The 144179-nt window shown below is 33.6% G+C and overlaps 6 protein-coding genes across 6 annotated transcripts; 4 read left to right on the forward strand and 2 right to left on the reverse strand.

Moving 5' to 3' along the window:
- Positions 1-2688: 2688 nt before the first annotated feature.
- On the forward strand, positions 2689-40141 carry LOC114342863 (lysosomal acid phosphatase). The gene is made up of 4 exons (XM_028293669.2): positions 2689-2985; positions 14527-14628; positions 17961-18498; positions 39703-40141. The coding sequence occupies exons 1-4, from the start codon at positions 2848-2850 to the stop codon at positions 40059-40061; spliced, it is 1137 nt and encodes a 378-aa protein (XP_028149470.2). The 5' UTR covers positions 2689-2847; the 3' UTR covers positions 40062-40141.
- Positions 40142-46039: 5898 nt separating this feature from the next.
- Positions 46040-72985, forward strand: LOC114342851 (testicular acid phosphatase homolog). Its single transcript, XM_028293660.2, has 4 exons — positions 46040-46282; positions 57795-57890; positions 64709-65252; positions 72535-72985. The coding sequence occupies exons 1-4, from the start codon at positions 46178-46180 to the stop codon at positions 72954-72956; spliced, it is 1167 nt and encodes a 388-aa protein (XP_028149461.2). The 5' UTR covers positions 46040-46177; the 3' UTR covers positions 72957-72985.
- Positions 72986-77345: 4360 nt separating this feature from the next.
- LOC114342839 (lysosomal acid phosphatase) lies at positions 77346-108931 on the forward strand. Its single transcript, XM_028293651.2, has 4 exons — positions 77346-77869; positions 82042-82140; positions 97637-98174; positions 108451-108931. The coding sequence occupies exons 1-4, from the start codon at positions 77765-77767 to the stop codon at positions 108885-108887; spliced, it is 1179 nt and encodes a 392-aa protein (XP_028149452.2). The 5' UTR covers positions 77346-77764; the 3' UTR covers positions 108888-108931.
- Positions 108932-119890: 10959 nt separating this feature from the next.
- Positions 119891-121495, reverse strand: LOC126882477 (matrix metalloproteinase-18-like). Its single transcript, XM_050647442.1, has one exon. It carries the CDS (start codon positions 121493-121495, stop codon positions 119891-119893), a length of 1605 nt encoding a protein of 534 aa, XP_050503399.1.
- A 7576-nt stretch (positions 121496-129071) lies between these two features.
- On the forward strand, positions 129072-130328 carry LOC126882478 (uncharacterized). Its single transcript, XM_050647443.1, has one exon. It carries the CDS (start codon positions 129072-129074, stop codon positions 130326-130328), a length of 1257 nt encoding a protein of 418 aa, XP_050503400.1.
- Positions 130329-131028: 700 nt separating this feature from the next.
- LOC126882479 (uncharacterized) lies at positions 131029-138951 on the reverse strand. Its single transcript, XM_050647444.1, has 2 exons — positions 138313-138951; positions 131029-131304 (listed from the first exon to the last, which is right to left on the reverse strand). The coding sequence occupies exons 1-2, from the start codon at positions 138949-138951 to the stop codon at positions 131029-131031; spliced, it is 915 nt and encodes a 304-aa protein (XP_050503401.1).
- Positions 138952-144179: the final 5228 nt, after the last annotated feature.

A 144179-nucleotide genomic window follows, 5' to 3' on the forward strand; every position in this document is an offset into this window, starting at 1 on the left:
TACTTTTCCTCCCGAGAATGAAGTTTACTGCCCGACGCGTAGCGGAGGGCAGTAATCATTCAAGGGAGGAAAAGACACTTAACTCCCATGTTATACATATGGTTTTTCCACCTTTCTCAAATAACAAGCCATTTTTTCATTTTTACTTAATTTATTTATGTAACTAACCAACAAAATTTATTAGAACTAAAACTAACAAGTAGGTACAATATAACTGTCAACTGTCAAATATAAGTCAAATTATTAATGTAAACATTGTTAAATCAGAATAAAAATTTACTGTTTTTTTACCATTCTGCAAAATAGAGAGTGTTTTTAAATAAACGTTAAAATGTATAGATACTCTATAGATACTTACGTAATAGAAAATAGATATTGTACAGGGCGTCAATAAGTTATATTTTATGATTGAAATACCATGACGTCACTTTTACTTTTCCTCCCTAGGGAGGAAAAGTACAACTTTGCTCCCTACAATCAGGTCCGGAAAAGTATACTTTCGGTAGAGGTAGGTGGAAAAAGTATTAAATTAGCGACTGTAATAGCGACCATCATCGCTTCGACGAAATAAATATTTGAAGTGAAAACTTCTTGAGGGACCTTGTGCACTTTTTGGATGGGGAAAAAGCATTAAATTAGGGAACGTCTTCGTTTCGACAAATACATTTTTGAATTGAAAATTTCTTTAGGGATGTTGTGCACTTCTTGGATGGGAAAAAACTTTTAAATTTGCGACCGCCATCACTTCGCTGAAATAAAATTTGTACGTATATAAATTACGTGTATGTATACATAAATAGCATAGGGCATACGCATCGCGTATATGATGTAGGTATAGCGCTGCTTTTTGCATGTGGAAAAAGCATTGAGCTCGTAATTTATTTACTATAATAAGTTTTTACTTCTGTCGGCACCCCCACGAGTGCCTTCAATTTTGTTATGTCGGTCTCTGAGACGGACGTTAGCTTTAATGTTCAGAAAACCTATGTTAGTTTATGCGGATGGTTAATATAAGGGCAGTCCGTAAAAAATCCATCCTTATAAAAACTCAAAAACACCAGATTCAAACAAGGCAAGTTAAGTACATGAAGAACAGTGCATATTTCAAAAATCTCACGATTTGAGTGAGGTGTAAAGAAATGGGCGAGTCACAAAGTTTAACAAAAAATAAGCGAATATTTCTCGAAACGAACATCACATAGAAAAACTGAAAAATATTATGATTGTGTTCAATATTTTTAAAAAATCTGTCGAATTCCTATAAACACGCCCCCATCACAGAGATGGGGTGGGTGGTTACTTTAAAATCTTAAATAGTATCCCCCATTTTTATTGCAGATTTGAGTTCCTTACTTAAAAATATGTAACTTTTATTCGAGCTATTCTTCCGAATTATGGATAGATGGCGCTATGATAAAAAAAAACGATTTTTGGAAATGGAAAATAAAATAAGCATGGAAAATCCCCACTAAAATGAAAAACTTAACTCTACTTTTTTTGGTTTTAGGACTAAATTTTCACAGCCCAATAGGTCCCAATGACGCTTTAATAACTACAAATTTAGCATCTACAGCTCCGTCCTTAGAAGGGTAGTTAAAAAGAGAAAACTTTTTTTAGTTGTTTGTCTAGAATAAATTCATTAGATGACTATATAGTACATTCTTTCACGGTTTTTGCTGTAAATTTTAAAGAACCGCTTGCACGATGTGTGCTTTTGCCTTGGGGCTGAGTTTCACCCCATATCGGGGGTGAAAAAATGTATGTCCAAGGTAAGTCCCGAAATGGATAAATTGACTAATTTTAAGCAAATTTTGTTCTATAGAGTTTTTTCACCAAATCAATACATTTCGAGTTATTTGCAAGTGAATATATTCATTTTTGAACAAAATAACCACGTTTTTAGACGGTTTTTCGCAAATAACTCAAAACGTAAGCATTTTGTCGAAAAAATATTCTTAGCAAAACTACAGCCTATAAAAAGTGAAAAAAATGGTGTATATATTAGGTCTCTATACCTAGCAAAAGCAGAGTTATAGCTAATGAAAAATAGGTTCATATTCGAAAAATTCCAAATAGAATAATTCAATGTGAAATATCCAAATAATGAAGTATTTTTGGGAAAAACATTTTAACTTTTTTAAAGTGTTTAAAAAAGCTTTATTTCTGTTTTTATAAAAAAAATTAAGCATCAAATCTAAGCAAGTTACGCTCAAAATAAAGTTGGTCCCTTTTGTTTTGGCAAAAAAGATCAGGAAAATCACCCCCCAATTAGCAACTTTACTATCACGTTTATTCTTTGACTTGTTAGCTATGTGTATGCCAAATTTCATGTCAATCCAATTGGTTCTTTAAAATTTAGAGGTTTTGCAATATTTTACCTTTAAACAACGTACTAATTTTACGAGTATTTTTAACTATATGTACAGTTGAGTCCGCGAATCTTTACCCGTGCGTCATCATTTAAAGCATACGAAATAAGTTGATGATAAGTCGCAAATTGAAATTTACTAAACGCAACAGCAAGTGACACTAAGTAACTTGCTGCCGCGTTTAGTAAATTTCAATTTCCGACTTATCATCAACTTATTTCGTATGCTTTAAATGATGACGCACGGGTAAAGACTCGCGGATTCAACTGTACTAAGTTTTAACTATATATAATGAAACAATTTAAAAACATCAACTGATTAATTTTATCCAATTGAGGCAATAAATTCGCAAAACCTTATGATTTATTTCAAAAAGTTGACCTTCATACAATTAATAAATTTCATATCTGCCATCTACCAATCAGTTGTTTGTTTTGAGATAATGCCATTTTAAAAATATCTCTTGACTGAAACTGAAATGTCTAGAGTCATGTGTCTAGTCAAAGCTATTGTGATTACTTGTATTCTACTAATTAAGTTGGACGGAAGTGATAGCATACAAGAAGTAAATCAATTTGATGATGGAGGTTCTAATATTCTTGTAGCTGTTGTTCAGGTAAATACTGTGTTTATAAGTACAATTTTTTTGTACATTATTTGTACATTACAATTTAAACATTTATCAAAATGTAACGTTGTATATTACAGTAAGTACGAGCTCATTATAAATAAATGTGAATATTTCTTTTTCTTTATATCACCAATATACTAGCTTGATTCTCTTTGATTTTTTGTTAAATAACTTTATTAGTCAATCTTTTCCGTAGACGAACAATACTCATGCTATCTTGGCAACCCTGAGGCGAACTACCGAAATCGATCATTGCATGTTACCAACCACGTTGGTCGTACGAAGAATCCTCTAGATATATTGCAGTTAAAATGTCCTGACATTAAAAATCAAAACTTTATAATAACTTGATATTGCCAAAGTACACAAGGGAAATAAGGCAAAAATATACCATGTTCGGGACACTTGAGCAGCAAATGGGTTTTTTCGGTACTATATACCTAATATACCGGGTGTCCACTTATATTTTCCCCCATTTTAACTGCCTATAACTTCTAAACGGCTCAAGATAGAAATATGCGGTTTTCGCTGAAATGTTTTATTTTAGTAAAAGTTTTGTCTGAATGGATTGAATTTTTTATATAGCTTTCAAATACGAAAAGAAAAATGGCGGATTTTTGAAAAAAACATTATTGACTTTTTTTAATGGAACACCCAGTATATTTTTTTGTAAGTTGAAAGAAAGGTTATTCACCTATCCAGCATATAAAGTTTCTCAAAATCGGTTGTCAAATAACTGAGTAATTAATTTTTAAATTGAGCGGTGCAACGTGGATATCACATACCTAAATAACATAAAATATAACTAAGCAAAATGATATTATGTTATGTGATTCCACATTGCATCTTTCATTTTAAAAATTATTTGCTCAGTCATTAGACAACCGATTTTAAAAAGTTTAATATCGCTGGATAGGTAAATGACCGTTTTTTCAAGCTACAAAAAATATACTGGGTGTTTCAATAAAAAAAGTCAACAACGTTTTTTTTTAAAATCCGCTATGTTTTATTTAAAAGCGACATAAAATATGGTTATTTACCTAAAAACTTGAAAAAACGGTCATGTCCCTATCCAGCGATATAAATTTTTTTAAAATCGGTGGTCAAATGACTGAGCAATTAATTTTTAAAATGAGAGATGCAATGTGGAAATCACATAACATAATATATCGCAATTTTTACAGAATGAATCGATTTGCTTGAAAATTTGAGAATAAGTAGTGGATAGTTCAAGGATCAAAATCTATATGATACCAAAATGCGCTTTTACCATGGGGGTGGTTGCCACCCCATGTCCGGGGTGGAAATTTTTTATTATATTTTGGCCTCAAAAGTTGATAAAAACGTTTATTCTAAACAAAAAATGTTCTATACATTTTTTTGATAATATTAATAGTTTTCGATTTATTCGCTATCGAAAGTGTTAGTTTTATATAAAAAAAATCGTACTCATTTACGATTTACTCAATTTTTGCCATAGAAAAAATTTTTTCAAACCAAGTTCTTGGGAATTAAATAACCTACAATTCCATATTAAAACATTTTTTCTTATCTCTGTTGCTAATCTTTCTATTCTGAAGAAAATGGCTTTTTTTACCAAACTACAAAAATTCGTTATTCGCTTTTAACTCTAGTTTTTTTAAAAACTAATCATTTTAAGCCACTCAAACTTCTAAAATATATTAATAATACATAAATGAAGAAGAATGAATAAGGCCATAGAATAAAAACACCGCCAACTTACATTATTATGCTTCCAAATGGATTTCTCCTTTTTTTTTTTAAATATATTGATTTTTTAACCGTAACTTTTTTCATTTTTATCTTAGAACGTTTGTTAAAAAAAATTTTGTAGGTTTCTATAAGATCTATAAGCATATTATTATTAAATCTTTCAAAAATCCTCAGTCGCAAAAAGAGGTGACTTTGAAAGGGTTGGTAAAGATGGTTTTTGCACGTTATTACAAGATTTATTTGTCAATTGCTCACTGAATTTTTGCCGTAGAAAAAATTTTTGCGAATCAGACTCTTCGGGAATAAATAAGCTACATTATCATTATTAAACATTTTTTCGTATCTCTGATGCTAATCTTTCTATTCTGAAGAAAACCCATTTTTTTCCAAAGTACAAAAATTCGTTATTCGCTTATAACTCCATTTTTTTTAAAACCCATCATTCTAGGCCAGTTAAACTTCTAGAACCTATTAATAATACATAAGTAAAGAAGACCAAATAAGATCAATGACTAATTTTAATTAGGGTGGTGATTAGCGCGGTTGATTCCGATCACTTATTCGCTGAAAAAAATAGGGACTGATATTCTTTTCAGTATAATTTCCTATTTTTTTTCCTATTTCTGGAGATAGCTATTTTTAAATACTTTAAATTATTTTGAACAAGTTATCCTCGAAGAATGCATAGTTTCTCCGTCTTTTGACTTTAAAACTACAATATTTAACATTTGACGAAGAAGAGGTAACATATAATAAGTATAGCTCGATTACTATTGGTCCTAAAAAAATTATAAAAAACGGTTTTGTTTATTTTTTTAAACGGTACATTTTTGTTAAGTAAAGTTGTTTTGATAAAACGAAAACTTTTGGAGTTATTAGCAGAAAACTTATTAAAAACATTGATTTTTTCGATATAAAATTAACACTTTCGATAGCGAATAAATCGAAAACTATTAATTTTATCACAAAAATATATAGATCGTTTTTTGCTTAGAATGAATGTTTTTACCAACTTTTGTTGTCAAAACATAATAAAAAATTTTCACCCCCCAGATGGGGTGGCAACCACCCCCATGGTAAAAGCGCATGTTGGTATCATATAGATTTTGATCCTTGGACTATCCACTACTTATTCTCAAATTTTCAAGCAAATCAATCCATTCTGTAAAAATTGCGAGGTTTTGTCCTATTTTAAGTTCATTACTTGGACTTATATCAATTTGCTTAGTTAGGTTATTTAGGTATGTGATATCCACGTTGCACCTCTCATTTTAAAAATTAATTACTCAGTGATTTGACAACCGATTTTGAAAAACTTTATATCGCTGGATAGATGAATGACCTTTCTTTTAATTTACAAAAAAATATACTGGATGTTCCATTAAAAAAAAGTCAACAACGTTTTTTTCAAAAATCCGCCATTTTTCTTTTCGTATTTGAAAGCGATATAAAAAATTCAGTCCATTCAGACAAAACTTTTACTAAAATAAAACATTTCAGCGAAAACCGCATATTTCTATCTTGAGCGGTTTAGATGTTATAGGCAGTTAAAATGGGGGAAAATATAAGTGGACACCCGGTATTATAAATACAAAAATGTCCGTCACAGCTTGGACGATAAATTTAGTTGTTAACAAATAAGTGTCAAAAATGAGAGTTTTTTCGTTTAAATCGCTACAGGTAAAAATAGGGTCATTAAATGTCTTATTTATAATATTTTTCTTTTAGTAGATGACCCAAGGTTTAAAATAGCATTTTTTGAATTTTGATCCGATTATTTGTTGCGTCAGATATTGCAAAATAAAACTAAAATTTCGAAAATAAAAAATTTGCTATAACTTTTGCGAAAATAAATTTAGGACTTTCATATTGCACGAAAAGTTGAATCAAGAAGTCCATACAATGCACAAAAAATTTTAAGACGATGCGTCAATTAGTTTACATTTTATTCAATTTGTTTTTCCCAAAGAGCTTTTCTTTCGCAATGTTATTGTTCAGAAATTATAACGATACACCAGTTATGTGAAAACAACATGAAAGAATAATAGTCATATTTTCAAAGCATTTAAAAAAATCATTGGAAAGGCATTTTTATCACTCAGAAAACATTTTACTAAAATATAATCATTTTTGGCTTATAAACAATTTAAATAACTTTGTTAATATTGACTGTAGGCTTAAACTGCAATGGAATTTAAAAACTGGTATTTTTATACTAATTTTCAAAGAAAAACTTTTCGCCTAGGTTAATTACGGTCAAAGTTAGCCACTTTTTTATTTATTTGACGGCTACTTTGTTTATGACTATTAAGCAACGTAACTAGAGCCATTTTGAAATTGAAGATATATACGTTATGTGTAAAAGTTTGAGTAAACTTTGAACCTCAATAGAGTGGTGAATTAATTCATAGTCGGTGGAGGGGAATTACGAAAATACGTGCACTCAAAAAATGAAAGGGATTCTGCAAACATATGCTGCGATTAATATCGCTGGAACTTGTTGATGGATTTTGATCATAATTTTTTTAATTTGTATGTACCCGTAGTCTTATAGAGTACGTTATTTATACACAACCCCACCTAAAACTATAAAATGTTAGGGGGAACTCCACTTATCACTCAGGGATATGCAAAATAGATTACGAACGATTTTAAGACCTACCGAATATAGATATATAATTTCATAAAAATCCATCAAGCGGTCTCGGAGGAGTATGGAAACTAACACTGTGACAGGAGAATTTTATAGATGTTAATATATAGATGGCTATTATCACATAGGGGTTGGTGATAGAAGAGTGAAAATTAATATAAAGGTTGTATGTATTTTTTAATTCTACATCATATAAAGTTAAGGTAGGTAATTTTGTCCAAATAATTAAAAAAAGTGTCAGGGTGGCAACCCCCCTTATAACTATGGGTGTAAAAAATAGATTAAAACCTCTTCAACGCCCTACAGGATAAACGTGTAAAATTTTGTAAAATTCGGCCAAGCCGTTTCGGAGTAGTATGGTAACTAACACTGTTACAGGAGAATTTGATGTATATAGAATATAGAAGTAACTGCGAATTAAATAATAAAAGTGGCTAACTTTGAACCTAATTAACCTAGACAAAAAGTATTTTCTGAAAATTCGTATAAAAATACCAGCTTTTGAAATCCTAAAGTAGATTTACTCTGTAGTCAATATTAACAAAGTTATTCAAATACTTTAAAAACATAACTATTATTCTTGCATGTGGCTTCCACAGCATTGCTATGCCATTATTATTTTCTGAACAATAACATTGCGAAAAAAGCTCTTTGCGATAAACAAATTGAATTAAATTTAAACTAATTGACGAGTCGTCTTAAAATTTCTTGTGGATTATATGGAATGTTTGACTCAAATTTTCGTGCAATATGATAGCCTTAGGCCATTTTCGCAAAAGTTATAGCACATTTTTTATTTTTGAAATTTTAGTCTTATTTTGCACTTTCCGAAACAAAAAAGGACCGGACCAAAATTCAAAAGTGCCATTTTAAACCTTGGCTCACCTACAAAATTATAAATAAGATATTTAATTACCCTATTTTTACCTGTAGCGATTTAAACGAAAAATCTACCATTTTTGACACTTATTTGTTAATAACTAAGTTTCTTGTCCGAACTGTGACAAGCATTTTTGTATTTATAATGTATATATTAGGTATATAGTACCCAAAAAATCCATTTGGAACCTGGCTGGTCAAGTGTCCCGACAAAAATCTTATTTCTCTGGACTAAAAAATAATAGAATATTTAGAGCTAGGTTTGTAGTGTTTAAATTTTCCTAAGTCTTAATAGTTCTAAAGATTTTTGTTGGCGCTGTACCGTTCTATATTATTTATTGAGTTTTCATACCATTAACTGCCCATCTTTAGCCTAGTTAGAAAAATGTGTAATATTTCTGCCGATAGTAGCTTTCTTTCTAGTATATAGACAGTTTTTTTACCCATAACAAATCATAATTTTTGACAGTCTAAATAAGTCAGGAAATAAAATTCTAAATTATTTATCCTCTGAACTTTTTAAGTTGGAAAAATAAATAGTCGAGGAAATGAAGCTGAAAAATGGCAAAACCTCGCAATTTTTTCGTCCAGCATCGATTTGTACAAACATTTGGGATTGGGCTCATTTCACCCTCTAGTTCATTTTCTATATTGAGCCGTTTTACGCTTTTGGTTTTTTAAGGGTGAAAACTACCCCTAATTGTAAAAAATTTATAAAATAACATTTTAAACTTCAATATTGTCAACATTTGGTTCTTATTAGTTACATAATGATTGTTTTATGCTTTAAGATATAATATCATAATATTTCAACCCTTGAAACCACCCTTGTTGGAGCTATATAAAAAAATTTACTTACTCTAAAAGAATAATTTCGGCTTGCATCGATTTACATAAAAATTTGGAATTAGGATCATCTCACCCTGTACTTCATATTCTATATCATGCTTAAGGGCGTTGATTATTTTTAGGGGTGTAAACTACCCTTGTTGGAGCTATATAAAAAAAATTTACTTATTCTAAAAGAATAATTTCGGCTTGCATCGATTTACATAAATAATTGGAATTAGGATCATCTCACCCTGTACTTCATATTCTATATCATGCTTAAGGGCGTTGATTATTTTTAGGGGTGTAAACTACCCCTTATTTTCAAAAATTATATAAAAACATTGTAAACTTTAATATGGGTAAAATTTGGTTTTGATTGGTTAATTAATGATTGTTTTATACTTTAGGATATAATATCATAATATTTCTACCCTGAAAAACCACCCTTAATAACATTACAATTTTTATAAGTAGATAGTTTAACAGATCTATACAGAAAAAAAGTAGAATTAAAGAATTACAAAAACATTTATTTACAGAAAATACGAATTTACAAATATGTACAAATACAAATACAAATAGTTTTTTAGTCATCTTCCAGTATACGAACCGGTTCTGTCGTATTATACATACATTGAAAATTATCCATAAGCGGACTATCCGAATTTTTCGAAAAAAAAATTCGTTTTATAAACATAGTTCCTTCATTTTTGGCGATAAAAAGTTTATTCAAAAACATATTTGTAGGATTTTTGAAGAGTTATAAGACTGTGTAAACTAAATTTCGTAAGATCCCTTAGTTTTTAATTAGGGTGGGTTTAAAGGGGGTGTTTGCTCGTAAATAGAGGTTTAAACAGCTATATCTCGCTAATTATTCACTGTAAGGAAAATCTATGTACAATGGAATTTTAGTTATTAAAAAAGCTACAATTTAGTAGTCTATAATTTTTTTCGGATCTCCAGTATATTCTGAGATATTTTGAAGTAAAAGGTGAAAAATGGGAAATTCCAAAAAAATAATTTTTCTTTAAACTCCAATTTTTCTAAAATGAGGCCTTTTAAATAGGTCAAAAATCTTGGGTGCATTGATAATACAAATATAAAAGGAATTACAGACAGGTGAAGACCAAGTTTTAATTAGGAGGGTAGTTAGGGGATTGTTTTCACTGATTTTTTCATAGAGAAAAGCAGGTACCGACTTTTTTTGATCATAAATCGCCTAATTTTCAGGATAGAAACTTTTTATTATTAGTTTTTGAGAGACCTAATTGTATACTTGTAAAAATATTATTTAAGTTTTCCTCGAAAAATGCAAAGTTTTTCCGTTATTTTACTTTGAATATTTTAAATTATGCATTTGACGAAAAAAGCTAATTTTTAACATGCCGTATCTCGGTTTGTATTGGTCTTAAAGATATTACAGAAAAAGAATTTGGTTTTTGTTACTAAAAGGTACAATTTTAATATCTACAATTTTTTTGATTAAATGCATATTTTTCAAGGTATTCTCAAAAAACCCTCTAAAAAAGTCGATTTTTTCATCGAAAAACTGTTATTTTCAAGCGCGAATAACTCGAAAAATATTAGTTTAACGAAGAAAATGTAAAAACATTTTTTTCTTGGAATCAGTCTTTACATCGTCTCACGTAGTTAAAATGTAATAAAAAATTCCCGCCCCCGAGATGGGGTGGCAACCACCCCAAAGGTTTTAGCGTACAGCGGCATGATATAGAAAATGATCCTTGGACTATTCCCTACCTTCTGTGAAAATTTCAAGTAAATCCATGCTGGACGAATAAATTGCAAGCCAAAATGCTTCATTTCCTCGACTAAAAGCATAACATAGTAGCGAAATACTCGACCAGGGAAATCTAAATTGCATTTCACGTCCTGTCATTCACTGTGATAAAATTTTTAGAGAACTATTTCCTTTAATATCCACCAAAGATGAATAAAGTATAAACAAAAAGAAAAGAAAAGATGGTTCAGAGTTTTGATTACAGTACATAGCCTCTACTATGTGCTTATACGTATTTTGGAATAACCCTTTACTCATCGGAGCACCTGGGTAGAGGCACTGAACTGAAATCAAATCCTTTCATCCTTTCCGGGTAATTATCAAAAAAATTACCAAAGATGCTACTATCAACATCTATCAATCAAAAGTCTAAATACTGTTGGGAATTAAAGTTAATAAATGTTAGGATAAATAATTTCGAATTTTATTTCCTGTCTTATTTAGACTTGGATTCATAGATGGTGCTAGTAGCATCTTTGGTAATTATTTTGATAATTACCCGGAAAGGATGAAAGGATTTGATTTCAGTTCAGTGCCTCTACCCAGGTGCTCCGATGAGGAAACGGTTATTCCAAAATACGTATAAGCACATAATAGAGGCTCTGTACTGTAGTCCAGGAACCGAAGCTTTTCACCTCGCAATTTTTACAGAATGGATCGATTTGCTTGAAAATTTCAAAATAAGTAGTGGATAGTCCAAGGATCAAAATCTATATGATACCGAAAGGCGCTTTTACCATGGGGGTGGTTGCCACCCCATTTCGGGGGTGGAAATTTTTTATTATATTTTGATCACAAAAGTTGGTAAAAACATTCATTCTAAGTAAAAAACGTTCTATACATTTTTTTGATAAAATTAATAGTTTTCGATTTATTCGCTATCGAAAATGTAAGTGTTATATCGAAAAAATCAATGTTTTTAATTGTTTTTCTGCTAATAACTCCAAAAGTTTTCGTTTTATCAAAACAACTTTACTTAATAAAAATGTACCTTTTGAAAAAGTACATAAAACCGTTTTTCTTAATTTCCTTTAAGACCAATAGCAATAGAGCTATAGTTTATTATATGTTAGCTCTTCTTCGTCAAATGCTAAATATTGTAGTTTCAAAGTCAAAAGACGGAAAAACTATGCATTTTTTGAGGACAACTTGTTTAAACTAATTTAAAGCATTTAAAAATCTCTATCCCTAGAAATAAAACAAAGGTCTCTAGCTCAAAAATTAAGTGACTTATAATGAAAAGAATGTCAGTCCCTATTTTTCTCAGCGAAAAAGTGATAGGAAGCAACTCCCTAATCACCACCCTAATTACAATTCGTCATTGACCTTATTTGGTCTTCTTTATTTATGTATTATTAATAGGCTCTAGAAGTTTGACCGGTTTATAATGATTAGTTTTTAAAAAAATGGAGTTAAAAGCGAATAACGAATTTTTGTAGTTTGGAAAAAATGGTTTTTTCTTCAGAATAGACAGATTAGAATCAGAGATAGAAAAAAATGTTTAAATATGAAATTGTAGCTTATTTAATTCCCAAGAACATGATTTGCAAAAATATTTTCCACGGCAAAAATTAAGTGAGCTATTGACAATTAAAACTTGTAACAACATGCAAAAACCACCTTTACCAACCCTCTCAAAGTCACCTCTTTTTGCGACTGAGCATTTTAAAAAGATTTAATATCAATAGGCTTAAAGAACATGCAAAAACCTACAAAATTATTTTTTACAAAACTTGCTAAGATAAAAAATAAAAAAGTTACGGTTAAAAAATCAATATATTTTTTTGAAAAAAAAAGGAGAAATCCAGTTGGAAGCATAATAATGTCAGTTAGCGGTGTTTTTGGTCATTGACCTTATTTACTCTTCTTTGTTTATGTATTATTAATAGATTCTAGAAGTTTGACTGGCTTAGAATGATAGTTTTTATAAAACTGGAGTTAAAAGCGAATAACGAATATTTGTAGTTTGGTAAAAAATCACATTTTCTTCAGAATAGAAAGATTAGCATTAGAGATACAAAAAAATTTCTAAATATGAAATTGTAGGTTATTTAATTTCCAAGAAGCTGGTTTAAAAAATTTTTTTCTGCCGCAAAAATTGAGTGAATCGTAAATGAGCCTATATAAAAAAACATTGATTTTTTCGATATAAAACTAACACTTTCGATAGCGAATAAATCGAAAACTATTAATTTTATCAAAAAAATTTATAGAACACTTTTTGCTTAGAATGAATGTTTTTATCAACTTTTGCAGTCAAAATATAATATAAAATTTCCACCCCCGAGATGGGGTGGCAACCACCGCCATGGTAAAAGCGCCTTTCGGCATCATATAGATTTTGATCCTTGGACTATCCACTACTTATTCTCAAATTGTCAAGCAAATCGATCCATTCTGTAAAAATTGCGAGGTTTTGTCCTATATTAAGCTTCATTACTTGGACTACTGTAATCAAATCTGAACAATCTTTTCTTTACTTTTAGTTTATATTTTATTCACCTTTGGTGGATATTAACCCGCCAGTGATCTCTCTCACGGTTTCAGAAAATTGCACAGAATCTTTTTTCTGGGAAATTATACGTTCTGTAGTTCCTTCTAGTCTCCTAACTATCCTCCCTCGACAATCTAATAGACTCGTCCGCTTAGATAGTGACTCAGTTGACCTAATATCACCCAATTGTTGAGTCAGCGCGCTTCAAGTGAGACATTCTCTCATCAAGCGAACACCCGCGTTACGAACTGTACTTAAAAACTAATTTTATTTTGGCACTTAAAACGTGAAATAGTGTAAAAAAATTGTAATTATTGTCATCAATCAATTTTTCCAGAGCATTCTTGTTATATTTGTGTGCTGTGCCGTAAATTATCAAGATACGGAGATTGATTAGTATTTGTTTAATTCCGATTATTTCTTTTTATTTTATTATATTATTATCTATATTATGTTATATCATTTTTTTCTTATTATTAGTTAATAAAAAAAGTTTAAAAGCTGTTTTAAAAATTTTATTTTGTAAAAAAGGCAAAATTTGGATATGTGAGAGAAAATCTCACGCGCGACCACTCGCGTAACAATCTACCTAGCGACCAATGCCGGGTTAAAGGAAATAGTTTTATAAAATTATTATCACGGTGAATGACAGGACGTGAAATGCAATTTAGATTTCCCTTTGTCGAGTATTTCGTCACATTATGCTTTATTTTTCCAACTTAAAAAGCTCAGAGGATAAATAATTTCGAATTTTATTTCCTGCCTTATTTAGACTTTTGATTCATAGATGGTGCTAGTACCATATTTGGTAATTATTTTGATAATTACCCAGAAAGGATGAAATGATTTGATTTCAGTTCAGTGCCTCTACCCAGGTGCTCCAATGAGGATACGGTTATTCTGAAATAGGTATAAGCACATAGTAGAGGCTATGTACTGTAATCAAAACTCTGAACCATCTTTTCTTTTCTTTTACATTATTTTCAAGTTTTTCCTTTTCTTAAGCACCCATCAAGAATGTTTATATTGCCTTTCAATTCCTAATTAGAATGCGTAAAATTATAGATAATACGCACAAACTATGGTTTGAGCAGAGTAGGTGTGGCTTATTAATTCCTTCCAATGGTTTTATTTTAGATTTATCGTCACGGAATACGAACTCCATATTCATTTTACAAAAATGATCCTCATTTTAACTTATCAATATGGGAGGGACTTGGTGCCAAACAACTTATGAATGTAAGTGTATTATTTTAATTACAACATTTAAAATAGGACCTATCTTAAAAAAATTTTAAATATATTAGGGCCGGTTGTTCGAACGCTAATCAAAAATGCTGAAAACATAATTATTGATTACAATTATGAAATTATTTAAACAATTATGTTAATAATTGTTATGTTAATTGATTAACTGATCTCATAATTATAATCAATTATGTTTTCAGCAACCCAACCAAAGTTGACATTGACAGTTGTGACAGTAATTAAATATTTGATAGTGATCATTGTTGATTAGCGTTCGAACAACCGGCCCTTAGAAATTGGTTTTAGACCGGGCAGTATCGTCGCCCCCGCTAGCGAAATTATTCCGATTCGATTTTTTTGCACAAACTTACTCAAAAATAGGTCTTTATAACATATCCACAGGGTGCCGGGCGGTGCCGTGGTCGAAAAATTGTTTAAACAATTTTTTTAAACAAATTCACAAAAATAATTTTTTCATTTCGAACAATATTTTTTTAGATAAGTTAAGTCATTGTGAGCAAAAAAGGTCTCTTGTGATTTTTCTCTAAAATTGATTGTTGTCGAGTTATATGCGATTAAAAATTTGAAAATGCGAAAATGGCCATTTTCAAGGCTTACTAACTCGATTAAAAATTATTAATATGAAATTCAAAAAGTGGTCAAAGCAAGCTTCAACCTCCTTCTTCAAGGTCCTGAGGAGATTTTTGTCAATATTTTATTATAAAGCTGTTATTTTTAATTATTATCAATTAGCGCTATAGTCCAGGATTTATCGTCGCCCCCGTTTGTGAAATTATTCCGATTCGATTTTTTTACACAAACTTACTCAAAAAGAGGTCCTTATAACATATCCACAGGGTGCTGGGCGGTGCCGTGGTCGAAGAATTGTTTAAACAATTTTTATTAACAAATTCACAAAAATCATTTTTTCACTTCGAACAAATTGTTTTTACATAATTTGGGTTATTCTGAGCAAAAAAGGTCTCTTTTAATTTTTCTCTAAAATTGATTGTTGTCGAGTTATATGGCCATTTTCGCATTTTTCAAATTTTTAATCGCGTATAACTCGACAACAATCAATTTTAGAGAAAAATCACAATAGACCTTTTTTGCTCAGAATATTCCAAATTATGTAAAAACAATTTGTTCGAAGTGAAAAAATTATTTTTGTGAATTTGTTTAATAAAAATTGTTTAAACAATTTTTCGACCACGGCACCGCCCGGCACCCTGTGGATATGTTATAAAGACCTATTTTTGAGTAAGTTTGTGCAAAAAAATCGAATCGGAATAATTTCACTAACGGGGGCGACGATAAATCTTGGACTATAGCGCTAATTGTTAATAATTAAAAATAACAGCCTTATAATAAAATATTGACATAAATCTCTTCAGGAACTTGAAGAATAAGTTTGAAGCTTGCTTCGGCACTTTTTGAATTTCATAATAATAATTTTTAATCGAGTTGCCTTGAAAATGTCCATTTTCGCATTTTTCAAATTTTTAATCGCATATAACTCGACAACAAGCAATTTTAGAAAAAAGTAATAAGAGACTTCTTTGCTCAGAATGACCCATATTATCTAAAAAAAATTGTTTGAAATCTGTGAATTTGTTTAAAAAAATATTGTTTAAACAATTTTTCGACCACGGCACCGCCCGGCACCCTTTGGATATGTTATAAAGACCTCTTTTTAAGTAAGTTTGTGCAAAAAAATCGAATCGGAATAATTTCGTTAGCGGGGTGACGATACTGCCCAGTCTATCTTGAACAATTTTAAAACGCCTAGCCATGTAAGCGTTATACATTTTTTTACTACAGCCGCTACATCCAGTAAAATAACCATTCTAATTTACCCGTAAAAGAAAATTAAAAAATAAATAGATGAACAAGAACTTCTTCTTCTTTCCAATTTCTTCCATCTTTTTCTATCTTGCGCCAACCTAATTCACTGTTTTCCTGTCTTCATGCTTCTTGTTATACCCCTTGGAAAACATAATATTTTAAGAGAAGGGACTCAAAAATGTCATTATTGGCATTATAACAAGTTAATTTGATTCAAAACAAGTTTTTGATAAAATTTTATAGTGTAGAAAACGTTAAAATACCTTTTTTACATTTTTCTAAATTCCCAAAATACATCATAATAGATTTGGCTGAAAATTTGCCCACAGATAGCCAAGACATAGGACTTTAAGTGGTGAGAAGGATTTGAAATATGTTACAATACCAAAAAAGTAACATGCAATATCATAGTCAAAAATATAGGCGTCTAATGTAAGTACAATTAACTCGAAAATATCGACCTCACGACAAAAACTGTTAAGAAGAAATTGTAATAATTTTAAATACGATTTATTTGGAACAATTTAAGTTCCTAACATTTTTGTCTAAAAGTTAAAAATGGCGGATATATTGAGCAAAACAGGTTCTCCTTTAAAATCAAGATGGCGGCGAACGTAACGGTGGAATTCATCCACGATTTTAAATTTACACTACTATTGAATCCCCTAAAGATCAGATAATAATTTTGGGCAGCTCGGCATGTAAGGTCAAATGCTATCTCTATTGGACTAATATACTTTTGAGTCTGATATTACTGCATGTATCTTTTTTGGTATTGTAATATAACTCAAATACTTCTAACCACTTAGAGTCCTGTATTTTGGCTATCGGTGGGCAAATTTTCAGCCAAATCGATAATGATGTATTTTGGCAATGGAGAAAAATGTAAAAAACGGTATTTTAAAGTTTTCTGCACTACAAAATTTGATCGAAAACTTGTTTTGAATCAAAATAACTTGTTATAATGATAACAATTGCCATATGATAACATTTTTGAGTCCCTTCTATTAAAATATTATGTTCTTCATTGATACTTTACGATAGAAAATGCAAATTTGTTTAAGTAAACACCAAATAACTGTAAAATCGCATAAAACAACATTTTGAGAAAAAAAGAAGAAGATTTTTTGACCTTAAATATCTTATTTTTACGTCCCGCAGAAGCTATATATACCCTATTCCACGAGTATACGTCTGTTTTGGATTACTTCGACAACGAATATTTTACTGTGCAAAATAAGAATAACGAAAGTAAATTGCAAATTACATTGTTGTTTATTGGAATAATTATCAGCGTCATTTACTTTCGCACTTCTTATGTTTCACAGTAAAATATTCGTTGTCGAAGTAATCCAAAACAGGCGTATGTTCGTGGAATGGCCCATACCAATTTCCAGACAAATCGGAAATTCAAAATTTTTTGCCTGAGCGATTTGACATGGAATGTACCTTATATAATACTTTATAAAATATTTTAGGAAGGAAAACGTCAGCACTATTCGCTTGGTCAATTTACAAGACAGCGGTATGCAGACTTTTTACCGGAAAGGTACGACAAAGATGTAATAACCGCATATACAACAGACTCCGACAGAACCCACATGTCAGGTCAATGCAATCTATATGGATTATTCCCAGCAAAAAATGACCAGATTTGGAAGGAAAACTTATCATGGCAACCAATTCCTTTGCAACTTGCAGATCCGAATATTTTGTACTCTGAACCTTATCAATGCGCCAATTATGTACAACTTGTGGATGAAGTATGGAAGACCGAAGAATACGCAGCTGTTAATCAAAAATACAAATCCACGTATGAATATATTTCTAAGCATTCTGGAGAAAACATAACTGACGCACTTTCTACATGGAATGTGTTTGACTGCTTGGACACTGAACATAAACTTGGACTGCAGCTACCGGAGTGGGCAAATACGATTTATCCGGAACCTTTGACTTATCTAAATGCACTAAGCTACAAATCTTTTACTGGAACTACGTTACTAAAACAGCTAGGTAAATCTTTAACTTGATATATTTTTGAATAGTACATTCTTTCACGATTTTTGCTCTAAATTTTAAAGAACCGCTTGAATTGACATGAAATTTGGCATACGCATAGCTTACATGTCAAAGAAAAAAAGTGATATTAATTAGCAACTTAAATGAAATTAGTCGTATTACCGCTCCACAAATTATTTTACTTATGTTGTGTTTATAAGATCTTTAAGTTTCATCGATTCAAAGTTCTTATTTTTGAAAAAATTTGGTTTCAAAGTAAAATTTTCAAAAATTTAATTTTGAAAAATACCTATGCTTTTTTCCAAAATAACATAAAAATTGTTAGAGATACCAAAAATTTCAAAAAACAAAAAAAGTCTGCATTGCTTTTCTGAATATTCAATATTCTTTTGTTTTTCTGTCAGAAAAAAAATTGATTACGATTTGGTGTTTCTAAATTTGCATACATTCGTGATCTGTGACTCGTTGAACCCCTTTTAACTACAGCCCTTTCAAAAATACGGACCTTATACCGATGAAACTTACAGATCATATTAACAATACATACACGAGTCAAGAAACTTGTGAAGTCGTAGCGATTAAGTTCATTTGAGATACTAATTAGGAGGTGATTTTCCCAATTTTTTTACCAAAAAAAGGGAATAACTATCATTTTGAGCGTAACGTGTTTACTTTTGGTGCTATTTTTTTTTTATAAAACAAAAATGAAGATTTTTTTAAACACTTTAAGTAAGTTGTAATGAGCTGTCCCCGAAATTTTTGTTTATTTCACGTTAAAGCATTCCATTTGGAATTTGACGAATATGAACCTATTTTTCATTAGCTATAATTTTGCTTCTGCTGGGTATAGAGACGTGATATATACACCATTTTTTTTTTAATTTTTTTACAGGCTATATTTTTACTAAGAATGTTTTTTTCGATAAAGTACTTACTTTTTGAGTTATTTGCGAAAAACTGTCTAAATACATGGTTATTTTGTTGAAAAAATAAACATATTCACTGGCAAATAACTCGAAAAATATTGACTTAATGAAAAAACTCTATAGAAAAAAAGAATTACAATTAATCACTTTATCCATTTCCGGACTTACTTTGGTCGTATATTTTATCACCCGCAAGAGGGGGTGAAAACCACCCCCAGGGGAAAAGCACACATCGGCACAATATCACTTTTTTTCTTTGACTTGTTAGCTATGTGTATGCCAAATTTCATGTCAATCCAAGCGGTTCTTTAAAATTTAGAGGTTTTGCAATATTTTACCGTTAAAGAACGTAATAAAACTAACTGAACATACTACAGGTAGGTATCGTGACATTTTGACTTCACTATTTTCCAATACTCCTGTTTTCCTCTTTATTTTCTGTTTTTAGGCCGGCCGGAAATTCTAAGGATTTGCTTTTAGCAGAACATTTTAAACTCACCTATGAGCATTAGATATTTCTCCTTTTGAGAGTTTAGAACTCGGCAGCAAAGAGAAAAACCTTGGTTATAAAATGATCTTCTGCTGATGCAAACGTTCAATGACTAACAATGTTTCTATAAGGGAAGGTCGTGTACAGATGTAATTGTTCTTCTTAAGATGCCGTGGATTTCTGCGTAGGCGTCCACGTTACATTGTCTTGTCAAGTGAGATGCTAGAGAGTCAGGATTAAATAATTCTGATTTTAGCATCATTAAAAAGTATTTGATAGCTGTGGATTCCTGTCCATTTTCGATTATTACGCAGCGATGACATTTTTCTACGTCCTAGACCACTCTTATCCATATCTTTTTTCAAATGTCAGTTGCTAAAAAGTGTATCGTTCTCTTCGTAATATGTACCCGAATTCTGCAGTCTTTTTATAATACTTTTTACATAATTATTAAAAAGTTCCCTATCATGGAAACCTGCTTTTCTTAATACTTCCTCATTTCTGACTCGGTCCGTCCATGATATTCTAACAGATTCAATATTCGTCATAAAACAGATTACAGAGAAGGCATTGCAACAGGATAGACCTGCTTTCATATGTTTGGTTAACTTAAAGAAGGCATTTGACGGAGTGAGATTTAAATGAGGTAATAATATTTATTGTAAAATACTTAAGAGAGGGTAAAATATAAGAGGGATTAGGTAACAAATCTTAAAAACATGGGTTGACATAAACAAGGTTGAACAATAAAACATAGGTTGACAAGGAATCCGGATTATACTCTGGGCTAATTAGCAAAATTCATGGAAAAGTTAATTATTAGCAATTTTATTGCTGGAATCGAATTATAAGATCCTATATATTAATAATATAGGTATGCAAAGTCCACAGATAGTGTGCTACTTTTTTATAAACAAAATGGTGCCGACAAATCGTATTTTTTTCAATTATTGCTCTATAACTCCGAATATTTTAACTTTACAACAAAAACACTCAAATAAAAATTCACCGCAATTAAATTCTGCCTAGAGATATGTTTTTCACGATTTGCTCCGACGAAAATTTTCCTCGGAAAATGAGGGTTTTCTTAACAAAAGCTCTAATTTTCAAATAAAGTTTTAGGTAAGTAATTATTAATCAATAATTAAATAACTTAGTGACATCAAAGCTTTCTTGGTATAGATTGTAATTCCAGAAGCCGCTAGCCGGTGAAAATTAAACCAATATTTTAGCAACAATTCAATTGTTAATTAACAATTTACTATCGCAATAATAACCAAAATAATCATGATACATGGATCAAATTTATAAAGATTATAAAGATGAGATGCTTATTTAATATTTTATCGACAAAATATAAATTTTTCTTTTTTTTTGCATAATCTTTAAATTTTGAAAAAAAATAGTTATACGCTGTTCTAATTAGTAAAGTACAAAGAAAGGTTATTTACCAGATTTAAACAAAATGGCTCCGACAAATCGTATTTTTTTCAGTCCGACAAATCTCAGAAGATTTTAATTTTACACCAAAAACACTCAAATAAAAATTCACCCCAATTTAATTCTACATAGAGGCATGTTTTTCACAATTTGATCCGACGAAAATTTTCCTCAGAAAATGTGGATTTCCCCAACAAAATCTCGAATTTTCAAATAAATTTTTTGGGCCAGTAATTATTTATCAATAATTATATAGCTTGGTGAAATAAAAGCTTTCTTGGTATAGATTATAAATTCAGAAGCCGGTGAAAATTAAACGAATATTTTATCAACAATTCAATTGTTAATTAACAATTTACAGTCGCAATAACAACCAAAATAATCATGAGACATCGATCAAACTTAGAAAGATTATAAAGGTGTGATGCCTATTTAATATTTTGTCGACAAAATATAATTTTTTAATTTTTTGCATTATCTTTAAATGTTTAAAAAAATTGTTATAAACAAATTAACATTTCTCAGAAATTGTTTATTATATTGCTTTAAAAAAATTTTCCAAGCATTTGCAAAAAAGTTATGAAATAGCAAAATAAATATACGATTTTTCCGTTGTTTATAATTTGTTTTAATTGTTTCCAAGCTTAAAAGTGAGTCTATGGTACAATCTAATTACTCACAAAGAATGTCAAAAATTAGTGTAATGGTTATATTTTAATCAAAGATTAAAAATACTTTTTTTGTAATTTTTAGCGCAAAAGTAGGCCTGATACAGAGTCGGAGCTAAAATGTTCACTCGAAGCGACTGACACGCAGCATACATTATTTATCAAAAGTGTACGTCGCGCGGCGATCGTCGCTCAGAGTGAAAATTTTAGCTACAGTACTGTATTAATCTACTTTCGCGCGTGTAAATTCCAAAAAAATATATTAATAATTTTTAATTAAAATATAACCATTAAACTGATAATCAATTTTTTTTGTAAATAATTAGCTTGTACTTTAACCTCACTTCTACGCTTTGAAAGAATTAAAAAAATTATAAACACCTTAGTAATCGTATGTTTATTTTGCTGTTTCATAACTTTTTTGCAAATGGTTGAAAAAAAGTTTTAAAGCATTCATTTTCAAGATACTTGAAATGCGCATTTTACCTATTTTTTAAAATTAAAATATAATTAAAACTTTCTGAGAAACGTTAATTTGTTTATAACTATTTTTTTAAACATTTAAAGATTATGCAAAAAAATAAAAAATTTATATTTTGTCGACAAAATGTTAAATAGGCATCTCATCTTTATAAGATTTCAAAATTTGATCAGTGTATCATAAATAGTTTGGTTCTTATTGCGAGCGTTAATTATTAATTAACAATTGAATTGTTGCTAAAATATTCGTTTTATTTTCATCAGCTTCTGGAACTATAATCTAAACCAAGAAGGGTTTTAAGTCACCAAATTATTTAATTATTGTTAGATAATTACTTATCTAAAACTTTATTTGAATATTAAATATTTTGTTGGGAAAATCCGCATTTTCCGAGGAAAATTTTCGTCGGTGCAGATCTGGAAAAACAATTAAAAAACAATGCAATGTCTCTATGCAGAATTTAATCACGGTGAATTTTTATTTGGGTGTTTTTTTTTGTAGAGTTAAAATCTTTGGAGTTATAGAGCAATAATTAAAAAAAACACGATTTTCGGGCGCCATTTTGTTTATAAAAAAAGTAGCACACTATCTGAGGACTTTGTACAAGAATTCATCTGTACTCAGTAGATATATCTTAAAAACACCCTGTAATTATCTACGATAATTACTTTCAGTTATTTATGTCATCATAACAATATTACAACCTTCATTCGATTATATAAATATTGTTATCCTAGATCACGATTCACTAATAATTGCAGAGTCAATTATAAACACTTTTCATGGTCGATGCTGAATAGGCATTTCTAAATATATAAACAGCAAAACTATAACAAGGGAATTCTTATTATTATATTAGACATTCGTCATTCTATTTTGTGATCAGACGTAATATTTCCACATTAAAGATAGTGTCTCTTTTTCTTCACGAGACGTTCTTTGGGTGCGGTGCTACCAGCTTATGCTCATGCGAGTGTAAATAAAACAACTCAACAAGTAAAAGCGTATCAATTATTCCACCCCTCGGATAAGGGATAACCACCCTCACCGGGAGCAGATAGCCTTAATGCCAGTGCTGTCATATGGCGATCCAAGACCAGGCGAGAACTCAGAACTAGCAGTCTAGAACGAGAAATGAGAAAACACGTCAATGTTCAGGCACCTAGACCACCTTAGACAACAGTGTGGTATGTAAAATGGATGGAGACATCAGGCCGACGCGGAGCTGAAAATGGAATAGTATGGAGATGGAACATCGTGGGACAATGGAAAATGGACAATGCTATGGAACGTGCAGCGAGGACTTGTGATACGAACAAAGACGTGTAAAAGTGGTAAGTCCATATTAGCTATTTTTATGGTATTTCCTGATTAATATAAAGTATAAAGTATAAACATTATGTGCTACCTTAATTACATTAATATATGTCTCAAATTTACCTATTTTTACTTAATTATTCTATTCTATTACCAATATTTATCAATATACCAAGATTTTTTTTTACCCTCATATTAAGTTATTACAGGACGCAATGATACAATTTTATATGATTTTTTTTACATATTTATCAACGTATACTTTATCCTTGCTGACTTTTATTCATTTATTATTTGACTACTGATTTTTAGTACATTTTTGCAATTTTTTATGATATTAATATTTGCTATCGTAAATATACCTATCAAAATAAATATACGATATATAACAAATATACGCTATATGCATAATACATTTAAATTATTATTCTAACTACTTATTTACAAGGGTTAATATAACGTTATTTATTTTTGAATTTTTTATTACCACTGCAATTTTTACATATTTTTACCATATATTGACGTATTATTTTATCTCCATATTTTTTACTATATATCTATATACTACATATCTATATACACCGTAAGACTATCGAATTTATATTTTCGCTAAGAAGTGCAGAAGCTGGAAAAAAGAAAAAAAATTATGTATAAATGAGTAGCAACAAAGTTACTTGGGAAGATTTTGTCAAAATAGTTGAGGAAATTGCACAAGAAATAGACAGGCAAAGCAGAAGAGTCTTAAAGAAGAAAGTTCCGAAATCTAAGGACATAAAGGAAGAAGTGACGACACAGCTAATTAAAGCTTATAACAAGTTCGCGCAATTGACTAGGAAAAACTGGGAAGCACTTTCGGACAAACAAAGGGAATCGTGCAACAAATATTTTGGAAAAATCAGAGACAAAGTTATACGATCATTTCAAGCAGTAAATGTGAGAACAGTGGTTCCAAGTTCAATACATCAACCAATCGACAAGGAAGTTGAAGAGGAACAAAGCGATGAGGAAATAGAAGAAGGAAAAAGCGACGAGGAAGGAGAAGAAGAAATAATTAACGACGGAATAAAAGAGGAAAAAGGTGACATAAAACAAGATATAACAATATTAAACATGGCTTTGACAATCAATGAATTTTTGAATATCGCAAGCAAGATATTGCCCAACGAGTTCGATGGAAGCGCAGGGAAATTACAACCATTTTTAGACGCATTAGAACTACTTGGAAAATTGGCAGAAGGTCATGAAGACACAGCTGTAACGCTAATAAAAACGCGACTCACCAATAAGGCTAGGAACCTAATAACCACAGAAGATACGATTCCACGGATAGCTGAAGCACTAAAGAAAGAATTAAAAGGTGATAATCCGAAGAATTTAATAGCCAAATTAGCCAAAAAAAGGCAAGGGCATAGAGATGCAGCAGTGTACGCATCTGAAGTGGAAGAGTTAGCAGAACAATTAAAAGTAGCATACATAGCGGAAGGAATGCCACTTGACTTAGCAAAGAAATATACGACGGAAGCAGTAGTAACAACAATGAAACGAAACGCTAATGCAAAGAAAGCTAAGCTAATACTGGAAGCAGGTAACTTTACATCACCGCAGGAAGTAGTATCTAAATTTTTGTCGATCGATACGACTGAAGAAAATGCACAAGGAAGAGTCTTAAATTATAGGACAAACTACGAGAATAGGAGAGGACAGCAGCAATACAGAAGAGGATACCATAACAAATATGACAGAGGAAGAAGAAATAACTTCGGACAACGGAACGAAGGAGAAGCAACGGACAATCAACGAAATTATTCGAACAGAGGATATAGACAATTTAACAATCAAACATACAGAGGAAACCAGAGAGGCGGACGTAACAGGAACGTAAGGTTACTAGAAATAGAGGACAGTCAAGGAGAGCAAGAAAACCAGCAGTTGGGGTTTTGAATGAACAAGAAGTTGGAAGCACACAGGCAGAAATAAAATATAACATTTACAACTTCGACCTAAACCTAACGAACTTTGTACGAATGAAAACAGGAATTCTTGAAAACACAAGCACTTTTATCATAGACACAGGAGCTGACATTTCAATGCTAAAATGTTCACAAGATTTTATGAAGGAACAGGTGAAACCAAACACAAAGGCGAAAATAAAAGGAGTCACTAAAGGAGAGTTGCAAACAATGGGAGAAGTTGAGACAACACTCGAAGTAAAAGGAACTCGATTCGAACACATCTTTCAATTGGTAGAACCTAACTTTCCAATTCCAACAGACGGAATCATTGGGAGAGACTTTATTTCTAACTTTCAATGTATACTAGATTACGCAAACCTTAAAATGCACATTAAAGAGGACAACGATTGTTACATTAGTACGAAAATTCTGGATAATATAGACAATGACACCATAATAATACCGCCTAGATGTGAAATTTACAGAATCGTAAAAATTTTTCAAACGTTAAAGAAAGACAGGATAGTGGAACAGCAAGAAATACAACCAGGAATATTCATAGCAAGAGCAATTATTTCAAGTAATAATCCATACATCAAAATTTTGAACACAACGTACGAAACAGTAAATGTAGACGCAAGCACAATCAGGACGTTGGATATTAAACTATTCAATATATATAGGCTAGTCAACGACAGCAAGGACAGAAAAAAAGAATTACGAGAATCACTGAAATTAGACATACCAGAATACATACGAGACAACTTAGTATCGTTATGCGAGGAATATTCAGACATATTCGCCCTAAGGCATGATATGTTAACCTGTAACAATTTCTACGAACAAAAACTAAGAGTTAAAGACCAAACTCCGGTATATATCAAGAATTATAGGACACCTCATGCGCAAACAGAGGAATTAAATCGACAAGTACAAAACCTAAGAGACCAAGGAATCATAGAACCATCTACATCCGAGTACAACAGCCCAGTAGCACTGGTACCGAAAAAAGCTATAGATGGAGGAAAAGCATGGAGATTATGCATAGATTTTAGACAACTGAACAAGAAGATAGTTACAGACAAATTTCCATTACCAAGAATAAATTCGATATTAGATCAACTAGGAAGAGCAAAATGGTTTTCAGTTATAGACTTAATGTCAGGCTTTCACCAGATACCATTAGAAAAATCATCGAGAAAATACACATCGTTCAGCACAGAAAATGGAGCATTTCAATTTACCAGATTACCTTTTGGATTAAATGTAAGCCCAAATAGCTTTTCAAGAATGATGTCAATAGCATTTTCAGGATTAACACCAGACAAAGCATTTCTTTACATGGACGATATCGTAGTAATGGGAATATCCGAAAAACATCACTTAGACAACCTGAAAAAGACATTCGAGACATGTCGAAAATTCAATTTGAAACTTAACCCAGGAAAATGTCAATTCTTTAGAAGGGAAGTAACATATTTAGGACATGATCTTTCTCAAGAGGGAGTATCACCAGGCAAAGCGAAGTGTGCAGCAATTGAACAATATCCGACACCTAAGACAGCGGAAGAAACAAAGAGATTTGTAGCATTTTGCAACTATTACAGACGTTTTATTAAAAATTTTGCGGAAATATGCAGACCACTCAACAAATTATCGAGGAAAGGAGTAGAATTTTCGTGGACCGAGGAGTGTGAAAAAGCATTCAAAAAGCTTAAAGCATCTCTGACGAAACCACCAATTTTAAAATATCCTGATTTCAACAAACAGTTTATCTTAACAACAGATGCATCCAATGAGAGTTGTTCAGCAATCCTAAGTCAAGATTATAACGGAATTGACCTACCTATAGCATATGCATCAAGAAGTTTTAGTAAAGGAGAATGTAATAAACCTATAATCGTTAAGGAATTACTAGCGATTCATTGGGGAATTAATTATTTTAAATGTTATCTATATGGAGCACCAACATTCAAAATAAAAACAGACCATAAACCTTTGACACACCTATTTGCAATGAAAGAACCAACCTCAAAACTCACGAGGATCAGATTAGACCTAGAAGAATATGACTTCGAAATAGAGTATATAACAGGGAAAATTAACTACGCAGACAGCCTTTCAAGAATAACATTGCATCAACTAAAAAACCTATACATAGACAACGCCCATATACTAGCTGTAACAAGAGCTCAAGCAAAAGAAAAGGAGAAAGAAGCAAGACAAACAAAGGCTGAAAGTGAACTCGCACTACAGCCAGAAGCCACCAAACAGACAGTAAGGAAGGTACTAAATAATTTAGAGGCGCATAGACTACCAATTTTGTCCTTTGGAGCAGAACTAATCTCACCAAGACTGAGCATTAGGGCCAAAAACAAAATAAAATGCAGCAAAAGCATAGCCACAGGATTGAATCGTTTCGATTTAAACCAAGCGTTGGTACAGCTTGATAAGCTGGCGGTAGAGAATGCAGTACGTAAAGTAAAAATATACGTAAATGATATTATTTTTAAAATGTGCACAATTGATGAATTTATTAAAGAAGGAAATAAAAAATTGAAGAATATAGAAATATACATATGTGAAGTACCAGAAACAATAAAAGATGACAAAGAAAAACACAGATTAATAGGAGAATACCATAATCACCCGATGTTCGGAGGACACGTAGGGAATAACAGACTAATTAAGAAGCTAAAGGCAAGATTCCGATGGAAAAATTTGGAAAAAGACGTAAGAAAATACGTAAAACAATGCCACAAATGTCAAATTAACAAACCGAAAAGAACACATGTCGAAGAGTTCGTGATATCGGACACATCTTCCAAACCATGGGACATAGTATACATAGATACAATAGGTCCATTCACGAGAAGTAATGAAGGTAATAAATACTGTATCACAATGTTGTGTGAACTGACAAAATACGCGGTCAGCATACCAGTGTGCAATAAAGAAGCAGAGACAATAGCAAGAGGAATCTTTGATCATTTCATACCAACATACGGACTCATGAAGCAAATAAGAACAGACCAAGGCACAGAGTATAAGAACGAAGTAATGCAGGAATTAACAAAGCTATTAAACATAGAACACAACTTTTCAACGGCATACCACCCACAGTCCATTGGAAGTTGCGAAAAACTACTCAGAGCGTTGAACGAGTACGTAAGAGCATTCATAGACGAAGACAGAGAAAATTGGGATGTGTGTTGCAGAATGTTCACATACTGCTACAATACAACCCCTAACGCGTATCATGGATACACACCGTTCGAACTGTTATATGGCAGGAAGGTTAACCTACCGGAAGACCTTACACATGAGATTCAACCATGTTACAATATAGATGCCTACTACAATGAGTTACGATACAAACTACAAAGCGCACACGAGAGAGCCAGAACCTTCTTATTAAAACACAAAAAAGAGCGGCAAGAAAAGAATAAGCTCAAAGCAACACCACAACACTTTAAAATAGGAGACCTTGTCCTTGTAAAAAGGGAAGAGAATGGTAAGTTTGATAGTCTTTATGTAGGTCCTTTCACGATAACAGAAGTAAATAACGTTAATTGTAAAATCAGAATAGAAAACAATAAAATCAAGGAAATACATAAGAATAGATTATATGCTTACAATCCGAAAACACAGTGAGTGACAAGTGTTACGAAACAATGTTGTTAAACGAACATTTTATATTATTTATGTATTTGCGTAGGCTTAGGAAGTTTGTATATAAAATAAATGTTTTTGTATTGATTACAACACAGTATGGGTTGGTAGCACGACTTGCAAATTTCCCTCCCCGTAGTCGGAAAATTCCTAAAAAGGGAAGGTGTACAAGAATTCATCTGTACTCAGTAGATATATCTTAAAAACACCCTGTAATTATCTAGGATAATTACTTTCAGTTATTTATGTCATCATAACAATATTACAACCTTCATTCGATTATATAAATATTGTTATCCTAGATCACGATTCACTAATAATTGCAGAGTCAATTATAAACACTTTTCATGGTCGATGCTGAATAGGCATTTCTAAATATATAAACAGCAAAACTATAACAAGGGAATTTTTATTATTATATTAGACATTCGTCATTCTATTTTGTGATCAGACGTAATATTTCCACATTAAAGATAGTGTCTCTTTTTCTTCACGAGACGTTCTTTGGGTGCGGTGCTACCAGCTTATGCTCATGCGAGTGTAAATAAAACAACTCAACAAGTAAAAGCGTATCAATTATTCCACCCCTCGGATAAGGGATAACCACCCTCACCGGGAGCAGATAGCCTTAATGCCAGGGCTGTCATAATTTTGCATACCTATATTACTAATAATATATAGGATCTTATAATTCGATTCCAGCAATAAAATTGCTGGTAAATAACTTTTCCCAAAAATGGCCTATTATCCGATAATCCTCCCAGACTATTATTAAATGACCACCGACAGCCACAATCAAAGGAATATTCGGAATATTCGAAACATGGCTTATATTAAGTTGATACAGACATGTGATCATCACAAGAGTACTAAAACAGCTAGAAAAACTGAGATATGACGGGGCAGCCAGAAAATAAAATGGATGGGGTCTGGAACAATGCACATGGAGAAATCGTTAGCGGTCTGTGATTTGTAACAAATAAAAAACTCCAATCAAATCTGTTAGACTTTAACTAAATTAATGAAAAACATGTACGTCCAGCTGGTTCCTAAAAAAACTGATACGACTCTTAAAGCGTATTTTGTAGAAAATTGTATCCTATTTTATGTAAAAACTATCTTATATATAAAAAAATTGGAAAAATCCTTTGTAAAAGCTATAACAGTAACAGGTTATTATTAAAAATTCCTTTAAGGGCTACATCACAACATAACGTTTTCGATTTTATAAAAAATCATCATCAATGTTAGACCTAAAAGTAAGTATAACTGTTTTAATGAATGTAAGAGAGTGTAATGGGAGTAAATCATCATCATCATCATGGTGCTACACAGCCCTTAGAGGGCCTCGACCTTCTCAAGCGTTCTACGCCATTCTGTTCTGTCCCTTGCCTGCACTTTCCAGTTGCCGACTCCGATCTTCTCGGCATCTTGTGTTACCCCGTCCATCCACCTCAACTTTGGTCTACCCCGTCTTCTCATTCCCACGGGTTGAGATGTTAGAATCCTTTTTATCATGTTATATTCAGGGGCTCGGGCTACATGTCCTGCCCACTGCAGGCGATTTCGCTTAATTATAGTGATAACATCTTTTCCACCAAACGTTTGCTTGTAGATATTCTGCAGTTCAAAGTTATATCTACGCCTTCATATTCCGTTCTCACAAACTGCTCCGACTATCTTGCGTAGTAACTTTCTTTCAAAAATTGATAGAGCGGATTCGTCTGTTTTAGTTAGCGTCCATGCATCTGAACCATATGTGAGAACGGGGACTATCAATGTTCTATCTATACAACCTTATACGAGTTTTTTGAGACAGACGTTTGTTAGATAAGTACTTTGATAGACCGTGATAACACCTGTTTGCAATTATTATTCGCCTTTTTATTTCCTCAGATTTGTCATTATTGGGGTTAACCGATGTCCCTAGATATACGAACTCTTTGACCGCTTCGAAGTTTTGGTCATTGATGATTAGATCTGCATCAACATTTCCAGCTCTTGTGTTTGTGTTGGTCGCCATGAATTTTGTTTTATTTTGATTTATATGTAACCCCATTAGTTCTGCTGCTGCTACTAGATCGGTTAGGATTTCCGCAGTTCTCGCCCTGGTTCTTGTTATAATGTCCACGTCATCTGCATATGCAACAATTTGGACTGATCTATTAAATATTGTTCCTCTGCTATCTAAATTAGCATCTCATACAACTTTTTCTAAGGCTACATTAAAAAGCTGACACGCCAGCGCATCTCCCTACGTTAACCCCTTATGTATTTCGAATAGGGTTGACGAGTCGTTTTGAATTTTTACTGCTGATAGCAGTAAATGCTGCTGATGGGAGTAAATCATCCATATCTTTATACTCCCACTCTCTTACCCTTAGAGTATGGGGTCTGGTCTCTGGGACACCCAGCTTTTCTTATCATATCTCATTATAGTAAATAATTCTGATATCAAACCATAAATTACTCATTATTTATTAACTATTATCTTTTATCAGTAATGCTAGCTTTATTCCAAAACACCTTCATACATCCATTCAATTTTAAACCTTTTTAATACAACTCAATAACTTGGTAAAAATCACTAATTTAAAATTTTTTTAGTCCTAGATATCTACGATACATAAAAGGACCTCGTACTTTGGCCCAAGTTATTAGTTCAATAATTGATATGGTGTTATGGTGTTTTCAACACTCAGTAAGATTAGTCATTTCCCTCCCACAATCAAAATAATTTGATTAGATACATCGTTTCTGTTTATAAACTAATGTCTACTTCAAAAATATAGTTCACACATTTCCATCAATGTAAGAAATGAGAATTGAAGGTCACATAACTCTATCTATAACCAATCAACATACTATCTATACATATTATATCATATGAGTATTCTCCTTCGACTTATACTACTTATCTTAATTTCAACACTACTTTGATATCAGACTCCCACATACTACAGACTCTCTAATTTACTCTGTCACATCAATTAGTACAAATAAACCAACAACCCCCTATTTAATTTGTAGTAAATTAAACTTTCATCAACACAGTTAGACTTACTTTAATTTTTTATTCAATTTTGAATACGAACCACAATTATCAACTTATTCATATAAATAAAACATCTTAGCAAAAATTTTTCACTTAATTATTTGGTTCCACATGTCCTTTAACATAATTGGATCCATTATTCGCTAATTAATTCAACTTCTTTTGAATTATGTATAGATGTCTGCATACATTCTAGGTAATTCTCTATTTACCTCAACTATTATTATACAATTACTCTACACCTTACATAATTAAGGTAAATATAATTATAGCCACCACTTTGTTGATGTATGTTATTACCATTGAATTTGTTTTAAAAAATATTTTATTACAATTAGTTGGCTTTAGTAAGACAGGGTAACCTTTACGTCACATTGTCGGTTTAGTTTTGACACCTTTCAGAAAAAACACTTAATTTGCATTTAGTTGCCGTTAAGTCATTGTAACGTAAACAATTCAATTTGGGCTCAACTTCAACCTTACAAAGGCAAAATGCCTTAGGATGTATCCATCCTAAGGCATTTTATTTAAGTATGCACCTTTAATGCATCTATATAATAAATGTATTTAAAGAGTTTTTTCCCTAATATTTCTTTTGTGGCTCAGCTGGCATCCAATCTGTAAGTATAACCAACTTGCTTTAACCTTAGTCAAAATTTAAATATTAACTTTACATTCATTTAAACGGTTATACTTACTTTTAGGTCTAACACTGATGATGATTTTTTATAAAATCGAAAACGTTCTGTTGTGATATAGCCCCTAAAGGGACTTTTAATAAAAATGTTATACTTTTTACAAAGGATTTTTCCAATTTTTGTGATTGATGGTATACAGCCTACTACAGGAAAAATTTTCCTTTTCCTTGTGGATCTATTTTATACTCTTTATAAAATGCAGGATTTCAAAATAATATCAAAATTTAGACCTTAATAAGTATTACAGTTTATAAATTAACGTGTAATCATGTAATCATGTAAACATCAAAATTTAAACGCAGAATAAAATATTATAGTATTATCGAGGGTCTGAAGTCACTGAGAACTTCTATAATGATTATTTTAATAAATCACAGGGGTGAAAAAAGATAATTTAGTATGATTTTTAATTTCAAATATACCATTCAAAAGAAACCTTTTGTTTATTTTAAGGGACTTTCTGTCCTCGGTAATAATGTAATATTTTATTCTGCGTTTACATTTTTCAAAAATACCGATTAGTTTTCTCATGATTCAAAAAAAAAATTAATGCGTTTAAAAAAAATCGATCGAAATTTTGCACCTGCGATCTCAAAAACGATTAAAGTGTTATACATTTTTTAATCACTATTTTAAACGCTTTTAAATGACCTGTCACGTGATGTACTTTCCCATTTAAAAAAATCAAAGTTGTGCCTGTTTACATCGCGTAAAGTTCGAAACATTGATGTTATAATATACTTTAATTATTTTAAAAATTGACCTATCCGAGCGTTTTGCTTATGTGTTAAAAATAAATAAGTTAATAAGGGGGGTAACACTTATCCCAGCGCACTGTATAAGTGAAATCATATGAGAAATCACACAGTGTAAAGTCCATTAGGTTTAGGACAAAAAAGGGGGATTGGCAAAATTATTATTAATCAATTAATGTCATACATTGAGGTAATGCATTCAGTAATTATTGATATAAAATACGTTCATAGTAGGAATGAACGAAACTGATTGTAGGAATGAATAGAATTGCTTGTAAGAATAACCGTATTTATTGTGGGAATGAACGGAATTAATTGTAAAAATAAACGGAATTAATTTTAGAAATAAACGAAATTGATTGAATGCATGAATACGTTAGGAGAAATACCACTGTTATTGACACAACGAATAGTCTTCGTCGGTCAATAAACGACGTTGTTGTATTAATGAATAGTGTTCGTTGACTCAGTGAACAGTGTTCGTAATATCAATAAAGTGTAATACATTGGATCAACTAAGGAAAATAATGAATTGATGAACATCGCTTTGTTTTTCCAATAAAACCAAGAATTGGACAAATTTTAAGTATTGCTTTTGTTGTCTGAATTAACATTTTTATTAATATTACGTACCTTTTTCGTTGAGTGTAGGTAGTTACTTACTTACTCCGTGGAGTTGCAGCCATTCGTATTTTAGCCGACTTGACAACATGAACCCCTTTTTTTCTGCCTTGGACAATATTCATCCCATAGTTTTAAGGTCGTGTGCTATATTATTTTGTCACCGTAGTCGAGGTTGTACTCATGGTCTTTTTCGAGTTGGGACTTCTTTCAACACCAACCTTACTATTTTTTCGTCAGACTATCTTCTGGTGTCCCACCCAATGGACTCTAGTGGATTTTATTTCTTTTATCATCTTGATTAGAGTTTTTCTTTCCCAAACACGTACCAGTAGTCGCTCTCCGTGTGCATTTCTTTTCGTGTAGGTATGTCTTGTTAGTTATTATTATTAAATACGGTTCAAGAAATAACGGTGTGGTGCTATTAGTATACTAATACCTACACTCTGGGCTAATTAGCAAAATACAAGGAAAAGTGGAATTTTATTGCTGGAATCGAATTTTATAATTGTATATATTAATAATATAGGTATGCAAAGTCTGCACATAGTGTGCTAATTTTTTTATAAACAGAATGGAGCCCGAAAATCGTGTTTTTTTTTTAATTTTTGCTCTATAACTCCAAAGATTTTAACTTTACATCGAAAAAGCCCAAAAAAATTTACTGTAATTAAATTCTGCATAGACACGTGTTCTTCCCGATTTACTTCGGCGAAAGTTTTCCCCGAAAAATGCGAGTTTTTCCAACAAAATCGTTAATTTTCAACTAAAATTTTAGATAAGTAATTATTTATCAATAATTAAAAAACTTGGTAATATAAAAGCTCTTTTCATATAGATGATAATTCCAGATGCCGATAAAAACCGAATGAATAGTTTAGCAACAATTTAGTTGTAAATTAAAAATTTACCGTCGCTATAATAACCACAATAATTATGATACATAAAAATAACTATAATTTTTGTAGAAAAAGATACTGTACCTGTAAAATGTACTTTACAGAATTGAAATTGGACTATTTAATTGGCCTCAGGAATATTTTAAAATTATAAACAGTTTTTTGGCATAAACAGTAAGCCAACAACATAAGCTGCTTGTTCTGGACATCGAAGTAAAAAGCGAAACTAAACAAAAATATCGGAGAGGACCTCAAAAAATCAAGTGGTGGATGCTAAAAGATGAGAAGAAAGGTCTATTCAGGGAAAGAATAGTAGAAAAAATATGTTGGAACATGAAAGGAAGCCCTAACACAATTTGGAGAAAAATGGCCAATATTATTAGAGAGACGGCTATTGAAATACTTGGGAAAACGTCAGGAAAGAAGTTTGAGGATAAAGAGACTTGGTGGTGGTCAAATGAAGTACAAGGAAAAATAAAAGAGAAGAGAAAATTATATAAAAAGTGGCAAGAAACCAGATCGGACATAGATCTTCAAAACTATATGGCCGCCAAAAAGGAAGCGAAAGTAGCAGTAGCAAAAGCTAAAGCAGAAGCGTATTCAAACCTCTACGATCAACTTGATACCAGTGAAGGTGAAACGAAGATATATAAAATAGCCAAACAGAGAGCAAAGAAAGCAAAAGATTTTAATCAGATTAGATGTATCCGAGATGAAAATAATAAAATACTAGTTCACGAAAGGGATGTCAAAAAGAGATGGAGAAAGTACTTTGACAGCTTATTAAATGAAGAATTTGACAGACAGCCTGTAGAGTCAACGGAGACAGTAGCAGCAATGGTCACCAAAATAACCAACGAGGAAGTGGCTCAAGCGCTTCAAAAAATAAAGAAAGGAAAGCGGTAGGACCAGATGATATTCCTGGGGAAGTATGGAGAGCATTGGGAGAGACAGGAACAAGGTGGCTAACAGGTCTATTTAATAGAATTATGGAAGTTGGACAAATGCCAGACGATGGAGAAGCAGTATACTGGTACCTGTTTACAAAAACAAGGGAGATATACAACAATGTACAAACTACAGGGCTATAAAACTGCTTAGCCACACCATGAAAATATGGGAAAGAGTAATTGATAGACGGATACGTGAAGAGACCGAAATATCCGAGAATCAATTTGGCTTTATGCAGGGTAGATCAACAATAGATGCAATTTTCATTATAAGGCAGTTGATGGAAAAATACAGGAGTAAAGAAACAAACGCTCATATGGTATTCATTGATCTTGAAAAAGCATATGATAGAGTTCCTCGAGAGATTCTGTGGTGGGCACTCAATAAGAAAGGAGTCCCTGGTGAATATGTAAAGATTGTGGGGGATATGTATGAGGGAGTAACGACTAGTGTTAGGACAGGTGTGGGAGAGACTGATAAATTTCATGTGAAAGTAGGATTGCATCAAGGTTCTGTGCTTAGTCCGTATTTATTCTCATTAGTTTTGGACCAGATAACAGCGAAAATACAGGGTAACATTCCATGGTGCTTAATGTATGCTGATGATGTCGTGTTAGTAATAAAAAGTGAAAGAGACTTAGAACAAAAACTGGAACAGTGGAGACAAGCTCTGGAGGAAAAAGGTTTAAAACTTAGTAGGACAAAAACAGAGTATTTGGAATGTTCATTTAAAGATGGAGCTACTACAAATAAAATGGTATCTTTGGATGGTGAAATGATTGTAAAAAGCAATAGTTTTAAGTACCTAGGATCGGTATTGCAGAGTAATGGAGAAAAGATGGAGATGCATGCAGTAGAATTAGGACTGGATGGATGAAGTGGAAAGAAGCGAGTGGTGTGTTGTGTGACAGAAAAATTCCAATGAAGCTGAAGGGAAAATTCTATAAAACAGCCATAAGACCAGCTATGATGTACGGAACTGAATGTTGGGCAGTGAAAAAGAAAGAGGAACAGAGATGGATGAGTGGAGTGACAAAGAAGGATAAAATTAGAAATGAGTATATTAGGGGAAGTCTAGGTGTGGCACCAATTGATGCCAAAATGAGAGAGCATAGGTTAAGATGGTTTGGTCATATTCAACGTCGAGACGTTAACCACCCAATACGAAGAATAGCTGAAGTGCAGATTCCTGGAAGGAGTAGGAGAGGAAGACCAAAAAAGACCTGGGGGAGACGATAAGGCAGGACATGTTGGTAAAGGGGATTAACATTGATATGGCCCAAGATAGAATTGTGTGGAGAAATTCAATTAGGGAAGCCGACCCCGCATAGGGATAAGGCAAAGAGAATGATGATGAAACAGTTTTTTTTTTCTTATAAACCAATAAAATACCTCGGAAAATATTAAATTAAATTAAATTAAATCATGAAAACCGTATTGGAAAAAAAGTCGCAGGACGCTTCTTTCAAAAGAAAAAATTTTAAATTGTGATGGGTGGTTCCTGAGATACAACCGGTCAAAATTGACCTGCATTTACAGCAAAGATATAAACAATAGGATCATAATTTTTGAAACATCTCCTTTCTATTTTTGTGCTATTTATTCACATAAATTTCCATATCTTCAAAATACTCACAACATATATTATTATAATAAAAACTATCGATATTACGAGTGAAAATGGCCAAAAATAGCAAAATTCCAATCAAAAATTAGGTTGGAGAAAATGTAATCTCAAAGTTCAAAATCGGTATACGTTAAAAAAAAATGCATTTTCTCGGCTTCCCGTGGAGCAATTTTCTTCATTCTTTTTTTGTTTCTAAGTTACTCGAGTAGAACCATCTAACAACGCATTAATAAATGTCAAACTTGCTTTTCTTTTGTTATAATAGAACAATTTATTTATAAGAAAAGAAAACTACATATTTTTTCCAGCTGTAGATTTTTTTAGATAAACACTACAGGTGTGCCTTTTAACGTTTAAAACACAAATCTTCTCATTTGAAAGCTGTATAATTATTTAAACAATTTTTAGTTAAACAAATTAAAAATTTCTGTTATAATAAATTAATTAATTTATTATAACAAAACAAAAGCAACTTTGACATTTGATAATGCATTAGTTAGATGGCTCTACTTGAGTTACTTGGAAACAAAAAAATAATGAAGAAAATTGCTCAATGGGAAGCTGAGAAATAGCATTTGTTTAACGTATACCGATTGTGAACTTTGAGGTTACATTTTCTCCAGCCCAATGTTTGATTGAAATTTTGATATTTTTGGCAATTTTCACTTTTACTATCGATAGTTTTTATTATAATAATATATGTTGTGAGTATTTTAAAGATATGAAAATTGGGGTGGATAAAGAGGACAAAAATAAAAATGTGATGGTTCAAAAATTATGATTATATTTTTTGTATCTTTGTCGTTAATGCAGGTCAAATTTGACCGGTTTTATCTCAGGAACCATTCATCACAATTACAAGTTTTTTCTTTTAGAAGAAGCATCCTGCCCCTTTTTTTCCAATACCGTTTTTATGATTTAATTTACTTTAATATTTTCCGAAATATTCTATTTGTTTATAAGCCAAAAAATTGTTTATAATTTTAAAATATTCCTGAAGCCGCTTAAATAGTCCAATTTCAATTCTGTGAAGTACATTAGCTAGGTACAGTATTTTTTATACAAAAATCATAGCTACTGGTGTCATAATTATTGTGGTTTTTATAGCCACCGTAAATTTTTAAATAACAATTCAATTGTTGCTAAACTGATCATTTAATTTCCATCGGCTTCTGAAATTATAATCTATACGAACAGAGCTTTGATATTACCAAGTTATTTAATTATTAATAAACAATTACTTACCTAATATTTTGGTTGAAAATTAAAGATTTTGTTGGAGAAACACGCATTTTCCGGGGAAAATGTTTGTCGACGTAAATCGGAAAAACACGTCCCTATGCAGAATTTATTTACGGTGAATTTTTATTTGGGTGTTTTTGGTGTGAAGTTAAAATCTTTGGAGATATAGAGCAAAAATTGAAAAAAAAACACGATTTTCGAGAGCCATTGTGTTTATAAAAAAAGTAGCACAACTATCTGCGGACGTTGCATACCTATATTATTAATATATACAATCATAAGATTTGATTCCAGCAATAAAATTGCTGGTAAATAACTTTTCCCAAAATTGGCCTATTCTCCGATAATCTGCCCAGACTACTAATAAAATAAAAAATGACTCATATTATTCTTTATTATTTTAGGTGCCGGAAGACTCATAAACCAAATTATTACGTATTTTGATGCAATGGCTTCTAACACACTATCGACGCCCAAGATTATAACATATAGTGCACACGATGAGAACATAGCTTCAATTTTAAATTGTTTTGGAGCTTTTGATACCCCTTACGTACCAACATTTGCAAGTTCTATATGGATGGAGCTTAAAGAAATGTCGGGCAATTTTTATGTTAATGTATTCAGCAGAGATATTTCTGATATAATGCAAATCAAAGTAAAAAACTGTAATGTAAATTGCCCATTCGATCAGTTTAAATTACTTTTAAAAGACATTGTGGTAGATTATAAGAAATGGAACGAAATCTGCACACCTTCTTAAAATACCCAAACTTCATTATAATAAACCAAAATTTTTAAAATTCTATATCAAAATTATAATAAACCAGACAACCCAACTAACTGTTGTTTTAATTGTTTATATGTAATTATACAGGGTGTAACAAAAATACAGGTCATAAATTTAATCACATATTCTGGGTCTAAAAATAATTCGATTGAACCTAACTTACCTTAGTACAAATGTGCACACAAAAAAAGTTACAGCCCTTTTAAGTTACAAAATGAAAATTGATTTTTTCGAATGTATCGAAAACTATTTTTTATTAAAAATGGACATATGGCATTCTTATGGCAGTATCATCTTAAGAAAAAATTATAGTAAAATTTGGACACCCCATAAAAATTTTATGGGGGGTTTGTTCTCCCCAAACTTTTGTGTACGTTCCAATTCAATTATTATTGTAGTACCATTAGTTAAACACAATGTTTTTAAAACTTTTTTGTCTCCTAGTACTTTTTCGAAAAGTCAGTTTTTATCGAGATATTTCGAATATCTCTCAAATCCACCACATATTTGTATATGGTTAAGTACGATTATGGAGACTTTGTAATATATATGAACATTTATTTATGATTTACATTTTTAGAGATATTTTGAATCATATTAAAAAAGAAGTCATATCTCGATAAAAGGTGCCTTATCGAAAAAATACAAAGAGGCAAAAAAGATTTAAAAACACTGTGTTTAACTAATGGTATAGCAGTAATATTTTAATTGGAACGTACACAAACATTTGGGGGGGTTAAAAGAACAAAACCCCCATAAAAATTAACAATTAATTACAATAATAACAATTAACAAAAAAATTAAATTATGTAAACATATTGAAAAATAAGCCTCAACTCGATAAAAACTGCCTTATCAAAAAAATACTAAGAGACAAAAAAGTTTTAATAACATTGAATTTAACTAATGGTACCACAATAATAATTTAATTGAGACGTACACAAAAGTTTGGGGGGGGGGGTTTAAGGGAACAAAATCCCCATAAAATTTTTATGGGGTTCACAAATTTCACTATAATTTTTCTTTAAGATGTTCCTGCCATGAGAATGCCACATGTCCATTTTCAATAAAAAATCTCCAATAGTTTTCGATATATTCGAAAAAATCGATTTTCATTTTGTATCTTCAAAGGGCTGTAACTTTTTTTATGTGCATATTTGTACTAAGGTAAGTTAGGTCCATTCGAACTATTTCTAGTCCCAGAATATGTGATTTAATTTATGACCTGTATTTTTGTTACACCCTTATTGTAGTCCAGGAACCGAAGCTTTTCACCTCGCAATTTTTACAGAATCAATCGATTGCTTGAAAATTTGAGACTAAGTAGTAGATAGTCCAAGGATCAAAATCTATATGATGCCGAAAGGCGCTTTCACCATGGGGGTGGTTGCCATCCCATTTCGGGGTTGGAAATTTTTTATTATATTTTGACCACAAAAGCTAATAAAAATGTTCATTCTAAGCAAAAATTGTTCTATATATTTTTTTGATAAAATTAATAGTTTTCGATTTATTCGCTATCGAAAGTGTTAGTTTTATATCTAAAAAATCAATGTTTTTCGATGGTATACTCATTTACGATTCACTCAATTTTTGCCGTAGAAAAAATATTTTTAAACCAAGTTCCTGGGAATTAAATAACCGACAATGTCATATTCAAACATTTTTTTGTATCTCTGATGCTAATCTTACTATTCTAAAGAGAATGGCATTTTTTACCAAATTACAAAAATTCGTTATTCGCTTTAAACTCCAGTTTTTTAAAAACTAATTATTTTAAGACAGTCAAGCTTCTATAATCTATTAGTAATACATAAATCAAGAATAATAAATAAGGCCAATGACTAAAAACACCGCCAACTTACATTATTATGCTTCCAATTGAATATCTCCTTTTTTTTCAAAAAAAGATATTGATTTTTTAACCGTAACTTTTTTTACTTTATATCTTAAAAAGATTGGTAAAAAAGAAGTTTGTAGGTTTTTACAAGATCTATAAGGCTATTAACACTAAATTCTTTTAAAGTCCTTAGTCACAAAAAGAGGTGACATTGAAAGGGTTGGTAAAGGTGGTTTTTGCATGATATTACAAGTTTTAACTGTAATAGCTCACTAAATTTTTGCAAACCAAGTTCTTGGGAATTAAATAGGATATAATTTCATATTAAAATATTTTTTCGTATCTCTGACGCTAATCTTTCTATTTTGAAGAAAAGAGCATTTTACCAAACTACAAAATCTCGTTATTCGCTTTTAACTTCATTTTTTTAAAAACTAATAATTTTAAGCCAGTCAAACTTCTAGAACCTATTAATAATACATAAATAAAGAAGACCAAATAAGGTCAATGACTAATTTTAATTAGGGTGGTGATTAGGGGGTTGTTTCTGACCACTTTTTGCTGAAAAAAATAGGGACTGACATTTTTTTCATTATGTCACTTAATTTTTGAGCTAAAGACTTTTTTAATTTCCGGACATAGATATTTTTAAATACTTTAAATTAGTTTCAGCAATTTATCCTCGAAAAATGCATAGTTTTCCCGTCTATTGACTTTAAAACTACAATATTTAGCATTTGAAGAAGAAGAACTAACATATAATAAAGTATAGCTCGATTACTATTGGTCTTACAGAAAATTGAAAAAAACGGTTTTTTTTAATTTCCGGACATAGATATTTTTAAATACTTTAAATTAATTTCAGCAAGTTATCCTCGAAAAATGCATAGTTTTCCCGTCTATTGACTTTAAAACTACAATATTTAGCATTTGAAGAAGAAGAACTAACATATAATAAAGTACAGCTCGATTACTATTGGTCTTACAGAAAATTGAAAAAAACGGTTTTGTTTATTTTTTTAAAAGTTATATTTTTGTTAAGTAAAGTTGTTTTGATAAAATGAAAACTTTTTGAGTTATTAGCAGAAAATTTATTAAAAACATTGATTTTTCTCGATATAAAATCAACACTTTCGATAGTGAATAAATCAAAAACTATTAATTTTATCAAAAAAAAATGTATAAAACGTTTTTTGCTTATAATGAATGTTTTTATCAACTTTTGCGGTCAAAATGTAATAAAAAATTTCCACCCCCGAGATGGGGTGGCAACCACCCCCATGGTAAAAGCGCTTTTTGGCATCATATAGAATTTAATCCTTGGACTATCCACTACTTATTCTCAAATTTTCAAGCAAATCGATTCATTCAGTAAAAATTGCGAGGTTTTGTCCTATTTTAAGCTTCATTACTTGAACTATTGACTACATAATCTGATTGAAGCAAGCATACAAATTTAACCAAGTAACTTTTTCAAGTTACCAAGTAAGAGGTATAAGGGATAATGATGCTCAACGTATAACCTATCCTATCCAAATAACGGGCCACTGGAATAATAAAGGCCCAAATAGCAAAATGTGTAGTTAATGTAGGTACTGATATTTATCATCACCATGCAGCCTTCTGCGATTAAAGTTGAACATAGGCCTCCCCTAATTTCTTCCAGTTTTGTCGGTCTAGGGCTTCTTGCAACCAATTCCCAGCAATCTTTTGACGTCGTCTGTCCATAGTGTAGGTGTTTTACCTCTACTGCTTCTGTCTGCTCGTAATCTCCACACTTTCATTTTTTGGGTCCACCTCCCGTCCTTTATTCTGGTTACATAGTCCGCCCAATTTCACTTCAGCCATGCTACTCGCTCTATATCTGTGACGTCTGTCTTTCTTCTGATTTTCTCGTTTTTAACCCTGTCTCTGAGAGTCAGCCCAAAAGAATAAAAAAGAAAAAGAGTGGAGGAATTACAAAAGATTAGTGAGTGAAGGAGTAAATTTAGTGCCAGTTATAAATAACCCTCAACAAATAGAAGAAAAAGTCCTAGAGCTACAAAACATCATCCAAGAAGCAATCAGAAACAGCACAACAGAGGAAGAGGTCGAGATTCACACGGGAAGGTTCAAAGACATACCACAGGAACTACAAGACTTGATAAGGGAAAAAAACAAAGCGAAGCAAATAACCAGAAGAACAAGAAACCGAGTAGACAAAACCTGGGTAAACACATTAAACAGAGAGGTTAAAACGGCCCTTCGACAACACCGCAGTAAACTTGGGACAACTTCGTACAAGAAATGGAAGATCTAGACTCAAACATGAAGCTGTTTGGAAGCTCCAGAAAATGATGAAAAGTGACAGAAAACCCATCCCCCCATTACATGGAGAAAACGGCATGGTGTATAGCATAGAAGAAAAAGCAGAGGTGATGAGGTCTACACTCGAAAGAGAATGCAGGTTAAACTTCCACCAAGACGAGGACGTAGACTTCATAGAAGAAGTCGAAGAGCAAGAAGAAGGACCAGAGGACCCAGAGGACATCATTCCCCCAACATCACCGGAAGAAATCAACGAACATATAAGAAACAGTTCGCCGAGAAAATCACCTGGTCTAGACGAAATAAAAAATAGGGCCCTAAAGTATTTGCCTATAAGAGCTATAGTGTACTATACAAACATAGTGAACGCGATATTAAGATACAAAATATTCCCGAACAGATGGAAAGAGGCCCATGTCATCATGATCCCAAAACCTGGCAAGAACCACACATTCCCGCAGAACTACAGGCCAATCAGCTTACTTCCAGCGATCAGCAAGATAGTGGAAATAATTATTCTCAGCAGACTGCAAACGGAAACAAACAGATTAGAGATAATCCCAGAAGCTCAATTCGGATTCAGACCAGAGCAGTCCAGCGAGCTACAAGTACTCAGATTAACTGAGTACATATCAGCTGGATTCAACGACAAGCAGTACACTGGAGCAGCATTCCTGGACGTAAGCAAAGCTTTCGACAGAGTATGGCACAAGGGGCTCATATACAAAATGCGAGGTTATGGGTACAGCGGAGCGATGACGAGGCTGATGTCCTCGTACTTAAGCGGCCGGAGCTTCAGGGTTCGGATAGGACAAGTCCTGTCCGAGCTCGGAAGCCCGGAGACTGGAGTGCCACAGGGAGCGGTCCTGTCACCTCTGCTGTACACAATATACACCGCTGACGTACCTATAACACCAGGTACCCTAATGATCATCTACGCCGACGATAGAGCAATAGCGGCCAAAGACAGAAACGTAGACATCGCAACCCCATCGAGTGGAAAAATGAAGCTAAATACCTGGGAGTCATCATGGACAAAGGATTAAACTTCCAAAAACACGTAGAAGCCACAGTCCAGAAAGCAAACATGGCGAGAGCAACATTAAGAGGACTCACAGGAAGAAAAATAAATTAAGACTAAAAACGAGGTTAAGACTAATAAATAGCATAATACTACCGGTATTAACATACGCATCTCTCGCATGGGGACAAGTATGCAACACCCACAAAAAGAAGATACAAGCGGTCTACAACAGCAGCCTAAGAGAAGAAGCCAGAGTCCCAAGATATGTAGCAGAAAGATTCCTGTTCAGAGAACTTCAACAGGTGAGAGTCACCGAAATGATGACAGATAAGGCAAGAGTCAAATTCGCGGAGCTGGAGGACCACCCAAGTCACATAGCACAATTATGGATAGATAGCTCTCTAATAAAAAAACGATTATTGGAAATGGAAAATTAAATTAGAAAATGGAAAATTCCCACTAAAATGGAAGAACTATCTTAACTTTTTTTGGTTTTAGGACCTAATCTTCACAATCCAATAGGTCCCCATAACGCTCTAGTAACTTCAAATTTAGTACTTGCCTTCCCTACTGTATAATATTGTATTTTAGATTGCAGTTATTGTCAGTTATTACAGGATGTAAATATTATTAACTGTATTAAAATAATAACTGAAATATTACTAAATTAAATAATATTTAATTAAATAATATTTAATATAGTTCCAGAACAAAAGTTCTTTTTTATTTTATATCATCATAAAATATACAAGATATATGATAAGGCAAGGTCGATTTACTTGGGAATTATTTGACTTACTAATATTCAGTTTTCAACGCTATTAACTTATTAATATCTTTTTCCGCTATTAACTTAATTTATTCTTTGTAGTATGTTAAAATATTTAGTAAGTGTATGTATACCTAGATGTGCAAAATATGTTGCTTTTAAAGAAAATTGTGGTATTGTTTTATGTATTTCTCACAGTTACTTCTGAAGAAAATGTAACTAGTGACAGCAGTAATTTGGTAGCTTTGGTTCAAGTAAGTAAACTGCGTTTTTAGTCATAATTTCTTTTGCATAGTGACTTTTTAAAAATTGAGGTATGAAGATCTTGTCTTTGTTTTCATCCTGATATCTTTGTTTTTTCATATTATATTGCGTAAACATCATGCTGTTCTATTGACTTTCTGTATTTATCTTTTTTAGTTCTGAAATAATGGTTCCGTCAATTTATGTTTTAACATTTGATCGGTTCTTTGCTGATGACTATCCTTTGTGTTTTCTATGCTGGCATGACCATGTTTAACTTGTTTGTCATTATGTTGAATTTATGTACAAATCTTTTTAAGTCATCCCTATTTCCTGTTATTGGTACGGCTTCGGCTGCATAGCATAATATGATCTGAGGGTCCTTATTTCCCATCTTTCTTCAAGGTCTTAATTGTTGCATCCATCGGAAGATTAAAATGTAGAGGGCTTAAGGAGTATCCCTGCCTTCTGGCTAATATTTTGTTCTTCTTGTATATACCTTAGATTGTTTTATTAATATCTGATGGAACTTATCTATTGTATAAAAGGTAAATTATGTACGTCCTGCGTTCTTACTATCGACGGTTAAACTACAAAACTTCGTAAGTCAGTTTTATGTTACTTTAGAGAAGAGACGACAAAACATTTTGGCTTCTTTATGTAAGACTCAACTTATTCGTCTTGTGTGTGTAGGGTTCTTTTTATGTAACGATTCCATTACCATTAAGTAAAATTCAGTGATGTTATTTTTTTTTAGTCAAAGAGCGACTTACGAGGTTTTGTTACTTAAAATCTTAAACTATCATTAAACATACGAGGTTTTGTAACTTAAAATCTTACTTATGAGGTTTTTGTAGATGTCGCTAGTACCATTAAATTTAAATATTGACTTAGAAGCTTTCGTAGTTTAAAAGATATGTAAAGGTATAAACCAACAAAGTATAAAAGTAATAATGGACCAAAATCGACTTACGAGATTTTGCAGTTTAACCGTCGCTATGTCAAACGCTTTCTTTACCTAAATCAAGCAAAGGAACGCCGATCAATTGTATTCTAGTGCCTTTTGCGTGATTTTGCATAACAAGTATAATATTATCTGTAGACGATCTTTTGCTTTGGCACCCTGTTTTTTACGTTAAATTTCTGTGTGGTGTTTAATGGATTAAATCAGGATTACTATGCTTATTTTCCATTGGTAGGGTACTTTGCGTTGCGTATTGTCATATTTTGTTGATGAGCTGTGCCAGTTATGTGCCTCTCATTAATGTTCTGCAATATTATAATAGTTTATCTGCTATTCTGTAAATAATGCCTATAGCTTTTCCATGTAATTCCAAATAATTCCATATGCTTAGTATAGTTTGTTCATTAGTTATATTTTTCGGCGTTTTTGGTCCTGCCTCTGGCGATTGGTCTCCTAACTAGAGTATTTTCAAATATCCACTTGTTTGTCTCTATGCCTTTAATCTTTACAATTTCTCTCATTTCTTGTCCATGTTCGTTGCAAATCTCCAAATTAACTTGTAATCGCTAGAAGTCATGTTCCAAGATCTTTTGAGAAGCTTTCCCAGTAGTTGTTTTTCATTAGATTAACAAGCCATGTTTATTCATTAAATTATTCGAAAATATGAGGTGCAACCGATATGTGAAACAAGTGTGCATTTAATAATAGAAGTATATAATTTGGACCACATATGCTACACATATAAAGGTTCAAATATAGGTATGAGGCCATCTCAGATTTTGCCTTTTACAAAAATGGCGGGCATACAAAATGGCGACTATCCATATGTGACTAATAGCACGATAACTTTTGAAAGACACGTCAGATTTCAACCAAGTTTGGTATATTAGTTCTCTTTTTGATGTATAAGGTCGAGGTCTTAAACCGGAAGAATAAACCAGAAAGAAGAAACCAGAAGTTGTGTTTTTCCTGGTTTTTATGTAAAAATATATTGGTTTTTTTTTCAATTATTTCACCCTATACATATTAATTTTTCAAATAGCTCATACCGCCATTGAAGGAGCGTAAAAATATTTTTTAGGAAATATTTTGAACTTTTTAGTTATGTTAATTACCATTTAATAAATGCATAACGTATTTATCTTCACATGAACCTATCTGCGGCAGATTCGTGCAAATATTAAAAGAATTATTGTGCATTTAATGGTAGAAGCATATAATTTGGACCACATATACTACATATAAAGTTTCAAATTTAGATATAACGCAAACTCAGTTTTTGTTCGTTTTACAAAAATGGCGGACATTCAAAATGGAGACTATAGATATGTGACTAATAGCACGATCACTTTTGAACGAGACGTCAGATTTCAACCAAATTTGGTATTTAGGTTCTTTTTTGAAGAGTAAGATCGAGATCTTGAACCGGACGAATCGGTTTATCAAAAGTTGTGTTTTTACTGTTTTTTTTTTTATGTAAAAATATGTTGTTCTTTTTCCAATTCTTTCACCCTGTATTTATAAATTTTTCAAAAAACTATTAACGCCATTGAAAGGAGTGTAAAAATATTTTTTAGGAAATATTTTGAACTTTTTATTTATGTTAATTAGCATTTAATAAATGCATAACGAATGTTCGCATGTATGTACCTATAGGTGGCAGATTCATTTTGAATGCCCGCCATTTTTGTAAAAGACAAAATCTGAGATGGCCTCATATCTAAATTTAAATCTTTTTATGTGTAGTATGTGTGGTCCAAATTATATGCTTCTACCGTTAAATGCACAATAATTCTTATATTATTATTTGCACGAATCTGCCGCACAGAGGTACCTACATATGAAGATACGTTATGCATTTATTAAATGATAATTAATGTATCTAAAGGGTTCAAAACATTTACTTAAACATAATTTTACGCACTTTTCAAAGCCGGTATTACCTTTTTGAAAAATTAATATATACAGGGTAAAAGAATTGAAAAATAAACAACATATTTTTACAAAAAAATCAGGAAAAACACAACTTATGGTAAAGCAATTCTTCCAGTTTAAGACCTTGATATTATACATCAAAAAAATAACCTATAGACCAAGTTTGGTTGAAATCGAATTCTGCGTTAAAAAGTTATCATGCTATTAGTCACATAAGTATAGTCCTAATGTGACGTTCCGCCCCTTATAGAATCGATTATTGATGGGAAGATATTATTTAACTATCCAAAATATTATTTAATTATTTTCAGAATTATTTTCTTTCAATGTTTATTCAAATAGAACTTAAACCCATCTCAGAATTTTTAAATGCTTGATGACGTCACATTTAAAACGTGGCAACATTGGTTTCCCCACTTTGACAGCCAATGCTTAGTAGAGGGGTACGAAGGATTCAGCTGTGAACGTGAGCCTTGGATTGCGATTGTTTCTCGAGTGTTCGGTCTGAATCGTAGTGTGCGGGGTCATTAGACTCAATTATTCACCTCTAATTCTCAGTTCCAAATTGATTAAATATTACAATAAAAGTATAGTGAAGTTATCCAGCAGCAGTGGATTTGAAGAATTTTAGAGCATACTATATCCAATGAGTTCTACCCCGCACCTACCATGAAATCTTAAAGCCACCCTACAACAACACCAAGGCCAGACCACACAGAGAGAAACAATCAATAGGCGACCAGCCTGGATTATTTCCACATTTTCTTTTTTTTGAGTACCTCCAGCTGCTTTCCAACAGTTTTGAGTACCTTCAGCTGCTTTCTACTAGTCTTCCTCTCCTGTACCTCCAGCAGGACAGCTGCTAGCGAGAGTTAGCACCCTTGGGTGCTCATTACATCAACTTCAAGATTAGGAAAGAGTGGTTTGTTTGGGAACATTTACTGTGCTCTTATTAAAGACAGACTGGTTTTGTGATATTTAGTACATTTTTTTTTATAGTTCAATTGCACACACATTTTTCCTGCTTTATATTTTTTATAGGTTTTTTTTCTTTACAACATAATATTTAATTGATAGCATTCCCCAACACTCTGCAATCTATAAAGGTATAAATTTCTGAGCTCAGATATTTTCCCTGATAATAGTAGTCGGTACTCTTATCTTGATTATTTTTAGGCTGTGTTCCACTTTTGTATAATTATTTAAACTCATTCCATTATTTTAGTATATGTTTAATTAAATTTTTAAAAATTAACTTCACATATTAGTCAAAATTGTAATTATTAACTTTATTTAACTTGAACTTATTAACTTTACTTAACTTTAACTTATTAACTTTATTTAACTTTAACTTTAATTTATTAAATTCATATGAACTTCTGGATTCTAATCCCTCAGATTAGTTTTTGGTTTCACTTGTTATTATTACTATTATAAACCACGAGTTAGGAAAAGGATCTGTGTATCCACTCGTAGGTTTATTTATTCAATAAGGCTTGTGCCTGTCCCACTCACAGTGAGGTATTTATATGTTATATATAGTATCAGGTAGTATTTAATTAAGGTGTACGTATTATAAACGTACAATTATTATTTGGTGAGGGTTCTACTAACCTAGTTGTAAGTTGTACTTCCTGTATTAGAGGTACCCGTAGTCAGTTTTTCTAACCTTATAAAGAGTATTCTTAGATCATAGTTGTATGATGATTTTGTAATTGACTTTCACTAGTATCACTTTTTCCTGTCATGTTAGAGTTACACACTAGTTACTTGTCCTAACTCAGAGATTGTTAAAAAGATCTAGTAGTTACATTCAATAAATATACATTTATTGTGATTTTTTTTTTCTTATTACTCCTTTATTTTTAGTAGTATATTTTATAATTTAATAATCTTTAATAACTTTTCACATACTTGTACTACAAATTTAACATACTCTATAGCAGCGTAGAATACCTGGAAGAGCGTTAACCTAGTTATCCTTCTTCTGGCGCCCAAAAATTCATTCTATTTTCAGTATATTATTATATTTACTCTATCTATTTTCTGAACATTATCTTCATATCTTCTTTTCGAGCCATCATTGTCACTTCCTTTAATCTATTGTCTGGCCAAAAATAGCCGTGCAAATTGGCCGAATCCTTCCTTGAGTGTCAAGTGGCCCTTCTCATACATATTTAGCTAGCCATTCAAGTTATATCTATCTATTAATGATTTCTCATCTCTAGTCCTGTATCAATTCGATATTCTTTGTCTTGGCATCCTTCCATACAAATACTACTACAAAGTTGTATTTTAGTTACTCCAGCTTCTTCAACGGAGAAGCCACACATTTTTGTCCTTTGGCTACATTAAGTAGATCTTCTTCTTTTTACTACTTCTGTTGGAGTTTACCACTCCCTTTTCATTCACTCCAACAGAAAATCATCAGCTAGTTGTTACATTGGCGCCCAACGTGGACGCGCCCATGTGGCGCCCAAAATTCAAATATGCTGGAGAGCACTGGGTAACTTCATGGACAGAAGTCCTTATGGCTTGAGCTATGGAATGAATATATTGATCCCAAGCTCTGTGATCAGGGTAAGTATAGGACCTTAGAGCTGTGACAATACTGCGATTTACTCTCTCAGTATGATTTGCTTGTGGATGGTAGGCAGCATTATAAAAGGTCTTTTGAACCTTATATTTAGCTAGAAGATCTTTAAAGGCCTTCGATACAAACTGAGGACCGTTGTCACATGACACAATTTGAGGAACACCATACACCAAAAAGACTTGTTCCTCCAAATATTTTAAAATTGCTGGAGTTGTGGCCTGGCGAAGGGGACAAACTAAAGGAAATTTAGTGAAATAATCCACAACTACCAGGCAATAGGTATTACCCTTGTAACTCCGAGGATAAGGTCCAATGAGATCCATTGAGATCATCTGCCAAGGAAAATTTATGTTCCTGAAGGAACCCATAAGTCCAGCCTGTGGTAGGTTACTTGGTTAATAACCTCCACTTGTACTCTTAGTTTTGTACTCAACCTCTCAGAATAAAAGGGCTGTTGATTATTATATATTAAGATATTTGGATGTGTGGGCTCATACAAGTATTCTTGCTTAATATAGATGGAACTATGTTACACTACCATATCTTAGATTATGTGTTATATCTTGGATATTTGATTACATACCTATTATTTTTTTCTTATTGTTTTTATATCATGTCATTGGATTTGCCATATTGGAAAGAAGTTGTGGTTGTTAATTTGTTATTGGGTTACTTTATTGATATTTGTCACAGGTACCTTAAATACTTTATATTAATTCGGATTCTTACTTCCTCCACAGGATGATTCTGGAATGAATTTGGAATTTTGATTTATAAATGAATTCTTGAGTCCTTCATATTTCTTCTTATGAACTAGTCTGTTAATGCTCAAAGTTGGTGAATACGTGGGTTCGAAGTTCAGCAACTGATCACTGCTATCCGATTTCGTAATCCATGTCTTTCTTGTCAGAGTAGGCAGATGTTTATCCATGATAATATTTCTGGTTGGGAAATGGTGTACAACACTTCCTAACCATTCTTGTGCAATTGTTCCAAATATTCCAGGCACATTTTCACACGATAATAGGGAAGTCTAGTTTGCTTATTTTATGTCTCTTAGTTCATAGTATATAGATGCTTGACTTTCCATAGACGTAGAGTCGTAATGTTAGTGATTAACCCACTGGGACAAATTATTGATTTTCTTTTTAGTAGATTCCCTCTTCTTTCCTTAGGCATTAATTGTTGCTTAGATTCAGGAATATCTCCTGGATAATCCTATGTATGTTCACATGAATATACAGTCTTATGAAAGATTGGGAGCTCGTTCCCGTCATATTTTGTATTTACCATGGAGTCATAGAACTTATAAGTTCATCCTTTATTTTTACTATTTAGTTTCGATAGGCTCATATTACCGGATGAGGGTAGATCTAGAGCTAATTTAGTTAGTTATTTAGTATTAGTGAGAATTGGTCCATAAATCTTCCTGATCGTTCTTCTTTGGATATGCTCCTATAAATCTGGTGTCCATTGCTAGTCCGATTTTGGATTAAGTGTCCGATTCTTCACTTATTTTGTTTATTTGGTTGTATAGGTTCGTATTACCGGATGTGGGTGTACGTAGACCTAATTTATTTATAGGATTTAGTATGGATGTGAATTGGTCCATAAATCTTCCTGGTCGTTCTTCATTGGATATGCTTTTGTGAATCTGTTGTCCATTGATAGTCTGACTTTGGATTGAGTGTCTGATTCCACATTTATTTTGGTTAATGTGTTTGCATTCCTTTGGTATGTTCACTATTTATATTAGTTGGTATTGGTGAAAATTATTCTATAAATATTCCTAGTTGTTCTTCTCTGGATATGCTATTACGAATCTGGTGTCCATTGCTAGTCCAATTTAGGATTGAGTGTTTGATTCTTCACTTATTATAGTTATTGATTTCATTGGTGACTTTAGTATATGTACTTGCGTTATGGTATGAATTGGCTCTCACCTTTGCCTGGTTGTTCGTCCTTGGATATACTCCTTATAAATCTGATGTCCATGGATAGTTCAACTTTGGATTTACTGCCAATTCGACACTTATTTGTCATTATAAATTATGTCTCATCTTTAGCACTTTTACTAGGACTTCGGGTCATATTTTGCAATTTCCGTTATTTGCTGCAGTGACCATCCTACTTTCCCTTGATTATTAGTGGTGATTATTTGTAATCTTGCGAATCAACGGGGAATGATACACTAAGCACTACTACTCTAGTTTAATATTTTGAAAAAAAAAAAAAAAAAAAAAAATTTTTTTTAAATAAAATTTTTTTTCTGGTGGTTGAAAGGGAATGTGACGTTCCGCCCCTTATAGAATCGATTATTGATGGGAAGATATTATTTAACTATCCAAAATATTATTTAATTATTTTCAGAATTATTTTCTTTCAATGTTTATTCAAATAGAACTTAAACCCATCTCAGAATTTTTAAATGCTTGATGACGTCACATTTAAAACGTGGCAACATTGGTTTCCCCACTTTGACAGCCAATGCTTAGTAGAGGGGTACGAAGGATTCAGCTGTGAACGTGAGCCTTGGATTGCGATTGTTTCTCGAGTGTTCGGTCTGAATCGTAGTGTGCGGGGTCATTAGACTCAATTATTCACCTCTAATTCTCAGTTCCAAATTGATTAAATATTACAATAAAAGTATAGTGAAGTTATCCAGCAGCAGTGGATTTGAAGAATTTTAGAGCATACTATATCCAATGAGTTCTACCCCGCACCTACCATGAAATCTTAAAGCCACCCTACAACAACACCAAGGCCAGACCACACAGAGAGAAACAATCAATAGGCGACCAGCCTGGATTATTTCCACATTTTCTTTTTTTTGAGTACCTCCAGCTGCTTTCCAACAGTTTTGAGTACCTTCAGCTGCTTTCTACTAGTCTTCCTCTCCTGTACCTCCAGCAGGACAGCTGCTAGCGAGAGTTAGCACCCTTGGGTGCTCATTACATCAACTTCAAGATTAGGAAAGAGTGGTTTGTTTGGGAACATTTACTGTGCTCTTATTAAAGACAGACTGGTTTTGTGATATTTAGTACATTTTTTTTTATAGTTCAATTGCACACACATTTTTCCTGCTTTATATTTTTTATAGGTTTTTTTTCTTTACAACATAATATTTAATTGATAGCATTCCCCAACACTCTGCAATCTATAAAGGTATAAATTTCTGAGCTCAGATATTTTCCCTGATAATAGTAGTCGGTACTCTTATCTTGATTATTTTTAGGCTGTGTTCCACTTTTGTATAATTATTTAAACTCATTCCATTATTTTAGTATATGTTTAATTAAATTTTTAAAAATTAACTTCACATATTAGTCAAAATTGTAATTATTAACTTTATTTAACTTGAACTTATTAACTTTACTTAACTTTAACTTATTAACTTTATTTAACTTTAACTTTAATTTATTAAATTCATATGAACTTCTGGATTCTAATCCCTCAGATTAGTTTTTGGTTTCACTTGTTATTATTACTATTATAAACCACGAGTTAGGAAAAGGATCTGTGTATCCACTCGTAGGTTTATTTATTCAATAAGGCTTGTGCCTGTCCCACTCACAGTGAGGTATTTATATGTTATATATAGTATCAGGTAGTATTTAATTAAGGTGTACGTATTATAAACGTACAATTATTATTTGGTGAGGGTTCTACTAACCTAGTTGTAAGTTGTACTTCCTGTATTAGAGGTACCCGTAGTCAGTTTTTCTAACCTTATAAAGAGTATTCTTAGATCATAGTTGTATGATGATTTTGTAATTGACTTTCACTAGTATCACTTTTTCCTGTCATGTTAGAGTTACACACTAGTTACTTGTCCTAACTCAGAGATTGTTAAAAAGATCTAGTAGTTACATTCAATAAATATACATTTATTGTGATTTTTTTTTTCTTATTACTCCTTTATTTTTAGTAGTATATTTTATAATTTAATAATCTTTAATAACTTTTCACATACTTGTACTACAAATTTAACATACTCTATAGCAGCGTAGAATACCTGGAAGAGCGTTAACCTAGTTATCCTTCTTCTGGCGCCCAAAAATTCATTCTATTTTCAGTATATTATTATATTTACTCTATCTATTTTCTGAACATTATCTTCATATCTTCTTTTCGAGCCATCATTGTCACTTCCTTTAATCTATTGTCTGGCCAAAAATAGCCGTGCAAATTGGCCGAATCCTTCCTTGAGTGTCAAGTGGCCCTTCTCATACATATTTAGCTAGCCATTCAAGTTATATCTATCTATTAATGATTTCTCATCTCTAGTCCTGTATCAATTCGATATTCTTTGTCTTGGCATCCTTCCATACAAATACTACTACAAAGTTGTATTTTAGTTACTCCAGCTTCTTCAACGGAGAAGCCACACATTTTTGTCCTTTGGCTACATTAAGTAGATCTTCTTCTTTTTACTACTTCTGTTGGAGTTTACCACTCCCTTTTCATTCACTCCAACAGAAAATCATCAGCTAGTTGTTACACTAATTTTGAATGCCGCCTCTTTTGTAAAAGGCAAAATCTGAGATGGCCTTATATCTAAATTTGAACCTTTGTATGTGTAGTATATGTGGTCCAAATATTATGATTCTACCATTAAATGCACAATAATTATTAGATATAATATTTGCACGAATCTGTCGCACATAGGTACATGTGAAGATAAGTTGTGCATTTATTACATGGTAATTAACATAACTAAAAAAGTCAAGATATTTTCTAAAAAATATTTTTTCGCTCTTTTCAATGCCGGTATCACCTTTTTGAAACATTAATATATACAGGGCGAAAGAATTGAAAAGAAAACAATATATTTTTACATAAAAAATCAGGAAAAACTTCTGGTTAACCGATTCTTCCAGTTCAGGAACTCGATCTTATACATCAGAAAAGAACCCATATACCAAATATGGTTGAAGTCGGTCTTTTCGTTTAAAAGTTATCGTGCTATTAGTCACATATGTATCGTCGCCATTTTGAATGCCCGCCAATTTTGTAAAAGGCAAAATCTGAGATGGCCTTGTATCTAAATTTGAATCTTTATATGTGTAGTATATGTGGTAAAAATTATATGCTTCTATCATTAAATCCACAATTGTTATAATATTTGCACGAATCTGCCGCACTAATGATTATTCGATAAGGTAAATCTCTTGATACGGCGGCGTTGTACGAAGTAATTGTTGCCAGGTTTCATTATATTTATTTAGTTCAAAATTAATCCCTGAACTACTTCAGAGCAAATAATTCGTTAATTTTAAGGATTTTATTCTTTTACTTATTTATACATAGCAAAATACATAACTAACAATGAATAATATAACCATAGCAAATAGTTTTCTGTATTTATTCATTTTAAAATTATTAAATAATTTAATTAAAATTCTTTATAAAACGCATATGTAATTTACAAATCCCTTTCGGGTTACATCACAGAAGGTTTTCGAAATAAAAATGTCATTATCACTGTTGCTAACCTGAAATAAGTATAACCCCTTAATAAATGCAAACGTAAATATTAAATTTTTAACGGTTTTTGAAAGGTTAAAAATAATTTTTTTTCAAAGTGCCCCCTCCTCAATGGAGGTAGGCAACTACAAAATTGTAAACTCTTCACCGTCTTCAGCTGTTCTTATGAGCTGTACCATTGAAGATATATTTTTGAGATCATCGTGTAGGTAGAAAGCTGTATATTATTTCACTGTTTTGCCTGTATCAGAAGAGTAAATAGTTATAGAATGCTCTTATCTCATTTAAGTAACAAATAAGTATTGTGTAGTTTATATATTTACGTATTTATGTACTTTATGTCCGTATTAATAATAAAATTAGAATCTTATTCATTTCGATTATGATTTAATGATCTCTTCGGTTTCACAACCATAACATGGTTTCAGCACACACATTAGGTTTCAGCATGCAAGCTTTTATCAATCTGCTTTTTGTCAATACTAATAAACCTTAATCCAAGGCTAAAACTATTCTGCTGCATATTATTTGTATGTTTTAGATTATTAGACATGGAGAAAGGACACCAACAAATTTTTACAAAAATGACCCATATCAAAATGAAACTAATTGGCTACCTCTCGGAGAGCTTACACATGTATGTATGTTTTTTATAAATTTGCTGATAAAATATAAATCATCATAATCATTATCTTTATCAGCATTATCAGCCCTCACAGGGGTCACAGGAAAAGCGTTCTACACAAAGCGAAAACGGCGACTTCGTTAGAAAAATATTCCCATGATATTTTTTTGCATAATCACATTCGTGAGGTACCCCAAAATAAAGTTCAAAAAGTCGCCTACACGAAAATTGGTCCCAATTTTTTTAAACATTTTTTTTAAAGAAATTGCTAAAATCAATATTTTCGGCCCCGACAATTTTTTTAGGTTTGTTTGGACTCTTCTGAACAAAAAATATCTCTTGTAATTTTTCTCTAAGTAAGTTAATCGTTATCGAGTTATAAGCAATTTAAAATTGAAAAAAACGAAAAATGGCGATTTTCAAGGCTCAAAAGTACTAGTAATAGTATATTGTACAACAAGTGAGAAAAAGTCATATTTCTCACGAGCGCAGAAGTTTGTTCTCGCAAATCAAGTGAGGGGGAATTATGTCATTTTCTCATGTGTTGTACACTGTACTTTTTCTATGGATACAGTTTTGTCAAGAGTTCAAACTTCAAAATTAATTAATTTAGGTGCTTCTAGGTGTATTATATGCATAAATTGAAATAAAATATATTTATATACATGTAGGTATTTTATATTCTTAAAAGTTATGTAATTACGTTATTTATTTAAAATTCTAATCAACAGTTTATTTTCGAACAGTTTTGAAAGGTAATTCCTGGTAAGTTTTTCTTCAACACATTTTATTATTTGACAACATCAATTGTTTTTTATTGTGCATGTTACCATGACGGCGATCGTATATGGAAAACCGTAGGAGAATCAGTGGGAAAAAATATTTCTAACTGCAATGGCCGACTTTTCTCCCTGCATGAGAAATTGTTCGATTTGAATGTATGTAAGTAGTGAGAGAAGTTGCACATTGTATATCATCCATAGAAAAAATTAAATTTAGTAATTTTTAAGATTAAAATTTTAAAGTTTAATCTTAATGCAAAATAGCCGATATCAAAAATAGAGTGCTTAATTATTTAGTTATAGTTTTGATTATATCGCTGACCTGCATTATACCTGTACGATGCAAGTGGTCTCTGCCACTGTATGCACATGCTCCCATGTACATACATCTGATTCTTTTAAATTACATGCATTGAGATCTTCATTGCAAACTTTTATAGAGAAAAATGCCACATTTACAAAATATCAGGTTTTGAATTTTCAAGATTTTGGTTACGTGGCAGATGAAACAGGAGTACCTATTATCACCCAAATTTATGTCAAAAATTACAGTACCTAATGAACTTATTTAACGATGCAAATGTACAAAAACTAAAGCATGTAATTGTAATAAAAACAATGGTACTTGTGTACCTTTATGTGGTTACAATGTAGATAAATGCGAAGATATAAATTTCAAATAAATTTTGCTACAAAATTGTAAACTTTCAAAGGTTTTATTAATTTTTTAATTGTTATCTGTTTATACCTTAAAAAATTATAATAAACATCAAAAAATTATATTCATTTATAAAAACATGGTTACAAGAAACGTATGTATATTTTAACGAATAAAAAGTATAAAAAAGCGCCGAAAACGCCCGAGCTATATAATAATATAATAATATAATTATAATAGTTCAGACGCGCGACAGCCTTGTCATAAGCGCTGCAATAACAATTAAAAAACAATAGTTTGAAATAATATAAGACCAAAAACTTGGTAAACTCAAAAATGATATTTTTTACTGGTGCTTTTGGGCCTTGAAAGTCGCCATTTTTCGTTTTTTTTTCTTAGTTTTAGATAGATTTTAACTCGAAAACGATCAATTTCAGAGAAAAATTATACCAGATCTTTTTGTTCAAAACGGTTCAAAAACCCTAAACAAAAATTTGTCCGAGCCGAAAACATTGATTTTTTTCAATTTGTTTAAAAAAATTGTTTAAACAAATTTAGATCACTTTTCGCGTGGGCGACTTTTTGAACCTTTTTCTGGGGTTTCTCACGAATGTGATTATGTAAAAAAATCTCATGTTGCGATCACGGTTGATTCTGGCACAAGCTGCGATTTCTGCTTAACAATGAAATACAACTACAGTCGAACCCGCTTATTGGAGTACCGGTTAGAGGAATATCCCGGTTTAAGGAATAGAAGTTTGAGGTCCCGAAACGTTTCCATTCACCCCTTAATAAATTTATCCGCTTATAGGAATAGGGTGTAAAGAAATATTACCGCTTAATAGAATATTTTTCAACTAGACGAACAACTTCTTATGTATAATCTCCCAAAAATTAAAAGTATGTCTGGTTTATTAGATCTTTCAGGCAATAACTACTTTATTACGCACCGCACCAGCTTGACCCTTCTTCGAAATATACAACAGGCCATAGAAATACTTATATAAGATACTTTTTAATTGCCTAAAAATTTCTATTGCTACCCACTTGGTTGCAGTTATAAATTTTATTGGCTCATGGTTTATTGACTTCGACGAGGAAATGGCAGACAATAGAAACGTTCTATAGTTGTTGATAACCACACTGTCCATAAAACTGACGTGAGTTTAAATCTTTTTCGTACTTCCGGGCCTAAAGTGACAACTTCACTCCCTTGTGACAGGTACTAAAGTGTCACATTTAATCCCTCCGGGATTAAATATTGACGAAACTCCCGGAACGATTAAATCACAAACAAACGAATTTAAGGGATATTTTATTGAAAAATATAATTAATTAGAATGGTAATTAACGTTAATATTCAAATTAATATTGTGACAGTTCGTCATATTGACCAGTCTTTCCTGGGTTAATGCAGCAGGTAACTGACGAGTAACAGATAGGTCCTTTTCATATTGAACTGGTGTTTGTTTCGAAGATCCTGCGGAAACAGGAAGCGAGAATGAGGACTGTGGCATAACTATAGTGGACGAATCGGCGACTTGACCAAATATTTTATCTGAAATTTTTTGTTTATTTTTAATAGACGATTCAATATATCCCTCGGCCACGTTGGAGGATTTCCATCCTCCATGTCTCTTCAGCACGTCTATTGTTGCTCCCGAATCAGCTAACAAAGACGCAGATGTGCGTCTAAAACAATGTCCCGTATAAGACGTCGCATTTTCTAATTTCAAGAAAGCTGCTATTTGCCGTGGAATTGTACCAAACATGTTTTTTCCTACTACTCGCGTAGTACATTCTTTGTTGATGTATTGAACAAAAAATTTTGAATGAGTTGTCCCTGTCTTTCGCAATGCCACATATTTCCGAAATATCGCCACAAAACTGATGGCACTGTTTTCTGAATTTTTGATCACAAAATTTCGGTCAATTTTATTTTTGGTGTTTCTAATCGCAATTAGGAAGGAATCGCCCAAATCTCTCACATCGTCGATTTCTAAATCAACCAACTCTTTTCCACGACAAGCTCCCGCAACGCCCAAAATAAGTGCAACCTACAAAAAAATTGATTTCTTAAAATTTCTGAATATAAACAAATTTCCAAATTTACCTTAAGCATTAAATATTTATCATCCGGAGCCTCCCGTAAGAACTGATCTACCTGCTCAGACGTGAGAATTCTTGACTTCTTTGGCTTAAATCCCTCATTTCTTCTCTTCAAAAAAGCTAATAATTTTGGAAATTTACTTATATCAATATCTTCTCTAATGTTAATAACCGATTTCAGCATTGAGTAATGTGCCCAGAGTGTTGAGGCACAAACCGCTTTTGATTTATCATCGAAGTAGACTAACAGCGCATTTTCAGTAGGTTGTCTCACATTTTTTAAGCGGCACCACTTTTTAAAAGCATCGTACTGCTGCTCGTATAGTTTTCTAGATTTCGGTGGTAACAATTCTTCACCTACTTCGGCTGCTCTTTTATCAATATCAGATACACCTTCTTCACTCATGATACCAATAATTATCAATAACAATGTTTCTTTACAATGACACTAGTAATGACAATGTTTCTAAATTATAACTGTCACAACGCAATGTTACTATGGTAACTTATTTTAAAGACAGTTTATTAAATGAGTTGAAGAGAGAAAAAACTGATTGAAATTATTGAAATAATTAATAAAATCATACCGGAAGTACGAAAAGTATCGTATATACCTTGCGACTGAAGTACGTTTAATCCTTCAGGTAAATTATGGCCCTCCCTGCGGTCGGGCCATAAACTTTACCTTCAGGATTAAATGTACTACTTCAGTCCCGCGGTATATAATGTACTATTTTGCCTGCTATGCCAATTATTCATCTTAAAACACAGAACTCGACAAAATGAAGTACCGAACATTTTTAAAACTTGTTTCTTATGACGATAATAATTTATCGGTTTTCGAAGATACTGAAGATTTAGAGCAAAACAATGAAACCATCTAACTCAATTTTAAAGCGAAATATGAGACAAAAGATAAAGATTTTTTCGATTTTGTGGATATTCCATCCAACTCGGCAAGTCCTGACCACTTGTAATATTATAAGAAGTTTTCTGGAGGGCCAATTAAATTTAAATTGTTCTAATTTGTATAACTTAGAGATTTTTTAAGAAAAAATAAGAAGTAATTCTGGTGTATGCATTTTAAATAAGAGAATACATACATACATATTTACATATTGCACACATTTCATGCTTATTAAGGTGATACAGTAGCGATCAACAGGTAGCAAAAACGCGTTCCAAGATTGCGGCTGTAATTTTGAATATTTTTCGAGATATTTGGCACACATATTTGTAATATAATAAAGAATGGCGGTACAGAGCCCAATTTGAAAAATATATTAATATGTGAAAATTACTCTGTAATTAAATACAATATTAAAAAACGAGCCTGTATCGCCATTAAGAAGAACAAAAAAATACACTTTCTTCAAATAAACTTTTTTATCCGATGCCTAGATTTTGTGTCATTTTGGAACTACTAAAATTTTTTATTTCATTAGTAGTTCCAAAATGACACAAAATCTAGGCATCGGATAAAAAAGTTTATTTGAAGAAAGTGTATTTTTTGTTCTTCTTAATGGCGGTACAGGCTCGTTTTTTTAATATTACATTTAATTACAGAGTAATTTTCACATATTAATATATTTTTTAAATTGGGCTCTGTACCGCCGTTCTTAATTATATTACGAATACGTGTGCCAAATATCTCGAAAAAATATTCAAAACTACCGCCGCAATCTTGGAACGCGTTTTCGCTACCTGTTGATCGCTACTGTTTCCTCTTAATGGATGCATGCACAGAAAATGTAATTTGGTTTTTTAATAAAATAAGTTCCTCGGCTGAGTTATTGGCATAAAAATATCTAAAACCATATAAATATATATGTAGGTATGTAGGTAGTACTATTATTATGTATATTCGGTAGGTTTACTTATTTTTACTAGCCATCAATGATCGGTTATTAGAATATCCCGCTTATTGGAATATTTTTGCTTGGCACGAGGGCTATTCTAATAAACGGGTTTGACTGTACGATTAAAGCCCCATTTATCTTACGACGGGACGTGGACGGTAAGTGCTGTAAAACAGCCGCGTCATCCACGTCCCCGTCCTAAGATAAATCTGGCTTAAAATGTCACTCCAAACTCCAACGAAGAAGACGCATTTAATCAAAGACAACTATAACAATTATTTCGTTTAAAGTGGACGGATTATTTCCAGCAAAAATATACTCATTGCATTTTTGTGCGAAGAATATAAATGCAACGTCTTGTGCTTTGAAGAGATACACAGTATTTTTTTTTCTTTTTTGGCTTGGACTATGGTCATTCAGCCAGTCTCAATCAAAAGTAATGTATTAAAGATATTGCCAATTAGTGAAACTTGGTTATTATAATATTATTACAATTTTTTACTTCTTATTTACCTACTCATTACAGCTAATGTACATACTATGTTAAAAAATATAAATATATTATACTACTTAATGTTTATCAAGAACACATAGTGTATACATTTTACAAATAAAAATATGAATATTAATATTAAAATAAATTCATTCTTTTTTGTATTTTATTTTAGTTTTTTTTTTGTTTTGTTTTTTGTTGTTGTTTTTTTGCCACTACGATAGGATGTCAACTCGGTTCAACCCCGCGGAGGTTTAAATCCTCTTAGTGACTTTTTTTAAATTTTTTTTTATTTATTTTTTTTAATTATTTTTTTTTTATTTTTTTTTTTTTTTTTTATTTTTAAATTTTTTTCAAACATATTTTACAAATACCTATAACTAATTACAATAATATTTTACTATCCGACAAGAAAGATACCAAGCAGTCAAAAATTTTCACATCAATCAAATATTATTCAGACTGTTAATAATCTATCTCCCTCGTTTGATATTTATGGAAAAAAAAAAACAGCAAAAAAATATAAAATATGTGAGTGATGTGATCGTTCATGGGTATTCTTTTATTTTTCCGACTGTATTTCGATGATGTCTTAAACTCCTGATTTCTGCCTGACTTGATGATGTGTTATGTTGTCTCGAAGGCTGACAAAAATGTATATTGTACCTACTTTAACTTAGAGATAACTTTGGTTTATAATATTTTCATGACCAAGTTTTCTATTGGTGATGAGGTAGGCAAACCCATGGCCTATGACGCAGATTTCTGGAGCCAAATAATCTTTAATTCTATTCTTATGTCCTTCTCATGATGGATAACAATCAAATTGGAGTAGATCTGTGTCAAAATGAAGCGCACAATAATTTATTTATTCTCTGATTTTGTCAACATCTCGAATAATACTAAAAATATTTTTTGCACCATTTCAGCAAGGAATGCGTGAAGCTGAGCAAATTGGACAATTTACGAAAATAAGATACGCTAATTTTTTCCCAAAAAAATACGATAATAATTTTGTCTATGCCTTGACAACTAATGTAGATAGAGCCCATATGTCAGGCCAATGTTTCCTCTACGGTCTTTACCCGGCTACACAGGAAGAGACTTGGAAAGACGGTCTTAATTGGCAACCGATTCCTCTGCATCAAGCGAGTCCAAGGATCTTTCACAATCACCCCTACAATTGTCAGAAGTATACTACAGCTTTAGGTACAGTATATAGCAGAAATGCAAAAGTATATGATCCACTTTTTAAGAAATATAAAGCTGCATTTGAATATATGACAAAAAAAACAGGCGATCCAATTAACAACTTTCTGAAGGTATTGACTCTTCATGATTGTCTATACGTTGAAGAAAAGAATGGATATAAGTTGCCAGAATGGACAAAAGAAATATATCCTGAACCCATGAGGACAATGGCAGCTCTTGGTTATAGATCGTTAACTGAAGATATTCAACTTAAACAATTCTGTGAGTATTAAATAATTTTTTATGTGGTATTACCTAACTTCTTCTTCGTCTTCAGTCTGTGTTCGTCCACTGCTGGACATAGGCCTCTTCCATTTGCTTCCCACTATTTATACTCTTGGCAATTCTCATCCACTGCTTGCCCGCGATTTTAAAAAAAGCCCGCGAAAAAGCGATTTTCAAAGGTATTTTTTAACAGGCTGGATATCGATTCAAAAACAGTATTTATTAGTATTAATATTTCGTGCTAGTCAAAAAGTAATATACAGTAACCGCCACGCTACTAGACACACGGAAACATTGAGCTATTAGAATCCTGGGCACTTCACTTGTTGCAATGTTTATTTTTACGTCTATAGTGACGTTTAGAACGTCAGAAAATGTATTAGGGAAGTGCAATTAGAACGAAAACATGCATTGTTTCGGAAAAATTCAAACAAGCTTATATTTTTCTAAAACTTTATTTGTTAGTTTATATACATAGTAAAAAGTTCTACTCGCAGATTTGGCCGCTAATTGTTTATTAATTGTTTAAACAATAACAATTGTTTTGTATAAATAATTTTAAACATATTGTTAAATTCATCATTTTACTTTGATCAAATATGTTTCTATTTTGTTTTTGATTATGCTGAATTCGAATATGGCATTGCAATTTGAAAATTCTTATACAGAAGCTCTTATACAGTGTATGTCTGCGTAGCTAGGAACCACATGGAAAACTTTTTTATTATCAATTTTACGAAAAAATGTCTGGATAGTCAAAAATCTAAAACTCAACCATCAGATATCAAATTTTATCAATTTTATACGAGTTATGTCAAAAATATGAATTTCGTTAGAGAGTAAAGCAAATTTATATTCCAGAATATCAAAAAATGATATTATGAAAAGTTGTTTGAAATTTAAAACTATGTTTAAATATACAATTTACGTCATTCTAATCGAAAAAAAAATTCAATGTTTTCTCAAATTACGGATACTCATCATCAATTTATTACAATTATGGTAACTATTTTATTATCACTTTTACGAAAAAAGTTATTCTTCATAAAATGCTCTCCCTGGTCTATCATCTAAGATACAACCATCAGATATCAAACCTTTTTAATTTTATACGAGGTATGTAAAAAATATGAATTTTTTTTAAGAGTAAAGTGCCTTTATTATTCACAATATTTTAATTAGAAGGATGTAATTGATCACTAAAACAAATTTTTTAATTCCAAACAACTTTTCTTAATAACAATTTTCGATATTTTGAAATTTAATGGTATGTACTTTACTCTTGAGTGAAATTCGTATTTTTTGACATACCTCGTATAAAATTAATTAAATTTGATATTTGATGATTGCCTTTTAGATTATATACGATGCAGAGTATTTTATAAGGAATAACTTTTTTTCGTAAAACTTATAATAAAAAAGTTATCAATAGGTCCCAAGTTACGCAGACATACTGTATAAGAGCTAAAAATTTTTTTTTGCTGAACATTTATTATTGTTGAAGCTTATTATTAAATGTATTTTTGGTAAGTTTGACAGAAAAAAGATTTGATCAATTTGTATAAACATTTTTTTAGCTGGTAATTTTCGGTTTTTTTATTACATTTTTGTTATCTTTCTTAATTTTCTCAAAAAGAAATAGTTTATTTCATCTCTAAAGTAAAATAATTTAGTGCATTCTAAAGACTACATAATAAGTTTTAAAAAATCGCTTACAAAACTGTAATAGATCTGTTCAAACTTGAGTAATACCGTCTTAAACTGGTGGTAATTCTATAAAACTACGAATATTTCAAAAATTATATTTTTTGAGACGTCATATCATTTGAATTAAATTTTTGAGATTTTCATTTGAATAAAACATCACTTAGTAAGACGCTTAAAAGGTAAGTTGTGCAAAATTGAGAGTTTTATAAGAAAAATTGTATTAGTTACACATTTTTAAATCATTCTTAAACAAAATTCATGTAAGGCCCAATCACACCGTACTTATGCCCATACATTTTATTTCTTTCTATTTTAACCATAAGATAGCTTAATTATTCTTCTTTCATATTCAGTTTGTAAAATTTCATTTGATCCATTAGTTAAAGAATTACATTAAAATAACTCAACTGTGCACTTCGCCGTACGCTAGTTTACAGTGCGCCAATGTTTGTGAGAAGGGTGACTTTAGCGTTATCAATAAAAAATTATAGAAGATACAGATTTAATTTTAGAAAATTCTTTATATAAGTTTTTTTTGTAAAATTTTCTGAATTTTTCAATGGTCAAGTCAGTATTTTTCTAAAATTTATATTTTCGGAGTTATTTAAAAAACATCGATTTTCGCAGTTCATTTGTTTAATAAAAAATGAAGCACCTACTTCTCGAGTAGAACTTTTTGATATGTTGTATTAAACATTTGTTAATGAAATTACAAAAAGTTCTATCTTGTTTGATTTTTTCCGATGTGAAAATCTATATGCACTCCCCTATATAGAAACCGAAAATTAACACATCGTTGCATTAGAAAAACAAAGTTCTATCTGCTTTAGATGCCATTTTTAGTTATGACTGTTTCAAGTTTCTATGTTATGTAAAGTGGAATACCGATAACCCGGAAGTCCGGCTAACGCGGACCGATTTTCATCAGATAAACATTTTGATTTTCAGAACATATTTTGTATTTTGACAATGACACCCGTTCTGGGCGTTGAAATGTTAATAAAATTATTTTTTCAATTTAATTGTGGCTTATTTCCCATCAAAATAGTTAGTTATCAGATAAACATTTCAACAATAAAAATGTATGTATGTAATATAATATTTGAGAGATAATGTGTATTTGTGTAATTTGAACTATACGATAGTAAAAATGACTCATGGCACAAGCTGGCAGAAGCAACAGGCACCTGTCTGTAGTATTCCTTTATTTTTTATTTCAAACTGTGTTAGCATTGTTTAAGAAAGACTATTTAAAAAATTCTTTTTTAAACAATGGTCTTAGTTTTCACTGTTCTTAATACATAATAACAAAACATCCTTCCGATTGTGACTGTATGAATACAGTATTGTATTGTTCGCTTCCGTTTGCTTAGGTTTGTGTTTGCGTGTTTTTAGTAATTTAGATGTGTAGGTACTGTGCATATTTATATATTATATTTCATGTTATTTCAATTCTAACGGAGTTTATATGCAAGTATACCGTATTTTATTAATTTTTAGCATATTCTCCGGCTAACCCGGATTTTCGAAAACGCGGATCGGCCGCGGTCCCGTTTAATCCGAGTTATCGAGGTTCCACTGTATTTATTTTACTATTATCGCCACCTCTATAATGTGTTAACAATGTACATAAATTCCAAAAAAATTAATATATTTTTATTAACCGTAAAAGGTTACTTCAATAGTTAATACAAAGGAGTTCTGATTTGAGAAATGATTTAAACTTATTTAATAAAGGTTTATCTTCCACATATACACTTGTTTAACAATTATTATAATATAATAAAACAACTTCAAGTTATTTGATAAAGTCTTATTGTTAACTTAAAAACACTTTTAGTTGTTGCAGATAGAACCTTATAACTTACGTAATTTAGACGTTCGGATACAATTAGCGTCTCTTTGCAAAGACAATGACGTCGAGTTTGCAAAGTAACAAGACACTTACTCAACACACACACTACACATTTCACCTGAGTTAGTGATAAGTTACCTATACAATTACGTGGCTAAAGGTTCTAGTTCCAAACCAAGGCCAGAATCAGAGAGAAAAAAAAACTTACGTATTTCAGCCACCTATTAATAGATGTCGGTGCTAGTATCATATTAAGGTGAAGAACATAAAATAAAACCAAGTTACATAAAAATTGTTTAGACAAAAATTGCAGATAGAACCTTGTTATTCTGACGCAACGACATAAAGTTGACTATTTCACTCATCTTAAAATTTTCACCTAATCTGACCAATCACAAACCAAAGACAGCTTGTGTTATCGCGAAAACACCAAATGTCTTTCAATTCTGATTGGTCTATCAGCTTCGTGTTTTCAACGACGTAACCATGGATACCGATCGCAAAGCAAAGTTTGACGTTTGCCAAAAAAATTATTGTAGCTGTATACGTCAAAATGAGTCAAATAATTTAAACTACAATCTGGCGTTAGTGAACAACAAGCTATGAAAATTACTGGACATGGAAGTTCGAACTCGATGAAACCGTATTTACATCTTAGTGCCGAACATCATCAGAACATAGTGAATACTTTTAGGAATACTCCAAGTACATCAAGTAATAATAGCAACAATACATTGTATCCACCTAATAACGGTCATACTATTCAAAATTTTTACAATTGCACCGTTTATAATAATAATTAGAGTCGAGAATAATGTATTTTTTTCGTGTACAAATTATTTATTGTTATAGGTAAAAACATAATTATAACAAATTATTTATAGTTATAATAAATATTTCATGATTATGACTAATTGTGAATTATTCAAAAAATGGGTAGATTTGGGTTACCTAGATCAAATGTATTATTATTAAATTCCTTCCTCTCATTCTACTGAATTTTTGAACTATCACTTTGTTCGTGAAATAGTCTAATAAAATACCACTCGTGATTTAATTTATCTTTTATTTTACAGATATACAGACTTATATATACAGACTAAAAGTCTGTCTTTTATTTCTAAACTCAACTGAGTTGCTTAAAGAAAACACCACTCGTCCTACGGACTCGTGGTGTTTTCAAGCAACTCAGTTTCATTTCGACAGACTCAGTAAATCGACAGACTTATCGCGAAAATCGAATCACTAGTGGTATTAGTATTGACAATAAATAGAACAATAATTGTATTTGACGTTTATAATTGCCTCTTTTATTACAGTTTTAAAAGTTGTATTGTAATATTCTTGGTGTTTGAATAAAGTTATTTAAAAGCAGAGTAAAAATACTATTAATTACTATATATTTTTGTATGGAAAAACAATTATCTTGAATATATTCTGGACAGCAACATGACAGAGATGAAAGTCACATCTGAGAACCGACCGGATTGGCCCATAAGCATAGGAATTACGTGCCTACCCATGTGTTTAGTAGCTTGGCGCTTACTGTATATGTACCTATACTGCGTTTGAATGACCCTTATGAAGATGAGTGTTGCCTATTCTACGCCTGTACAATACCTTATCTACATTTAGCTTATCAGCAGTACTTAAACATTTTAAACACCCACACAAGAACGAGAACTTCAAAAACGTTGTAGGTCAATCAAAGTTTAATTTCCCATCCTTTAAGCTTATAGTCCAGTCGGGTTAGACGAATAACAGGCTTAACCTTGCATTAGGAGCTGCCCCAAATTTTATTTTTTTAATCTTTAGGGGGGTCGATAGTAGTATAAATTTAAAATGTCGACTGAATTCCGCCATTGCGTTAGCCGCTATCTTGATTTTAAACGAGAACTGTTTTTGCTCAATATCTGCGCCATTTTCAACTTTTTGACAAAAAGTATAACAATCAAAATTGTTGAAAATGTAATTTTCTATCATTTCTATTTTTACAATTTTCTCGTGCCATCGATATTTTCCGAGTTATAGCGGAAAATAATGACAGTTATATATAAATGGAGCATATTTATTGAATTATCTCGTTTATTGTTAGTTTTGCGACAAAAATGTTCCTATACAAAAATAGAGAGAATTGAATTCTACACAATTTTAGTTTCTTTCATTTTTTTGCTAAAGTTAATATTTAAGGTAGTATGTATTCCATAAGGGCGCGAGCGTAAGACCTGATTGATTTTGTAGCAATTGTTTTTGTTCAATATCCACGCCATTTTCAACTTACATTGTCCCAAATATGATTTCCTACAATTTCTTTTTAACAGTTTTTTTCATGCGGTTGATATTTTCCGAGTTAAGTGGGAAATATTAAACAGTGATGGGGGGGGGGGGAGCATAATTACTAAATTAAATCTTTTTTCCGAGCTGCCCCAAATTTTATAATTCTATCCTTTAGGGGAGATCAATAGTAGTGTAAATTTAAAATCTCGACTAAATTCCGCGGTTGCATTACCCGCCATATTGATTTTAAAGAAGAACCGTTGTTGCTTAATATCTCCGCCATTTTCAACTTTTCGACAAAAACGGTAGGAACTAAAATTGTTGGAAACGCAATTTCCTACAATTTCTTTTCCACAATTTTTTTATGCGATCAATATTCTCCGAGTTAAGGAGGAAAATAGTGGAAGCGGAGGGGAAGCATATTTATTGATTTGTCCCATTTATTATTACCTTTACGACATAATTGTACATAAACAAAAATAAAGGGAATTATGTTTTATACAATTTTTTATATATTTATATTTTTATTTTTATATTATATATTTATATTTTTTATATTTATACAATATTTTTATACAATTATACAATGAAACACCAACCAAACTAAGTACATAAAAGACATAAGAACTTATATGTATTAAGTTCACTTAATTTTATTAACTAGCTCGTTTTATTGATTGAATTTGTCTGTAGATAATTAATTTTTATGTGAGCTAACATATTTTAATATTTCAACAATTTTTTTTAATTTTGGACCCCGTTGGGGGGAATTTTCTCATTCCCTCCCCCTCTTAGACCCGCCACTGGTTCTCTCGAAAAATTGTAGTAAATCGTAATTGCAACAATTTCAGCCCTGACACTTTTTGTCGAAAAGTTGAAAATGGGGAAGTTATTGAACAAAAACAATTGCTTTAAAATCAATCGGGTCTTACGCTCTCGCTTTTACCGCATACGTACTACCTTAAATATTGATTTTATCAAAAAAATGGAAGAGATCAAAATTGTACAAAATTTAATTCTCTTCATTTTTGTATAATACTAAAATTTGTTGTAAAATAATAATAAACGAGATAATTCAATAAATCAATAACTATGCTTTAACTGTCACTGTTTTTTTCCCATAACTAGCAAAATATGGACCGCACGGAAAAAATTATAATAAACGAAATTATAGAAACTCGCATTTTTAACAATTTCAGTTTCTATATTTTTTGTCGAAAAGTTGAAAATGGCGGAGATATTGAGCAAAAACGGTTCTCGTTTTAAATCAAGATGGCGGCTAACGCAATGGTCAAATACAGTCGAGATGATAAATTTATACTACTACTGATCACCCCTAAAGATTAGGAAAATAAAATTTGGGGCAGCTCCTAATTCAAGGTCAAATGGTATCCCGACTGGGCTATTAAGCCATTTCAAATTTTCCTCTTTTTGTTTTAGATTGTGGGACTTTACTTACCGATATAGTAAAATATTTACATAGAGCAGCTACAAACAAACCACACACTCCTAAATATCGGTTTTACAGCGGTCACGATACTATCTTAGTCGCACTTTTAAATTCCTTAGGAGCATTTGACCCGCCTATCAAGCCAGAATTTTCAAGTTCCCTTTACATTGAATTACGCCGTAAACCAAAAAAGGGTCACTACGTAAACGTTTACTTTAAGAACGGAAAGAAAATTACATTAATAATAGTTAAAAACTGCAAGAAGAATTGTCCCCTGAAAGAGTTTAAAGCAGCTCTACAAGATGTTATGATAGACGTTAAGAGATTGAGGGAAATGTGTGGAAGTTCATCACAAGCCGAATTTCAAGCCACTTTACATAAATTATTTTCTAATGATCCTGTTAAAGTATAACTTCGAATAAAGTAGTAAATATTAGCAAATTGTTTTATTTTAAAATAAAAATGAAAGACAGCTTAGGGTGAAAACCTCGTATCTCATTAAATTGCAATTTTACAGGAGAGGCAAAAAACTTATTTTCTGCATAATATAATCTAAAAACAAAAATTACCGTTACGTATTTTTAATTCGAGCACATTAAGACAAATATCTGATATTGGCCCAGAGCTAAAAGTGTTAAATATTGCTATTAAATTGGAAATACAAATATTAACTATGAAAAACACGTAAATATCTTTGCAGTATATAGAGCCTTCGCCCAAGTAACTATGATAACCTCGTATATTTTGATATACGTGTTTTTCATCTAAAATGAGGTTGTGTTTATTATTATTTACGAGGTTTTCATTTTTCATAGCTCATTGCACACCTCCAAATACTAGGTTAATACAGTACAAATCTTTTGATTTAAGGTTCATAAAATGTTTCTATATGCCGGACTACCTTTTATTGTTTACAAAAATCATTTCTCCAAGTCGAATCTCTCAAACAAACACTCCAAATTAAGTACCAAATTGTTGGTTATAATTATACGTGGTGTTCACACTAAATCAAGAGAGCAATTGATATACGTGGTACGAGCAATGTACGTGGTTTCTTTTTTCGGTTGTAGAAAATAGTCTAATTTTTATTTCAAGTTAAAAATAGAACATTACGCTTACGGAGATCAGTATTTCCAAACCTCTTGCGTACGGGTGGAAACTCGACTGACGATATACGATTCATTATAATAGTCAGTACAGCATGGCATCGCCGCGCTGCTATCGCTCATAAGAAATACATGGGGCTATCTCCGCAATGTTCTATTTTAAACGTGAAACGCTCCATAGTGTATTTGGATTTTTTTCTAACAGTTGTAACTGGTGAGATACAGGGTTTTCAAACTAAAACCACCAAAATGTCATTTTCGAAAAAACATGAGATACGAGGTTTTCACACTAAGCTAACGTCGCTGTCCCGGTGGAACATTGACGTAACTGAAAATTTATAGAAAATAAATTTATGTCGTCACTGGGTCCAAACTTGGTTACCCCATCCGGCAGATCACTGGCAGACGTGTTTTTCAGCTTTTAGCCACCAGGGAGCAGATGCGTCATATTTGAAAAATCAGCCGACCTCGGAGAAACAATGATATAATGTACAGCTGTGCTTCGATAGGTCGAGTGTCTGCTTGCTTGTACCTACGGTGCTACATTGACGCAATTGTATTTTATGTTATTGAAACCTTGACGTAACTGTATTCTGTGTCATTTTTCATCTGGATTTCTCCTTATTGTGAGGCAACATTGACGCAAGTGCATTTTATGTAAGTACTATTTTTATGATATTATTAAATTTAAATGCATGATAAATGTTCCAGTGACGACTATGATCCTTCCACTACTTAGGTATCATCATCATCAGAAGAAGAAGAAGCAGACATAAATATACACCAAGATCCCCAAACATTACCAACAATTGGTAAGGCTCTCTTAGTCAAGAAGGAATTAATTAGGAATGCTAAAGAAACAGGAGCTACTTTAACGGTTAAAGAATTGGATTTCACTGAGTTTTACGATGTAAGCGCTGAATAATGAAATGGACTGGATATTAACTTAATGATAACTGAAGTAATGTTACTTTAAATCTTAAAATGGAAAGATTACATCCTGTATAAAGAAAGTTATAAACAACCAACGTGGACGAAAGTTGATGTTTGCCAAAAAAGAAGGATAGTTCGTCCGAATAGTTTTCACAGAAATGCCAGCTGCGTAGGGCTTACTCTTCAAAAATTCCTTTAGGTGATATCAAACTAAAAGATTTGAAACAATTGCTTTCAAAACAGTTAATTCCTGGATGTTGTAAAACCTTTTACGATTCAATTTGTCGTTGATACTTTTTTGTAATTTCAATTTTATTTTTAAGTTCCTTTTTATTAAAAGTGTTTGCTTTTACTACAATTTTCAATTTGTTTAATAAACTTTTTCAATAACTTTTTGTCCTTATTTCCACGCCACCTTTTGGAACTAGCTAGATAACCAAAAATTTTACAAAATGGGTATGTCTGTGGAAATTATTTAGAATATTATATGAAAATTTAGAATTTAGTTTTAAAGATATTATCTTTAAAACTAAATTCTAAATTTTTCTTTCTAAAACTAAATTCTAAATTCTTAATTTTTCATCCCTTTTGATCCCCAATTGCAATTACATCATTTTTACCACAAAATAACTGTGGCAACAATGACGTAATTGCAATTGGGAATCAAATTTAAGGATGAAAAATTAAGAATTCATTTCGAATGTGTAGTAGAGTTACAATATATCACCTGATATCACGGTGGCCAAGTATAACTGCAATACTAATCCAGTATCTCCATTATGCTTCATTGCATGTTTGGCTGTCCTGAAAAGTTACACTTTTGTAGTTGCGTCATTTTTCCACCGAGACAGCGACGTTATGTTTAATTTGGGTTTAGAGATTAACAATTATGCCCTTACGTAAGTTTCAGCCTAACTGAAGCTGGATATTACTGACACTCAATATGGGTTCCGCAATGGAAAGGGTACCAGAGAGGCATTATTCTCCTTCAACGTGCTGGCACAGAGATGTTTGGATGTTAACCGTCCTCTTTACGTCTGTTTTATAGACTACAATAAAGCGTTTGATAAAATAAAACATGATCGACTCATGGAAATTCTGAAAACTAAAAACCTAGATGAAAGAGATTTAAGACTAATAACACACCTCTATTACAATCAGCGAGCAATAGTAAGAATTGAAAAAGAAACATCTGAAGAAATGGAAATAAAGAGAGGAGTCAGGCAAGGCTGCATACTACCACCTCTATTATTTAACGCTTATTCTGAAGAGGTAATGCGAGAAACTCCGTAAGATGAAACAGTCGGCATAAGAGTAAATGGAGTCTTAGTTAACAACATCAGATATGCAGATGATACAGTAATAATAGCCGATAGTTTACAAGACCTGCAAAGACTCATTAGTAAAATAGTAAGGTGTAGTACGGACTCTCTCTTAATGTCGAAAAGACGAAGTTTATGAAAATTAGTAAAAACAATCATAATACTAACGATATCTTAATAGTAGAGGGCCAACAGATTGAAAAAGTAAAAAAGTACACTTACCTAGGAATACTTATGACAGAAAATAATGACTACACTGCAGAAATCAAAGTCAGAATCGAAAAAGCACGTACTAATTTTATGAAAATGAAAAAGATCCTATGTAGCAAAGATTTAACATTAGCTCTTAAAGTACGCCTAACGAAATGTTACGTATACAGTGTACTATACTATGGAGTAGAATCATGGACGTTAAATGCAGAGACAATGAGACGACTTAACGCCTTTGAAATGTGGACCTATAGAAGATATAGGAGGGTTTCCTGGGTAGATAGAGTTACGAACAACGAAGTACTGAGAAGAATAGGTAAAGAGAAGGAAGTTGAACTTATAATTAAAGAAAGAAAACTACAGTATCTCGGACATGTGATGCGGGGCGGGAAGTATGGCATCCTGCGACTCATAATGCAAGGAAAGATAGATTGCAGAAGAAGCATCGAAAGAAGATGAATCTTATGGCTGAAGAACCTGAGAGAATGGTTTGGATGCAGTTCAAAACAATTATTTAGAGCTACTGCCTCAAAAATTAAAATAGCTATGATGATTGCCAACCTCCGTAGCGGAGATGGCACCTGAAGAAAAAGAAGATAAAAATAATTCGTGTATCGGACTCCGTAGCGACATCTATTTAAAAAAATGAAAAGTCTCAGATCCGTAAATCTGAAACCTCTCGTGGAATCAATTTCTGGTTACATCCCTTACCACTGCCTTTTACAATCAGTAAGACAATGACACGACAGTCATATTCCATCTACTCGTCTAGGAAAAATTTCAACCCCTTTATCTATAAGGCAATCATGCAGCCCCTCTGATGAAGTCTGGGGATACTGGAACGTACACAAGGAGATCATGGATCATCTCTGAAACGAAACGAAACATATGTCTTTCATTTTCTCAGTTTACTTAGATTGTGAGTATGCGGAACCAACTTTCGTTGGAATTTTTCTTAGACGAGTAGAATGTGACCGCATACTATAGAGTCCCTTTTTACTCCTTTATTCGTCGTCTGATTGCCTTATAAAGTGTAAAAGACAATGTGTAATAGCCAGAAATCTGGGACTTCTCATTTCTTCTGTTTTATTTTAGATATTAATCATTTTATAAAGGACTATTTTTCCTTGATGAGAGACGATCAAAGGCTTAAGGCAAAAAAATAAAATGAGAAAACGAGCTTGAATTAAGTAAAGATTTAGAAAAAAATGTAATATGTTTTGATAAATTGATATTTTTGATAAATTTTGTGTATTTAATGACTTGATGAAAATTATACACGCTTTCAAAATTGTATTCTTATTATTTACATCAGACCCTAAATACTTATACTTTAGATAATTGTAGGAAATTAATCTTTCAATAATAATTTTGTCGGTTTAGATTATAATAAATAAACATCTACACTTGTGTTAAGGCCAACATTCATTATTAATTTTTGATATCGAAGTATCAAGTTCAAATAATCCAGTATTTATTATTTGAGATTAAAATGTCAACAGGTATTTATGTTTACATTGTTTGGTAAGTGAACATGAAAAAGAATTACCTAAGAAATTTAAAGTTCTAGTCATAAAAAAGTTATAAATCAAGTTCTAGGTAAATTAATATAAAACACGTAGGTCATTTTCAAATTTTAAGTGTTCATCATGACGATTCCAACAAATATTATTTTGTTGCTGTGTTTAATATTTGCAGTCATTGAAAATGACGCAGTTAATGATTGTAATAGTGAACTAGTGGCTCTTGTACAGGTAAATTTTTTTTATTATAACACATGTACGATGTATGCATACTGCTATCTAGTCACAAATGACCAATTATCAGTAATTCTCTGACCTAACTTAATAACAAATACTTAATTCTAAGGGCATACCCTATGGCTTACTCTTATTATATCTATCAACTAATGCACTACAATTAACATGCAATAACATTACAGCACTATGCTCTGCTTTTTACACTAAACTGTTACACATTTACACTAACTCAAATGGTTTTGTAGTCATGAGTCTTCTCTTTAGTTCAGTGTTGTCAAGAAGCTGGATTGCCTCGACATTCACATGACTATGCAGCCTCTGCTCGTCACTTGCTGCTGTTCTCTTGATTACTTCGGTCACAGTTTCCATACCCAGGTCCTGGTGGAGGTTGCTGTTACGGATATACCAAGGAGCATCAACAATGTTCCTCAGTACTTTGTTTTGAAATCTCTGGATAATATGTAGGTTACTAGCTTTGGTACAGCCCCAGTGTTGGCACCCATATACCCATAATACTGGCCTCAGTACTTGTTTATAAATGGATAATTTATTATGAATGGATAATGTTGATTTTTTTCCAATCATCCAATACAATTTCTTATACCTCATATCTAGCTCCCCTCTTTTCTTTTTGATATGGACTTTCCAGCGCAGTCTCGCGTCTAGGGTGATGCCCAAGTATTTTGCTGATGTTGCATAAGGAACTTGGGTATCATTTATTCTAACTGGGAAATTTTCTATTTTTTTATTTGTGAAGTTAATGTGTGCCGATTTAGACTCATTTAATCTTATTCGCCATTTTCTGGTCCAGGTATGTATTGTATTTACTGAGAGTTGCAACTTATCAGTCGCTTCTTCACTAGTGTCTCCTATCGCTAGTATAGCTGTATCATCAGCGAAGGTGGCAATAGTGTTCTGTTCTAGTTCTGGAATGTCACACGTATACAATAGGTACAGGACCGGACCTAATACGCTCCCTTGTGGTACGCCAGCTTTGATCTCCCTTAAATCGGTGTACACTTCTTCTTATTTAACTCTGAAATATCTATTCGCAAGGTATGATTCTACGATTTCCTAATACTCTTTAGGCATGAACGTTCTTAGTTTATAGTTTAAACCCTCATGCCAGACTTTATCAAATGCCTGTGCTACGTCCAAGAAGATTGTAGAGCAGACTTTCTTTTCTTCTAATGTTTTTTCTATTATATTCGCTATTCGGTGAACTCGATCTATAGTGGAATGTTTATTTCTGAAACCAAATTGATGATTTGGTATAAGATTTTTTCTTTCTATTATTGATTTTAATCTTTTCAATAGGAGTTTTTCAAATAATTTTGACATCACCGGAAGGAGTGATATTGGTCGATACGATGTCACTTCATTAGGAGGTTTACCTGGTTTAGCGATCATAATGACTTCGGCTACTTTCCAGAGACTCGGAACATATCTCAATCTAAAAGCAGCATTTATTAGGTTTGTCAGTTTAACTATGGCTTTTCTTGGGAGATTTTTTAATAGTTCTCCTGTTATGAGATCATATCCTGGAGCTTTCTTAGGATTTATATTCTCTCTTATCTCTGTTGATACTTCTTTAACTGATGTCAACCTTATTCTTTCTTCCGTTTGGAATGGTTCTTCCCATCTCAGTCCTTCACCATCATTATCGTTGGATTTGAACGTGCTTTCTAAATGATCTGCAAATCTTTCTGCTTTCTGTTCGTTACTTCTAGCCCAGTTGCCGTTTTCCAACTTGATAGGAGGATAATGAAAAATTGGTCTCTTCATTCTTTTAGTTGCCTTCCATAACGAATATTCTGTGTTCTGGTCAGCTGTTAAATTACTTAAAAAAGAATCAGTTGTTGAGTTTTTTGTATTCTGTATCTCCCTTTTTAGTTTTTGTCTAGCATTATTTAGACTAGTTTTGTCTCGTGGAGCTCTGTGTTGCTGCCATTTTTTTCTTAACTTTCTTTTTTCTAATATCAGTACAGGTAAATGGAAAGATATCTTTCAATTACTTATAACATATAGCCTATTTACAAACATGTTAAATACTTGCTTTGAGTAAACATAAGTTGGAATGACTTGTGAGACAGATGCCGTGAATCAAAATGTTTTGTAAAGTTCTGCAAGCAAACTAAGAGAGTCAATAATATTCGGTTCAGCGAGATGCTAGTCTTCAAGGTGTGAAATTCAAATCGACAAGGAATCTACCTGTCTATGAAATAATCCTTTGTTTAAGTACACATTTCCATCAACAGTACCACGCTTAGCTGAATGACTCTTAGTTTGTTGGCAGAACTATATATTCAGTAATTAATGTTGTTTTGAAGCTATTTCCTTGTGTCATTTTTATAATTAAGTATTTTCTATGGGAACTAAGCCACAATTTTACTAAAAAATGAATTTATTAACGTTTCGAAGCCCAAATCGGGTTTCGTTGTCAAAATACAAAATACTATTAAAATAAACAAAAATGTTGTTGCTAAGTAAAAAAATTCTTCTAATAATTTATTTAATCTGACTCATTTATATTGGCAATTCAGACGTATATTATACAAAATAAAAATGTGTACCATTTTTATTCGGTTGCAATGCGAAGGCAAACCAATCTTACTTTTTAATTAGAATACGGAGTGCAGTCCAGTTCCTTTAACCGCGATTTTCTGCTCTTATTGGAGCTTCATCAGAAGGAACGTAGGCACTGTTCTCCATACTCCAACTAAATTGCATCGAGAGGCTTTCCCACACATCGCAACCAAAGTGATGATAATAGGTGGCAAGCGCCATCTGGCAATTGAAAGACGAAGCATATTATACATATTATACATAAGCATATTATATTATACATTTTAAAGTAGAAGATTTTAAAATGATATCGCCAATATTTATGAGTTGCGTTCCTGGGACGACTTTACTAAAAGATAGTTCAGTCGATTATATGAAATCAATCCCAACTCAAGAATATCCGTCGCAAAAAAATCATAGCATGTGATCTGTCTTTAAAAAGACAACCAATTGCAACGCTGACAGTAAAATTCTCGCGTTAGACATTCCATAGTAAATCACGAGGGAAAACCAGGAAAACCTCGTGATACTATCCCGACATCGTAATTATTTGGTCTTACATTTAATTTACTTTCAAAAACCAAATTCTGACTTTAATATGTTTAAATTATAAATAATATTAATAATACATAGATATAAAATAAGTAATACTAAAATATAAAATTTGTACTAACTAGATATATTATTGACTTACTAATCGTGGTATTTTCTTTCTATTGACTTCCTCTTTCAGTATGGGTAACCACATCCTACTGCATTCTACCGAGGAATTTGCGACACAATTGGTTTCATTTAGCATAATTAGAGCCGCTTCTTTGATTTTTTCTCTTTTTGCTATCTGATTCTTTCAGGATTATACTTGAATCTCTCCACTGAACTTTATGTTCATTATCCCATGCGTGTTGACATATCTGAGATCTATCAAATTCTCTATTTTTAATATAAGACTGATGTTCACTTATTCTAACGTTTAATGGTCTTAATGTTTCACCTAAATAAAATCTAAATAAAATTGTTCGCATTCACAAGGTATTTTATAAATGCAATTTTTGTTCTTTCTTGTTCATTGTTAGGTTTAGTTTTAGATAGAATAGATCTCAATGTGTTTGTTGTTTTAAATGTTGAATTTATTTCCTATTTTTTTAAGTTTCTCGGATAGTCCTTTTATATATGGTATTGTTATTTTTCTCGTATTATTGCAACTCATAAATATTGGCGATATCATTTTAAAGTCTTCTACTTTAAAATGTATAATATACGTCTGAATTGCCAATATAAATGAGTCAGATTAAATAAAATATTAGAAGAAATTTTTCACTTAGCAACAACATTTTTGTTTATTTTAATAGTATTTTGTATTTTGACAACGAAACCCGATTTGGGCTTCGAAACGTTAATAAATTCATTTTTTAGTAAAATTAAATAATAATTAAAATTAAAAAATAATCCCATAGAAAATACTTGATTCAGTAATTAGTAGGTCTATTTTACTATTTCGGAAATACAATTAATTTTCATCAAATATAGACATAATAAATTTCAATCTACCTGTTCAATGAATTTAATCGTATTTATTTTATCTTTGGATTTGTTTATTTTAGATATTTAGGCATGGGGAGAGATCACCCATCACATTTTACTCAACTGATCCATATGCAAATGCAGCTTACTGGGAAGATCTTGGCGGTGAGCTAACTAACGTAAGTACCATTATGTGTAAATACATGTCTATTAAAAACTATATTCTTCTTCTTTAACTGCCGTCTTCCAACCGGAGGTTCGATATCTTCATCACTATCTTTATTCTATCTACCGCTACGCCGAAGAGTTCTATAGAACTGCATTTAAACCGGACCCATAAATTCTTCAACCAGGACGCTCTCCTTCATCTATACTCCTCCTCTTATCTTTCCTTGTATCATCAGTCTTAGCAGTTCATATCGCTGTCCTTTCATTAGGTGTCCCAGATATTGTAACTTTTTTTATTGTGTTTATTATTTCGTATTCTATGCCCATTTCTCGCAATACTTCGGTGTTAGTTTTCTTCTGTGGCCATGCCATTCTAAACATCCTCCTGTAACACCACATTTCAAAGGAATGTAGCTTATTTATGTGTTTTTGCTTCAATGTCAAGCTTTCAAGTCCATATTGCAGTACTGAAAACACGTAGCATCTCAAAGCTCTTACTATCAGTGCTAATCTAAGGTCTTTGTTGCAGTAGTATGGTATAACTAGACCCAAACCCAGACATCCAAAGTGAAAGTTATCCTCCAACACCAAATTGTTTTATATGGTCCACATATTGTTCAGAAAAAAGTCACATCATTTTAAGCGTCGGGTTTGGGGTGGAGAGGGGGGAGAATTCGGTAAATTCGTAGTTTTTTACGTTTTTCGTCAATATTTCTAAAACTATGCGGTTTAGCATGAACAGCCTTTGATATAGAAATCTTCTACATTAAATTTAAAATAAAAAAAGCCTTATAAAATAAACGGTTCCAAAGTAACGGAGGTAGTATATAGTATAATTGGTCCAAAAAAAGGCCTAACCCAAATATCCAAAGTAAAAGTTTTCCTCCAACACTAAATTGTTCTATATGGTCCACGTATTGTTCAGTAAAAAGTTGCACCAATTTGAGCTTCCCGTTTGGGGGGGGGGTGATGTAGTGTTTTTACGTTTTTCGTCAATATTTCTAAAACTATGCTTTAGCCTAAACAATGTTCTATACAAAAATGTTCTACATAAAATTTAAAACAAAAAAGGTCTTACACATAATTGTTATGAAATCAACGGTTCCAGAGTTATGGAGGGTGAAAACTGGAGGTTTTCGATACTTTTTATATATTTTGGGCAATTTATATTATTATTGATGAAAGAAATTTTTTTAACAGGATTGTGTTTTGTAAATAAAGTTTGTATGTTAGTGATAACCCTTGAAAAAAACGTCAACCTCACCACCCAAAATCATCAATTGCCCAAAAAATATAAAAAGTATCAAATACCTCCCCTTTTCACCATCCGTAACTCTGGAACCGTTGATTTTATAACAATTATTTATAGGAGCTTTTTTGTTTTAAATTTTATGTAGAACATTTTTTTATAGAACATTGTTAACGCTAAAGCATAGTTTTAGAAATATTGACGAAACACTTGTAAAAAATTACTAATTTACCGACTTCTTCCCCATCTCCCCCCCAAACCGGACGCTCAAAATGGTGTAACTTTTTACTGAACAATATGTGGACCATATAGAACAATTTGATGTTAGAGGAAAACTTTTATTTTCGATGTCTGGGTTAGGCCTTTTTTGGACCAATTATACTATTCTACCTCCGTAACTTTGGAACCGTTTATTTTAGGAGGATTATGCATCGGGTCTATTTTATTTCAAATTTAATGTAGAACATTTTCGTATAGAAGGCTGTGCGTGCTAAACCGCATATATTTAGAAATATTGACGGAAAACGTAAAAAACTACAAATTTACCGATTTCTCCCCCCTCACCCCCTCCCCCCAAACACGACGCTCAAAATAGTGTGATTTTTTTCTGAACATTATGTGGCCCATATAGAACAAATTGGTGTTGAAGAATAACTTTCACTTTGGATGTCTGGGTTATGCCATCTGTTGGATCTATTTTATCATACTACAAAGAATTGTTTTTATTTTTACAAACGCATTTCTTGCTGTTTTTATTCTGGCTCCTTATTTCTGTTGTTTGATCATTATTGTGTGAAATCCAGGTTCCTAGGTATTTGTGTTTATCAACCCTTTCTATCGACACATTTCCTAAATGTATATTTGTTTGTATTTTTGTTTTATTTGTTATTATCATGAATTTGGTCTTTTATATATTTTTAGCCATACTTTTTACAGAAACTGTTTGTTTTGTTTAGCAGTAATTGTAGTTGTTCAGTAGAGTCTGCCATAATCACGGTGTCATAAGCATATATCTTATGTTGTTAATAGATCTTCCGTTAATCATTATTCCTTCACTTTGAGGTCGCAATGCTTCTTCAAAAATGACTTTATTACAAACATTGTTAAATTGCTACATTAGTAAGGCGATTCGGATTAATTTGAAATTTGTACAGTATATTTTTGACTACTGTTTATTCACTTTACATTCTATACGTTTTTTCGCGCTGAGCTATAATTTTTCTGTATTTCCCATTAAAAAAACTGATATTTTGACGTCAATTTTAAACCGCCTCCACCATTTTAATTGCTGTCAATGAAATGCGTATGCGTATTGCATACTTTTTTGAAGCAATGTTGCCACATCTTTCAAAATTATTGTTTATTGCGCAATTACTAATTTCAGTACTAGAGACTTATTGCAAACATAAAATAAAGGATCCATTATTAGAGGATACTTCTAATAAGCTATAAGATCCTAAATAAAAATGAAAATAAGATCATTGAAAAAGTAAAACGTTAAATTTAATTATTTTGGCAATTAAATAATATCTACCAAAACCCATAATACTCATCCTACAATATGGAAGTGCAATTAGAAATACTATTTTAGGAGTTTGAAAATAATTTTGCATATTATAGATATATAAAATAGGGAATTTCTGGAGAATGTATTAATAGGAAATAATGGATATCCATTTGTCAACTACCTAAGGACATTGGCACATATAAATTGCTTCAAGGATAATAATTGTTGTTGAAAGAACATTTTAAAAATATTTTAAAATTATTTCTCATTTTAACATATGGAATGAGATGCTAGTTAACTTTTGTTCAAATAATAATATCAGCTTGTTCAGCTTTACATAATATTGTAGTAGTTAAAAAGGTAATATTCAAATATAGAAGTTGATATTGATATAGAAGCTGATACAGAAGGTGTACTGCCGTTGTTAAAATTTAAATTCAATATAATAAGTACTCCAGAAAAAACAAATAACTCATAATAATACGTAGAACTGTTATTAAAATTGAAGTTCAATATTTATTCAGAAAAACAAAAATGTACATTTGGAAACATTGAACATGATCAGAATATCGTAGATTGTGCGCAAACGCGCTGGACTTCTTTTTCCAAACAATGATTTTTGGCCATTTTACAATATTGTTTATTTTTGTATAATTTAATGTGAAAATAATGAATGGTATTTATAATTTGTTTATAATATGTTATAATAACTAATGGTGGTATGTCGTACTTTGATAGCATTTTAATCTGGCTAATTTTCTCAATTTTATAATTTTGTTTTCAATCGTTTTAAACATTTCCACACTTTTCCTATGTCCCGTAATAAAAAACACGAAAATTTTGCATATTTTCCAATTTTTGGGCTAAGTCCAAAAAATACGCATTTTAAGCGATCTTTACTAATGTAAACATTTATCCAAACAACATTAAATAGTACTGGAAACATAATACACCTCCCTCATTATTTCAATTTCTGGACTGGGTTCGTTATCTAATATAATTTGTGCCCTTTGATTCAGGTAAAGCTTTTTTATTATTCGTAAGTCCTTTTGTCTATGTTTTTAGTCTTTAGAATTTGGACTAATTTGTTATGTCTTACCTTTCAAATGCTTTTCCAAAATCGACGTAACAAACAAGCACATCAACGTTCATATCCATGCATCTTTGAGCTAACACATTAAAAGCAAATAACGCCTCTCTGGTTCTTAGTTTGTTTCTAAACTGAAACTGACTATCATCTATTCTTTCTTCCAGTTTTTTTGCGGGCTTGTATTATTTTCAAAATCAATTTGAAAATATGACAATAACTATTATACTAAAACAAGAAGCATTGTTTTACAGACTAATTTGCAAAGGAATGCAAATGCCAGAATAAAAATAATTTTAGAATGAATTAATAATTTAATGACAAATCGTAAAATATTCACAAAAAATAATGGTCTACGCCTAAGGCGTTCTAATAATTTTTATTAGTTCAACCTTAATCCTAGTTATTTGTTTTTTTAAGCGTTATTAAGAGTAAACAGTAGCGCGTCATTAATATTTTTGTTTTTCGAAAGTTCCGCGAACTTTCAACAGTGAGGCAACAGTGCGTCGATTATTCGACACTGACAGTGACATTTATACTATCAAAACAAATATTATAAAAGCGCTATACAAAAATTAAGTCAAATATGCATGAATTCAAAAAGTGATTATATTGCACTAGAAACAAAAAAATTAATTATTGAGGCCAATTGTTTCGGCAGAAAATATAAACTATGCTGAATTCCAGGTCACTCAGGAATAGAGCGCAATGAACATGTGGATAATTTGGCAAACATTGGCAGGTGTCTTAAGAATCCTCAGGAGATAAAAATAAACTATACAGAACTTTGGATAAATCTAAAAGATAATATAAAAACGCTGTACGGAAGGGCAGCCCGAGAACTTTATCGTACCGATCTATTATCGTTATCGTACTAGACACTGGCATTCTATAAAAATAACAAAGTTACCTACTAGTTATTTTAATATTTTAGAAACACCTTGTATACTTGAAAATATTTTATGGTTCTACGCATCATTAATTCCTGCATTTGAGAAAATGTTCGGGGACACACTATAGATTATTGCATAAATCAATAGAATATTAGTCATACTTTCATTTTAAATTAGTTCATTTTTCTGAGAAATTAATAGTTTACAATATTTGCATTTTACTGCATGGATTTTAATGAAATTTTTTGAGTAGCCCAAAGCCCAATCTCCTAATTCAAAGTCTATCCTATATACTATATACTATGGCGCTTTTATCATGGGGGCGGTTCCCACCACTTCTCGGGGATAGAACATTTTTATTTTCGAATTGCATGGAGCAAAAGGAAGAATTTTAAGAAAATTTAAAAATGCGCTCTATAATTTGATCTTATTTTTTTCACCCGTCCAATTTTTTGAAAGTAGAAATAACACTATATTAAGAGGTATTGCAAAAGAAAAACAATGCATTTAAATTCTGGTGGATGAGGGGTTGTTAAATGTATGTACTTCTCATTTTTCCGTAAAGTACATTAGTCATATATCTTTTCGCACCATATCTCGCTTAGTTTGAATGTAACCGACATTTAACAGTGCTCGTTTTAAAGGCCTTTTCAAACACTACAAAAGCATGAGCACTTTGAGCATGCACCAAAAAACAAACTCTTGTTGCCTACCATATCTCTGTTTTTATTATAAATAGAAAATTTACGAAGGAACGAATCTCTTTGTTATTTATAATGTAAAAAAAATTTTATATAGTGTTTTTAGTTTGATGCATAGTTTTTAAGGTATTCACAAAAAACCGTCCGAAAACGTGTCAGTTTTAAATGAAAATGGCCAATTTTAAACTACGCATAACTCAAAAAGTATTGAGTTCTCAAAAAAAAGTATAGATCAGTTTTTGCTTAAAAATAGGTTCTCTAGCCACCTCCATGCTTATTTTGACCAACAAATTTTCCACCCCCTTGAAAGGGTGGGAATTGCCCCAAGATAAAACCGCCATAGTATATAGGGTAGATTTTGTTTCTTGAGCTATTCCCTACTTACTGTGAAAATATCAAGTACATCGATGTAGTAGGATGGAATTCGGAGCCAAATACCCTCATTGACTGCCCTATAATGATGCTCTGCTATGATCGCGTGAGAGGGGGCACACACAAGATTCTAGCAAAATTTCTATTTTCTGTAACTTTTCGAATTTTTGAGTTACAGCAACTGATTTTATGTCATTGGAAAGGTAATTTTACATTCTTTCAAAATATGTAAAAATATACTAAAAAATATCTAAAAAATTAAGATTTTTTTTCCATTTCCGGTTCAACCGGAAGCCATATTGTAGGTAAAATTTATTGTGCTAATAGATAATAAAGTACTATATACGTCTGCCAAATTTCAAATTATAGTTTCTATTACAGAGGAAGTTACGGGGACTCGAATATTTTTTAAATAAAAAATTCATAACTTCCCTTCTATGAGGAGTTAAGAAATCTGACTAATGTTATTCAATTTACCGATAAGATGTAAAAAATATATCAAAAAATAAACAAATTCCTTGGAGCCATTTTTGAGAAAATCTAGTTCAAAGTTATGTCAAATTTTGACCCCTTAAATATAGGCAACCCATAACTTTTTCTGAAAAACGATAATATTCTTGTTATAGCCCCATCTTTAGGCTATATAAATGTTTTTTCAAATTAAATTTATCTTAAACAAATTTTAAGATTGGTAAGGAAATGTATCGGGTTGGCGGTCGGCCATGCTGGCCGCCATTTTGGATTTGGAAATGTCAAATTCCGTATTTCTATTTACCTATCGATGAGCTAACTTTAAGTTAAATTTCATTCGTTTCGGTCAAAATTTGCAAAAATGGGCCCCAAATAACCCCCCCATTTCGCCCCCCCTTTGAGAGGTTTTTTCAAAAGCTTAGTTTCTCGACAAAATTCTCTTCAACTTACTCATACCGAATTTCATCGAAATCGGTCCAGTAGTTTTTGCTGGGTGGTGGCAACATACGTACGTATATACGTATGTACATACGTACGTACGTACGTACATACTTCCGACATGTTTTTTTATTTGCTTTTTAGACTCAGGGGGACTCAAAACGTCGAAAAAAAGTGAAATCTGAAAAAAAAATTTTTGCACGATCCTATAACTTTATCTATTATACTCATACTACGTATGTAGTACGATAAAGTAAAAATGAACACAATCATCATAGGAAGTCAAAAGTCCAAATTAAAGGAACATTTAATTCAGAAATACAAGTAACATTTCCAGAAAAACCCTGGTTTTACAAATTCACGTACATAGATAGAAGGCATTTGACAGATATAATAAAAATGAGAACAGGACATTGTTGCACAAGCTCACATCTATTATTGTAGAATTGTTTTTTGGAAAAATTCAGAAAATAAATTAATATCGGAGACCATGAGATCATAGATTTTCTTCACCCTGTGTATGACCAAAAATTGTAGAGTCTAATTTAGTTCATAAACAGTGCTTTTTTGGGGAAGATGAAATCGTTAATGTGGTTTTCGTTAATTGGCTTTTTGAAAGGATTTACAGACAATGGTTCGAAAATATTGGAAAATGCATCAATAGGATTTTTGTAAATAATTCGTAGAAGATTTAAACGATAAACAAATTTTATTGAGTTTAGAATGTAAGGCCTTTTGTTTAGTTTTTGGGAAAAGGATAGTAATTTGATGTCTCCGAGAATTTTAACAAAATGGAAAGTGTGTATACAAATTAAGTTGGTTTTCTTAAAAAAGGAAAGTATGGATGTTTTGGGTAGACAAAGATCGATGGAAGGGATGAGAATGTAAAGTCTGAATTTGAGAGAGAAAAGATGGTCACTGTGTGATTAATATCGGGAGAGAGCAGTCCAGTTTTTGAAAAGTGAGAATTCAGTGTAAAGTGGTGAAATCGGCCGTTGCTAGCAGAATCAAGGTGAAACGAAATCGTTGACCAAGTGAATTTTCCTGTGTCCGAGGAAGATTCCTTTGTTCTGTCTAGAACGAGTACGTGTGGGAGAATCAAAGACGAGTCAATCTGGGAAAAGAAGGAGTGAAGAAACAAAAAGGTTAGTCAAATCAATTGTCGAAACGGAGAGAGCTTGTTTATATCCACACCATATATGCTTATTTTTTTGTATTAAACAGTTCTATAATTCAGTTAGTCATTCCACCTTATAATAAGTAATCAATTCAAAAGGAGAAAAGTAAATTTTATTAAATTTTGTATGAATAAATAATAATTTATTTAAATAATTTTTGTTTTTTAAAACAAGGAGACTTCAGAATTAAAGCTTGATATATTAAGTAAGAAATTGTTGCAACAAATTTAATTTTTAGTATTTTTTTAATCTCATTTATAAGGCATATTGGATGAATAAATAATAAATTACATTTGTATGATATTGAATGTGTTTAATGTGCCTGTCTTATCCTGGAAAGAATAAGCAACTAGAGATGCTAGAAGCTACGAATTAAAGGTATTGCATCGAAAACAAAATTAGCCCTGAGAATAAAATTCATTAGAAAATTTAATTTGAATTTGGTTTTGTTTACATAGGCAGCAATTAAATTAATTGAGTAATTAACTAAATTAAGAATTTTCTAATCAATCCAATAAAAGAGATAAAGGAGAGCATAACATTAAAGGAAAATTTAAGGAAAATTTTAGGAAAACAAAATTAAGGAAAACACAATCATCATTGGAAGTTAAAAGTCCAAATTAAAGGAAAATTTTATTCAGAAATACAAGTAACATTTCCAGAAAACCCCTGGTTTTACAAATTTCCATACATAGATAGAAGGCATTTGACAAATATAATAAGAATGAGAACAGGACATTGTTGCACAAGCTCACATCTATATAGATTAAAAGTAAAAGAACATCCTTACTGTGAATTGAGGATCAAATGAGGAAAAATTAAGGATCTAGGTCATATTTTTTACAGTGTTCAATAAGAGTATCCAAGCAGTTTAATCTGAGAACCGAACTTACAAAATTAGGAGTACCATAGAATTCGAATATTCCAACTATATTGCAACATCTTACTCATGAACAACAACTACAGGCAGTGATTATTTATTTAAATATTAAAAAATGAATTTATGAATTTAAAATACTTCGAGCCGCACTTACGTCCCCTAATATTCCGCTGGTTACTTGGTAAATCAAGGCAACATTTTTAGGAACAATACAATCAAACGTACTGGCATATGCACAAGTATGAAAACCAAGAAAGAGAGTAAGAAGAAGAAGAACAAATATCTTGACAAAATATTCTAAATTACAGCTGCAATCTTAGACCGCGTTTGTTGCTACCTGTTGATCGCTACTGTATGCTGTTAATAACATTTGGTGTAGACATTGTGGGATGTAAGGGATAGTGATGCGCAACGTATAGCCTCTCCTATCCAAATGTCAACCTCACCTGCCCGTGTAATGGTCTTGATACTGACCTTTCGGTGCATCCTGCCAGATAACAAACGAGGCTCTGACGTCCGAGCGATTGCCGGTATAAGCAATCCCCCCACTTACTGGCCAACGGCTTCGGGCGGATGAGCTGATAAGTGGAAGGGCACCTTTTTGTCCTGAGATTGATAAATCGGTCTCGAAGGCGGATGAACCTAATAACAACGTAACGGTCAACGGCATAAAGATGCAGAAGGCAACGGGGAACCACTGCATTAAAGACTCGGAGAGTACCCCTAGTAAAATTAGCATGACTACGACAAATCATAGAAACGATATTACTGATCATGGAACTCGGATACCAAGATCCGGCAGAGAAGGACAATCACAAGACGGCAAGGCCTTCTCGGTCGCCAGCAGAAGAAATCCTTGCCAATATAGTGTAAAGATAAACCTCACGATCTGCACATGGAACGTTAAAACATTATACGAGGCAGGTAAGACTCATAATGCAATCAAGGAGATGGATAGACTATCAGTAGACATAATGGGAATAAGTGAAATGAGATGGACGAACTCTGGGCAATGTAAAATTAATGATCATCACATATATTATTCAGGTAACCCTAATGGAAGACACGAAAATGGGGTAGGTATAATCTTAAATCAAGAAACTGCCAGACATGTTAAAAATTTTGTACCTATATCGGAAAGAATACTCCTCCTTCAACTTAATACCTACCCAATTACAACTAACATTATCCAGGTATATGCCCCTACAGCTGACAAACTGGACGAGATAATTGAAGCATTTTATAATGAACTATCCAACACCTTAAAATGCCTCCCCAAAAAGGATTTAACTTTGATTATGGGTGATCTAAATGCTAAGATTGGTAGGGGACAATCGGGAGAATTCATAGGGCAATTTGGACTTGGAGAAAGAAATGAGCGAGGAGACCGACTGGGTGAATTTGTGGCAGAAGAAGAGTTTGTGATTACTAACACTTACTTCAAACTCCCTTACAGAAGATTATATACATGGAAATCACCTCAAGACACTCCAGGCCGCATAGTGAGAAATCAAATAGATTACATCATGATTAATAAAAGATTCCGTAACAGCATAACATCAGTCAAGACATACCCAGGAGCTGATATCAAGTCAGACCATAACCCACTGATTGGCAAAATTAAGCTCAGGCTAAAGAAGGTTAGACGTAGTGTCAATCCAAAATTCGACATAAGGCTATTAAAAGACCAAAACACAGAACAGAGTGCAAAACGGTATATACAGAACAACTTGAATACCGTTATTCAATCGGATGTAATGGACCAGGAGATAGAAAAGTTGCATACAGTTTCACAAGACATACGTGAGAAATTCCTCAAACCACCAAAAATAAAGAAGAAATCGTGGATGACAAACGAGATTTTAGATATGATGGAAGAGAGGCGAAAGTCCAAAGATCAGGACATGTCATTATACAAAAGAATAGATAAAGATATCAAAAAAGCAATTAGAATAGCTAAGGATACACGACTAAGAGAACAGTGTGCGGAAATCCAGCAATTGCAACATAAACACGATTCATTCAATATGCACAAAAAAGTTAAAGAAGCTGCAGGCTTATACAAACCTAGAAGAGTTGGGTGTTTGGCAGATAACCAAGGCAAACCACTGTTAAGTGTGGAAGAAAAACTAGACACGTGGAAGAAATATGTGGAAGTAACTTTTGCAGATGAAAGGCAGAATACCATTGAAGACATTGAATGCCAAACAGGATCCCCGATTACCATTGAAGAAGTCACGTCAGCTATTAAAACAACTAAAGATGGTAAAGCTGTAGGGCCTGACCAGTTTTATGTAGAATTCCTAAAACTTATGGATGAACAAGGAATAAAATGGATAACAACCGTATTCAACAAAATATACGTAACTGGAAAAATACCCCAAAGCTGGTTAAAGTCGACCTTCGTAACTTTACCCAAAAAAGTAAATGCCAAAACATGTGAAGACTACAGAACAATTAGCCTAATGAGCCACTTACTCAAAACGTTTCTGAAGGTGATACATGGCAGAATATATAAAAAATGCGAACAACAGATATCATGGACGCAGTTTGGATTCCGCGATGCCTTAGGCACCCGAGAGGCTCTATTCGCTGTCCAAGTGCTTATGCAAAGATGCAGGGATGTTGACTGTGAAGTGTATATTTGTTTTATCGACTACAAAAAGGCGTTTGATAGAGTAAAACATGATAAACTCATAAACATCTTGAAAGAAGCGGGAGTAGATGATAGAGACTTGAGAATCATATATAATTTGTATTACAACCAAACTGCCAATATTAAAGTGGAAGACCAATTAACAGAGGCAGTCTCTATAGATAGAGGAGTGAGGCAAGGATGCATCCTGTCCCCGGTGCTGTTTAATATATACTCTGAATGTATCTTCGAGCAAGCGCTGGGAGAACTACAGGAAGGCGTATTAGTCAACGGAGTGCGTCTGAACAACATTAGATATGCCGACGACGCTGTAGTTTTTGCAGACAGTCTAGATGGTTTGCAAAGAATAATGTCGCGCATATCAGATATAAGTAGAGAATACGGACTTGATCTCAATACGAAAAAAACAAAGTATATGGTAGTCAGTAAGCGCGAAATATTAAATACACAGCTTTTGGTTAACCAACAACTAATTGACAGGGTCGACAGCTACGCATACCTTGGTACCAACATAAACAGCCAGTGGGACCACTCAAGTGAAATAAAACAACGCATAGGAAAAGCGAGATCAGCGTTCATAATGATGAAGTCTCTTTTCAGAAGCCACGATTTACCTCTTGCTACCAAAATCTCTATCATCAGATGCTATGTATTTTCTACGTTATTATACGGAGTAGAGGCCTGGACACTTTCCGAGGCTTCTTTGAGAAAACTCGAGGCATTTGAGATGTGGTGTTACAGGCGCATTTTGAGAATTTCGTGGGTGGATCGTGTGACTAATATTGAGGTTCTACGTAGAATAGGCAAGGAATGCGAGATTATTAACATAATCAAAGAGCGCAAACTAGAATATCTTGGCCATGTTATGAGGAATGAACAGAGATATGGCTTGTTGCAACTCATTCTTCAAGGCAAGGTATTTGGAAAGAGAGGACCAGGGAGAAGAAGAATATCTTGGCTTCAAAACCTGAGAAAGTGGTTTAATACATCGACAACCGGACTATTCAGAATAGCAGCAAGCAAAGTTAGGATAGCCATGCTGGTCGCCAACATCCGGAACGGATAGGCACTTTAAGAAGAAGAAGTAGACATTGTAATAATTGCATCACCAGCTCACGTCACTGGCTTGCTAGCTAGTTGCTGACCAGTTGTAGGCTCACTACATACCACTTTTATTCCATGCGCGGTGGAGATGGAGGGGCCCACCCAGGAGGGATACACCAAGGAGAAAGAACAATCACTACTTGTTCTGGGCAAGAGGTGAACGGATCGATCAATAGTCGATTCGGTAAGGAACGGTAAAGCGGCCAATCAATACTTGGTCGCCACGGCACGACGGTTTGGCCTTAAAGCAACGCTTTAAGACCCAGTTTTGAAAAGGCATTTGATAAGGTTCAATATAAAAATATTGTAGACATATTAAGTAGCTAAAATATTGACAGTCGGGATATAAAAATTATATCTAATCTGTATTGAAAGCAAATTGCAAGGTAAGAGTTGAAAACCGGAACACCCAAAATATCAAATTACAGAAAGGAGTCCCTCAGGTTTGTGTGCTGTTCTTACTACTCTTCAATGTCTACAGCTACAGTGAAGCGATATTTCAAGAAGCGCTCTCAGATTCCATAGAAGGCATATCTAGCAATGGAGAAGTTTTGAACACATTACGTTTTGCAGACGATACAGTAATAATAACGGATAACACCAATGATTTACAGAACGTAATGCAACGCCTTAATGAACGCTGTCATGAGTATGAACTGAAGATGAATTTGAAGAAAATTAAATGCATCATCATGTCTAAATCCGCACACGCAAACATCCAACTGACTATTGAAGATACTGTAATTGAAAGTGTGGATAACCACAAATACTTAGGAACATGGATAACATCAAATTAATGTAGACCAAACCAAAGAACTTAAGACACGTATTAAAAAAGCACGCGCATCATTCATTACACTTAAAGAGTTTCTTTGTTGTCGGGATATAGGTTAGAATTACGCCTATGGATGCTTAGGTGTAACGTGTTCTCTACTCTTCTTTTTGGTTTGGAAGCGTTGGCATTAAAACAAGTCTATCTGAATAAGTTGGCCGCCTTTATATTTTGGTGTTACAGAAGAATCCTACGAAGATCATGGATTCAGAGAATGTCAAACAAGGAACTAACCAGAGGGATAGGAAATGAAGCGTAAATAATATGGACTATCAAAATAGGAAAACGTTAGTACTTAGGACATGTGATGAGAGGGCAAAAATACTCATTATTACAACTTATGCAAGGCAAAATCCGAGGAAAGCGAAATGTGGGAAGACGAAAAATATTCTGGCTTAAGAACTTTAGGGAATGGTTCTAATGCTATTTAGAGCGACAGTCAATAGGGTACGCATAACCATGATGGTTTCCAACCTTCTATATAATATGGATCTTAAAGAAAAATAAGAAGACCCAGTTTGGGATCTGTTACTAAATTAACACTTTGGCAGAATTGCTTGCTCTCTAGTCAAAACTTTAGGACCACCGGAGTTGTTCTCAGATAAACACTATTCTTTAGCAAGCAAGCAATTTGATTCAACCCGACCTGTGGGAGATGTCCACCCTATCGAAAAAGTACATTCGGGTGTAACAATTCATTGGGGCGAGGTGTTTTGACCCGAGTACAAACAGGGATCACCCCACCTCACTAATGCCCCAGGCCATCCCTTCCCCCCCCCCATAGCACGCTGATGCGCGATGGGGGTACAACTATCGTAGCCAAATGCTCTTCACAATGGAATCCTGGGTAATAAGATTCCATGTGGTACCCTAATCGAATGCAAAAAACTAGGTCAGCGTGAAGCGCTCTATGCCTTTATCTTCTTAATTACTTATCCGCGGAACTAAAATTGCTTGCTTGGGCCCCAAGTCATTGTACCGAGCCCCAATGACTTGTTGCTCGAGTTGTTTTGGGTGTTTTTTTTGGTTTTTAATATTTTTTTGGGCACCTACGCCTTTTTTGTATTTTATATATTTTTTTGGGGGCTTACGCCCTTCTGTATTTTTCTATTTCTGACTTACCTTAAAGGTGATCGTGGTATTGGACCTACGTGTGTTACGTTTTCTTCGGCACTTGTTTTCGAGCTACGAACCGTTCACTCTTTACACTATTTTATTTATTTATCCCACTTTACAATATTTGTTGCTTTGGACGTTTGTGCTTCCACCGGTGGAAAGCGTCGTACCTTAGCATCTCTCGCAGTATTGGGCTTGGAAGGTGTTTCAGATCTGCAAATTTTACCCTGGCCTTGTCTGTCATCATCTCCGTGACTCTTACTTGCTGTAGTTCTCTGAAGAGGAATCGCTCGGCAACGTATTTTGGGACTTTGGCTGCTTCTCTTAGGCTGTTGTTGTGGACCGCCTGTATCTTCTTTTTTGTTGTGTTACACACGTGTCTCCATGCGAGAGATGCGTACGTTAATATCGGAAGTATTATGCTATTTATGAGCCTTATTTTAGTCTTCAGTCTTAGCTTACTTCTCTTTCCTGTTAATCCTCTTAATGTTGCTCTTGCCATGTTGATGGCTATCTTCCACTTTATGGTCCATTCTTCTATGTCTTCTAACGCTGTTTGCAGGTTGGTCACTGCTATGTCTACATTTCTATGTTTGGCCACTATCGCTGTGTCGCCTGCGTAGAGTCTCATAATGGTACCCGGAGTTCTAGGTACGTCTGCGGTATATATTGTGTACAGGAGGGGTGACAGGACTGCTCCCTGCGGTACCCCAGCTTCCGGGCTCCCGGTCGCCCAAGTACGAAGAGATCAGCCTCATTATCGCCCCGCTGTACCCATAGCCTCGCATTTTAACACTCTTCTCTATTGTGGTGATCGTCGTTTTATATCGTTGCCTGTGTTCCATATCCACCAGCGCATTGAATAGAAGTGGTAGGTAGTGGGGATGCCTGTGTACAGAGCACGTGCAAGCTAACGGCGCAAGCTGGCGACACTATCGTTACAAAACTGTTCAACATGTTCATTATATTTACTAATAAGCTTTTATTCTCTATTGTTAAGTTTTCTGTTGTTTATAATTTCAGCGAGGAAAGCGTCAACATGAAGCTCTTGGTCAACACACGCGAAATGTATATTCTGATTTCCTTCCTACAAGATTCAATTCCAATGTATTATACGCTACTACAACCGACGTACACAGGACTCACATGTCTGGCCAGTGCAATCTTTATGGTATGTTTCCAGCAGTAGGTAACAACATCTGGAAGGAAAACCTTAACTGGCAGCCGATTCCGCTTCATCAAGCAGATCCATATATATTTAATGGAAATCCAGTTGACTGTCCAAACTATGACCTAGTGTATGCTGACTTGTGGCTGCGGAAACCATATGCAGCGCTTTTAAACAAATATCAAAGTGTGTTTGAATATCTAACTGAACATACTGGTGATAATGTAACAGATTTTTTAAGCGCTCTCACAGTTCATGATTGTTTGCTGATCGAAGATGGTGTTGGTTATGAACTGCCTGAATGGGCTAGTGAAGTCTATCCTGAACCTTTAGCAACAATAGCAGGGATTGGCTATAAGTCTTTGACTGATACACTTGAACTACAACAATTTTGTAAGTGTTTCACTTATACTATACAGGGTGTCCCAAAAAGATTGGTCATAAATTGTACCACACATTCTGGGGTCAAAAATAGGTTGATTGAACCTCACTTACCTGTATACAATAGTGCACACAAAAAAAGTTACAGCCCTTTGAAGTTACAAAATGAAAATCGATTTTTTTTTTCATATATCGAAAACTCTTGGAGATTTTTTATTGAAAATGGACATGTAGAATTTTTATGACAGCAATATCTTAAAAAAAAATTAAAGTGAAATGTGTGCACCCCATAAAAATTTTATGGGGGTATTCTTCCCTTAAACCCCCCCCCCAAACTTTTGTGTACGTTCTAATTAAATTATTATTGTGGTACCATTAGTTAAACACAATGTTTTTAAAACTTTTTGATCCCTAGTACTTTTTTGATAAGCCAGTGTTTATCGAGAAATTTTGAATATTTGTCGAATCCACCACATATATTTGGGTCTAGGACGTTTCATCGCCGCCGTTTCGATGCCGCCAGTTCGATGCCGATGCCGGCCGATTCATCGCCAGTCAATTAATCGCTATCTGACATATTTCCGAATTTTCGACAGTTACAATTATTAGTTATTTTTAGTATTAATTAGGAATTCTAGAAAATGCGAGATATGACGGCGATGAAATGGACTGGCGATGAACCGGCGGCATCGAAACGGCCGGCGATGAACCGGCGGCATCGAAATGTCCCATTCCGCATATATTTGTATATTGTTAAGTATGATTATAGACACACCTGTTAATAATCTGAAAATTTATTTATAACTTACTTTTAGGTATATTTTGAAAAAGAAGCCACATCTCGATAAAATGTGACTTATCAAAAAAAGACTAAGAGGCAAAAAAGTTTTAAGAACACTGTTTAACTAATGGTACTACAATAATAGTTTAATTGGAACGCACACAAACATTTGGGGGGTTTCAAGAACAAAACCCCCATAAAATGTTTATATAAATATATTAAAGAAGAAGCCGCATCTCGATAAAAACTGGCTTATCAAAAAAATACTAAGAGGCAAAAAAGTTTTAAAACGTTGTGTTTAACTAATGGTACCACAATAATAAATTAATTGGAAGGTACACAAAAGTTTGGGGGGTTTAAGGGAACAAAACCCCCATAAAATTTTATGGGATGGACAGATTTTATTATAATTTGGTTTTAAGATGTTCCTGCCATAAGAATGATACATAACCATTTTAAATAAAAAATCTACAATAGTTTTCGATACATTGAAAAAAATCGATTTTCATTTTGTAACTTTAAACGGCTGTAACTTTTTTATGAGCACATTTGTACTAAGGTAAGTTAGGTTCAACCGAACGATTTTTGACCCCAGACTGTGTGGTATAATTTATGACGAATCTTTTCGGGACACCCTGTATATTCATTTGTAGCTTGTTTAAAATATGAAAAAGTATTTCAACAAAATTAAAATACAGGTGATAAACAAATTGTAAGATTTTGTATTTTTGAGAGTTCATTGCTGTATTCAGTCATTGAAATTTGTAGTATGTAATGTATATAATTCGATAGTATTAGATTTCTTCCAAAGATTTATGTTTATTTTAATAGCTCTCCAGTATGTAGCAGCTACCATAATAAACATGGATACTAAATAGTATGAAATTTATTGTACTTTACGAACGAACCAGTTACATCAGTAGTAATTGCCTTAATATAAAATAGAAGCCACACAGTACTTACTGGAGTATAAGTGCTCCTAATATATAATTGTCTGACTGAAAGGTTTTGAATTAACCACCGATATAGGAATGGATATATTATATATATTCTTCATTTGGTCTAAACCTGGTAGACGAGATATGAATATTTAAAATCAATGGAAAAATCCCAATAGTTGGCTGTATACCATAGTTTAAAAACCTCATACAGAAGTAAAAACTTCAAGTTGTATATTGGTATAAAATCGTTTATTAAAAAACCTCCTAAAATGTCATCCAAATGGATTGCAAAACGTTTTCGTTCTAATTCAGAGCATCTTTATTGCCTAGAATGAAGTATTTCCGCGTTAGATTAAAGCAAAAATTAAATTGTGACTGTTAACCCTTAAACGCCCAAGGGTGGGTAAAAAATGTCCACCTAATGCGTATTCCCTTGTAACATATTTATTACGTGTTTAAAAATTTTACAAAAATTACTTATTGTTAAAAAGACAGGCTTTTATCCAATGTTAAATTGGTTCTACCGATATTTTTGAAAATAAAAGTAATATCTTGAGTTAAATATGGGTGGGCATAAAAAGTACACACTTGGTAAAACTTGTTACTAAAGGTTTCTATGTAATTTCTCGTTGGTAGGAACATAATCCATAGAATTATCGACGTATAATTACATAATCCACATAATTATCCGCCAATGAAGAGGCTGAAAGGAAGAATGTGGAGAAAATCGACAAATCTGAATTATTGGCTTTTACTGGTATGTTAATTTTAATGTACATTGTAATTTTGTTGTAAGGTTTGTAAATTGTTTATATTAATATTTTAGAAGATGCTGTGTTTATTAAGCATAAGATTCTTAAGTTTAATCCATTTCCAACAACTCTCAATAAATATATTAGCTATTTTCTAGGTGGACATTTTTTACCCACCCTTGGGCGTACATGGAACCTATAAAAGGTTGGGCGTTTAAGGGTTAATAAGAAAACATGAAATAATTTTCTTATTAACAGTCATAATTTAACTTTTTGCTTTAATCTAATGTGAAAATACTTCATTTTAGGCACTGAAGATGTTCTGAATTAGAACGAAAACGTTTTGCAATCCATTTGGATGACATTTTATGAAGTTCTTTAATAAACGATTTTATACCAATATACAACTTGAAGTTTTTTTTTCTGTATGAGTTTTTATATAAATATTTCTGTTCGTATATTATTTGCACGTCCACATGTAATGTTTTCCTTTTTCTCCCTCTTTCCCTTTCGCGGGTCGCTGTTCCTTACTATTCTTTGCCACTTAATTCTGTCTCTCGTGTATTCCTCACCTAGTCAAGGTCAAGTTCTCTCTCAAGTCATCAACCCCACACCCCACAGTCATTCCATCTTCTCCTAGGTTATCCTCTACTTCTCCTTCCATCAACTCCTAAGAGCTCTATCCTTCGTCCCATATAGTCCTTACTTCTAATCACGTGACCAAACCATTGCAGCCTTTGTTCTTGAATCTTTTTGAGACTTTAGTCTCCCCGGCTTCTGACCTAATCAAGTCGCTCTTGATCCTGTCCCTTCTAGTCTTACCCAGCATCCACTGTAACATTTTCATTTCAGCTATCTCCATCTCATTTCCTGAATCATTTTTACAGGATGCACCACACTTAAGTATACAGGGTGTTTGGTAAAAAATGGGCCATAGCTTAACCTCAGATTCCTGGCGTTAAAATAGGTCGATTCAATCTAACTTATCTTAGTACAAAAGTTGATAATAACCGAAATACAGGGTGTCAAAGTTAAACTTTTATTTTATTTATTTTTAAATATTTCCTGACAGGCATGGGACAACAACACGAAATTTGGTATGTGGTGCTGGTACTGTACACCCTACTAAATTATGTTAAACAAACGTTTCTGGCTACTAACAGAGGCGTACGACGGGGGAACGTGATTGGTTGACCCTTCCCAAATTCTACGCCACTGGCGCAATTGCTATTTTAGTGTAATTATTTGAGTCTTCAATACTTTCTATGTAAAAAACATACTCTTCATTTGTAACGATAAAGCCATTAGTAATATCTCGAAAACTAATGACTTTATCGTTACGAATCAAGAGTATATTATTTGGACAGAAAGTAGGTACTGGAGAATCTAAAAACTATGCTAAAATAGCAGTTTCATCAATGGCGTAGAATTTGGGAAGGGTCAGCCGTTCAATTTCCCCTGTTGTACGCCTCTGGTATTAACCACAAACGACTATTTAACATAATTTAGTAGGGTGTACAGTACCTACACTTTCTGCCAAGTACCATCATAAGGATATGTCAAATAGTTTCATAGTACCGGGCACACATAGTTCTTAAAGTTTTAAATAAAGAATAAATTGTTAAGAAAACAGAATACTTTAAAATAATTTGATATATCCGTGTGATACTTGGTAGAAAGTGTAGGCACTGTACACCCTAATTAATTATGTTAAATAATCGTTTCTGGCTACTACCAGAGGCGTACGACAAGGGAAAGTAAATGGCTGATCCTTCCCAAATTCTACGCCACTGATGAAACTGCTATTTTAGCATAATTTTTAGATTCTCCAATACTTTCTATGCAAATAATATACTCTTCATTCGTATCGATAAAGTCATTAGTTTTCGAGATATTTGAAGTTAACAATGAAAAGGCACACTTATTTTGATTAATGTATTATGCTCCTTCGTTTTTAGCTTCAAATATCTGGAAAACTAATGGCTTTATCCTTACAAATAAAGAGTAAATTTTTTACATAGAAAGTATTGTAGAATAAAAAAATTGCACTAAAATCGCAATTGCGCCAGTGGTGTAGAATTTGGAAAGGGCCAACCATTCACGTTCCCCCGTCGTACGCCTCTGTTACTAGCCAGAAACGTTTGTTTAACACAATTTAGTAGATTGTACAATGCCAGCACCACTTACCAAATTTCGTGTTGTTGTCTAATGCCTCTCTGTAAATATTCAAATATAAATAAATTAAAAGTTTAGCTTTGACACCCTGTATTTCGGTTATTATCAACTTTTGTACTAAGGTAAGTTAGCCTAAATCGACCTATTTTAACCTCAGAAATCTAGGGTTAAGCTATGGCCCATTCTTTACCAAATACCCTGCATATGTCCTTTCAGAACTTCTCTTATTTTTCGATCACAAAATATCCCTGTTATTCTCTTTCAAGTAAACCAACCGACCGCTATTTTGTGAGCAATTTCTCGATCCAGTGTCCCATTTTCTTTTATGTAGAAGCCAAGATATTTAAATTCTCCAGGCAATCTATGTCTCCTAGTTTTCCTACAAGAAATTCTACATATGTTTCTGCTCCACTCCATCCTGTTCCATCCTTCCATTCCTGTTCCACCCAAGTACATATACTCCGTTTTCGAACTGATAACTTTAATTCCTTCATCTTCAATATCCCTTTTCCGACCTTTAACCTGCTCCTCTAACATTTCTCTGCCCTCCTCTACTAACATGATATCATCAGCAAAAAGCATTGATCAAGGAGCCCACTCCTTTACCTTCTCTGTTAATACATCCATAACGAGATTAACCCGGCATCCGACAGGTGAACTTTTTGGCCACTAACAGACAGGTGGGGTGTGACAAACCCCAGCAATTGAAAGAGTTAAGGATTCTCAAAAAATCTCTTTACATTTAGTTGTCTGTGATGTCTGGAACGTCAAAATCTTAAAGTTGGTCAGGACAGTCACCATTTTTATACTAACATTGTCTATTTCTTCACTTGCTTCCGAATTACTCTTGTCAATACATTCGTCACTGTCTGATTCATCCCATAAGAGATGAAATATGTTAAAATCTGTAATCAGTATTGTTGACTTACCTATACTTACTTATTTATAGGACTAAAACAAAATAAAGACAATTCTGCAGAAAGTATAAAATCATAAACGTGGGGCGTGACCACTTTCAATCCAAATGTACTTGCTGAAACTTATCAGACGACTAAAAACTATGTGTCATCGCATAGATGAATATACAATAGAAAGATATCTAGCCGCTGTGGCCACTACATGCAAAATTTCCTTCTGATTTAGGCGCTTCAGCATTGTTGGGGTGTACCACACCCCACCTGTCGGATGCCAAGTTAAGCAGGTAGGGAGTCAGTAAAGAGCCTTGATGCAAACCAACGATCACCGAAAAACTTTGGGTCAATCTGACACAAGGCTTTCTTTTGTATATGATTCCTTACATCTTAGTCTAGGCGCCAGAGGGGTCACCGTGTCCTTTTCAATTCTGATGGACAAACTCAACGGTTTCTTATAGATTTTTGGCTGCTGATTACGAATTTCGAAGGTGGATTTCGATCCGAGTGGTCAAAAAATTGTTATAAACAATTTAATTGTTTATAAATTGTTTATAAGGCTCTGGCTCATAAAATAAAAGAGATAAAAAATAATGTTTTAAGTAAAATTTGTTCGTTAATAAAAACGAAGAAAAAACGTTTATCAAACTTAAATCCAACAATTAGAACTCAAGATATTGTAAAATGAGTGCACAATGTAAATTGCAAATTGCAAAATAAGTATTTTTCGAAGCTTTATCGGTTGTAACTGGGCTTCTACGCATGCAAATAAGGCTTAGAAAGTCTCATTTTAAAGTTTCATTAATAGGCTTCCAAACAAATTTTGTTAAATTACATTGTCTTCATTTGTTTTAAAGTTATACCTGTTTGAAGTTATAATTATCTTTAAAAAATTGTACATTCATTTGTTTATAAGGGTTTCATGTAAATTTGAGCTATAAACATTTATACTTTAATTAACAATAATAATAGAAGAACTCAAAAAGAATAATTTGAGCTTAAGAAAATGTTCGTTAGTTTATTTGTTGTCAAGATATCGATATTTTAATGGTGCGCTATGAGGCGCAACATCGGCTCACAGTCATCTATTTTTCGACGCTTTATAGATCGTAACTCAGCTTCTACGCTTGCAAATGAGCCAATATGTGATATCCATATAAAAATGGATCGAATTATTTTGCAGCATCATCATTGCATATAAAACGAGCTTTTAGTTTGTTGCGGCATACACACAATTGACGTGCCTTGATGATGCTGCAAAAGAACTAGATCCACTTTATATGGATACTATACATCCACTATCCACTGGATATCTATATGATAATAATATATATTATATCTATATCATATAGATAATTAGACTCTGAAACCCCAGAGAGTTTTAGTTTTACTGCCTACAAGAACAGACTTAGTACCACCACGTAACTGTAAAAATTGCTAAAACGAACTTATGCAGATGTAAAAAAGCTGAGATTTCCTGTATATCTCGATTCAGATGCATGAAACAAAAAGTTTGTAAAAATAGTATTAATAAATAATATCAACTTATTTTTTAGTTCTATTTCTAAAATATTAGTTTTTAATGTTTTTTTTTCTCATTTAGTACCAAAAATAGAAGACAAAGTAAATAGAATGAAAGGTGATACGAGGAACAGTATGATGATAACGAGCGATCCAAAATTATTGGGATCAAAGCTAGCCGTGCAAAAAATTACGTATGTCCTCTTTAAATTTGAATTTATATCATTGGTTTATCAATTAATTTTGATTAACATTATAAAACATAAAAAATCAGTCAAAACCTTTAACACAGAACTTTAATCAAAAATAAAAATAATTAACAAAATTATAAGTAAAAATAATAAATAAAATCAAACAACCAACATCTCTACATAACCTAACTTTTCTTGAAGTTGACGTACACTGCAAAGTTGACGTAGACTGGTAAATATATCTGAATTAGGAATGGACATTCACTGTATAGCTATCTCTGTCGTTCAGAGCCACCTATGGTGACAATAATTTTGGATCACACGTTATAATTATAAGAATTATATGATAAAATTTTATTAGGATCTTCAAAAATAAAAAATGAAGATAACGTGTCTATACATAAAAATTATAATTTGCATCGAGAAATTAGCGCGTGAAACTTTACGCGGTGAGCCGATCTTGCGCCTCAGAGGGCACTTTTAAAATATCGATATCTTGGCCAAAAATAAACTTAAAAACATTTTTGTAAGCTCAAATGTTCCTTTTGAGTTCTTTTATCATTATTGTTAATTAAAGTATAATTGTTTATAGCTTAAATTTGCTTGAAACCCTTTTAAACAAATTAATTTACAATTTTTTAAGGACATTATTACTTCAAATGGGTATAACTTTAAAACAAATGAAGATCAAGTAATTCAATAAACTCTGTTTGGAAGCCTATTAATAAAGCTACATGCACAGAAGCCGAGTTACGATCGGTAAAGCTTCGAAAAATACTTATTTTGCAATTTGTAATTTGTATTGTGCACTAATTTTACAATATCTTGAGTTCTTATTGCTGGATTTAAGTTTAGTAACCATTTTTTCTTCGTTTTTTATTAAGGAACAAATTTTATTTAAAATATTCTTTTATATCTCTTTTAGTCTATGAGCCATAGCCTTATAAACAATTTATAAACAATTAAATTGTTTATAACAATTTTTTTAACACTCGGATCGAAATCCACCCTCGAAATTCGTAATCAGCAACCAAAAATTCATAAGAAACCATTGAGTTTGTCCATCAGAATTGAAAAGGACACGGTGACCTCTATTTGGCGCCTAGACTATCTCCATAGCTCTTAGGATCTGTTGTACGCTTTCTTATGATCTTTAAACACTAGATGTAGCTCTCTTTAATTCTCGCCGTATTTCTCTATTAAATGTATTAAAGCAAACAAAGCATCTGTTGCCTTCCTTTACCTTCGGTCTAGAGTTCTCTCCCAAATTTTTGTTAGTTGCTACATTAACTTTATTCCCCTATAATGGCACCTATGTACGCCGTTTCTCCCGCTTGACGGCGCTCGTGTAGTTGGAGGTCAACGTTTTGACTATTCGTGAAGATTGTATATGGTGTTCTTGATTACGATTTAATAAATAATAAATTATGGCCGAAATATATGGATCTTGGACATTGTTTGTGCGTTGAAAAATGAATTGAGAAGAAATGCGAGAGTTACTGGAAAAAGGAAGCCCTTATCGAATGATAAACTATATTAATCATCGTCCGAATGTTTTATTTCTATAGCTCAGAAGAGGGTATTTATTTAGTATTGACTCGCTCCCCACACGAGCTGACAACTGTGAATAATATGATATGTGCGATCTGCCTTACTTTTTTATCAATTTAAAATTCACAATTAAGTGCAGTCAGCATTAATTTTTGTGTTTATCTCATTTAAAAATGTGATATTTTCAAAATATGGCCGCCATGACAGTTGCGCATTTGGTGTAAATTTGGTTTAAGTATGGGTTGAGCGCAGTCGATTGTGCAATGTTGTCTTATTTAAAAAAATATAATTCCTTATGGAAATATAGAATGTGTTAATTGAATTAAGTACAATTATTTGGGTGTTTTTCTACGTGAAAAGCGACCTTAAATTTAAGATGAAATTAGAAAAATTTAGGGTTAGGTTTGATCAGGTTATGTTTTAGTCACTAAAGAATATTTGAATGGTACTACTAGGTCACTTTAATTTTCAGTTATTAACTTGTTTATATTATTTTCGATTAGGTTAGTCTTGATCAGGATATGTTTTAGTCATTTTAAAGCATATTTTAAAGATAATATATCACTAAAATTCAGTTATTAACTTTTTTTATATTATTTTCGATGACGCTAGGTTAGGTTTGGTCAGGTTATGTTTTAGTCCCTAAAAAATATTGAGAACTTGAGAATTATTTAAAATTAGTATTTCACATTTTTCTATATTATTATTATTATTATGTATTGCTTCAAATATAAATTTTTTATATGTTCACTTCATAAAAAGCGATTGTAGATGTGGCAACAGTGTGAATGTATATAAAATTGCATATCTTAATCCGTGCGTTTATAATAAATTTTGATCTAAATTTTATAGTGAAGTATTCTATTTTTTACAGTCGAATCTAGGGGCAATACGTAATCTGTTTCAACAAAATGTTTATTGCAGATACGTGCGTTTATAGTTGGCACATATTTATCCCTTCTTATTGCTACAATCCATTTTTTTCTCTTCAGAATATCTTTGAGAAACCTGTGTCCTGATTTTCTCGATAAGCACAAATGCATAGCACAACACTGAGGGATTTTATTTTCTCGAGTTTAATTCACACAGCGAAACAAATATGCAATATTTACTTGGAAATATATTGATTTGAAGTGTTGACGTAAGTTGACGTGACCTCCAACTACACGAGCGCCACCTACGTTGAGCTTTCCAGATTAGCTGCCATTCCTATAATCCTGAATGTCCCCTTTACCTTTATACAATGATCCCATCATACATTCTCGTCATGGATTGGGCATCCTTTCTTTGTCGTATAATATGCTACTATTTTTGGTGTCCATATATATTTTGTTGTTAGCCTAAGAAAGTAGTTGTGTGAAGCGGTACTATATTTTATAAAGTATTTGAAAACAAGACACATTTGTTCTGATATATTTGATTTCCAGATAAACTCTTTTCAAATTAACACAAATTTTAATTTTAGATTGTGGAACACTCGTCAACGACATCGTAGAATACCTTGATGCTAAGATCTCGAACCCGCTGGATGTAGAGCAATATCGAATATACAGCGGACATGACTCCAATATTGCAGCGCTCCTAAATACTTTCGGAGCATTTGATGAACCCTATTCCCCAGCTTTTGCAAGTACCATTTACATTGAATTAAGACAGCGCGAATCCGACGACCTCTTTGTGAATGTATATAGCAAGAATAACGATGATATTAAGAAGATATCAGTTCGGAACTGCGCTTCTGATTGTCCTTTTGCTCAATTTAAGGAGCAGTTATCAAATGTTGTACTAGATGTCGGTACTTTTAAAGAAATGTGCAAAGTCTCCGACACAAATATTGTAATAACTGAGCAGCACAAAAAAATTATTGACAGTTATAGAAAAATAAAAAAGTTATTCTCTTAGTATTATTTTTAAATATAAAACTAATAAAGGTTGGTAAAATTCCATGTGTACGGTTAAATCTGTTAAAAGTTAGGTACGACGTCTAGGGAAACTAGTAGTAACACTCTAGTAAGAAATTGTTGCATTTACAGTTCCGGCAAAGATCTAGAAACAACATAGATCAACATATATACAATAGACTACGTAGACAACTTGGAGTAGCCATCAAAGCTGCAAACAACGAAACCTTCGAACATTACATTACAAACCTTACAGCAAATGATCAGACGCTATGGAAGGCGACTAAGAAACTCAAGAAACCATACACAACTATTCCTCCCCTCCATAAACCAAATGGTGAATGGGGTCGTTCCAACAAAGAAAAACCGGACGTCTTTGCTGAACATCTTACGAGTGTATTTCAAACCGAGCCACCAGACCCTGATGAAGAAGTGGAAGAACTAATTAGCGCAGCATGTCAAATGTCCCTTCCAATCAAAAGTTTTACTCCTATAGAAGTCAAGAAAGAAATAACCAAACTCAACTCACGAAAAGCTCCAGGTTATGACTTAATCTCAGCACAAGTACTAAAACAACTTCCTCGTAAGGCCATTATTATGCTAACAGTAATATTTAGTCGCATGATAAGTTTATCATACTTTCCAAAAATATGGAAATTTGCAGAAATCATAATGATGCTTAAGCCAGGCAAAGCGCCCAATGAAGTAACATCTTATCGACCCATCAGCCTACTCCCAATCGTCAGTAAAGTTTTTGAAAAATTGCTGCTACAAAGAATATACGCAGATCATGAATTCATAACATTACTACCAGAACATCAGTTTGGTTTTCGGGAAAATCACTCTACTACACAACAAGTCCATCTAATAGTAAACGAAATATCAAAAACTCTCGAAGAAAAGAAATACTGCAACGCTGTATTCCTAGATATATCACAAACGTTTGACAAAGTTTGGCACACAGGTCTGCTTTACAAAGTAAAATTAGCACTATCTAGTAACTATTTCCTCCTAATCAAATCCTACTTATCAAATAGATATCTCCAGTAAAATTCAAAGACCAACAATCCAGCCTCTGTCCTATTAACTCCGGAGTTCCGCAAGGTAGTGTTCTCGGTCCGCTGCTTTTCTCATTCTACACAGCCGATATACCAGAGTCTCATAATACTACGATCGCTTCCTTTGCTGATGACATAGCAATACTAGCGGTAAATGAAGATGACATACAAGCCTCACAAGACCTGCAACACCATCTGGACACACTCAGTGAATGGTACACAAAATGGCGAACAAAAGTAAATAAAACAAAATCATCTCAAATCACGTTTACAAACCGCCACAACACATGCCCACCTGTAAGAATGGAAAATGTACGAATACCAACAGTAACAGACGCTAAATACCTTGACCTCCACCTTGACCAACGTCTTACTTGGAAAAAACATATACAGACTAAAAGAAGATAACTAGACTTAAAATTTCGGCAAATGTATTGGCTCCTTGGACGCAGATCAAAACTCAACATCCAAAACAAAATTCTTCTGTACAAAGCAATACTCAAACCTATTTGGTACTACGGACTACACCTCTGGGGCTGTGCAAAGTTAACATCACTGAATATCATCCAAAGATTTCAGTCTAAGGTTCTAAGATCAATAGTGGATGCACCATGGTATGTAACTAATCAAACATTTCACGAAGACTTAAATATACCTTTCATCAGAGAAGAAATCCATCGAGCCTCGGAATCACAAAGCGAGCGTACCATTCACCATGACAATGAGATAGTAAGGGAATTATTCCATAATGGTCCTGTCACAAGGAGACTAGATAGAACCTGGCCTCAGGACCTATTTTAAAACTTTAACATAAATAGAATAAGATGAGACATCATTGGAAGTCTCTTCTTCATGCCCAAAAACATGGAACAAATTTACTTAATACTCTTTTAATGATGTAGATTGTAAATAAACATAATTACATAAAAAAAATTACAGTTCTATATGGGAAAAACGGCATGACTGCTAATCGTCAAACGAGCATGAAACATAGGTACATCAAAAATAGCGATTTACACAGATCCCAGATATGTAAACATGCCTGGGACAATGAACTACCACTGTGACAGTGACAGTTTTAGTTGGCATACCCCTCTGATACGTCTAACGGTGGGAAACAATCAATAAAATGTAAATTTATAGGTTACTATCGCGTAATTTCCCACCTCTACTAGTTTCACTTCTTTTTATCTCACAATTTAATATATTTTCATACAAAAGATCGAAAACATAATGCATTATGAAGTAAAATGAAATGAAAGTAGTAGAGGTGGAAATTATCGATAAAAATGTATAAATTAAGATTACATTACACAGTTTTCCACCTTCAGAGGTAGCGGAGTATAACAACTGTCACTGTGACAGGAGAATTTTATAAAATACTCCTGTCACAGACGTGTATAGATAAGAAAATATGTAACGTAATGTTAATAATTTATACCTTAATATCGGTAATTTCCACCTCTACTGGTTTCATCTATTATTATTTCACAATGTCTTATGTTTTCTATCTTTTGCGTTATTTTGCCGGTTATTAGCGCTCTCATCACCGTATACATACAAAATTTATTTCGCCGAAGCGATGACGGTCGCGATGACGGTGGCGAATACTATTCCTTATCAAAAAAAAAGTGCAGAACGTCCCTACAAATGGTTTCACTTCAAAAATTATGCTGGCCAGACTATAATTATCCTTTTTATATCGAAAAGGGACAGTAGCCGCTATAAGTATGCGGTATTTACTGAGAAGATTTTTGGCTCCGAGATTTTAACAAGACTCTGAGATAACCGTAGATTAAGTAAGTAGTGATTAAATAGAAACTAGTAGGCAACTTAAAAAATCATTATACCTACTGTCTACTGCATATTAAATATTGTTAAACATTAGATACATGGGTCCGATTACTCTATTTAGAAAAGTTCAGATTTTATCTAGTTCATTGTCTAATACAGGTACATTAGTTTTAAAATTGTTCTTATATTTTAACACTTTGAAACAAGATATAAATATATATTTGTTTAAATTTTTTTGTATTTATATTATAATAAATAAGAAATTATTAAAAATTAATTTTTTGTAGATGCTGAAAAGCAGGACAACATTTCATCACAAAATCAGTTCGGCTTGTTAAATAATAAATGCACCACTGATGCCATGTTTTCTGTCCTACATGAGGTTTATTAAGCACTGAACAATAATCTTTACACTGTCACCGTTTTTTGTGACTACGTCGAAGATTTTGATTGTGTAAATCACAATATTTTAATAAAAAAATAAAATTTCTACGGATTTCGAGGAATTTCTTTAAATTGGTTCCAACCTTACTTGGATGACAGGAAACAACTGGTTAGAGCAAATGATACAGACTCTAGTCTTAAAATGATTGTATGTGGGGTACCTCAAGGTTTAGTACTGGGTCCTCTACTTTTCCTTATCTTTATTAATGACATCACTAGTTTAAAAATCGATGGAAAAATCTTTCTTTTTGCTGATGATACCAGTATCACTTGGAGCAACTCAAATATTGCAACTTTTTGTGCTACTATAACTTCTGATCTACTTACAATAAAAGCCTGGTCTGACTCTAATTTACTCTCGTTTAACCTAGACAAAACAGTAGCATTATCTTACAAAGAATCTCTTCAACTCTTGCCTCTTAATAACAGCCAGATCAGTACCGTTGATTCTGTAAAATTTCTTGGTATTTTTTTTAGACAGCAGCCTTAAATGGTCCCGCCATATTGGTTTCATATCAGTCAAGAAGAAGAAAAAGAAGAAGGGATACTAGTTTTGTTCTTAGTCTTAAGGTTTTAGTAGTAATTTAGGTAAGAAAAATATTGCTTATTGATTATGTTGTTTGATCAGATTGTAACGTTCTTAAGCATCTTATTGGTATGTTGAATGGGTTGCATGTAAGAGTTCATTTTAAATGAAGAAAAAGACAGACGTACTCTCAATCATTTAATTGTGTACTTCCGACGACCGGTTTCGCTCTCTATAGGTTGCAGAGCATCATCAAGTGCTCCTAACTTAAACTTTCCACATTATTTGTTGTTTCGTCTTGTGTCCTATGTGTTTGTTTTAATTTAATGTGAAGTGAATTCACTCACCTATTTATTGACGAATTTTTAAAATACAATGTAGGTATACCCACAAAATACAATTTATTACTATTTCTTTTATCTAATTCAATAGTTTATTGATATTTGTTCACTGCTCGTATTAAAACATAGTCTCAATTTGCAATCAATTACTTACAACTGAATTTTACTTCCTACCTTTCTTTCTATTCTTTTATTTTCTACTCTACTTCTCCACCCCTTTAACTTATATCTCAGTTCGAGGTACCAACATTGTTTTCTATTAATTAACATTTATTACTTTTTTTAATATATGACTCCTAATTTATATTTTAGCTACAACTTTTTAAGTTTTTAAGCTTTCTGATTGGTCTTCCCTTACACGACCACTACTCCTTTCATTTTGAACGTCAAGTAGTACTAGCCTTAACAATTTAGGTTACAGCTGCACATCCACATCTAACATACATAATACACATTCTACCCGTCTGTATCCAAACGTTGTCAATCTTGCACTAACACACACATTAATAAATAGTATTCTGTTAATAAATATAAATAAAATAATAAAAACAAATTCTTTAATAAGTAAAAATATAAATCTTTAAAGCCAATAAAACCTCTAAAAAAATTTTGTAAACAGTAAACATTTTAAAAATTGTATATATGACATCCACTACTTTACTTCACAAACACAAGAATAGACACAGATTTGTTGGTTGTCTCTCAACAACTATCGCTTCACCCTCAAGAAATCCCAAATACCATAAACTTGTTTACCTTTGTAACATTCTCCGTCTTTTTCACCATATCCCGTTGGCATAACTTAGCAGAAACATCATGTTATGGAATAATGAGGTTATAGCTCCTTGTAACCGAATGTAAGTACGACACGTTATAATTGCATGATTGTCGACAGTATACACCTCAGTGTTGCCAATCGGCGGATAATTATCCGATTTGCGTACCTTTTGAAGAGTTGTCGTATCTTCTTCTTACCTTTAAATAAATCGGATATTTGCGGATATTTTTCAGTGTATCTACCATTGACTAAAACTTTCTCATTCATATATTCCCAACACCAACAACACTTTAATTTTGTTTGGTTCCACCCAAATTTTTATAAATAGCCTATACTGGATGAATGTTAGTGACATCCGATACTTTTCATCTTCTGACAAAAGGGACATGTGCCGATTCTTTTGTTTAGAATTTAAATGCACAAGTGCGTCCACTTAAGGCATACTAATCCAATTCAAATTTCAAAAACCGTTATACAGTGTGAAAGGCACTTTTGGAATAAAATTATTTGTGTCCTTGTTTTAAAGAATTATAAAAAGCGCTGGGCCCCGTCGATTTTAATATATAGGGTGTCCCAAAAGTAGCGGAACGGTCGAATATTTCGCGAATTAAACATCGGATCGAAAAACTGAAAAATACGTGTTCAATCATTTTCAAAAATCTATCCAATGACACCAAACACCAACCCCCGCTACACCCCCTGGAAGTGGGGTGGGGGGTAACTTTAAAATCTCAAATAGAAACCCCTAGTTTTTCTTGCAGATTTGGATTCGTTACGTAAAAGTAGGCAACTGTTATTCAAGACATTTTTTCGAACTGTGGATAGATGGCGCTACAATTGGAGAAAACAATTTATCATGATACCTTAAGTAAATTATAGAAACGGTCTAATATCTCGAGAAATACACTTCCAAATGAGAAACCAAAAAACAGGTTTTTAATATTTTTCGAAAACCTATCGATAAACAGCAAACATGACCCTCTAACCCACCCCGTGGAGATGGGGTGGGGGGTAAATTTAAAATCTTAAATAGCAACCCCCACTTTTTATTGCAGATTCGAATTCGTCATAAAAAATTAAACAACATTTATTTGAAACATTTTTTAAAATTGCTGATAGATGGCGCTAATAAATCGTATTTTTCCAATTAAAGCGCCATCTATCAAAAATTCTAAAAAATGTTTCGAATAAATGTTGCTTAATTTTTCATGACGAATCCGAATCTGTAATAAAAAGTGGGGGTTGCTATTTAAGATTTTAAAGTTACCCTTCACCCCACCTCCAGGGGGTGGGTTGGAGGGTCATGTTTAGTGTTATTCGATAGGTTTTCGAAAAGTATTAAAACATTTTTTTGGTTTCTCATTTAGAAGTGTATTTCTCGAGATATTAGACCGTTTCTATAATTTACCTATGGTGTCAGGATAAATCGTTTTTCCCAATTATAGCGCCATCTATCCACAGTTCGAAAAAATGTCTTGAATAAAAGTTACTTACTTTTACGTAATGAATCGAAATCTGCAAGAAAAACTAGGGGTTTCCATTTGAGATTTTAAAGTTACCCCCCACCCCACCTCCAAGGGGTGTAGTGGGGGTTGGTGTTTGGTGTCATTGGATAGATATTTGAAAATGATTGAACATGTATTTTTCAGTTTTTCGATCCGATGTTTAGTTCGCGAAATATTCGACCGTTCCACTACTTTTGGGACACTCTGTATATAAATGTTCATTTTTTAAATATAAATTTAAATCTACAGGGTGATTGACGCAAGCCTGGCAGAGTCCATATGTTTTTTTATTGGAACACCCTATATATTGTTATATTTTTAAAAGCTGCTTAACAAACAATTTTAACGAAATATAATTAACAATAATACAGGGTGAAATTTTGAAATTAGAAAGTATGGAAACTACTTATGAAATAAAATTGTTTGTGTACTTATTTTAGAAAATTATTAAAAAATGCTGCATCCGTTAACTTTTAAATTCAAATGAGCGCTTTATAAACGTAGATTTAAATATACAGGGTGCGTCACGAAAGTCTAGCATAGTCCATGATCTTTAGTTTTAATGAATCACCCAGTATATTTTTGTGTTATTAGAAGCTAATGTTATACCTAATTATATTTATGATTTTTTTGAGGAATGTAATGGTACTATGCAGAAAAGGACTTTCCGGCACAGAAACGTCACTTTTCTGCACACTACTGTCAGTTATTCTGTGAGAAAATATTAAGTTTGTTAACATAAAATTGTGCAGAAAAATGCATTTGGAATAGTAGTTGTAGAAAAATCTACTTATTTGAAACTAGTAGTATCTAGATATCTACTAATTAACTCAAAAATCCTTCAAATTTTTTGCCTATAAAAATTATTTAGTCGGGCATTAACGTTGAACGCACCACGGGTATTATGGATAATAACTTTGATACCTTAATAACTACAAGACTGTCAAATACATTTCTATTGTTTTAGTTGTAATAAATCTTTAGTTGTTAAAAGAGCGTAGGCGCCAAATTTCGGACCAATAATCTTTAAACTTATTAATTTTTTTCGATTCCTGAGAAAACTAATCAATATTTTTGAAAAATTTGAACGCAAAATGAAAGATTACATTATTATCGAGGGCTGAAAGTCCCTTAGAATAAACAAAATTAAAAATCACACTCAATATGCTGTTTTCCTTTTACCCCTCTAACATATTAGAATAAAAATTATAGAAATCTTCAGAGACTTTCGACCCTCGGTAATAATGTAATCTTTCATTCTGCGTTTAAATTTTTAAATAATAATTATTAGCTGTTTCAGTACTCGAAAAAATAATGCATTTTAAAAGCATTGACCAGAAATTTTGCGCCTATGCTGTTAATGTAGCTGTAGTTTATTTTGTATTGATTTATTTATTATTTATTTTTCCAGTGCCTAGTTTTAGGTAGTTATTACGTTTTAATAAAATAACATTTAAAAGTGTTTTTTTTTTACTTAAATAATTATAATAAATTAATATAACGATCCAAATAATGAAATATTTAGATTTATTTATTTATTTAGAATTTAACACTTACGATAATAAAAATACGAATAATATAATAATAGTAAGTAAATAGTATTTACATAAATGAATTAGGTAATAATCAGCTAGGATACGAGATTTTCATCTATAAACGAAAATTTTTACACTTTGAAATAGAGAATCCAGTAGATTAAAGGGCCGGTTGCGGTTATTCGAACGCTAATCAGAAATGGAATCAACTGATCATTATCAAATATTTAATTACTGTCAATGTCAACTTTGATTGGGTTGCTGAAAACATAATTGATTACGATTATGAGATTAGATTAATTAATCAATTATCTTAATAATTGTTACTTTAATTGATAATTAATAATTAATTAATCAATCAATTATGGTAATTATCATAATGATAATTGATTACAATCAACTGATTGGCGTACGAACAACGGATTTTGTTATTTGATGGTTGTTAAGGGGACTAAAAGAATAACATTGGCAACATTGATTTTAATAACAGAATATTTTTTGACCTAGCGTACCTTTTCGTGACAAATCGGATATTTTTCGAGTGATTATCGGATAATCTAGAGAAATGCGATTGGCAACACTGATACACCTGCATGTGTTTGTAAACTTGGGGACGTTTGTCACTGCCCCCCTTTTTATATGCATATGTATTTGTCTGCTGTTTTTACTATTTATGTATGTTGTTCAACATTGGCTTGATCTTATGGATCTTTAGCATCTTTTATAACCAGACATTGTTCTAACTCTGGTTTTATTTGTAGCATTTAGTGAGTAGATAAGTAAGGCCGGTTCCCGCTCACCGTGGGAAAAAAGTGAGCCAGAATCGGTATGCCGGTTCCCGCTCACCGTGGGAAAAAAGTGAGCCAGAATCGGTATGCCGGTTCCCGCTCACCGTGGGAAAAAGTGAGCCAGAATCGGTATGCCGATTCCCGCTCACCGTGGGAAAAGTGAGCCAGAATCGGTATGCCGATTCCCGCTCACCGTGGGAAAAGTGAGCCAGAATCGGTATGCCGATTCCCGCTCACCGTGGGAAAAAAGTGAGCCAGAATCGGTATGCCGATTCCCGCTCACCGTATGCAATATAATCATTATCATCATCATGACAATGGATCATTCTAGGGGGGTAACAATGGGCCATGCTTAACATATATAAAAATGCAATATAATCATCATCATGACAATGAACCATTCTAGGGGGGGTAACAATGGACCATGCTTAACATGTATAAAAATGCAATATAATCATCATCATCATCATCATGACAATGGACCATTCTGGGATGAAGAGCATGACAATGGACCATTCTGGGGGGGTGACAATGGGCCATTCTTGGATGAAGAGCATGACAATGGGTCATTCTGAACATGTATAAAAATGCGAAATGCTATACGATTATCATATATAGGGCTGAAAATATAATATTTGTACAAATTATGAAAAATCGAATAATTTGAAATATTTACAAAAATATTTTAAGTTGTTTATCAACATTCCGGATGTGGATGGTTGATAAGGAAAGAGTGCAGACGTTATTTTTGCAACAACAGGAATCCGTTAAAGATATGACAAACCACAATGCTAAAAGGCCGGATGGAGTCGGATGATAACATGTAACCACAGTTGTTATTTGTGTAAATGTTATCGCATATTTTTAAACCCACAAGGTCTTGTTTTTGCAAAACATGGAAATCTTATCTCTGAAATGAACAACGTAACCGTGAGAATGTAAACATGTGATCACGTTCGTGTTGCGTGGGGGTAACGAGCTGCGGAATCCTTTAAAAAACAAATCATTGACATTGCCAAAACGGCATTACAACATATCTTCTTTGCTAATGATCCGATTTTGACGTATGAGGTATCAAATGAAAGCGGTGGCGACACAGATGGCAACTATCAATTCTTCTTCTGTCAACGTTCAACATTAATTGCCAATTCTTCTTCTTCTTTTCCGTATAGTGCCTAACAGAACGTGACAGTGCCTAACAGAACGTGATGTGCATAACGTCACGTGAATCACGCGACGTAAATAACGTGACGAGAATAACGTGACCTGATGGTTTCTAATGGCCTCTAATGGTCTCTGCTACACTCTATTCCCTAATGGCATAGACTATTTATCTTTAAACCATCCTAACAGTGTACCTCTTTAACGTGACATTTTACCGTGAATAACGTAACGTGAACGACGTTCGACGCAGGAGATGTGCTCCAAAGTTGGAATTTATTGAGACATTTCACGCAGAACATGATCAGTACTAGTATGAATCCCATCGAGTACATACATAGGGTAATGGAGTTTCAAAGTAAACTCAGCCTGTTAAATAAAGATATTAAATCATATGAGGATTTAAAACAAATTAATAGCCAATTCAATAGTCTGCATATTGAGGGGCAAACGTGGAGGTCTGAAGAGCAGCAGCAGCAAGGTCTTTACGCCTTTAGAAAACTACCACAAGCTACATATCCGTTAAGACGTATTCAGCCTACACCATGGGAGCCACCAACAGCGAGAATATGAAAAGTGAAATAGACAATGTCTTGTGTAATATTAGCATCTGTATTTATTTTATTTTTGAAATTGTAAAAAGAAAATTTCAATCTTCATGTAATATAAGACTTGATCAATAAATAAGGTGTTTAAATAAAAAAACCAACATAATCTCCAACATATTTATTAATACATAGAAAAAAATTACAACGGTATTACAGTAGAAGAAAACCAGTGTCGTAGACGATCCACATTTCTTTCGGTGCATGAAAATAGACCAACAGCGTGGCAGGGGTTTGTAGCAGGACCAACGTTTCCAGTAGCAAGAGGCGTACCATCAAACTTGCAAACATCAATAAGAAGGGGAAAAACTCCAAAAATGTGGCATTTCTTGCTTAAAAATTCGGCCTTTTGTTCTCCTCGGACATATATGTAATCAGCGGCATACAACAACTTGGTTTCAAGTATTTCATTTAGTTTGGACAATTCTACATCTCCATAAGTTTTTATTTCATGTTATATATTACAAAGTTATGTATAAAAAGAGCCAACTTTATTCAGTAAATATTTCAACTGTGTAATCAGGCTGTCATCTGGACAAGGAATTCCGAATAAGTTCCAATTAAATCTGCCAATTTCGATGATCTTCTTTGTAAATTCATTATATTTGTAATACGTGCTGCCATCTAGAAAGTATAAATGTCCATCTATATATTTAAATACCGATTTAACGGTGGTCGGTACTCCAGGGAATATGTCCTTTATAAGTCCTCTGCTAATGACTAGGTCTATTATGTCGTCATATTCAATGAATGCTGTATTGTCATACCATATATACGTCTTTCCTGTATGAGTCTGAAATACAACGTTTATCTCGGCATGGGGTGGTAATATAAACAGAGGTATATCTCTTGAAATAGTTATGCTGGGAAATGATACTGAGTACATAGTATTATTTGATGTAACAATTAAGTTACCAGCCGTATTCTGAAACACATACGAAATATTTCTTATTTGTTTAGGTAAATAAGTACTCAAATGGTCGGGATTATTCGGTACCATGTGACCATTTAGATCATTCTTCCATACAAATCCATCATGTATTATATACATATGATGGTTCTTAAACTGAGGATCATATGCCAGAAAGAGAATATTAGGATATTCAATAGCACAAAAAGGCGGTGCAGTTTTCGTTGTTTGGTGAGGTATAATCTCGGTTGGTATAGGACGGGGTCTTGTAGTATGCACCCTCGATTTATGCGATCGAGTTGATGTACTAGCCTGTGTAGGAATATAAGATGTACTTTTTCTCGGTGTTGCCTGGGTTGATGCACTAGTTTGCTGCGTAGTAATATATGTACTTTTGCGTCCGTATAAAGCCTCCATACCGTTAATATCATCCTGAGTAATAGTGAGTAATTTATGTGAATACCAGGGATACATTACAGCATTCTTATCGTTACTATGCGATAAACCTAAACTGTGACCAATTTCGTGAAGAATAACCATAAAGAGATTGGCAGAATCATAATCTGTATCGTTCACATTATAACTCCATTTTTCATCCAAGTCTATATGTATTTCTACGCAAGTATCATTAATGAGGGGAAAATATGCATGTGCTAATTTTCCACCACGACCATCAAACTGCTGTCCACACTCTCGGTTACCCATACAGTTGGAGCGAAAATAATGCTTTCCTTTAACGGCTGTTATAGTGATATCTGGTGTCGGAACAGGAAGAGTTACTCTGCTAAAATGCAAATTTGAAACATCTTCCCACATTTTAAAGGCTCGTTCAACTATTTGAATTATATGGTGCGCTCGATCAGCCTGAGGAAAATACCATCGTAGATTATGTTTATACCATTTTCCAGTAAGAGAGTAATCGTTTTCACCAGTTTGGCATCGAGGTTTTTGCATTAATGCTATGGTTTCATCGTTTAATGTACCATCAACATATAAATTATATCGTTCTTGGAAATGTAGGAGCGTTGTATTGAAATCTGCTAGAGAACCATTTTCTATATACCCATACTGATGAAAAAACCTCATAGCATCGTCTTCGGAAAAGGCGTCGGTTGCTGCTATAAAACGCAGGAGTAGCATACACATGAAAAACACCTCCATCATTGTTTACATACAAAAATAGACTAACCTATATTTGTGTAAGCATCAATTTATATATAATCCCATAAAACATATGATAGAGTGCCAAAGAGACCTTATACATAACATGCTGTTAAAACAGACATCATAACGTAATTTGCCATTCAAAATCCTGTAATGTGAGGTGCTACATGATAAGATTTGACATATAATGCGAATAATATAAGATAGAGGGTCAAAGAGGCGTTATACGTGACATGTTGTTAAAACAAACATCACAACGTAATTTGTCATTCAAAATCCTGTAATTTGAGGTGCCATACGATGAGAGTCACCTTACAATGCTAATAATAAACGATAATGTGTCAAAAGGGCGTTATACATGACATGGTGTTAAAGCAGACACCACAACGTAATTCATCATTCAAAATCCTTTAATTTGATGGGTCACACATTGATTTCTGATTATCCATTCCAAAGATACATGGTACATTGCCATAACGGCCTAAGGGATAACTTGGTTGAACTGTAAATGCTTCTTCGTATATCCTAGGCCGAACGTCACCAACATAAAATGAATGTTTTAAAAAAATATATCATATTTGTACAAAACTAATAATCAAAGACTTGGAATTATTTTTATATAAATATTTTAAATAAAAATATGTTTAAACAAAGTGTTTGTTACCAGCACCGGATGTAGTCAGATGATAACATGTAACCACAGATATTAGTATTATAAACTGTTATCAGTATTCGTTAACCGCAAAAATTATGTTTTTCCAGGTTTTGGTTGTATTTAATAAAAATAAAAGACAACATATTTAATAATACCATTTATTTTTTACATACAATCTGTTAAATCATTTACAAGTCTAATTTTATAATAAAATACATATTCTCTTAAAGCTAAACTTAACAAAGTATCTGGACAAATAGCGCAATATGCGTTAAAGGCTTCAACTGGTCCATACAAAGAGTCTTTGACATACAAATTTTTCTTAATGAAAGTTGAAAGGTTTATATAGTATTCGCGAAATTGTAAACTCTTCAACAGCATCACTTTATGGGACATCATGCTCTGGTCTGCTTCTAGAATTTGATTGACCTCTCCTTCCCATAAATAATATTCGACTCCAAATTTCTCAATGGTTACTAACTTTACATTCTCCATCACCAATTGTCGTAGTGTGTAGAAATCACCGCACTTTAATTCGATGGGGTCATACTCATCGGCAAAAGTAGGTAGGTCTGCTTGGAAAAAATCAACCAGTCTTTCTTTAAGCCACTCAATTATGGTTGCCCACTCGTTTGTGTGTAAACTGATTTTGTTACAAGTACCATGACGATACAGCATGATGGATGGTGAAAAATCTCGAGCTGGAGATAATCCAATTTTGATGTTGAAAGAGCTCATTGGATAGGTAGATTCTAATAAATAATATGGTTCATTTGTGGCAGCTTCTTCAAATTTTGCCAATACTCGATCTAATTCGGCGTCAGGACTGGGTGGCTGACTGTCATCATCATCATCATCATATTCTACACTAAATGATTGACTATCGTAGCCGCTATCTTGAGAACACATGGTGTTGTAACTGAATATGCCACTGTCAGGAGAACTCATCAGGTCTGTTGGAACTACGTATGCCGGTTCGTTGTTGAGAGAATTTATACTGTTCCCTTCCCCCACTCTTGCGGGCAATCCTTTTCCAAAAAATGTATTGCTACGCGGCGGATTAAAAGGTAGATCCTTAAACTACATCTGAACTATTGATCCAACTGTTGTGTTTGCTATCCAGTCCTAGCCATTTAACATACATCTTGGTGCCTTTTCGTCTAAGTACTTTTTCAACCAAGTAAATGTCGGGATTTTTCGTTTTCTGCAATTCTTCTTCGTAAAACCCACCGCTAATCGGCGCACCTTGCATGTCTTCTAGCAAATACGTTATGGGATTTGTTATCTTTACTTGTACAATTCTAAATAATTCTGTAGTCCAATTGGGCGTAAAGGCCTTTTCAAAGAAATGTTTTGCCTTTGATACACGTACAATGTCGCCAACTTTAAATTTTCGCGGGCCGGCAATCTTTAAGTGACTATAACTTTTGTGCAAAATAGCTTTTTCGTTGGATTTGTTGACCTGAGAAGGTTTGTATCCTGTTTTACTATGTTTCGTATTATTGTATTCCTCGGTGATTACAGGTAGGGCGTCTAACCATTTGTATGATCCATGTAAACTGAAATACTTGTACAACTTTGCTTTCAACGTTCTAATAACTCTTTCACAAATGGCAGCCTTTTTAATCGTGTAGGTGCTGTAATGATTAATTTCGTGTTTTTTCATTAAATTTTGAAATTTTTTGTTGTAAAATTCCGTTCCCTGATCGGATTGTAGGTTCTTCGGCACTCGTTGAGTATGGGCGAGAATGTCCGAAAATGCCCGAGTAATTTCCTCACCTGCCTTAGTCTTTAGAGGACGTGTCCATACAAATTTTGAAAAACAATCAATTACAACTAGTATTAATTTATAATTTTTATTCTGGTGCGCATAAGGACGCATTTCAGCCAAATCCATTTGCCACAAGTCATCGAGTCCTTTGATTATTGTTCGTCGACGAGGATAGTTTTTGCGTGCATGTTTATGCAATTCGTTCACCACCTGTTCTTTAGACATTCTTATATACGACTTTCAATTGCTTTTAGGCGAGTATCTATATTCATCGAATGAAGATTGTCTACTACACCCTGTAATGCTGCGTTCATTTCTTTTATCGTCTTCTCCATCCGGTCTACTTTCAACGAATTTTTTGCAACTTTATCTGCAGCCATGCTAACGTTTTTATCTATGTCATCCGAATTGTTGATGATGTCTTGTTTAATTGTAGCAAGAGTACCATTAATTTCGTTTATTTTAATTTGCATCGAAGCGTCATGTGTCTGTAGAATGGGAATTGTAGTTTTATGAAGCTCTTTTCTTACTTCATTAAGGCCGATGGTTAAATCCTGTATATCATTAGTTTTTTGCTGCAACAACTTATTTACATTATTCTCCGTATCCTTTTTTACTGTATTTAAATCATCTTTGATTATTTTTTGCAGCTTTTGCTCGAGAAGTGGGACTGTGGTTTTATGAAGCTCTTTTCTTACTTCATTAAGGCCGATAGCTAAATTATGTATATCATCAGTTTTTTGCTCCAATATCACACCATGTGCTTGAATTAATGGCAGGTGTACGTTACGCAACTCCATTATTTGAGCATCAACGTATTTTTTCGTTGCAGCATCACCATTTTCCGATGGGTCCTTAACATTACAAATTTTTACATGTTCGGCATTAATATTACCGTCAGAAGTATGTGGAAATGTAACTCGCATCACCTTTTGGGCGCTACCACCACCACCACGAGAATGATGACCGAATTTGTCGACGCTCATAATGGAAATGATGTTGTCATTCCCAGTTACTCTATTATATTAGCTTCTTTTAGTTCATTGATGATAGCCACGATTTCGTTGTCGTGAGATGTGTTGCCGGCGTCTTTTGAAGCCACCAAGAGTTTCAGCCGATCAACTAACTCATTGACATCATCCCAATAAATATACTCTAAGGGTGCAGCGTTGTATGTTAAACGAGAGTCATCCAACCCCGTTCCTGTGACCGTAGATGAAGATGCTGACCGAGCTGTTTTCGTTCTGGGTTCAAGTTCTTTTTGTGATCGAGTTGCATGCTTTTTCATTGTTGTCTCAGATGGTTTGAATAGAGGTTTAATAATTGCATGGTATTTTTCTCCGCTGGACCCTTTAAGACGTCCTAAGGCATCCAGATGAATTTCTGTGTTAATCAACAGTGTTTTATACTTTTGTAAATCGTCTTCATTATACTGTTCTGGGCTGGCATAAAATAACAGGTGGTATAGGCCTGGCGTACCACCTAACCTACGTTCTTCAAAATCACGTTCTCCAATTATTACTATGTCTCCATTGGTTTTGTCAAAGTTTATTCGACGTTTTCCCAATATCCATCCACTAATAGTATCATAAAATGGACCATAGTTTCTATCGATTTTGTCATCTTTTCTCAAATATTCTTTTATGTGCTTGTGACTTAGTGGAGGATAGCGGCCGATAAATTCTTCTGTGGCATCCATCGGAATCTCGTTAGAACCGGAGAGTGGCTCTTGAATAATGTTTTCATCAGGTGTCGCTATATCGGGTGCATCAAGAAATACATCCTCCTCATCCTGCTCCTCCTTTTTCACCTCTTCTTTTTTAACTTGTCTAAACTTGTTATCGATAGCATGATGTAACGTTTTTGATGATTGAGCAATATCCTTGAGAGGTGTCGAGATTGGTTTAAAAAGTTTATTTAGTGACTCATCTCGTTCAGTCTTGCCTAATTTCAATGCCAAATATTTCTTGCGAATTGCTCTAGCCAACTCGGCGACTTTCTTCTTGCGCATGGCAATGGCAACCGTATCATCTGACATTTTGTTTACGACTAAACAATTAGCTTACAATTTTATATATTTATCAAATCCTTTGCGGTATCGACCATTGTTGAGGGCAAAATCTTTCATAATTACCAGCGTGCCATACCTGTCACGCCAACATTCTGAACACATTTTTTTAAATTGATCAAATGACACGTCTGGTGATACGTGTTCATCAAATATATGTTTTAAATTTATCTCGTCTTGCTTGAATAATACAATCATGTTACAATTGTCTCTTATTAGCTGCTTCGGTATTTTTGAATATGTTTGGCATAAATAAGCGGCATCGATATCTTTATGTCTGCACATGGAATAATACTCGCGAATCTTCTGCTGTCCATCACATGCAACATCGTCAAATAAGAACACAGAGTTTGCTTGAGCTTCGTCTGGACCGATAATTTCTTCATTGTCTTTGAATGGAAAATACCCAACACCTTTAACTTGCGCTATTACATCTTGCAGTAGTTGGTATTTCGGTTGAAAGAGGGATTTCGAATAAACATATACATTTTTGAATTTGGCGCCATTTGGATTAAATAAAAGTGATAGCATGACATTAGTTTTTCCGCATCCACTTGGACCGCAAATAATGGCCCTGAATGAGTTTGGTAATAATTTTCCATGTTTACTGGTTGTCACTTTCTGGACAATGTCTAGATTATCAATTGGCAGCGTCTGCTCTTGTTGAACGACCTTCATCGTGTGACATGTGTAGTAAATAAGTACGGCAATATATTATAGATGTCGCCACTTGCATGTCATCAGTCCAATGTTGGTCTTCGAAGGAGGCGGTCTCGTGAACACTCTCATTAATAAACTGCCGATTGAGCTTCATATTCCTGGTGGTTATCAGTATTGTGGACCTGGAACAAAACTAAAAAAACGTCTTGCACGCGGAGATCCAGGAATTAATCCATTAGACGCAGCGTGTAAACAGCACGATATCGCTTATTCGCATCATACATCTCTCGAAGAACGCCACAAGGCCGATAAAGAATTGGAAAATAGAGCCTGGGAGCGATTCAAGTCTAAGGACGCTAGCTTTGGTGAAAAAAGTGCTGCTTTAATTGTAACCGGTGGAATGAAAACCAAAAGAAAGTTGGGAATGGGACTTCGTCGTGGAAGAAAGGGACGTTATTCTTTCAATCGAGATGTTGTCTCACAAATCACAAAGTCCATGAAGAGAGGAGCATCGTTACAAGATACTGCTTTGACGGCTGTACGAATAGCAAAATCGGTAATTAAAAGACTTGGCGGTCGCAAAGAAATTGATGTCCCACGAGTATTGCCACTAAAATCTGGAGGTTTCCTACCCCTCATACCTCTATTTGCAGGTCTTTCTGCTTTGGGGGCTTTAGCCGGCGGTGCAGCAGGGGTGGCGAAGACTGTGGTTGACGCAAAGAATGCCCAAAAGAAATTGGATGAAGACATACGTCATAACAAGGCGATGGAACACATCGGATCAGGTCTGTACCTGCGTAAGAAACCCAGAGGTGGATTTGGCTTGTATTTGAAAAAAAACTTCCAATAAAGCTACCCAATCGTCCGCTGTACGACTTGGACATTGCACATTACGCAAAAATGCTTAAAATACCGCATTTTCGAGGAGTTTTCATGAATGACACTCTGCCTAGAGACGGTCCTCGACAGCGAGAATGTGCAATAGTTAACTTGGATGTGTCCACACATAACGGAACACATTGGGTAGCATATAGAAAGACAAACGATGACGTAGAGTATTTCGATTCATTTGGTAATCTGAAGCCGACCAAAGAACTTGTGAAATATTTGGGTGCACGTGCCAGAATTTTCTACAATAATCATCAGTATCAAACTTATAATCAAATCATTTGTGGACATTTATGCTTAAAGTTTTTATATAATGGAGCATATTAAAGGCATGGAACTGCTTATGGATCACATGTTTCACAAAAAACGTTTTGAGGAATTCAGTAAAGAAGAACTACAATTAATACCGCTAGATTATATTATACGAACTGTAGAACCTATAGAATTGTTATATATATGGCATAAATTGCCGGGAGAATATCGAGGAGAATGGAACTTGCAGATACTACTTCCGTGCTTCGTACATTACAACAGGCCAGATTGGAGGACTCACTGGGATGGACCAGCCAATTCTCAAGCATCTTGCCATTTATGTAAACTTGCTTTGGAACAAATAAAAAATATGCGAACATAAAATTGATTTTTATTCCGCTATATAACCTATTAATCTATTGGTATGAATCAGTCATCATGTCGCAGTTGTTGAGAGTAGTTAGTACCAATTATACATTTTCATTTCAACCTTTCACACCAATCGTGTTGGATCCGAACAAAGATTATGAAATAGCTCTTCGTGCCTTTCATTCCTACAACAGTATACCAAACATTGAAAATAACAAGTTTTATTACTACAATGACAAAAACCAATTGACAAAATTTGATTTTCCCGATGGATGTTATGAAATTGTCGATATTGAAGAATACATACAAAAGAAACTGGGTGCTGGCAATGAGCTTCGACCGGAAACGATATTTAGTCTAAAACCTAACCACAACACGTTACAGTGCCAAATATTTAGCAAATATAAGATTTCGTTTAAGCAACCAGATAGTCTTGGTACAGTATTGGGATTTTCTCCGGCAATACTTCCTCCCGGCAAAACATATTCTTCGGATCTACCTGTTAGGATTATTAAAGTATCTAGCATACGCTTTGAATGCAACATTAGTACCGGAGCCTTCGACGGTAACAGACCTGGTCACACGATCTATGAATTTGTCATACAATCGAATCCTGGGTACGCAATTGACGAAACTCCTCACAATTTGTTGTATTTACCCGTTGTGCCACAGCGTGAACTTACCAATATCACTGTCTTGGCTCTCGATCAAGAAGGACGACCTGTAAACTTTAGAGGAGAAGAGAGCACGTTGGTTTTGGAACTTAGATCACGAGGGAAATGGGCCTAGTAATAAGGCCATCTACTGCTCCAAGAACGTCATTAGTTGTGCAGCAGTCTAAGCGGCAACATCTTACGTTCGCAAACAAATTGTTTTTACAATCACTTGGTTTTAAACTACAAAAATGACAACAATGTATGGAAAACGAGCACGTTCAGACAGCGTAGTAATGCCTCCAATATTTGATATTTATCGTAAGCCAATCTTTGATGAATCAATTCGAAAGGCTGAATACCGAACTTATGCACCATTCATCAAATCATTCAACTGCAATGATATTGTTGAATTTAGCATTAATCAAGTTGACTCGTTTTTTGCCATGAGCGAAACCCTGTTATGCATTAAAGGATCACTTGAAATAACTGGAAATGGCGATGTCAAACTAGCAAATAATGTGGGTGCCTTCCTTTTCGATTCGTGTACGTACAGCGAAAGCGCAAGGGAGATGGAAACAGTGCGGGATCCTGGCATCGTAAGTGCTGTACGTGCCATGACATGTTATACTCAAGAAGATTCTAATTATATGGTTATGGCTGGATGGAATTACCCTAAGGACCCAATTCTTAACGATACTTCATTCAACATACAGATGCCTCTTAAGCACATTTTTAACATTTTCAACGATTATCCAATGATTACGTGTGGTCGTCAAACAATAAGACTAGTTCGAGCTCGAAACGACAACGATTGCATTGTCATTAAAGAAAAACAAAACGCTGACAAAACTACAACTGTTACAACCGCCAAGATTAAAATTACCAACATTGAACTCAGAGTGAAGCACATATTTCCAAATGATGAAATTAAATTGGAACTCATGAAATCCATTCAACAAGATCAGCCTATAGTTATTCCATTTAGAAAGTGGGAATTGCACGAATTGCCTGCCATTACCAAAGGTGCTAGGCGTGAAGTTTGGGCTGTTAAAACTAGCACATCCGTTGAAAGACCACGTTATGTCATTGTTTTCTTTCAAACAGGCAAACGTAACACAATCACATCTGATCCCACATTATTTGACAATGTTAGCATCCAAAGTATTAGATTATCGTTAAATGGAGAATACTGGCCAAACGAGAGAATGCAGTTGGATTTTAACAAAACTGACTACAACGAGGCCTATTTCAACTATACCGAATTTTACCCAAGCTACATACATTCCCAACAAAAACGACCTCTACTTGATTTCTTAGCTTTCCAGCATCATGCGTTGTTCGTTATCGATTGCTCGAAACAAGAAGAAAGCATGAAAGCATCCACCGTTGACGTAAAACTCGATATTGAAGCGTCTACTGGCTTTCCCGCCAACACCAAGGTCTATTGTATTATTATTCACGACTGTGTAATGGAGTACTTCCCTCTCACCGAAATTGTAAAAAGTCTAACTTAGACGCATGAGGTGTCAGTAGTACACGAGCAGTCATCATGAGAGTAGCATTCATAGATATTCAGGGATTCGATGTGGACGGGTGGTTTGTTCCCAAAGAACTTACCATCGAAATAGGTTTTAAACGAAGCCATTACATATTTTTACCTCCGAAACCATTCAATGCGCTAAGTAATGAGGATAAGAAGACGGCATCATACGTGGAGAAAAAACTGCTTGGTATTCGATATTCTGATGGAGATGTAGAATTGTCCAAACTAAATGAAATACTTGAAACCAAGTTGTTGTATGCCGCTGATTACATATATGTCCGAGGAGAACAAAAGGCCGAATTTTTAAGCAAGAAATGCCACATTTTTGGAGTTTTTCCCCTTCTTATTGATGTTTGCAAGTTTGATGGTACGCCTCTTGCTACTGGAAACGTTGGTCCTGCTACAAACCCCTGCCACGCTGTTGGTCTATTTTCATGCACCGAAAGAAATGTGGATCGTCTACGACACTGGTTTTCTTCTACTGTAATACCGTTGTAATTTTTTCTATGTATTAATAAATATGTTGGAGATTATGTTGGTTTTTTTATTTAAACACCTTATTTATTGATCAAGTCTTATATTACATGAAGATTGAAATTTTCTTTTTACAATTTCAAAAATAAAATAAATACAGATGCTAATATTACACAAGACATTGTCTATTTCACTTTTCATATTCTCGCTGTTGGTGGCTCCCATGGTGTAGGCTGAATACGTCTTAACGGATATGTAGCTTGTGGTAGTTTTCTAAAGGCGTAAAGACCTTGCTGCTGCTGCTCTTCAGACCTCCACGTTTGCCCCTCAATATGCAGACTATTGAATTGGCTATTAATTTGTTTTAAATCCTCATATGATTTAATATCTTTATTTAACAGGCTGAGTTTACTTTGAAACTCCATTACCCTATGTATGTACTCGATGGGATTCATACTAGTACTGATCATGTTCTGCGTGAAATGTCTCAATAAATTCCAACTTTGGAGCACATCTCCTGCGTCGAACGTCGTTCACGTTACGTTATTCACGGTAAAATGTCACGTTAAAGAGGTACACTGTTAGGATGGTTTAAAGATAAATAGTCTATGCCATTAGGGAATAGAGTGTAGCAGAGACCATTAGAGGCCATTAGAAACCATCAGGTCACGTTATTCTCGTCACGTTATTTACGTCGCGTGATTCACGTGACGTTATGCACATCACGTTCTGTTAGGCACTGTCACGTTCTGTTAGGCACTATACGGAAAAGAAGAAGAAGAATTGGCAATTAATGTTGAACGTTGACAGAAGAAGAATTGATAGTTGCCATCTGTGTCGCCACCGCTTTCATTTGATACCTCATACGTCAAAATCGGATCATTAGCAAAGAAGATATGTTGTAATGCCGTTTTGGCAATGTCAATGATTTGTTTTTTAAAGGATTCCGCAGCTCGTTACCCCCACGCAACACGAACGTGATCACATGTTTACATTCTCACGGTTACGTTGTTCATTTCAGAGATAAGATTTCCATGTTTTGCAAAAACAAGACCTTGTGGGTTTAAAAATATGCGATAACATTTACACAAATAACAACTGTGGTTACATGTTATCATCCGACTCCATCCGGCCTTTTAGCATTGTGGTTTGTCATATCTTTAACGGATTCCTGTTGTTGCAAAAATAACGTCTGCACTCTTTCCTTATCAACCATCCACATCCGGAATGTTGATAAACAACTTAAAATATTTTTGTAAATATTTCAAATTATTCGATTTTTCATAATTTGTACAAATATTATATTTTCAGCCCTATATATGATAATCGTATAGCATTTCGCATTTTTATACATGTTCAGAATGACCCATTGTCATGCTCTTCATCCAAGAATGGCCCATTGTCACCCCCCCAGAATGGTCCATTGTCATGCTCTTCATCCCAGAATGGTCCATTGTCATGATGATGATGATGATGATTATATTGCATTTTTATACATGTTAAGCATGGTCCATTGTTACCCCCCCTAGAATGGTTCATTGTCATGATGATGATTATATTGCATTTTTATATATGTTAAGCATGGCCCATTGTTACCCCCCTAGAATGATCCATTGTCATGATGATGATAATGATTATATTGCATACGGTGAGCGGGAATCGGCATACCGATTCTGGCTCACTTTTTTCCCACGGTGAGCGGGAATCGGCATACCGATTCTGGCTCACTTTTCCCACGGTGAGCGGGAATCGGCATACCGATTCTGGCTCACTTTTCCCACGGTGAGCGGGAATCGGCATACCGATTCTGGCTCACTTTTTCCCACGGTGAGCGGGAACCGGCATACCGATTCTGGCTCACTTTTTTCCCACGGTGAGCGGGAACCGGCATACCGATTCTGGCTCACTTTTTTCCCACGGTGAGCGGGAACCGGCCTTACTTATCTACTTTAGTGACTTGTAACCGTTGACCTGATGATGCTCTGCAACCTATAGAGAGCGAAACCGGTCGTCGGAAGTACACAATTAAATGATTGAGAGTACGTCTGTCTTTTTCTTCATCTTATTGGTGTTTATTAAATAAAAAATCTCAATTTATATCATCTTCACACAGTAAAATTAAATTAAAAAACGTGTACCGGAAAATCGAGAGACCCTGTAACAAGTTTTTTTATTGAACTCGTTTAATCGCCTCCAATTGCTGCACTGACATGATTGAGAGAATGATTTTCCTAAAGATGAATGATATATTGATATATTGGGTGCCGCCACAAGGAAGAAAGCAGTTTAGATGGTTATTTAGTGCCTGCAATTTTCATATCATTTTTTGACTTAATTTCGATAATAACAGGTACACGTAATTGTGCAGGTGTGAAAGGAAATTTCACAGAAAAATTCTTTAGTAGGTAAGGATTGTCCCAGCAAGAAATTTGCAAACGTTGTTTTTATATTCAAATATAGTTGAAAGACTGATAACTTTGTACACACTTGAATGAATAGAGGAAATAAAAAATGTAGTATATCAAAGTGTGTAAATAATTTATTTCTTTACCTGAGCGCTTTCGACATAAACGTCATCATCGGAGCTAATGCTAAAATAAAAAAAGAGGTCTTGTAACAAAAAGAAGTACAAAACTCTTTTTTTACTTACGTCAATTGTTAAAAAAAGTACCGCTACAAAATTGAGGTGTTAACATTTGCATCTTGTGAAAATAAATTTTGGTTGGATATGCTATGTCCTCCGTACAACCCCAAACAGTAAAAACAGAAAAACGGCCACATTACACGTTACACAAACACAAAAAAATTTTTTCATGGTATAGGTATCACACATCCATTGTTGGCCTAGTAGAAACAGCTGACTGACAAAGTCAAGCAAGCAAGCAAGCAATTTGATTTAACCCGACCTGTGGGATTTGTTCACCCTCTCGAAGGAGTACATTCGGGTGTAACAAGTCATTGGGGCGAGGTGTTTTGACCCGAGTTATACAGGGATCACCCCACCTCGCTCCAATGCCCCAGGCCATCCCTTTCCCCCCCATAGCACGCTGATGCGCGATGGAGGCACAACTATCGTAGCCAAATGCTCTTCACAATGGAACCCTGGGTAATAAGATTCCACTGTGGTATCCTAATCGAATGCAAAAAAACTAGGCCCAGCGTGATGCGCTCTATGCCTTTATCTTCTTAATAACTTATCCGCGGTACTAAAAATTGCTTGCTTGGGCCCCGAGTCATCGTGCCGAGCCCCACTGAGCCCTGTTGGGCCCTGCTGGGCCCCGCCCGATGACTCGATGCTCTAATTTTTTTGTGTTTTTGGTTTTTTTTAATTTTTTTGGGGGCTTTCGCCATTTTTTTATTTTATATGAATTTTTTTGGGGGCTTAAGGCCCTTCTAATTTTCTAATATTTGCTTACCTTGGAGGTGGTCGTGGTACTTGGACTTCGTGGGTAACGCTATCTTCGGCACTTGTTTCGAGCTACGAACACACTACTATCACTTATCACTTTTAGTTTATCCTATAATTTGTTGTTTCGGGCGTCTGTGCTTCCATCGGTGGAACTCGTCGTATCTTAGCGTCTCTCGCAGTATGTAATTTGGGTGATGTTCTAATTCTGCGAATTTGACCCTTGCCTTGTCTGTCATGGTTTCTGTGACTCTCACCTGTTGGAGTTCTCTGAACAGGAATCTTTCAGCTACATATCTTGGGACTCTGACGGCCTCCCTCAAGCTGTTGTTATGGACTGCTTGGATCTTCTTCTTGTGTGTATTACATACGTGTCCCCATGCGAGAGACGCATAAGTTAATACCGGTAGGATTATACTATTTATCAATCTTAACCTTGTTTTGAGTGTTAGTTTACTTTTTCTGCCTGTGAGTCCTCTTAGATTCGCTCTTGCTATGTTGGCCTTCTGGACTGTGGCTTCTACGTGTTTTTGGAAGGTTAATCCTTTATCCATAATGACTCCTAGGTATTTGGCTTCCTTTTTCCACTCGATGGGCCTGTTCTGCACCCTCAATTGTTCCTCTGGCTGCTGTCTCCCTTTCTTGTATAGAACCGCTTGTGTTTTCTCTGAATTTATGGCTATCTTCCATTTGATACACCATGCTTCAATTTCTTCTAGTGCAGTTTGTAGGTTGGTCACTGCTATATCTGCGTTTCTATGCTTGGCCGCTATTGCTGTATCGTCGGCGTAGAGGCTCATGAGGGTACCTGGTGTTCTAGGTACATCTGCGGTGTATATCGTGTACAGCAGGGGTGACAAGACCGCTCCCTGTGGTACTCCAGCCTCCGGGATTCCGAGTTCGGACAGGACTTGTCCTATCCGAATCCTGAACCTCCGGCCGCCCAAGTACGACGAGATTAGCCTCGTCATCGCTCCGCTGTACCCGTAATCCCGCATTTTGAATAGGAGCCCCTTGTGCCAGACTCTGTCGAATGCCTTGCTTACATCCAGGAACGCTGCTCCAGTGTACTGCTTATCATTGAAACCGGCTGCTATGTACTCGGTTAGCCTGAGGACTTGTAGTTCGCTGGAGTGCTCTGCTCTAAATCCGAATTGAGCCTCTGGGATGATATTTAGTCGGGTTGTTTCCGCTTGCAGTCTGCTGAGGATGACTCTTTCCACTATCTTGCTGATCGCTGGAAGTAAGCTGATTGGCCTGTAGTTCTGTGGGAATGTGTGATTCTTGCCAGGTTTTGGAATCATGATGACACGGGCCTCTTTCCATCTGTTTGGGAATGTCTTGAATCTTAATATTGCGTTTATAATATTTGTGAAATACACTATAGCTTTTCTGGGCAAATATTTTAGGGCTCTGTTGGTTATTTCGTCGAGGCCAGGCGCTTGTCTCGGTGAACTATTTTTGATATGTTCATTGATTTCTTCCGGTGATGTTGGGGGGATGAAGTCCTCTGGGTCTTCTGGTCCTTCTTCTTGTTCTTCGACTTCTTCCAGGAAGTCGTCGTCTTCATCTTGGTGGAAGTTCAGTCTGCATTCATCTTCGAGTGTAGTCCTCATTGCCTCTGCTTTATCTTCTATGGTGTATACCATGCCGTATCTTCCATGTAGTGGGGGGATGGGTTTCCTGTCGCTTCTCAACATTTTCTGGAGCTTCCAGACATTTCTCATGTTTGAGTCTTGTTCTTCCATCTCTTGTACAAAGTTGTCCCATTTTTCGCTACGGTGGAGTTTTAGGGCCGTTTGGACCTCCCTATTTAAAATATTTGCCCAGGATTTATCTACTCTGTTTCTTGTTCTTTTTGCTGTTTTCTTTGCTCTATTTTTTTCCCTTATCAACTCTTGTGTTTCTTGTGGTATGTCTTTGAACCTTCCCATGAATATCTCGACATCTTCCTCTGTTGTGCTGTTTCTAATTGCCTCTTGGATGATATTTTCGAACTCTAGGACTTTTCCTTCTATTTCTTCTGGATTGTTTATTACTGGCACTATGTTTATTCCTTCACTTACTAACCTTTTGTAGTTAGTCCACTTTATTTTCTTTTTTGTTCTTTTTGGCGGGTTTGTCTCTTCCCATGTTCCGATTTCTAATAGGATGGGGTGGTGGTCAGTTGATCCTTCGTCCAGCGTGATTAATTCTGATTGCAGTCCTAGGTTTTTGGCTACAACTAAGTCGATGTGTGTCGGAAGTGCGTTTCCTGGGTAGTGGGTAGGTTCTTCTGGGCCCATTGCCATTGTGTCTTCGTTGTTTTCTATGTATCTGTTTAGTAGTCGTCCATTCCTGTTCGTAGCTCTGTCGTTCCAGTTGGGGGATCTTGCATTCAGGTCTCCTATTATGATGGATGGTTCGGCGATGTTTAGGAACGCATCTAGGTCATCGTCCATTAAAGGGTCTTGTGGTCTTACGTAGGCTGATGTGATCCTTATTGCGCCTTGCCTCATGTTAACTTCTATTGTTGTGACTTCCATGTTGACCAGTGGTGGAGTAGTGTAACTGGTGTGTCTAATACCCTTCTTTACGAGGATGGCCGTTCCTCCTGATCTTCTAGTGAGGTCGTTCCTATATACGTCGTATCCAGGAAACTTTAGGTTGAAGTTGTTGGTCAGTTTTGTTTCCTGAATTGCTACGATGTCCATCTCGTATCTGTTGGCGAGTTCATCTAGTATGTTCTGATTTGTGGTTATGCCGCCCGGGTTCCAGGAGCCTATCCTCAAGTATCCCCTCTCTGCCATTAGTTCTGTGCCTGCCTGGTGCTGAGTATCAACTCTTGGACTACCTTAGTCACGATGTTTGTGACCATCCTGACTAGGTACTCTTCGTCTGGGAGGGTTGGTCGGTTGGACGGTGTGTTGTTCTGCGCTGGTTGGTCTCCCTGCGTGGCTTGCGCGTAGGATACCCCGGTTGCCTGCTGTCTTCGGTTTGGTGGTGGTCGCTGTTGTGACCTCTGTGGTGGAGGCCTCCCCCAGGTTGGGCACCTAGGACATCCTCTGTAGTTGGCTGGGTGGCTCCCATTGCAGTTGGCACACGTTGCCTTGACTTCTCTGGCTCTCTGGCACTGCTTTGAGTGGTGTTCTTCGCCGCACTTCACACATCTCGGGTCCTTGTGACACGAGTTCTGGGCGTGATGGTACCCTTGGCAGTTGAAGCACTGCGTCGGTCCTGCTGCCTTGTGTAGGTCCTCTACCACAACTTTCATGTGGCACAGGTTCGTTACCCGCTTTGCTTTTTCCACGTCTTCCTGATCCAGTGTCATGACAAACATGGGTAGTGGCCTCCTTTTCCCTACTCTCGTAGACATGTTACGTGCTGTGTGGCAGGTTATTCCATATTGGTTTGCCATGTCTTCTTGGATTGCCTTCTCGGTGGTATTCGTGGGCAATCCTCGTAACACTAATTTTGGTTTCCTGTCTTCGTCGAGTGGAAAGGCTATCCATTGTAGTCTCTTTTTCTCTTTGGCGGCGTATGCTTCTGCATATTCCTCCACTATCCTTGTCATCTTTCTGTAGTCATCCGGGCTTTTAGCCTGGATGAGCGTCTCTCTGCCACTTCTGGAGATTTTGTTTGTGGTGATGATGCCTTTGCCCTGGGCTATGGTAAGAATAGCCCCTGTCTCGCTGACACTCTGTAACTTAATTACAGGCGGTTTTCTGTATGGTGTTACCTGGTTTTCAGGTAACACGGCTTCTTCGGCGTCTTCTTCGTTTTGGTTTGTTTCCATTGACACTGTATCAGTTTGACTGGAAGCGGCAAGCGCGTCCCTATCTGTGCTCGTGGATGGCACTGGTTCCTCGGGGAGGGGTAGCTGTACCTGGGGAGCTAGTTTCATGGCTTTTTCTTGGTTGGACGTCCATGTGGCGTCTTCCTCGTCGGTTAGTGGAAGGTGTGTCACCAGGGGTGGAAACTCTTCCTTTCTCTTTTTCCTCTGTTGGGTGGACGCCTCCTTCGTCGAGGTGGTAGCCTTCTGGCTGGGTGGTCGAGTCTGCTCGGTGGTCATCTTTTTGGTGGCAGGCTGCTCTACTGGTGGCTTTTTGTCCGTCTTTTCGGGGTTTTTCTTCTCCGATTTCTTTGCGAGTTGTTTCTGGAGAGCTATCAACTCGTCGAATCTGGCATCCATCTTTTCGCTCATTCGTCGAATCTCCGTATTCAGCTCTTTGATCTCTGCCTTCTGTTGTGCGATCACCTCTTCGTATTTTTTGTTGTTTGCATCAACGTTTGCTGCAAATTCTTTCATCAGGGTTCTGAGTCGGTTGATTTCTGCGTTGGCCTTTGTCAGCTCGTCTTCGCTGGCGGCATCCTCTTCAACCCGCTGACGTTTGGTAGTGCCCCCGCCTTCGGCGCCTGGGACGTCTTCGTCCATGTCCTCGACTTCCTGGGTGGCCTCGATGTTCTGGGAATCCTCGACTTCCTGGGTGGCTTCGGTGACGTTCTCGGTGGTCTCGACGTTCTGCGTGGAGTCCTTGCCTTTTGACTTCTTTTTCTTTTTTCTTATTCTACGATTTTGGATTGTAAAACCGTCTTTTCCATCTTCCTGGTCGCTCGAGTGGTCATCGCTGCTCTCTTCAGGGTGCTGTAACAGGAGGGACTCTTTAGAGTCTGCATATCTTGGCGGGGAAAGCGCCTTGGATCTGGGGGGTGACCGAGATCTGACTCGTGTCATCTTTGGTTGGGAGCGGTAACCTAACTTTTAGAAGAAGCCTTTTTTTCAGCCGATTGGCCCGACACCACATCGACTTCAGGGTTGGCTCCCTGCACAACAGCGCGGTAGTTCTCGTACCTAGACAGAACTAGGTACGGGATCCTCTTGATTTTCTCAACTCTCTGACCTTAGGGGCCGGGGCTGCAAGATGTATTCTAAATAACTACACCTTGCAGTGTCGAGGCACAGTGTTTTAAACTGTACCCATTCCTAACGGAGGCACAGAGAGTATCCCGTAGCGGGCTCACGTCGAGCCCGCTATTGCTTATTCTGCTTTCCAACCCTTGTTTGCAATGTCTCAGAAAATTCAATGAAATCAAACTTCCTGAGTTTCACCACATCCAAGAGGTTGGCTTTTGCCTCTGCTTCCACGTCTTCGCGTCTAGCGAGAGCGAGCGCTCTAGTGTTGCTGTGCTTACATTCACAGCCGTACTAAGAAGTACGTTACACCAAAGCACTTCCCTCTCCTCGACTTGTTGCGCTGCTACTGCTGCTCGTCCGCACTCTGCACGTCTTGTCTCTTCGGCGGCTACCGAGAGACTTCTTACTTACTAACTGACTGACAAAGTCGGATATTCAAATTTGCTTTTATCTGTTCTGCGTTGACGTATGACATCTGACATTAAATTCTGAATATTTTTAACATTTTTGAAAGAAAAATTAAAAATATTTAAAAAATTAAATTGATAAGGAAATGTACCTTAGATGTTTGTACTAATTAACTAATAAATTAATTGATAACTTGATTGATTTTAAGACTAATTGACCCAACATATATACACACCTTGTCAGATAAAAAATAAAAACAGGAAGTAATGAGGAAGATCAGTTTTTAATGGTGAATTCTCAAATTCAATATTCTAGGAGATATTAGATTATTGAAATTATAGATTGAGATAATATTAGATTGTTGTTGTTATTCATCTTTTGTAAATTATGTAAGTCATTGAAATGACCTTGACAGAGTGTATGGATATTTTACTAAGTTGAATCCTTAATGTTTATAGTAGAAATATTAAATTAATTAAATGCTAAGATGTTAAAATGGGTATATTCAGTTTCTACTGTTGTAAGACATTGATAACAAACCAATAGAATAGTGTTCAGTGGAATTTAATTCTTAACAAAATAGTTTCAAACACTCTTGTTGTTAAGTGTTTTATTTCGAAAGTTCTCATTACCTGATGATATAAGTATGTTATGTAAATATCTGTAATACAACAATGTATATATAAATCCGGCCAATAGACACAAGTTTCCCTTATTTGTATTTTAAGTTATAAAATTAAATTTTAAATATAAATACACTAGTTTATATATACAGAGTTGGCCAAATAAAAGGAGCCACCCCGATATTTGGCAGTATTTATTGGATTTTAAGAAAATAAAAAAACAGGTCAATTTTTGATCTAAGGGGGACACATTTTTACGGTACAAACATCTGTCATTTGTCACCTCCCTCCCTTCCACTTCCCCCACCCCTTATTTTTAAATAGGGAATAGGGGGCGTGTGCTAGCTCATTTGAAAGGTTATTCAATTCTCTATTCAGTAATATCAACATTGACATAAAAATTTATACAGGGTGTCCAACAAAAATTATTTTAAATTAAATTAATTGACACAAAAAGAAGAATGTATGTAATTTATTTAACTCAGAATTCATTCTACTGCTGATAAAAAACAGAAAACAATGTTTATTTGATAAATAAATACTGTTTGTTGCTTAAATTCAATATTCAACCTACCAAGAGGCAGATGGGTGGAAGCTTGAACATTAAAATTAAGCAAAAAGCAGTGTCTATTTATCAAAAAACATTTTTTTCTGCTTTCTGTCAGCAGTAGAATGTGTTCTGAGTTAAATAAATTACATACATTCTTCTTTTTGTGTCAATTAATTTAATTCAAAATAATTTTTCTTGGACACCCTGTATACATTTTTAAGTCGATGTTGATATTACTGAATAGAGAATTGAATAACCTTTCAAATGAGCTAGCACACGTCCCCTATTCCCTATTTAAAAATAAGGGGTGGGGGAAGTGGAAGGGAGGGAGTTGACAAATGACAGATGTTTGTATCGTAAAAATGTGTCCCCCTTAGATCAAAAATTGACCTGTTTTTTTATTTTCTTAAAATCTAATAAATACTGCCAAATATCGGGGTGGCTCCTTTTATTTGGCCCACTCTGTATATTAAAGATTGTATGAGGTTACTACTCCACTGTCTCCCATAGATACTTGAATAAAGGTTTATAATTACAATTCAAATTGATCTGAGTATTGACACAAAAATCAGGATTAGACTTCATCTCTCTAGAAATCTCCAGGTCCTCCAACAAATTCATTAATCTATAATTGGGGGACCTGGAGATTTCTAGAGAAATGAAGTCTAATCCTGATTTTTGTGTCAATACTCAGATCATAAATACTCAGTATATAAACTAGTGTATTTATATTTAACATTTAATTTTATAACTTAAAATACAAATAAGGGAAACTTGTGTCTATTGGCCGGATTTATATATACATTGTTGTATTACAGATATTTAAATAACATACTTATATCATCAAGTAATGAGAACTTTAGAAATAAAACACTTAACAACAAGAGTGTTTGAAACTATTTTGTTAAGAATTAAATTCCACTGAACACTATCCTATTGGTTTGTTATCAATGTCTTACAACAGTAGAAACTGAATATACCCATTTTAACACTTTAGCATTTAAATAATTTAATATTTCTACTATAAACATTAAGGACTCAACTTAGTAAAATATCCATACACTCTGTCAAGGTCATTTCAATGACTTACATAATTTACAAAAGATGAATAACAACAACAATCTAATATTATCTCAATCTATAATTTCAATGATCTAATATCTCCTAGAATATTGAATTTGAGAATTCACCATTAAAAACTGATCTTCCTCATTACTTCCTTTTTTTATTTTTTATCTGACAAGGTGTCTATGTATGTTGGGCCAATTAGTCTTAAAATCAATCATGTTATCAATTAATTTATTAGTTGATTAGTACAAACATCTAAGGTACATTTCCTTATCAATTTAATTTTTTAAAAATTTTTAATTTTTCTTTCAAAAATGTTAAAAATATTCAGAATTTAATGTCAGATGTCATACGTCAACGCAGAAGAGATAAAAGCAGATTTGAATATCCGACTTTGTCAGTCAGCTGTTTCTACTAGGCCAACAATGGATGGGTGATACCTATACCATGAAAAAATGTTTTTGTGTTTGTGTAACGTGTAATGTGGCCGTTTTTCTGTTTTTAGTGTTTGGGGTTGTACGGAGGACATAGCATATCCAACCAAAATTTATTTTCACAAGATGAAAATGTTAACACCTCAATTTTGTAGCGGTACTTTTTTTAACAATTGACGTAAGTAAAAAAAGAGTTTTGTACTTCTTTTTCTTACAAGACCTCTTTTTTTATTTTAGCATTAGCTCCGATGATGACGTTTATGTCGAAAGCGCTCAGCTAAAGAAATAAATTATTTACACACTTTGATATACTACATTTTTTATTTCCTCTATGTTTTTATATTTAACCTCGGGCAGATTTTAAATTATGATAGGGGAGCAAAGTATACTAAATGTGCAGTCACTCAAGCGCTTTGGGGACCTATTGTGTTGTAAAGAGTAGGTCCTAAAACCAAAATTAGTAAAGTAAAGTTTTTATTTTAGTAGGGACTTTCCATTTTTAATTTAATTTTCCATTTCCAACAATCATTTTTTTAGATTATAGCGCCATCTACCCATAAGTTGAAAAAATGTTTCGAATAAAAGTTACTTATTTTTACGTAAGAAATCCAAATCTGCAATAAAAAATAGGAGATCCCATTTAAGATTTTAAAGTAACCCCCTACCACACCTCCGTGGAAGATCGTGTTTGGTACCATTCGATAGATTTTTCAAAAATATTGAATAAGTGTATTTTTCAGTTTTTCGATCTGATGTTCATTTCACGAAATATCGCGGGATTCGTATTTAAAATATTAAATTTACCCCCACCCCTCTCCGTGGGAAGTCGTGTTTGGTATCGTTCGATAGATTTTTGAAAAATGTTGAATACGTATTTTTTAGTATTTCGATCTGTCATTCATTTCACGAAATATTCGCTTTTTCTTGTGAAACTTTGGGACTCCCCCATTTCCTTGCGTCCAGTTCAAATCGTCAGATTTTTGAAATATACACTGTTTTGCATGTACTTAACTTACCTTATCTTAATCTGACGATTTCGAGTTTTTCTAAGGATATATTTTTTTCTCGCCCCCCCCCCCCTTAACGAACTCCCCTGCAGTAAGAGCGAATATATTATGGTAGAGGTACATTTTCATGGTACAAGGTTTCTCCCCATGTAATAATCTGACCCGCTCGAATAAATCCATAAAATATCCGCTTGGGCTGCCCTACCAATGAGTGTTGTTTTTAGTTCAATTGCCATATTAGTGTAGTGCTTTTATTTTTAAAACGTGTTATATTTTTATTTAATTATCCTTCCTAAATGTCTCTAACTCCAAGAGATGCTGCAAGGGCGGTGGCTTTAGTTCAAGATGGTAGTAGCCAATATTATGCAGCTGACATGTTAGGCGTTAGTCGATCTTAGGCGTGTAGTTCAAAGAGCAGTTCGGCGTTTTAATGACACCGTTAACTTCAGGGCCGCCGCTGAGATGTTGGCTGCCCATGTGCAACTTAATATTTGCCGCCCCCCTTCCAACACTTTAGAAATATGTACATACTAGTATTTAAAGAAATGCGCAGAAGATGCATAACAATGTTAAGTTGTAAATAGATAAATACTTGAACAATTTGATTAATATCCATTATCCAACGCTCATTATATGTATATTGTATATCCTAATTTAAACTTTCACTTAATTAAAATATGTAAGCCCTGAATAATATAACATACACACAAAAAGAAACGAAAAACAAACTTTTCTGGCTTCCGTTTCGGGAAAAATTTTGACAATGTCTTTGTTTTTTATATCCAATGTCGCACACACTTCATGTTCGATAGATAATATTGCTGAAGCAGAAAGTCTATCCTGCTTCATTGAAAATCACAAATAATTTTTAATAATTTTAAGTTTTGAAACGACCGCTCACCCTTAGCTACAGTAAAGGGTAGAGTTAGGAATATACGTACGATTATAGTTAAGTTTG

Source organism: Diabrotica virgifera, chromosome 3 (assembly GCF_917563875.1).
Source record: "Diabrotica virgifera virgifera chromosome 3, PGI_DIABVI_V3a".
In the NCBI taxonomy this organism is placed as follows: domain Eukaryota; kingdom Metazoa; phylum Arthropoda; class Insecta; order Coleoptera; family Chrysomelidae; genus Diabrotica; species Diabrotica virgifera.

Bases quoted from the DNA above. Each gene is read 5' to 3' on its own strand.
- LOC114342851 (XM_028293660.2), top strand. From the start codon at position 46,178: ATGTTGCTTTTAAAGAAAATTGTGGTATTGTTTTATGTATTTCTCACA. The intron at 46,283-57,794 runs GTAAGTAAACTG...TGTATGTTTTAG, and splicing joins ATTTGGTAGCTTTGGTTCAA to ATTATTAGACATGGAGAAAG. The intron at 57,891-64,708 runs GTATGTATGTTT...GCACCATTTCAG, and splicing joins CTCTCGGAGAGCTTACACAT to CAAGGAATGCGTGAAGCTGA.
- LOC114342839 (XM_028293651.2), top strand. From the start codon at position 77,765: ATGACGATTCCAACAAATATTATTTTGTTGCTGTGTTTAATATTTGCA. The intron at 77,870-82,041 runs GTAAATTTTTTT...TGTTTATTTTAG, and splicing joins AACTAGTGGCTCTTGTACAG to ATATTTAGGCATGGGGAGAG. The intron at 82,141-97,636 runs GTAAGTACCATT...TTATAATTTCAG, and splicing joins TTGGCGGTGAGCTAACTAAC to CGAGGAAAGCGTCAACATGA.
- LOC126882478 (XM_050647443.1), top strand. From the start codon at position 129,072: ATGTATGGAAAACGAGCACGTTCAGACAGCGTAGTAATGCCTCCAATA.
- LOC114342863 (XM_028293669.2), top strand. From the start codon at position 2,848: ATGTCTAGAGTCATGTGTCTAGTCAAAGCTATTGTGATTACTTGTATT. The intron at 14,629-17,960 runs GTAAGTGTATTA...AAAATATTTTAG, and splicing joins GTGCCAAACAACTTATGAAT to GAAGGAAAACGTCAGCACTA. The intron at 18,499-39,702 runs GTAAATCTTTAA...TTATTATTTTAG, and splicing joins TACGTTACTAAAACAGCTAG to GTGCCGGAAGACTCATAAAC.
- LOC126882477 (XM_050647442.1), bottom strand. From the start codon at position 121,495: ATGATGGAGGTGTTTTTCATGTGTATGCTACTCCTGCGTTTTATAGCA.
- LOC126882479 (XM_050647444.1), bottom strand. From the start codon at position 138,951: ATGACACGAGTCAGATCTCGGTCACCCCCCAGATCCAAGGCGCTTTCC. The intron at 131,305-138,312 runs GTAGAGCAGCCT...CATTTCACGCAG, and splicing joins AGACGGACAAAAAGCCACCA to AACATGATCAGTACTAGTAT.